This window comes from Amblyomma maculatum, chromosome 11 (genome assembly GCF_055883805.1).
Source record: "Amblyomma maculatum isolate TAMU_Amacu chromosome 11, ASM5588380v1, whole genome shotgun sequence".
In the NCBI taxonomy this organism is placed as follows: domain Eukaryota; kingdom Metazoa; phylum Arthropoda; class Arachnida; order Ixodida; family Ixodidae; genus Amblyomma; species Amblyomma maculatum.
In genome coordinates, this window is record NC_139354.1 from 134,229,875 (window position 1) to 134,374,053 (window position 144,179).

General features: G+C 46.4%; 2 protein-coding genes across 2 annotated transcripts; both read left to right on the forward strand.

Moving 5' to 3' along the window:
- Positions 1 to 47,159: 47,159 nt before the first annotated feature.
- Positions 47,160 to 90,542, forward strand: LOC146175009 (venom protease-like). The gene is made up of 8 exons (XM_084585505.1): positions 47,160 to 47,216; positions 47,375 to 47,408; positions 48,142 to 48,214; positions 50,713 to 50,811; positions 71,296 to 71,437; positions 85,119 to 85,233; positions 88,741 to 88,880; positions 90,342 to 90,542. Exons 1-8 carry the CDS (start codon positions 47,160 to 47,162, stop codon positions 90,540 to 90,542), a joined length of 861 nt encoding a protein of 286 aa, XP_084441631.1.
- A 2,106-nt stretch (positions 90,543 to 92,648) lies between these two features.
- LOC146175010 (uncharacterized) lies at positions 92,649 to 116,282 on the forward strand. The gene is made up of 9 exons (XM_084585506.1): positions 92,649 to 92,656; positions 93,872 to 93,981; positions 95,996 to 96,145; positions 97,196 to 97,317; positions 98,759 to 98,927; positions 103,060 to 103,182; positions 103,647 to 104,015; positions 115,443 to 115,538; positions 115,951 to 116,282. The coding sequence occupies exons 1-9, from the start codon at positions 92,649 to 92,651 to the stop codon at positions 116,256 to 116,258; spliced, it is 1,455 nt and encodes a 484-aa protein (XP_084441632.1). The 3' UTR covers positions 116,259 to 116,282.
- The last annotated feature ends 27,897 nt before the right edge of the window (positions 116,283 to 144,179 follow it).

A 144,179-nucleotide genomic window follows, 5' to 3' on the forward strand; every position in this document is an offset into this window, starting at 1 on the left:
CTTCGACTCCAGGGCAGTCGACGCATTCTCATATAATGTCGCCGAGAGTACCCCTCTCCCCATATGCTTAACAAAGATCATTTTCCTGTTCCCCTGGTTCTATGTGAAGTGCCAATACTGGTTAATGAAATTGCCAGCTTGCAGTCGCCGCCATGCGGTTGCCTCTCTATTACTTAGGTTCTTATCTGGTGGTGGCAGTAGTCTTATGTTTAATCTAAATTCTCAACGATTTCACAATATGCTTGTGCGCGTTCCTCTAGGTTCTGGCAATCTGGCGGTTCTACGGTTACCCGGCAGCAGATAGCTCGGGCTAACTCGCGTTCCACTTTATTTCCAGGAACCGACGCGTGCGCTGGGGTCCCTATTAGGTAGACTTCGCGGGTCAACTCTTTGCCGTCCAGGATCGTCGCCGCTTCTGGCGAGATTCTGCCTTTCATGAAATTCCAGATACAAGTTTTACTATCGCTGACTACAAATTTGGCTTCCGTTCCACAGCAAGCGAGCGCTATCTTCTTAGGCCGTTTCTATTTTGCGGCTGCGAATAGTGGGTGCCGAATTGGGGGCTCCTAGTCCGTTGACTATTGAGGCAACCGCCGCGCTAGACTTCCCACTAGCTGCGTCCACGTAGGCAACCTCTTCGGGATCCATTTTTCCGAAGCATTTTGTTAGCGCTTCGGCTCTCTTATTCCTCCACTACTGAAAATCCTGTATAAAATTTATATAGGAAATCGTTATACAGGTTTACTGTACAGGATCTGAGATGTACGATTGTGAGCTATTTCAGGAAATTCCTGTACTGACCTGGAAAGTCTGGAATGAAACCGCGCAAAGCTGATTCGGAATGCCCTGTGTGGTTCATGGCCTTCGTTTCCGGAAAGAAACGCGTCGCCAGGCTGGAAAAAGCATGCAACAATTAAAAAAACACAACTACATTTAAAAAGAAAAATATATAAAAAATGAAAAATCTTATCGCCAAGTCTGAAAATGAACTTCGGTCTTCAGGGTCTTGAGACGGGTCCCGTTGTTTTTGCTCTATCGTACTTTGTATATTTTTCTTGGCTGTAATTCACCGATCGCCCTTTAAGCACACTGAATCTTTTTCCAGGCTATCATGAGGGTTTACAAATGCCTCGTATCTTTATAATGCGTCGCTGTATTGCAGGCAAACCTCAACATATCATATTTACTAGTGCTGATGTGATTTTAATCGCCTACAAACGCTTGTAAGTTTTGCTACATACAGAGTTATCTGGTGCACTAATACTTGTAATACTGGGCGTTTTAGCCTCACGTGCTATCAGCCGAGCAGCGACGTCAATAAATACACTTTCGACTGTGTGGTTTCAACATGTAAATATTAGAGAAAACGTGTGCATCGTTCGATGGTCAGCGATGTTTATTTTTTCTCGAGCATACTTTTGCCATCGCTAGCAAAACGATACGTTCGTGCCAAATGAGGTAGTGCAGAGTAGGGCATAACCCCCGGTCGACGCTTGCCCAGCGCCACGACGCTTTAACCCGTCGTTTGCCGGCTCCCTAATAAAGTTATACATACATACATACATACATACATACATACACACTTACATACTGTGAGCCTTCCGTGGATGTTCTTTAATTTGTACATGCCATGATCTTCCTCTTTCATTTGTACATACCATCATCATCGTCCCGCGGCGCCGGCTCCGGCACGCGCCTGGGTTTTGTCACCAGATTAAAACGCTAGACAAGGCATCGCTGACCTTGCCGTCACGACCTTGCCGTCTCAACGTAGCCTTCTTTCACAAGTGGTGGATGTCGAATTCCATCCCCTTGCTGCCTCTCGCTGGAGCTACGTTCCGGTCGCCGTTTGGCAACTACCACCATAATCATGTCCACCGAGAGCAATCCCAACCCGGCCGGACCCTCTACCTCAGCTGCACCGATGCCTCCGACTCTGCCCACACGTCAACGCGACCCACCGCTGTTCGCTGGTCGTCGTGATGAAGACGTAGATGACTGGCTTGACACATATGAGCGCTGCAGTGCCTATAACCGGTGGGACGATGCTTTAAAATTCCTCAACGTTTCGTTCTATCTAATTGAGGTGGCCAGAAACTTGTTCATTAATCGCGAACCCCACACTACTAACTGGACCACTTTCAAACAGCAATTCCGCCAATACTTCGCCGAACCGGCAGTTCGGACTGAGATCGCGAGAAACATGCTCGCTTCCCGCCTTCAAGGTCCCGATGAATCATATGCGTCTTACATAGAGGCTGTTCTTGCACTTTGTCGGCGCATTAGTCCCACCATGACGGAACCTGAACGTGTGCACCACGCCTTAAAAGGGATCAATGCTATGGCATATCACACCTTAGTTGCCCAGAATCCTTCAAGTGTTGATTCAATTATAACGACCTGTCAACGCCTCGACCAGCTGCAGTCCTCTCGATTACAGCCCGGCTTCGTAACTGGTCCGACCTCTGCTGACCTTGATCTGCGGGCAATGCTTCGAGCAATCTGTCGACATGGCTGCGATCATTCTTCCGCACCTCCTAATGATGCTGTTCTCCGTAACATGATTAAAGAAGAGTTAGCTACCATCAGCCGCCCTATGACATCGGAACCTTCTGTAATCCGCCCAGCGCCGACCTACGCGCACGTCGCTGCACCCCCCCTTCTATGCTTCCCCCGCCCCAACCAGCACCAACATACAATCACGTCAATGCAATGGCGATGGCTCAACCTACACAACCCAATTACGCACCTTGGCGTCCCCCCCGACCAGTCTGCTATTACTGTGGTATTAGAGGACATATATCCCGTTTCTGTCGTCGCCGCCTTCAGAACGAGCGCCGTGGTTACGACACCTTCGAATGCGACATGCCTTCAACCTCATATTATCAACGCCGGTCTATTCCAAGCCCACCTCGACGATCCTCCCCACCTCCAGTATCTTCCTCTGAGCCTCGTGGGAACCATGTATCCCGACGCCGGTCCACATCCCCATACCGCCGCTCAGTTTCCCCTCTCCGCCCCGCAACCGTTCTCCCTGTCCGCCATTCGAAAACTAAGTGTTGCAGTTTCCGGAGGTCAAACTGCACTCTGCGAACTTACTAAAAGTCCTCCTGATCGCCCATATAACGTGATTGCTGTTATCGCTGAAGGTTTACCGGTTGAAGCTTTGATTGATACAGGGGCTGCAATTTCTGTCATTCACGCTGATTTGTGCTACCGTTTGCTAAAAGTGACAACCCCATATGATGGGCCTGACCTCCGTGGAGCCAATGGCGTCCCTTTGCGCCCTTCAGCGAAGTGGACCGTACGAGTTGTTATCGACGGCATCCGCCATCATGTGCAGTTTGCTGTGCTCTCACCTTGTGCGCATCTCATGATATTCGGATGGGATTTTTTGTCAACCGCTTCAGCGTTAGTTTCTTGTGGTGACCGTGTTATCCATATGACAGACAGCGATTTTTCATCTGACTTTTGTGAACGACATCATCCCCTCGTTGCCGCCGCTGATACTGTTTTGCCTCCTCAGTGCGAAAAACTGCTTACTGTTGTTTCTGACCACATCACTGACGGGGACGTACTCATAGCACCATCATATAGTCATCTTGCACGCGGCATCGCTTTCCCGTCAAGTCTTGTCCGGTTTCACAACGGCTCAGCGACAGTAGTGGCCGCTAACACTTCACGTGAATCCCTCGTGCTCCCGAAAGGAACTTCTCTGAATTGTAGGGTGGATGTTCAACCTTTTTCCCTGATGGTGCTCACCGCCCCTCCGCCTCAGCAACGTGTTTCGTCAGACGTCTCTCTTTCTGTTCTCGCGAAGACTATTAATCCTAAACTCCCGCCGAACCAACGCCAAGAACTGCTGACATTGCTTCGACACCACCAAGCCATTTTTGATGCCACTTCCACACCTCTGGGACGGACTAGTGCTGCGCACTATCGCATCATTACTGAAGGTAACTCTATCATTCGCCGACGGCCTTATCGGGTTTCCCTCTCTGAACGAAAAGTAATTGAAGAAAATGTAAATGACATGTTCCATCGCAATATAATTTGTCCTCAACAAGCCCATGGTCCTCCCCAGTAGTGCTAGTTAAAAAAAAGGACGGCTCGGTACGCTGTTGTGTTGATTACCGCGCACTCAACAAAATTACCCGCAAAGATGTATATCCGATGCCGCGAATTGATGACGCCCTTGACTCCCTCCAAGGCTCCGAATATTTCACGACCTTGGACCTTCGCTCAGGTTATTGGCAGATACCTATGCACGAGGACGACAAAGAAAAAACCGCTTTCGCAACACCCTATGGCCTTTACGAATTTAATGTTATGCCTTTTGGACTTTGTAACGCACCAGCGACATTTGAAAGAATGATCGATACTGTGCTTCGTGGCCTAAAATGGAGAACCTGTTTGTGTTACTTGGACGACATTGTTATCTTTTCGGCAACCTTTAATGACCATCTCACGCGCCTGAATGAAGTCCTCACCTGTCTCGCTTCGGCAGGCCTTCAGCTCAACACCAAGAATGCGACTTTGCACAGACGGAAATTAGAATATTGGGACATCTGGTCAGCCATGACGGCATTCGCCCAGATCCTGAAAAAATAATCGCGGTCTTGAACTTTGCTCGTCCACAACGGACTACAGATTTGCGCAGATTCCTCGGCCTCGCGTCCTATTTCCGGCGTTTTATAAGGCATTTTGCAACAATTTCTGCACCATTTCATGAGCTACTAAAAGCACGCAGCCCTTTCGTGCGGACTGAGCAGTGCGAAACTGCTTTTAATGACCTCAAGCACACCCTCACATCAGATCCTGTTCTTGGCCACTTCAGTGACAGCGCTCCAACTATCCTGCACACCGATGCCAGTGGTCACGGTCTTGGCGCTGTACTTCTGCAGCGTGATGCAACATCGCGTGAGAAAGTGATTGCCTTTGCCAGTCTGACTCTCACTCCAGCTGAGAAAAACTACACCATTACCGAGCAGGAGTGTCTTGCTGTCGTCTGGGCTGTCGAAACATTTCGCCCTTACCTATACGGTCGGCACTTCACAGTTGTGACCGACCACCATGCTCTTTGCTGGTTGTCTTCACTCAAACATTTGACAGGCCGACTTGGCCGCTGGATTCTACGCCCGCAAGAATACCATTTCGACGTCACTTATAAATCTGGTCGCCAACACCAAGACGCTGACGCTCTCTCTCGCTGTCCCATTTCGGAATCCACTTGCTGCTTTTCTTCCCAATTTATTTCCACCTCTGACCAGAGCCGACCATCTCTTTGCCCGACTTATATCACAACCGTTTGTTTTGACGACTCCGAGAACAAGCACGCTCTCCGCTCATAGCAATTAGCCGATGCCTACTGCCGTCCTATCATCGACCGCCTTATCGGCGCTTCGGACCCTCCCAATGCTAGGCTTCGCCGACAGCTTCGCAATTTCAAGCTCAAAGATGGCATCTTACTCCGCTACGTGTATTGCCCTGATGGAACTCGCTGGATCCCAGTCGCGCCGCGTGTGCTTCGCCCACGTATACTGGCGGCTCTTCACGATGACGCTACTGCAGATCACCTTGGTTTTGACAAAACCTACGACCGCGTGAGAAAACGATTCTTTTGGCCTGGCTTATCTTCCACCGTTGCCAAATACGTCGCATCCTGCTCTCTGTGCCAACGTCGCAAACGGCTGACTTCTTCGCCCGCTGGCCTTCTACAACCTCTTCCTTGTCCCACCACGCCATTCGACGTAGTCGGCATCGACTTATATGGTCCCCTACCTCTTTCCTATGGGGGTAACCATTGGATTATAACAGCTGTCGACCACCTCACACGCTACGCTGAGACAGCACCTGTACCGACTGGTTCCGCTGAAGAAGTAGCAAATTTCTCTTTGCGATCAATTGTATTGCGTCATAGCGCTCCTAGGGTGCTCCTAAGTGACCGCGGTACAGCCTTCTTATCGAAAGTCGTTGCCGAAGTTCTTCACGCCTCATCCACCCTTCATAAGACAACCTCAAGCTACCATCCCCAGACTAATGGTCTGACAGCGATTTCATCGCACCTTGTCGGACGTGATATCAATGTACATCACACCAGATCATCGAAATTGGGACACTATTCTACCATTCGTCACATTCGCCTATAATACAGCAGTACAGCGAACTACCGGTTACTCTCCATTTTTCCTTGTTTACGGCCGTCCTCCCACTACAATTCTCGACGCTTCCTTCTTCTCTACGCCCGACTACTCCACATCAGTTCAGTTCAGTCGTTCAGTCGTGTCCGACTCTTCGTGACCCTATGGACCATGTCACGCCACGCTTTCCGGTCTCTCACTATCTTCCTAACATTACATAACTTCATCTGCAGTGCCTCGATGATGTCATCTAACCACCGCGTTCGCTGCCTACCCCTTTTCCGCCGACCCTCAACCTTTCCCAACATCAAACCTTTCTCCAGCGACTCCTCTCTTCTCATCAGATGACCAAAGTACCTACCCATTTTTTATCTCGTGTGGCCAGATGCCGTCATCTTGCCCGCCTCAACACGGCAGCGTGCCAGGAAGTCCGCAAAACTCGCTATGATTCTACACATCGAGTGGTCTCTTTTCGTCCTGGTGACGAAGTACTGCTTTACACACCATTGCGCAGCCCTGGCCTTAGTGACAAATTCCACCACCGCTACGTAGGTCCCTATGAGGTCATAAGCCAAACTTCCCCAGTGAACTACAAAGTGACGCCTGTTGATCCCCCAGCTGATCGACGCCACCGTGGAACTAAAATTGTTCATGTGTCTCGCCTGAAACCGTTTGTGCGCCGCGATGCATTGGTTAGGTAGGAGCGGCCAGGCTGGCCGCTTCCGACCCCCCGGGCAGATTGTGTGAGCCTTCCGTAGATTTTCTTTAATTTGTACATGCCATGACCTTCCTCTTTCATTTGTACATACCATCATCATCGTCCCGCGGCGCCGGCTCCGGCACGCGCCTGGGTTTTGTCACCGGATTAAAACGCTAGACAAGGCATCGCTGGCCTTGCCGTCACGACCTTGCCGTCTCAACCTAGCCTTCTTTCACAATACATACATACATACATACATACATACATACATACATACATACATACATACATACATACATACATACATACATACATACATACATACATACATACATACATACATACATACATACATACATACATACATACATACATACATACATACATACATACATACATACATACATACATACATACATACATACATACATACATACATACATACATACACACATACATACATACATACATACATACATACATACATACATACATACATACATACATACATACATACATACATACGTTCGTGCTTCCACTTTCGCGTTGAAGGCAGCAGATCTTCAGTCGCAGATATGAAGACGCACCGCAAGCTCGTACGAACTGCAACGACGGTTGCGCGCGCAAAAGCGACGCGATGCACGAATATGCATGGCAAGCTCATTCTGGTTGAGCTTAATCGACCTGCCCGGCTACTGTTAAGAAGCGGAAATCATCTGCCCGGTATTAGTTCCAGAAATGAATGGGTTCATACGGTTTCTGGTTAATTGATACAGACTGAACTGAAATGAAACCGCGCAGAGCTTTCATTCCGGAAATTTCTGTATGATCAGTGGCCCTTGTTTCAGAACAAAAACGACGCCAGGATGGAAAAAGCATGCAGAGCTATACAATAACACTACATTTGAAAAAAAAAAAACGGGAACAAATTCAAATGTCGCGATTCGAACTTTGGTCTTCACGGTTAACAAGCACGAAGCCTAACCACTACATTACGGGGAGACTTTTTTTTCAGCATGGTATTTATTACATGCTTTAAAATTCAGCGTAGAGTTATATACATTATTCACAGAATAATCAGCCTGTAGGCGAAAATTCTAATTCGAACATACAACACAACACCACACAACTAGAATACTACTTAGCACAATATCATTAAAACGGTGGCAAAGAAAGACAACGCATCAACAATGGCAGCCAGTCCGGTTGATAGTCATTATCTTCGTAAGTGTCTCTAAGCTGGTGTACCATCTGGCTGAAATGAGTAGCGGAGGAGACTAGAGGTTCAGCATTCCGATCCAACATGCGCGTTTTCCACAGGCTGTGTAGGCCAAGGAGGAAAATCATGTCAAAGGGTTCGTGGTCATGTTCGGTGGTTATCAAGTAACGCACACTGTGGAAATTCAAAATAAAGTCTTTCTTCAATGTTCTTGCAGAACATCCCAACAAAATATTGCATCTTTGCAGGCAATAAAACAGTGTCAGATGGTTTCAGGTGTGTCACATAACCGGCAATTAACAGAAGAAACGAAAATATTTTTTTTTCTGAAGCCACACTTTAACAGGCAAAACCTCGGCATGAAGTTTAAGGAAAACCTGGACGACCATATAAACGTCGCAAACGTTCGGTGAAAACTGCGGATGTAATTCCTCGCGTGATGGAGTACCTGTAAAACATAATAAGGTTTTGTAGCCAGAAACACCTTACATGCCTGTGCTCGGCCGAAAATTTATGGGAGGTGAGGAACAAAAGTCTGATCATTGCTTTGGAGTGCCGTGACCCGCTCCTTCCAGTAACGCCCACTTAACTTCAATGCAGAAGGGGAACTCCAAGGTATTTAGAGGGAACACGAGACTATTCAATTCCAGCATGATGAGTCGGCATTGCTCCCCATGAACCGAATCTCAGACCCGAACTTTTAGACTTTTTCATTTCAGCGCCAGATACAATACCAAACTGCTCAATGGTGGTTATAATTTTGTCAATGCTGGGTTTCTGCAGAAAAACGCCAAATCTTCTGCGTACGCAAGAATTTTGACTTCATTACTGAAAGCAACATAAACACGGATACTGTGGTTTTGCAGTACACTCAAACAAAGTGGCGGTGACATAGGATAGCCTTGCTTCAAGGATGATCGAATTAGCATAGGCTCTGAGAGGTGACCACTAACAATCAAGCGAGTGGAACAGTTGTCATATAACGAAGTTGCACCCCTTTCAGTACAGTTGATGCAACATTTGCGCGCTCGAGAAGAGAAAATAGAAACGAATGCCGGAGACAATCAAATGCCTTCGCAAGAGCAATCTGGAGTAGAGCAAGCTGCTGATAAGAGCCAGAGCAAGATTCGAGGATTGTACGTGCAATATGTATGTTATTTTGTATGGAGCGTCCCCTCAAGCGACACGTCTGATGAGGGCCAATGAGAACCGTCATGGCATAATGTAAACGATTTGATAGTACTTTCGCAAAAATTATGTTGTCCATATTGCTCTTTCTTACCTTGTGTATTTTTGCAGGGTGTAGTAGTTGTGGTCGTAATTAAGCGATCGCCCTTTAAACACGCCGAATCTTTTTTCTGGCTATCGCAAATGATCATCCACTTCCCGCATCTTTACAATGCATCGCTTTCTTGCAGACAAACCTCAAAATGTCTCAATTGACTAGTGCTGACGTGTTTAGTCATCGTGTTCGAACGCATGTAATTTTGTACATAGAGAGACAGGCGGTGCACCAACACTTGTAATACTGCTTCTTTATCTTCACCTGTTGTCAGCGGAGCAGCGACATCAATGAATTCACTTCCGACCAAGTGTTTTGCATACGTAAAACTTGAGGAAGCGACTCCCGAAGTCTGCCTATTTCGATGGTCAGATATGTGTTTCTGTTATTCTCGAGCGTATTTTTAAAGTCGCTAACAAAACGCTACGTTCTTGCTTGCACTTTCGTGTTGAAGGGGCAGATCTTCAGTCGCAGATATGAAGATGCACCGCAAAATCTTACAAGCTGTAGCGACTGTTGCACATGCAAAACAACGCGATGCGAGTATTTACTTCCTAGCGCACACATCCACGGCTTCATATCTTCTAGGTATTTGTGAAACAACGCGTACTCCACATATACAGAAAAGTTGTAATGTACAATATGTATGGTTTTATGCTTATTTAGCGCGCAGGTGTTCCGATGTGGTCATTCCGTTTGAGCTTCACGATCCGCCCGAATTGTGTTGAGAAGCGGAAATACTCTTTCCCTTACCAGTTCCATTCATGACAGGTTTTTACGGTTTCAGTTAATCCGGATATCACCTGTCCAGTATATGAGCTCAATGCAGGACTGGTCCGTCCTGTTTCATATCCATACCGGACTAGGATGTCCTATTTAAAACGTATTTTGGAAATTGTCTGTCCTGTATTAACTCCATACCGGACCGGACCGCCCGGATTGAGATTCATACCGGACATGACCTATCCGATATAAACCTGTTTAAGCTCCATACAGCACTGGTCTCACAGGTATGAAATATATACGAGATAATAAAGGACGCGTTCAAATTCGTTAGGCGTGATAGAGGATTTTTCACTAGGTTCCTCTCGGTATTATGCTCCGGATGCATATTCCTCGGGAGTGGGGGCATCACTATTTTCTCCCTACGTTTAGGGGGGACGTTAGTTTTAGGGTGCAGCCTGCGGTCAGACTGCAAGCCTGCCAAGTGCAAGATCACTCTGCCAGTGGTGATGCTGCTAAGTCTCTCTAGCTGATACATGTGATCTGCCTATGCGTGTTCTTTTTTATTTTTATTTATTAGAACCTCAAGGGCCCCCAGATGGGACATTACATGAGGGGTGGGCACTTGAACGGCAGTTACCAGTGGTTTTTGTGAAGTGGTTACAAAGAGGATGAGGCTTCTTCGATGGCAGTCTTGAAATGAGCAGGGTCGGAGATTAGCGCAAGGCTTCTGGGAAGGTCATTCCAGTCGCGAGCTGTGTACACGAAAAGACTTCTGGAATGTAGTAGTGTGGGCACGATGCGGAATGACGCTGCTCTTCCCACTTATTATGCACCCCCATGGAGAGGCGTTCCTCCGTAGAGGTGCACGTCGGGAGTCCTAGAGCTTTCTTGATACATCTTCGGATGACAGAGTCTAATTTCCAATTTTCATCCGCCTAAGCTTTAGGAAGGGTGTAGCGTAGCACACTCGTGTAAAGATGTAAGCCTATACTAGCTTCAATAGGCTTCTCTCTTTAAGTCATCTGCCCTAATTGAGATTCTCCTAAATATGCTTAGAACTTACGACGCGTAGTCGTCTAGCTTTTTTATGACGCCGTCATTGTATCCGTTTTCTTGGACAAAGAAGCCTAGGATTCTGATTTGTTCTACTTTAGGAACGGTTTTACCCTCGACTTCATTTCCAATTTTGAGTCTGTTTCTCTGTAGACGAATAGTTCCGATTTTTGCGGTGATCACGAGAGGCTCCTACCGGCGGCGTAGAAGTTCGTATATGCGTGAATCGCCTAGTGACGTCATCACAAGTCGTAACGTCATAACTGGATGTGACGTCATTATCACTTTAGATTATTAGATGGGGCCGGATGTGACGTCATGATAGTGCCACATCCGTTCATGACGTTACGGCCGATGACGTCACCATGTGATAGCGTCACTGGTTAGAACTAGTTATCAGGCATGCGACATAGCTGGCGAAGCGAGCGAAGACGAGAGCAACGATGAGACAAGCGGTGTGACGTCATACCAAACGGCAGCAGCGGCTCAGTGGTGAGAGCCAGCGTCCGCCAGCTACGCTGATTGCTAGACGACGGCTCAAGGTGATTCTGTGCCTCCTCGTGGCCACAAAGAAATCCCAAGTTCGTGGCCAGTGTAGCTATTGCAATAAAATCGCGTTACCTTGTATTTGTCAAGCAATCTGGATACAATTGTCCTGAAGGATATTTGTGTAACCCATAATAATGTTACTAACTAGAAATGTACAATTATACTTAGTCATTGCGTACGATATGCAAAAATGGGCAACATCTGACAAAGCGCAAATCTTCCGATGTGAGTTAACGTGGCTGGTGTGATTTCAATTGATGTGATTAACATTAGGTCAACGTTAATTCACTTCAATCGGGATTTCAAGTTCCATGCATATGGAACAGATATCTATCTGTGATAGATAGAAGCTATATATTCAACAACCTGCTGGGCCACAGCACCAAAAATATTGATCGGCAATGTGAAGACAATGCCTCTGCCCAAGTATTGCAGTGCAAATTCAATGTGCTCATGGTGATTCATCTTACGCGCTCTAAATTACAATTTTTAGAGGGTTTGGAAAATGTGCAAAAGTATACAGGTCCTTTCCCGATGTTTTGAATAATGAAAAAAGAAAGATAAATGCGGCCGACCGACAATACAGAAGCCCATTTTCGACTGTCCTAGCATCACTGGGTGAATTTGGGCAGCACTTATTCGAATTCGAGTAGCGGATGACTGGGATGTACTCTGCGGCATCAATGGAAACCACTAGGCGGACGAGGCTGCCCGTTCTGTTCACAACGATGGAGTTCCAGTCAGAATCCCCATATCGAGGGTTGACGCAGCATGTGCGCTTCGTTCTTTGGTCCTGGAGATCACACTTTCAGCCTGGAACACGGGGATGTTTTGCCCTCGCCGCCTCAGGGCACTGGGCCCTGGACTGCGCTTTCGCTTTCCTCACAAGATAGCTCGTGGAGAAGTAAAGCTGCTCCGCCGTTTATGTGTCGATGTTACTTTCACGCACCAATATTCTTTATTCTTTCTCTGAGCATCTTCCACCAGCCGACTGGCAACGCACAGACCTCGAGCGATGGGAGGCTGCGGTGTCCTGTTCTGACAAGGCTGCCGAAAGGCAGCTGGTGGACTGGGCTTTCGACGTCGCCGGGAATAATCACCTGCCGGCCATGACACGCATCTAAGAGCCATCCCATTACTAGGATGTTACAACTAAGGCTCGCCCTAATAAAGTTTGTCACCACCACAACCTCCAGCAAATAAGGCATGGTCTAACAGCACAAAAACACGGACGCAGAGTAGAACTGAGACAACACTTCCCTGCGCCCGTGTTTTCTGTGCTGTTAGACACCGTCTGATTCGTATCGAAACCAACTCACCCAGTTTTCCGTCCTCAAAATGCTCTCCAGCTTGGTACGGCCGACAGCCCTGCTGTGAAAATGGTGGCTGTAAATCAACCGTCAAGCATCTCTTGTGTGAACGTCGTGCATTTGTGGATGAAATAAATGGGTTGCGCTCTTTAACGGTGGATAAGATCATTGGTCCCGGCCACGACAGTCGACTGCCTGCAAGGCATTCAGGGAACCGTTTAGTTACTGACAGCCACCGATCTGAGTGACAAACTGTGCCTGAGCTCCGCGTGTCTTTTTCTTCCCATCTTTAATTCCCTTATCCCTTTTCACCATTGTGTGGTAGCCAACTGGAGGCATTTCTGCTTTACACCCTTGCCTTCCTTTCTCCTCATATCTATCTATCTAGATAACACTGTTCGAATTATTCATTTAAAATTTCAGTGCATTCCACTGGGTATCTCTCTAGCGTAATTGCTACTGACAATGCCGTACTATCCTATTCGACTAATATTCTGCTTGTCGTTCATGGTCAAGATATTACTATAAGTATATTGCATTTTATTGGTGAATTTTGTTGTTGTTTGCTATATTCTTTGTTAATATAACCTGATTAAGTTTAAAGCTAGCAGAACTAAAACCTATATTTTTTTCAGATGATCGGTCGCCACAACAGAGGCCTAGCACCAACAGACAGGGGTAACGCGCTCCATGTCCTTTCGCAGCGCCTGTTATTATTCAGATCGATTGTTCTTATTTGCCTGTTTGGATTGCTCATTTACGTCATTTCTTTATTCTATGCCATATATCAGTCGCCTCCAGTGAGCCCGGAACCGCCCACCGATGAGAGTGACGAAGACTCATCTCACGATGTAGTCACACATAGAATGACGATCATTTCTTATATTGCCCTGTAAGCGACATTTATTACGGATGAAGACATCGGCTGGCCGATCTGTTTGATGCGCTACTGATCATTGTGATCCATGCACTAAGGCGTTAGCCTTACGTAATGGCACTTTAGAGGCTCGACTAATTTGTTTTATTGAATATGCCTTTTACTCGTGGTGTTTCATATCCGAAGCATTGCGCCACTTTACAGTCTACGTTTAATAAATTGTTTCTCAGCAAAGTCAAAACGTCGCTCTTATTATTTCTTCTCGATGCACAAAAAAGTCACTGTTTATCTGAATCCCGCCCTCAGAGCATTTGTTATTAATATATAGAAAGGGTATTTAAACTTTCAACTCTACTAAGATAAAGGTCATTTTCGATTTCTTTTTTTTTAAATATACAAAAATTCTTGAATCAATGCTCTGGAACACATTTGTCTCGTTAAAGCTTCACTAAGTGCTGGGTAATGTTCAACAGCCTCGGAAAGGAACAGCAGTTTACATTAGGTAGCGAAGTACTGGAAGTAGTAGGCGAATATGTCTACTTAAGACAGGTAGTAACCGCAGATCCGGACCATGAAAAGGAAATAACAAGAAGAATAAGATTGGGACGGAGCGCATTTGGAAAACACTCACAAATTATGACTAGCAGCTTACCGGTATCGCTCAAGAGGAAAGTATATAACAGTTGCATCTTACCTGTACTCACCTATGGGGCTGAAACGTGGAGGCTAACCAAGAGAGTTCTACTTCAGTTGAGGACAACCCAGAGGGCTATGGAACGAAAAATGGTAAGGGTAACATTAGGAGATAGAAAGCGTGCAGAGTGGGTCAGAGAAATAACTCAAGTTACCGACATTCTAGTGGAAATTAAGAAGAAGAAATGGGCATGGGCAGGACATGTAGTGCGAAGAGAGGATAACCGATGGTCGCTTAGGGTACCAAACTGGATTCCAAGCGAAGGAAAGCGTAGCAGGGGGCGGCAGAAAGTTAGGTGGTCGGATGAGGTTAAGAAGTTCGCAGGGATCAAGTGGATGCAGCTAGCACAGAACCTCGTTCAGGGGAGAAATATGGGAGAGGCCCTGCAGTGGGTATAGTCAGGCTGATGATGATGATGATGATGATGATGATGATGATGATGATGATGATGATGATGATGATGATGATGATGAAGTGCTAGCACTAGACCTTGTCCGACAGTTCTCTTCCTGAAATGTTCAAAACTATTATAAAACTTGTTTGCTTCTGAAAATCCTGACAACGCATTTAAAGCTGAAACGGCTCTTATTACTGAATTAATGTTAACCTGCGTTTATTGAATAAACGCGTCCTTCACGATGACTGCACCTGTTTTAAGGGGATCACGCAGTGAGTAAATCTTTAAGTTGTATAGGACACTCAAATACCACTCCTTGAACTTTGTCATTTTCTTTCTATTATTCTCAAGTGCACAATAATAGCGTGTAAATTAAACAGCTGCATTTTGCTTATTTCGCGGTTAACGGCAATTGCAACATCTTAGTTTTGGATGGGTCCTCTAATATTGCGAGGCTTTTTTTCCAAAAGTCTATCGGGTTTACATATTACGGGTCACATAAGTGTGATAAGTGTGGCCTGTTTACACTTTTTAATAACATTTAATGAACTTATACCCAGGCCACGAGAAGACAGAAGGGGAGTAAAATCGGCTCTCCTCCATAAAATAGCTGACCATATTTTGAAGCGTCCGGGTATGGGGTCCTTTGTCTTTCTAGACCATAAATTCTCGGATTGCATTACATTTAGGTCGCGAATGCGGGTGAGCGCAATATTTTGTACAGACGCTAGAGAAAGAATATGAGAATCATGAAACGTTTTGCCCGAGAACAGTTTTATTTTTCCTGCTGCAAGGAAGGGAGGAGGGAGGGAGGAAAACGAAATAAATATAGAAAGGTTGAATGAAGAGAGAAGAGTAAGGAAGGAAGGAAGAAAGGAAGGAAGGAAAGAAGGAAGGAAGCTGGAAAAGAAAGAATGAATGAGTGAGTCATTGATTGAATGAATGCAGGAACGAGTGAGTGAAAGAATGAACGAACGAAAGAAAAAGTTGACAGTCGCTTAGCTTAGCTATGATACGTAGCGAGAAATACGTTTCCTTGCCTGAGCTTGTTGGGGCATCTATGTTTAGCATTGAGAGTCAAATCATTTTCTGTTGGCTCCGATTGACTGAAATCTTGCATAGACCCCATCTAGGTGGTTATGCTTCGTCGATTGGTGGTAACAACATTTATTGCCACAAAATTAAAGCAATTATTTCGGGCTAGGGCAAGTGTAGGGTGGCCTCCAGTCAGGGGCACCCTCCTGAGCTCGCGTGACGAGGGCCAGTTGAGTAGTTTTTCTTGGGCTGGTCAACAACTTGTCCCATTCCTCCGCTGAGGGAGCTGGCAAGAGTGTCGCATTCCCACAGTATATGGTCTTGAGTGGCCTGCGTCCCTCCACCGCAGTGCCGGCATGCAGGGTTGAATTCTCCATTCGTAATTAACGATAATCAGTAGGGGCTAAGAATGGCCTTTGTAGGCGTCTGAGTGTCGTGGCTTGCGCCCGATCGAGATCAGGGTGAGGGGCGGGGTACGTGCATCTTAGCTCGCGATAAAAGTTTGTTATCTCCGCGTATGTGCGCGGCGCCTCAACAGGCTCGTCCGTTCCCGATAGATCTCCCGTCTCCCGGTTGGCTAAGCCGCGGGCTAGACGGCCGACCCCTTCGTTTCCGAAGTTACCCGCGTGAGCCGGAACCCATACGAGATTGATGTGATTGAGAGATCGTTTTTCCAGAATTCGCGCCGCGAGTGCGCTTGCAGAATTTTTGGCGAAATTTTGAACGGCGCTTTTTGAGGCGCTTAGAATAGTTTTGATGCGGGGATCCGCAATGGCCAGTGCGATAGCTACTTCCTCTGCTTCGCATATGGAGCTAGCATGAAATGTTATGGCGGTAATGAAGGTTGATTTTGGAGTGGCATACATGCCACGTATGCTCCGTTTTTGATGTGTTGAGCTGCATCCACGTACACTACTTGTGGATCGTCCTCGTACTGTTTCTCAAGGGTCTGTGCCCTTGTCTTCCTGCGGGCATCATGTCTGCCTGGTAACAGGTTTTTGGTTTAACAACTAGTCTAGTAATGTCAGCCGATAAATGGGATGTTGCGGCCACCTCCTCAGTGGGATGTATGTGGAGCTTGTCGAGAATTACGCGTCCCGCAATGCTGCGTGACAAGCGGGTCACTTGTGCTGTCTTATGGGCTTCAGTTAGTTCAGGTAGCGTGTTAAAAATTCCCAACTACAGTAGTCGATCTGAGTTTTCTTATACTGGTAATCCAAGGGCCGCTTTGTATGCTGTTCTAATTATGCTAATAAGTGAATCTTCGTCCCTACGACGCAGATGCTAGTACGGGCAAGCATACATGATTCTGTTTATCATGCAGGCTTGAACGATCCTGCACAGGTCGGCTTCTGTCATACCCCTGCGACATGTGGCAATGCGCCTCACCAGCCCACCTATCTGGTGCGCTGTGATACGTAGCCGGCGTATAGCTTCTGTGATACTGTGATACGTAGCCGGCGTATAGCTTCTGTGGTCTGCGTATTATTCTGAATCAACATTGCGAGAACTCTGATCGTGGCTACCGGGGGTATCGGATGGTTGTCAATGTGTAACTAGATAGGTTCTCGAGAATCTGGTTCTGCATGTGAAGCTTGTTTGTTCCTTATAACTAATAGTTCTGATTTAGGCGGTGAACAGGTAAGACCAGGTAAGGTGTACTTTGTCGATAGCTCGTTGTAATGACTCAGTCATCTCTCCATCGGAGCCAGAATCGGTCCATGCATATGGTGATGCCGCCGGCGTATATGGAATTATGTATGTGTGGAATATTATCTAACAGACGCGGGAGGCCGCTCTTAGCGATGTTGAAGAGAAAAGATGAAAGTATGGCGCATTGCGGTGTTCCTCTCGTCTCTAGTGTAAATATGTCGCTAGGTTTCTGAACGAAATGAAGCGTAGCCGTACGCGCACTCACAAAGGTAGCTATGTAGTCGTATGTCCGTTTACCTACGTTTATCTGTGAGAGGTGAGTGAGGATGGAAGCGCGTGACACATTGTCGAAGGCCTTACTCACATTGAGTTCCAGGATGGTTCGCGTGGCTCTTATGCGACTTGGATCTAGAATAGCTTGTTGAATTCGCCTCATGATGTCCTGTGTCGAAAGACCTGCTCGAAACCCAATCATCGACGGGGGAAGCGTGCCTTCCGCATCGGTGTGCATAAGGAGTCTGTTTAAGACAACGTGTTCCATTACCTTCCCGAGACATGACGTTAGCGAGTTTGGGCGGAGGTTCCCCATCTCGAGTCTTTTGCCCGGTTTAGGTATGAAAATAATTTTAGCATGCTTCCATTCTTTAGGGACGCTGCCCTCTGTCCAGTACCTGTTGAAGACGTCCGTTAGAGCCTCTACTGACTGGTCCTCTAAATTGCGCAACATCTTATTGGTGATGCAATTTTACCCTGGTGCCGAGGTGGTGTTAATTTCGTTAAAAGCTGCTCTGATCTCTGCTACGGTAAAGACGCTATCCATGTAAGGATTATCCAATCCTGAGTACCCAGCTGGTGTAGGTATATCCTGGGAGGTGTTAATGCATTTATCTTTTAACGTGGTCATGAGCTCTTCGTCGGTGCCTTGGAAAGATTGCAAGATCCTATGTAGGTTCTCGTGGGATTCGGCCTTAGTTATCGTAGGATCCAGTAAATGTCTATGTAAAAACCACCCGTTCTTGTAGCCCAGTTGCCCATTAAGGGGGTCGCAAGTCTGATGCCACTGTTCTCGGCTATGTTCCCATAAGTAAGCCTCGATTTCCTTTTCAAGCCAGGTTAGCCTAATTTTTAAACGTCGGTTGTGCTTATTTTTACGCCGTCGAGCATGGATACTGCCTTGTGCTTCAATCATGTGCACTAGCTTAGAGTCCGGGCTGGGACTGCTGTTCTCCAGGGTAACAGTTTTGAAGTGTTTGCGGCGTCTTGCAAGAAATCTACTATACCTTCCGCTGGCCTTTGCGAGCGGAGATATCTAAAGGCGTCCCAGTTCGTGTGCTTCACTTCCTGGTGACGTATTTTGCAATTCGTGGCTCGTAAAGTTGTACATAGTACATAGTGGTTGCTTCCTATGTTTGTATTTAGATTTTCCTATCTGGCATTGGGGATATTTCTAGGTCAGGGCACATATCCCTGGTTACACTGTTGCCAATGCGCGTAGGTTTATCAGGGTAGACGAGTAAGGTATGCCCTAGCATCTGAGCTGTCTCCCATAATTTAGTTCTCTTTCTACTGTTAACTGGATAGCCCCATTCTAAACGGGGTGCGGTAAAGTCTCCAACAGTCAGCAACATTCCATTATGAGCGGCTACATGCGCCTTACGGAAGAGTTTGGGTATTGTCGTGCGGCTGTCTTTAGGTGGACTATATACGTTTAGAATGTAAAGGGGAGATTGTGTTCGTTTGTTCGGTAGGATTTTTATAAATGTATGAGAGACCTCCGGTGTTTCCAAATCTAGTTGGTTTGCAGTTAACTACGGTGTACAAGTGTAGCTGTGATCGACCGGGGCTCAGCCGACACTTTCTCATTGTATGCTGTATACCCTGCAAGCTTTACTTCTGTAATTGTCTCTTCAAGTGCTATAACTACCGGTCTGTTTGTTTGGGACAAAACTGCATATTCCAGAGCCTTACGCTTAGCTCGGAATCCCCTGCAGTTTCATTGCCACACTATAACAGGTGTACTAGCTATCGCGTATCGGATAAGGTTCCGCTCGCGCGGGTTGCAATACGCTTGGTCTGAAAATGCTGCTGGGGGACGGACGCGCCCTAAGCGCCGTCGGCTGGGCGTGAGAATGCAGTGTGGGCGGGATGCAAACAGCCTGCATTTAGCGTTGGAGATGTCATCATCAGGTTTCTAGGGAATAGGGCGTCAACTCTGGTCGTAAGCATGTCGAGTTAAGCTAGGACAGTTTCGAAAGTAGTTGGAAACTTTGCCATTGTGTCAGTTACTTTGTTAAGCTGTGGTATTAATTTCTGGATAGTTTCCTCCACCGTGGCGAGTCTTTGGTCTATTTTAGCGAATTTCGCTTCATAATTACTCTCAAAGTCATCTGTATCTGACCGAGGTACCAAAGATGCCTTTTGCTTGTTACGGCGGTGCCTTTCGTTTGTTAGGCCACAGACGACTTTTCATTTTTTGATTGCGTATTTGCAGTTTCTAGCTGTTTGATTTTTACGTTAGACTGAGCTAACTGTTGCAGTTTTCGGACTAACTCTGCCAGATCCCTTACCTGTGGGTCGGGTGGTCGGCGTTGCTTGTCGTCTGTAAGTGGCGTCTTCCGTGCCAAATGTTTGGCAGGTCTTCCTTCTTTCCCGGAGTTGGAGTTGGTCCGCGAGCTGCATTTCTGTGACGATGACTTGCTCCTATCTCTGCTCCCACTGCGTCCACGTAGAGGGGGAAAAGAGTCATCTCTTGGTTCCTGGGGATTGTGGCTGGGTCAGTTGGGGGACTGCTGCTTTGCAGTGGCGGGAAGGATTCATCCCTTGGGGGTGGTTGTTGTTGGCCGCCTTCTCGGGGACGGGACTACCGGCCGATTGGCGAACTGCCTGGGTTAGTGGCAGTGTCCGTGGGGGATTTTGAGGATATGGGCCTGTTGCTGTGCAGGAAGCGGTATTTGCAGTTTCTGCTGGCTGTTGGATGTGAGCCTTTGCATACGATGCACGTGGCTTGATAGGTAGGTGATTTGCCGGCTGGTGGGGACTCGTGGGCGACGCCGCAGCGGCGGAAAGTTGGTATTCGTGGTTGGGGGGCACACGTCCGCTCGGTGACTCAGGTTGCGACAGTTGAAGCACGCCTCCTGGCGGAGAGTGCCAACGGCGCGTTCGGAGCCTGCGGACGTATTTCACATTGACTCCTGTGGTTTTCAACTTACGTGGCTGAATTACGACCTGCAATGACCTGATCTCCATCAAATCGGTCAGTGAAGGTGCTCCGCGCCAGTTTCAGTCATTTTCGGATAATCTATGCCCATATTTTCTCATCTTTTGAAGATTTCTTCTTCGTGTCGAGCGCGTCTCTTCAGGCCTAGCTCACCAAGGGCTCATACATTTGCCGGCAGGCCTAGAGCCGCCGGCTGCTCATCGCCCAAACTCCTTGACTGCTTCATCTTTCAAGATGGAAGCTGGTGTAGAAGGAGAAGATATTTCACCAGAAGAATTTCATAACGATCCTCGTTGGACCCGTGCGGTGCGGGCCCGGAGCAAGCTCTACCCCAACCTGCAGCAAGCCTCGGACAGCGGCGCGTCCGCGCCTGTTGGAGCCTCGACAAGTTCGGACAACCTTGCTTCCGCGCCGAAAGGCAAAACTTTCACTGCCAAGCTGAAGAGGCACGCTCCTCTTCCCCGGATGCCGACATCGGACTACAAGGTTGTTTTTCGACCAGGCGGGGGCTTGGATCTTCGCCTAATCAATGGAGGTGCACTCCTGCCTCTGATCTGTGCTGAAGCAGTAGTCGACTACCAAGAAGCCAGAATCAATGACAAGTTGCGCATCAACCCGCACAACAACTCTTTCACGGTGAGCACACCTGAAACTCGAATGAAACAGTTTGTCCGCATGCCAGGACTTCGCCTCAAGGACCAGATGTAACCCCTGAAAGCTTATGTCGCGGCCCCCGACAACGCCGTTAGAGGCATTATTTATAAAGCCGTCTACAATCAGACGCAAGACGAAATCTTCCAAGACCTTGTGGCCCTTAATCAGAGCAAGTCCTTCACCATCGCCGACGCCCGGCAGCTCTGCAGGACCAAGTCAATTTTAGTCACGTTCATCGATTCCGCGGAGGTACTGCGTCCACTGAACTTCTACGGCACTATTTAATCTTGCTACGCATTCAAGGCAAAAGTTGAAGCTTGCTTCAACTCTCGGAGGCCTGGACACCGTGCCGACGTCTGTCCCAAGGAGAAGACTCACCTGTGCTCCCGCTACGGCGTTGCCCATCCACCCAATCAAATGCCGGACTGCATGCCCAGGTGCTTCTTATGCGGTGAAGCCCACTTTACGGGCACCAAACACTGCAAAGTGTGCTTTGAACGCTCCGGAAACTAATCCAAAAAATCCACACCGCCGATAACGCGTTCGGACGCTCGACCTCCTGAGACAACTCTCAAGTCATCTAGACCATCAAGAAGCCAGTTTTGATCGTCTTCGAAGACGCGCAGCCGCTCTGAGACAGGATCCCGCCATGGCCACAGCAGAAGCCTCTCGAGGTGTTTCCCGCCACTCCCGGGCCAAACAGTCCAGGATTCGACGAAGCAGGTGAGCTGGAGGCCGCAGTCTTCCCCGCTCGGGCGAGAAAACGCTGAACCTAAAGCTCAGTTAAAAACACAGCGTCAAGAAATTGCCGACCTTAAACTGCAGCTACAATCCGCCTTTCGCGCGAGTTTTCTGCGCATGCGCGAAGTCGTAGCGGCGACCGATGGAAACACATTGAGCGGCGTCGACGGCGTTTCTCGGCGCCGCCAGTGCACGGGGGCTGGCGGCACCGGGCGGCACGGTGGCCGTCACAGGCTTGGCAAAGCGATGCCAACCACATCTGCCGCGTACGGTTGCCACTCTCTAAGCGCGCCAAGATGCAAGACGCGGTTTTTCAGGTTTCCTTCGCCGAGCCGCGGCCAACAAGATGTGAATGGCCGACCTTAGCTACCTACTGCGTACTCTCGACTGTGCGAAAAACACTTCGTTAGAGGTATGTATGCATCTAAAGGAAATGTGCATAATGAAAAGTATCTACCGGAGTTTGCACCAAGCCTGTAACCCACTAGTGATAGCCGCAATGAGCATTTGTTCGGCGCGTCTGATGGCGCTGTATTTTGTCGTTTGTTTTCTTTATGTGCGAAGGGGCCGGGTAGCGCAGATATCACAGGTGGCTGTGTGCGCTAGGCCGTAATATTCAGCATGTTTTATCGTGACTGCTAACAAGAAAAAAAAATACGGCTTTTTAATGCACTGCCGTTCGCGAGCCTCAGCTCAACCGCTCAACCACTCGGCTCGCGAACGGCGGTGCATCACAATTAAACGCCCAATTTTTCTTTTCTTTTTAGTCAGGCGGCAGTCGCTACCCGCTAAGCTACCTAGCCCTTTCGCACATAAAGAAAAGAAAGGACAAAATACATCGCCTTCAGGCCCCGGCGCAACTAAAGCAATCACGCACCGAAAAATCCTCATTGCAGCTATCCCTGGTGCACTACAGCCTGGGTGAAAACTCCAGTAGGTACTTTTTATCAAGCATATTTCGTTTAGATGCATACATACCTGTAGTATCTGTGTTTTTGCCACTCGGAGCATATATGACGCACTTGACACTCTTGCACAACGCACAGTATTTTTTTTAATTAAAAGCTCGCCTTCGTGCACGCCAAAGCATCCGGATTTTGTTCCTTTGGTGTACGCAATCAGATGCACTTCGTTAGGGAGCTTGATAATCGTCGTTTACGTCCAACCGTTTGCAACGGCAAGGAAACCGCCCGGCACAATAATTATGAGTCTCCTGGAGGGTTCATGCTCGTTCACTTGCAGAGTGGATCGCTCTGGACGTAGAACAGAGTTGGTTCCTGACCGAGATGCGCATCCGATATGTAGGAGATTCACATGTGTCACCAAATTGTTGATTCCGCAGAAATCGCGGCGGAGGCAGAAATGAACGTTGGAGATCCTTTCACAACAGAATGAGCATTCTCTGCGCACCGAGAACCTTTTCACCACTGCGACCACATCCGTTCTGACTCCTGAGGCCAGAAACCGGCTACAGCTCTGAATCATCCATTGCCAGAAAAATGCAGCGCGTTTCCTGCAGGTGTGCATTCCGGCCGGGACAATGCCCTTTTCACGGGTTGTGTATATGTGCCTCTCTGCCGATCTTCGTGGATGAAATCCTATAGATGCACGGTTGTAGATGACGCGAGGAGGAAGCGACCCAGGTAGCACAAAGTGGGCTATGAAGGGTGGGCCCCGGTGGGCCCGATGTAGGCAATGCAGGACAGCCCCGGTGGGCTCAATGTGGGTGCTGCAAGAGGGGCCGACGTAGGCCCGAAGGGGGCTGTCGACAAAGCCCCAATAGGCCCCACTAGGGGCCGATGCGGGCAGCCCTTGTGGGGCTGGCCACATTTTTCCGGCATTGTTAAAAAAGCACATTCCGCCAACTCCCCGCGATGGTCCTACTTTGGACCGATTTGGGCAGCCGCTTTGGAGGAACATTTTTTTTTATTTCAGTTAGCCCCTCAGATAATGACATAGGACCAATGCGGGTTCTATAGCGGTAGCCGCACTTGGGCTTGCTCACATTATTCTCATAGGGGTCCGACGCAGGAAATTGATGGAAAGCCCTAGTCCAAGTTTTCCCATTCAATATTTATGCACATAATTAATTATTTTATACATGTCTGCACTTTCTAAACAGTCACAATATAAATTTTACAATAACTCATAACATTCATCTAGCCGACATCTTGTTCAGGCTATGGAGATGTGTGTTCTGAACAGTAATTTTGTGCTGAGAGTTGCAGGCTGTCCAAAGCAACCACATAAGAGGCAACAGTTAGCAATCAGTTTGTTTTAGTATTTGCAGCGCAATTTGCATGAGCGCGAGAACTAAAGCCGTGTAAATTTCTAATCGACTAAACATGGCAACAACTGTTATGCAAATTATCTATAATAGTAATTTAGGGCAACATCTAATGCAAATCAAGGTTGGAAACAATGATTACGCAATTGCACGCACGCCTTCTAGCCCCATTACGGCCGATGTGGGACCTACAGCGGTTTTGTGTGGGCAGCCCCAATTGGGCTGGATGTTGGTTTTGAACCTAAAGTTCACTTGCTGTTGCACGTGCCTTCAAATTCCCCAAAAAGGACCAATTTTGGTATCATGCGGGCACGCCCGCCTTCGAGCCCCATTACAGCCTATGTGGGACCTAAAGAGGTTTAGCTAAGGCTGCCTCATTTGGGCTTCACGAGGGCTTGCCCAAATTGAGCCCTTATTCATATTTCACCTGCCCTCAAGTAACCTACAAGGGGCCGATTGGGGCAGCATGTGTTTATGTCCGTTTTCTTGCCCCACTACGGCCGATGTTGGTCCCACAAAGATTTAATGGGGGCGGCCTCATTTCGGATCTATGAGGGCTTTCCCATAAAAAGCCCCCATTTAGGTTGGATTGCCCTCAAATATCCGGCAAGGGACCCTTGTGGTTTGGATGCAGGAATGTGCTCTGCATTAGCCCAAGAAACGCCGCTATGGGACCCATGCGGGAGGAACAGGGGCAAGCCCAAATGGGGCTTGCCCACATTTGCCCCATCGGGGACCGATGCAGGTTTTATGATGGTTGCCCCAGCCCCACTTGCCTACATCGGACCTACTGGGGCCCCACATTCTGTGCTACCTGGGGAGGCCCATTGCACCATGCCGGCGCCGCGGTGACCGCATTGTGCTCGGTAACTCAAGACACCACGCGTATATGCGCCGCTCAAAGTCACGAGACGATTCCACCTAGCTCTGCAGCATCAACAAACCTCTGGCTGCTTTGCCCTTTGAGATCCCTCTCTCTCTCTCTCCGCCCCCACGCTCTCCTGTCTGCCGAAAACCTGCACGCTGAGAGCGTCTCATTCTGTCACGTCGAACACGGCCCGCGCTACACGCTCTCACAATACGAAGATAGTATATGCGTACGTGCGTTATGAGTGGATTGTGAAAACGCTCTACCTCCCCCCATACTGCGTGAACATGATATGCTGCAATCACTGTCATTACTTTCCGCTCCGAGGCCAAAAAAGGGGGGAAGCTTTCGCTTTCTATCAGCGTTGGCGTGGCCATTTCGTATGGTGTGCTTTCGCGTCGTCTGCTACACTGCCGCTCAATGTTTTTCTCGCCCGCTCCCGCATGATGGCGCCACATCCTCGCGCAAAAGGCGGATTCCTTTTAAGGCGAGAGCAGTCCCCTGCAGTATTGCAAACCCAAGTACCTCCCACCAGTTCCAAAACTCCTTCAAACTTCACATCTCTCTAAACTCATCGAGCTCCTGCTGCATACCCGAATTAGTCACTACATTGAATACGTCAGTCCTGTATTTCATCCAGCTCAAGCCGTTTGCCGCCCTAACCTCGGAACGCATGACAGCCTTTGGCTTTTGCGAAGAGGTCTGAATAGAGCTCATCGTAAAGCGTTACCTGACTATCTCCTGGTTGTCGATATACACAAAGCCTTTGACAATGTTCGCCATGAGGTTACCCTGGAGGAACTCGCCAAACGCTTTCCTAGTACTCGTGCCCAAATCTGGATCCACAATTTTTTGGCATCTAGACCCATTCAGCACCACGGCAAAGCTCCGGGATGGGTGCCTAAAACCTATTATTTGGATAGGGGTGTACTTCAGGGCTCCATTCTCGGGCCCATATTGTTCAACTTGGTCATGACACGCGTTACCGAGAATCTGGAAATCAGCACAAGAGCAAGATTCGCTATATATGCCGATAATATTACCATCTGAACAGAGGCAGCGGATTACGTAGACAAATATTCTATGCAGACTGAACTTCAGGCGGCCCTTCTTTGTCTTGAAGATACACTAACCAAAATTGGCCTCGATCTCGCACCACATAAAACAAATCTGATTGGTATGGACGAAAAACATAAAACCAACCCAGTATGCAGATCCATCTTCACATCGGAGGGCACACAATCACCTCCTCAAATGGGCAAATCCGCATTCTTGGCCTGCCCATCGCAAGCTGCAACAGTCCACAGAAATGGGTTCATCAGCTACAACATCTTTGGCCAGCGCTGCTACACACTATTCGTCGCCTGTCCAACAGGCACGGCGGTGCGCGGCAACATGCCTGCCGTGCGATGGCCCGAGCAGCGGCGGTCGGAAAAATTCTCTATGGCAGACCCGTCCTCTAACTGTCGAAGACTGACTTCGCTAAGGTCGAACGCCTTCATCGCGCAACACTACGCACTATTACCGGTCCACCTAAGCACACTCCTATAGCCGAACTTGAGCGTTTGGCTGCTCTTCCACCGCTCACTAACATCGTTACCGAGTCACAGACGCGTCATCGAATATGTCTAGAGAACACTGTCCAAGGGCGTCGCCTGCTGGCCTGGGATGAACAGCGTAACGACAAAACACCAGCCCTATATGCATCTCTTCCCCCTTGGGAGATGCCAGTAGTCACACCCCTTCATCGCCGACCTGTAAAGCGCGATTTTGTCATTCTCCGAGAGCTCCTCGCTGTCCGTCACCGACAAGAGCGAATCCCTGATACGACTGGCATATACACCGATGCGTCGATTACAAGCGAATTTGCATCTATGGGCTGGGTATGCGATGGCAACCCTTCCCTTTCAGGCGCTTATGCCTGCCACCTACCTCAAGGTACCTCTCTTCATGCTGAACTCCTCGCAATTTGGGGAGCCTTATCAGGAGTGTCTTGCACTGAAACTGGTTCAATACGTATTCTTACTGATTCCTATGAAGCTTACAAGGGCATCGCTATTCCGGGTTCACAAGATGCAACAGCTACGGCCATACAGCCCCTCCTTAAACGCCACCAACTCGCGACCAGAACTGTCGCTATTCACTGGACCACAAGTCATTCGGACGAATCAGGGGGCAATGCGAAGGCACACGCCGCGGCTGTCTTGGTAGGTGGGATGTCCACATTTACTTCCCCACCCCCCTTGATTAATCCTTACTCGACCTTGGGCGGGCAACTCACCCCTTCTCTTGCCCTTATGCACTATACTCGGACCAGTCTTCGTAGCCTCAGTCAGCATCGTATGCAGGTGGCCACACCAGACCCACCTTTTACGAAAAAAACCCACCTCACCCGAATTCAAGAAGACTTTTTGAATAAGCTTATTGCCCATGCGGCTTACACGCCACGTATTATGGCCCGCTGGCGTCAGTATACAGAGAAAATGATTACGTGCCCCCACTGTACATATCTCATCTACTCTGAGATTGCCCTGCGTTTTCTACTAGATGCTCCGAGATCAAACCCTACCGCCTGAACTACCGTTCCCTTCTAGAAACTTATGCTAACACACAGATATTTCCCAAGTATGGCTCGCTTAGTGGCCTGGTTAGAGCAATGTGATTTGAGTGACGACATAAACAATGAAGATTCTGTCTACTCCCCTTTATCCCCATCCATGGCCATGAGCCTTCCCATTCAATAAAGGACATTCAATCAATCACCTTGAAACTCTCCCTCTCCGCCTCCGCTTCGCGCGCTACGTCACCTTCTCGTGGCGTTCCTGCAAAACGCAAGATAGCCACTGGAGTAGTTCCTTCCGAGCTATCAATGCCAGACCAGACTGCCCTCATTATGACGGCAATGCAGTCCCTGGAACGCTCGGTACAATCTTTCCGCGCCGAAACCCAGAACTGGATGACGAACGCCGAAAAACGACTAGAGGCTATTGAGAAGCGTCGAAGTGCTCAATAAGCCTCGTTTTCTCAAATCCAAACTCAAGTTTGTGAGCTTCTCCGCAGAAGCTGCACTGTACTGCCCACCCCTTTAGCTATTAGCGATAGCACCCAAAATGGCGGCACACCCCAACAGAATTAATGTGTGGCAGTGGAACTGCAGAGGTTTCCGCACAAAGCGAAATAATCTGCAGCTTCACGTATCTGCCCTATCCCCTAACGAGGTAGCGGCAGTGATAGCGCTGCAGGAGACGCTTGTTTCGGTTAAGCTCCGCGACTATACTACTTACGAGCCCTCCACCCAGCCTCAATCTAGGGTAGCTTCGATGATGCACCGCAACATTACCGCGGTCGAACACCCTCTTGAGATGGATGACGTGGATGGGCTCTTGCTGGACCTCCTACCCCGCACACGAAAAGCACAAACCCTTTTTGTTCTCAACCTCTATAGCCCTCCCAAGAGCCCTCCTGCCCCCCTCATTGGCGCAATCAAGAAAGCCCTCACAGTTAGCGCGGGAGGATCCCTACTAGTGGTTGGCGACTTCAGTGCTAGCCATATCAGCTGGGGTTACCGAAAGAACTGCCGTAAAGGTACGGCAATTTCGTCCTTCGTTCAGGACGATGGGCTTTCTATTCTCAACAACACCTCCTATCTCCGAACGACACAAGCACAGACTTGACTCTCTCAAAATGCGTTGGAGAAAGCCGCTGGACCAATACCACTCACTCATTAGGCAGTGATCATTACATTTTATGCACCGAGCTCTCCATCTCTTCCCTCACCCCACCCAAACGCAATCAGGTCTGCGTGGTCGATTGGATCGATTTCGCCGCGTCCGGCAAAACGCCCCGAACACCATTGTGGATCTGGAGGCCTGGGTGGCTTCTCTCACACAGGATGTGGAGTCGGCGACATTCACTATACCGGAACCAGAGGACACGTCGGCTGCAGATAGTCGCCTTCTCCACATGTGGGAGGCACACATCAGCCTTCAGAAACGCTGGCTTTAAGCATAATCGCACCCTCAAACGGCGAATTTCCCGCATTGTGAAAGAAATTGAAGCTCATACAAGGGACCTCGCTCACCAGCAGTGGGGGCAGGTCTGTGACCACATGAGCGGTAGTCTAGGCCTTAAAGACGCCTGGCCGCTTTTATGCTACCTCCTTGATCTTGGGCAAACCAAGGCCACGCAGCGTAAGAATATTACCCGCATTATTCATCAGCTTCCCCTAGACGATGACGCCCTCCTTCAGACCTTAAAAGATCAGTACATCACTACAACCCCTTCTCCCCCCCTCCCTTCCTACACCGGTTCTCCCAACCCTGCCCTTGATGAGGAAATCTCTTCAGCTGAAGTCAGAGCGGCGCTGCATCGCCTCAGGACTACATCAGCTCCGGGGACGGAGCGAGTCGCAAATAAGATGCTTCGTAACTTGAATGACCCGTCTGTCGATGCGGTCACGGACCTCTTCAACCAATGCTGGCGCACGGGAACCCTTCTGGCCCAGTGAACACGCCCGTATCACATTTTTCCCTAAACCCGGCAAACCACTCGACATCAAGAATCTCCTACCCATATCTCTCACTTCCTGTCTTGGCAAAGTCTGAACATGTTGTGCTCGCACGCCTCCAGAACCACATAGACGACCACAACCTCTTCCCTGACACAATGGTCGGCTTCCGGCCACATCTCTCCACACAGGATGTTATGCTGCAGCTGTCAGAAGATGTCCTTCACCCCCGCAACGCACGCGCACCCGATCAATTCTTGTACTAGATTTCACAAAGACCTTTGATAATGTCCGTCACGCAGCCATTTTAGATGCTCTCTCATCGCTTCAAGTCGGCTCGCGTGTCCACCAGTACATATCCGCCTTTCTTAGTCACCCCACAGCAGAAATCACCATTGGCTCGCTCTCATCTCCATCTTTCAAACTCGATAGCATTGGCACCCCACAGGGTTCTGTCCTCTCTCCACTGCTTTTTAATATTACCCTTATCTCCATGGAACACGCCCTCAACCAAATCCCTGGCCTGTCCCACTCCTTATACACCAAAGATATTAAACTGTGGAACCCCACAGGTCACATTGGCACCATGGAAGATACATTACAGGCCGGAGCCGACATTGTAGTATCTTTTGCCGCAAATGTCGGCTTGGCTTGTTCCCCTACCAAATCGGAGTTTCTCATACTCCGACCTGCTAGGTGTCGTACAGAAAAAGGCCCTCCTCCGCCCATCTTCTTGACAATTGACAACACCCGGATACCAGAAGTGGACAACATCAGAATTCTTGGTATCCTGATACAAAACAATGGCACGAATACCGCAACCATCACTAAGCTGACGGTGATGGTTCATCAAACAATCCGCCTCATTCGCCGCATAGCCAATCGCCATCGTGGCATGCGCGAGCATGACCTCAGATGCCTGGTACAGGCATTTGTCTTGAGCCGTGTTGTGTACTCGCTCCCCTACCTTTTCCTCATACGGCTGGAGGAAAACAAGGTGAACGCCTTTATCCGACAGGCGTACGAGGCCGCCCTCAACTTACCCCGCTACACCTCCAATCAATGAATGCCTTCTTTACATGGGCATCCATAACTCCCTAGCTGAGCTCACAGAAGCCCACCGCTCAACCCAGTTGGAGATATTGTCATCTCGCCTCACCGGCCGGAACATCCTTGCTGGCATCCATCTCTCACATCCCGGTCACTGCTCTACACAACATACACTTCCCCCTGCGATACACCGCGTTCTTAAGGTGCATCCCCTGCCAAAGAATATGCACCCAGAGCTCCATGTCGCTCGCCGCAAGGCACGCGCAGAAGCTCTTCACAAAAACTATGGCTTCCAGCTAGAGACCGTTTACGTAGACGGTGTCTCCTACCCCTCCCGCCCTGCGTTCGCCCTCAGCGCTGTTTCCAACTCTGCAACTGATCGCGGCCGGTACTACTTTTGCCTCCACTTCCCTGGAGACGGAGGAGGCGGCGGTTGCCCTCGCCATAGCTACTACCCGAGCCACAACCATCTTTAGTCACTCTAAATCCGCCGTACGGAACTTCGCTGGCGGTCGGATCTCTAGCCTAGCCTTCCGGTTCCTCGCCTCCCTCCCCCCACCCGAACACCCTATTCAATTAATATGGATGCCCGCTCACACGTGTCACCCAGGCAACGAAGCAGCTCACTCGTTTGCTCGAGGATACGTCAGCCGAGCAGGGATTGCCACTGCCTGGGGAGATGCTTGCGAATGCATGGTATCCTATCACGAAATTTCTCTCCATTACCGTGATCAACGAACCACCTACCCTTCAGGACTCCAGAACTGGAGGGAAGATGGATTCATCCAGGACTGTTCCCGCCGCAGCGTACCCTTTGTTGGGCACCTAAGGAAGGCTGATTTTGAACACATTATAATCACATGCTCGGAATTCCATCCTTCAGCCACTTGGCAACTCTCCGACGCGTATTGCCATTCCCCAAAAACTCCAGCAACGGTTGGTTGGTTGCACAACTTTTAATTCCATCGTAAACGGGGAGTCATGCGCCCACGGATTAGAGGCTGATGGGTAGCCATTGGCTTGTTGCGGCCTCTTCCGCCAAATGGACGGTGCGGTGCTGGATCGCAGGGTCAGCGCTTGGCAGCAGGGTATCCCAGGCAACGGAAGTGCCGGGTGGCGTCACTAAAAAATAAATCACAACAAAAGGAAAGTCAATAAAGCTATATTGTTTTTTAGTATATATTGCAGTGCATAAACTAAATCGCATGCGCAATAAAATAGTTTGCTTAATTAAAATTGCTTGCAGTAATCCTCTGACCATGCCAGTTGCGTCCATGGCGCCATGTTTAGTACGTTTAATCAAAACGAATTAGAACGCTTTTAAAAACCGCATTACCCGTCGCATCTGTGGCGCAATAGATTCACACCACATACCTGATTGTAAGACATGTGTTCGACTCCAGTAGGTACATTTTTTTTTAATTTCAAATTCTCAACGTCCAATCAAATTATGACCATATTTCCTGGGGTGTGTTCCCTTCAGGTTGCATAATGCGATGTTTTTTTATTCTTCATAGCAGCAAAACTTGCCGCGAGCGCAGCCAGGATGTGACGGTATTACAACGGTTACACTTTTCAATCAATTCCTGCCTCTGTGAGTGTGTGTTACCTTTAGGTTGCCTTCAGAGACAGCTCTCCGCAACAATCGCCTTTTAAGACGCTTTAATCTCTTTTTACGGATTTACGCCGCGCCGAGTTTTCAAATATTCAGCATAGCGCTAAGAGCAATATAGCAATATAGCTAAGAGCAGGCTGCTAAGAGCAACATAGATAACGTCGCATACTGCCACTAGCACAACCTGGAACACTGTAGAAACATACGCGACTGATCGGAATCTTCGAGACAGATATCGGTGCATCGTTCGTGACAAAGAAAATGATAACGCGTCGTATCGCGACAACGAGCGTGAAGAAACACGAGATACAGAATTGATAAGCGCGCCAGAATCACAATGATAGGGCCGCATGCGAGCGGTTGTCGAACCGGAACAAATAAAGATATAAATTGTTCGCGGCAATTTCCATTCAAGCGCAGGGATGCTCGTACTTGACGCTTTGTTCACGGTGCTGCTGCCGCCTGTATCTTCTCTAGCGTTTTGCCAAGTGGGCCAGTTCACTTTTGCCAAGTGGGCCAGTTTGCCAAGTGGGCCAGTTCCGGTGGAACTCGATGTTCTCATTCCCGAATCGCATTTGTTTTGTCGCACTGTCAGGCCGGCTGCCTGGATCTTTGCAAACAGCTGTCGTAGCGAGGAGAGCTGCCCTTCCTTAGTAGCACTAGCAACTAGGACATCGTCATAATATTGTTGCCGCCCCGGAATTCCTTCCACAACGCTCTGCTCCTATTTAAAAAATACTGCGGGGGCTATCGTTATGCCAAAAGGCATAGAACAAAATTGGAAAAGCCCCGCAGTTCCTGAAAACGCAATCTTGGACTTGGACTCTTCGGCCAATTGGTATTTGCCAATATCTTTTGACGAAGTCCACATTGAAGGAGTATTTCGTCTCTCCGGCTGTAGCGAAGACCACATCAGCTCTGGGCATGGGTTCCAAATCGGTGACTAGGCCGTCGTTCAGGCGCCAGAAATCGATGCAAAGCCGCTTCATGCCGTCCGGGTTCTTCACCAAAAGGACTGGAGAATTATAAGGGGACTGCGATTTTTCTATTATTCCGATTTTCTACATCTGCTGCACCTCTCTTTCGACACCTTGCCTCGTCGGAAATGGAAGGGGATATTGCCTCACGTGCACCGGAGTGCGGGTGGTAAGCTCTAACCAATATCCAGCCCAGTCCATCATTCCTGGAACGTCGAAGAAAATGCGAGAGGGGTCTGAAATCCCACCTTGAAGCTGCCGTCGTTCATCCACCGTCAAGCTATCAGAAAGCTTCATGTCTTTTTTGCCCTGTCTGCTGACAAGCCGGAACAGGAATAGCCCGATTGCTGTCAAATTCAGCTGTGCCGCAGACCGCGTGGCATACCCTTTTTATTGGCTGGCTTTCTCGTTCTTCCTATATTTTAAGCAGGTTGGCTTGAAAAATCTTTCCCCCTCCGGCTGTCTCAATTACGTGGTCTGCTTCACCTTTCTGTTCTTTGATCGCGAAGAGCTTCTTCTATTGAAGTAGTAGCTTGTTGCTGTCGGTAGGCAGCAAATTCAGGATCTTGTCTTCAGGATCAAAAAATCCTTCCTTTGATTTTTGGTTGTACATCTTCGCGCAGTGTGTTCCGGCCTTTGCGAGCTCCTCGTGCGCTAGCGTACAAGTTTCTCCTAGACGATTTCGGAGGTTGAAAACGTGTTGATACCTTGTCTTCGCCTACTCGTCGAGCTGGCGGTTAGTCCACAGCTCCTTCAAAATCGACAGGGCTCCTCTCACTTGTCGTCCATACATTAAGTCAAATGGCCAAAAGCCGAGACTTGCCTGCGGCACTTCCCTATATGCGAAGAGCAGCGGCGCTAGGTAGCGGGTCCAATCTCTAGGTTTTTGGGGCGCATTCGTTTCAACATTAATTTCAGGGTGCCGTTAAATATTTTGACATCCCGTTCGCCTTGTGGTGGTACGACGTCGTGTGAAGCTGGCGTATGGAGAACGTCCGGCCATCTCTTTCATCAAGTCGGAAGTTAAATAGGTGACCCGGTGGCTTAGAACTTCCTTAGGGACTCCAAATCGAGAGAGCATCTATACCAGCGCCTCAACGACTCAGTTTCCAAGCTCGGCAGCACTAAGGCGTCTGGGTATCGGGTTGCATAATCCATTAGGGTCAGGATATACCGATCGACATGCTTTGAAGGGTGCTGAATTGGGCCCACGATGTCTATGGCCGCTCTCTCGAACGGGGTTTCAATGAGGCATCTTTCTCAGTGGCACATGGGGTAACCTGCCCTTCTGTTTTGTTCGCTGGCAGGTGTCACAAGAAGCAACAAATATTTTCACGTCGGCGGTGATGCCGCGTAGAAAAATTCTTCCAATGTCTTGTCCTTGGTATTTTGCGCGCCCGAATGGCCGGTCATTATTCCGTCGTGTGCGGTCATCAATACTGCCTCGCGGGGTCATTTCGGGACCACGAGCTGGCACAGCATCTGCCCAGTTTTCACTGCGTGGCTTCTGTTTAATAGCCCATCTTCCCGCTTCAATTCTATTCTACCCTCTGCGTCTCAGCACGTGAGCTTCTTGCCAATTTGGAAAAAACAAGGTTCGAGCGACTTGTCCATAGCTTGTGGATCCGCATAACTCTTTCCTTTAGGCTCCTCCGCGACATCGGGTGTTTTGAGCGTCTGGAACTCTCTAGATTGCTTCCTAGTTTATGCACGAGTTACAACTGCTACTACCGTTCCTGCTCGCTGAGCTTGCTACAAACTGGTTGCTCAACACATCCTTCGGGACATCAGGTAGCCTTGCTCCTTCTACATTTCCCGGAATTAAGTCGTAAAGAGGTTTCTCCGCGCAGAGAGCGGTGATGATCCCTGAACAATACGGGATGTCAACATCACCCCTCGCCTTGGCAAACATTGTTTCTGCTTCGTCAAATAAACAGGCCTGCTCTTTCCAGTTATCTGATCGTCGTGGACGAGCTCTTTCTTCTTGATGGCTATATTGCATCCGGTATCTCGTATACTGAAATTTATTTGCCTTCATACGTACCCGCCACCACTGGTAGTCCTTCGACCAGAAACTTTGGTCGCTTCATAATGACTGCATTCACTACAGGGATATTCTTCCCGTTTTTGACCTCCACATAGCTATCACGAATGCTCTCCAGATTTAATTACTGGGCGGGCGAGTAAACACATGACGCCTGTGTCCCATCGTTCGGCCGCGCATGGCAGGCGTCCGCCTTGTGACTCTTTTGCCCGCACTTGAAGCAGGTGGGGCTGTAGCTGTTAGTGGCGTGAGCCCAGCATTGTGAAACCTGATGCCCAATGCGGTTGCAAAGATAATATCGGGGAGCTGTCCTATGATTTCATCTTTTATCGTCTGCCTCGGGCCTCCCTGTATCGTCTCGACTGCTTTTGATTTGGTGAGATTTAGATTTCCCTGAGCCGCTAAAAACTGGTCAGCTAAATTCAGCATCTTTCCCAGCGATTTCGTCTTTCTTTCCTTCAGGTGCAGCGCCATGTGGGAATGACATCTATGCAGAAACCTTTTCCTAACCAGGAGCTCTCGCAGGTCTTTGAAGTCTGTTTGTCGTACTTGACAGCTCGATCCAGCGATCAAAATAGTGACTGAGACGCGCTGAGAACTTAGCTGGGGTTTCTCCATCTGCCGGTTTTCTGGAATTGAATTTGTCTCGGATGCCGTCCGCCGTTAAACAAAATCTCTTCAAAAGGACCGTTTTAACCGTGGGGTAATCGGGTGCATCCCCCGCTGGCAACCGCCGGTAAACGCTTAGTGCTTCACCACTCAAAAACGTACCAGAACCGTCGACAAGTGTCTCTCAGGCCACTTCTGGCTTTTCCTAAGGTTTTCAAAGCGTCTCATGCACGCCTCTAAATCATCATTTCTTTCATCAAATGGGACAAGGAGTTTGCTTGCATTTAGCTATAGTTCACCTTTTTCCCGGCTTCCTTCCTTCTCTTTGGTCTCCTTCTTCAGTTGCTGGCACTCTATTCTCAAGCGCATAATCTCAATCTGACACTCGTCAGCTTCCTTTGCGGCCGAACACTCATCCTCTGCTGCCTGTCTAGCAAACGCTCGATCCTCACGCTGCTTATCCTCTGCCCACTTCCTCAGCTCAGTGCTACTCAGGCCAAGCTGGCTACCGATCGCGATCAATATTTCCAAATCCATGCTCTATCTACCCAAACACTTCAAACCAATCAAATAGAAGCTCGCCACAAAAATTCCGTTCATGCACAACACTCCTCAACTCTATGGAGACACACATCAAGATTCAACACGTCTCTCTCTCCGTTTGCCACGTTCCCTTTGCATCGAACATCCTGTTCGTGGACGCCAGTTATTTGTCATGCTCTCGGTAACCACCGGAGGTCATTACCGAGACATGACAAAATGGAGGGGGGGTCGTTTGATTCACAGCGTAGCCGGTAAGCAAACGTGGAGAATGAGACGAAGTTGTGTTGATTTGAAGCAACAAGAAGACGTTTACAGGCTCAAATAGAGGAATTCACAAGCCAATTAAGCAATTAACATTCTAAAAGGCAACGACAGAAGTGAAAAAATCATCAAATCAAACACTTCGAATTATTTATACATAGAGTTAAACATGTTTTCTCGCTATGAAAGTAGCGGTCCAAGTAACAACAAAGGAAAGATAGTTCAAAGCAGGGCAGAACATACAGTTGACCCCTGAACTCGGCGGCATTCCATTACTGGGACGACGCAGACGGGTAACCCTCGAAAGCGATGATCCTTCCGAGGCCGCTTGCGGTCAGTAGATGCGGTGCCGGTGATGCCGGTACGGGAACCCTGCAAGGATTACGCTGCAGTTCGGGTTTACTTCCGAGAAGCGTACTGGCCGGACTGACTTTGGGGCCTCTGCAGCTCTTTTTTAAACCTTATAGGAAGGGTCACTCGTGGACAATGCCTTGTACGCAGTGTCGGAGTCCAAAACAAAACACAGACTTAGAGCGCACAAAGTAGTTTACTCACCTAGGAAGGCTCACGTAGACACACCCCACTTTAGCGCTGCATGGCCGCTATCTTAGGTCTACAAAAATAGCGTACAACAAAAATAGCAGTCACGATACGCCGCAACTTCGGTCTTCTGGGAGCCTCATTGCCACGGTCAAACATATGGATCAACAAAGGAAGCTCTATATGTCGATGCAGTATAGGTGATGTTGAGTCGCAAAACTTAGGAAACCGAGAAATCAAGCAGCCCGTACTCTCCCGCTGGAGCATAGAAAGAGTTGAAGCTAACCAATGAAATGTTATACCGTTCTGAGGCACCGTGCACGTACGCATTCTTGCACTCCCGCCGACGGTCACATATACAAGTCCCTTGAACATATGAGGTTTACAGGACAATTAAGCGGTTGCAATAAATGCAACATGAACAAATTAATGAATGCCGCCTATTCTGTGATTTGGCCTTTAGTTCTTTATGTAGAATGTGTAATCATGTTATAGACTCCAGCTTATGCCCCGATACTTTAAAAGCTGCAAAAGCTGTTCCAATACAAATGTGGTTACCCTAACAATCCGTCTAGCTACAAGCCAATATTTGTACTGAGTATCATCAATAAAATGTTCTAAAAAAATTGTCTACCAACTAAAATTGTTTTAATACTTATCATATGTTACCCGTTAGTCAGTTCAGTTCAGTCGATCAGTCGTGTCCGACTTTTCGTGACCCTATGGACCGTATCACGCCACGCTTTCCGGTCTCTCAATATCTTCCTAACATCACATAACTTCATCTGCGTCGCCTCGAGGATGCCACCTAACCATCGCGTTCGCTGCTACCCCTTCTCCGGTGACCCCAACCTTTCCCAACATCAAATCTTTCTCCAGCGACTCCTCTCTTCTCATCAGATGACCAAAGTAGCTGGGCTTTACATATAAAATTTGACCCTCCAATGAGCAGTCAGGGTTTATGGTCGACAGTATCGACTGATGTGATCTTCTGGCCGTCCAAGGAACTCTCAAGAGTCGTCGCCAGCACCACAATTCAAACGTGTCAATTCTTCGGCGGTCAGCGTTCTTCACAATCCAACACTAGCATCCATACATCCCAACTGGAAAGACCATAGCACGAGTTATACGGATCTTGGCTGGCAGTGTAATGTCTCTGCTCTTTACTAGGCGGTCAAGGCTAAGCATGGGTCTCTTACCCAGAAGCAAGTGTCTCCTAATTTCAAGGCTGCAGTCTCCTTCCGGGGCTCTCTTGGAGCCCAAGAAGAGAAAATCTGTCACAATTTCCACTTCTTGTCCCTTGATGCTCCAGGACGTGATAGGGCAAGTGTCACAAAATCGGCGCACATTTTCATCAAGCCGGCACGGCGCGATGCCCGCGCGGCGTCGCGTGGAAAGCTCGAGAAAAACCTCCTTCCCCGCGCGAGAGAGCGCGTAGCCTTGTACGCGTCGCCGCCGCCCTCTTTCTCATCACCCGGCTTTGACGCGGACTCATCCGTCTGGAATATGCCAGAAAAATCCAGAATCTTCTATGGGACCTAGCCAATGACGACGCGCGGCTCGACGGGAGGAGAAGGGAGTGCTATAACCAGCGAAGCTAAGTGAGTGTGCGCGCTAGCCTAGGCGCGTTTTAACAGACAGACGCGGCGCGCCCTATTTAAAGAGACCGCGCCGCTTGTGAGTCAGTCAGTCAGCCAGTTCGTCAGTGGTTGCGGCGTGTTCTCCAGTGCTTCGGCTGGATTCCCGGGGATCACCCGCTGCTGGCAAGGTCACGGACCTACAAGGGAGCGGCGCTCGTCTCGTATGGCGGCCACATCTTGACTCTTGAGGCGTCGGACTGCAACAGTGCCCGGTGAACAATTTGGTGTTTGTTTATGTAACTCTCTCGTGTTTGATCTGTTGTAAAGCCTCTGTGTTATTGAATCATTTTGTAGTTGCATGCTTAGCGTTTGTATTCTGTGAACCTCTCGTCTGTGCATTTCAAGTGATCTTTTGTATTCCTGTGTATCGTCTCTTGCTGTGCATAAATTGTGTTTTGTTTGTTACTTCTGACTCCGATCCTTACTCTGGTTTGAACCGGCGACTGCTGGGCACCAAACGACCACCCCCTTCTGTCACTCCTAGGTAGTTGAATTCCGGCTGAGCTTGCCACGCAAGTCGAGGTCATCTCCTTTGCGACCGGAACAGCTTCCCCCACTCACTCTAAGGGTGTCTGGGAGTGTGCGCACCGTTAAGGGCGCATCGGTAATAATTCCCTCCTAATTATTAACTGGTGACAGCAAGACACCATAATCTTTGTCTTTTTAATGTTCAGTTTAAGCCCCAACTTCTTGCTCCCTTCTTGTACGCGCATCAGAAGTCTCTTGAGTTCCACTTCACTTTCAGCAATTAAAGTGGTATCATCCGGATATCTAAGGTTGTTGATACGTTTCCCAGCAATCTTCACTCCAGCTGAAGGCTTGTCCAGACCGTCCTTCCTCATGATGCACGCAGCATATAGGTTACATAGGCAGGGCGACATTATGCAGCCTTGTCTCGCTCCTTTCTCAATCGGAAACCAATCAGTAAGACCATGCCCAGTTCTGACTGTGGCCTCTTTCACATCATACAGGTTCCTGAGGAGACAGATGAGGTGCACACACACCCAAACACCGTTAGAGTGAGGGGGTAGCTGGTCTCAAAGGAGACACCCTCGACTTGCGTGACAAGCTCTGCCAGAATTCATGTACCTTGAAGTGACAGAAAGGGTGGCCGTGTGGTGCCCAGCTTTCGCCGGTGAAAGCCAGAGTAAGGGCCTGAGTCAGAAGTAACAAACAAAATCAAACTTTATACACTGCGAGACAAGATACAGAGGAATTCAAAATAACACTCAGAATTGAAAGACAAGAGGGTATAGCGCCGCCAAAGCAATAAAGCGGTGGCGCGGAAATCCGTGTTAGAGGAAAATAAAGATGTACAGCGCGTGCTCGGAGCGCAAGCACAGCACGTGCTGTTCAGAATGAGAAGCCTGCCACGCTGGTCATCTTGCTCTGGTGCTCCATCACAACAGTGGTGGCTGCGGCATAATAAATGACAGAGCCCAGCAACCTACCACCCTCAGGTGACCTTCCGCCTGACGATACCTTGCGCCAACGGGACATTGCAGCTCTCCAACTCCGCCTACCAGCATTCTGGCCATCTTCCATCTGCACCAGATCACCTCGGAGGCATATCGGTTTCGTCATTTACTTTCTTTTCAACCTGCCTCCTGAAGTGGCTCAAGAGGTGGCGGACATTATCGCTGGATCCTTAGGCGATGCCCCGTACCAGCGACTAAAGCAAGGCCTTCTGGACAACACCACGGCGTATGAGAGTGCGCACCTCCAGCAGCTGCTCAACTACGAAGAGCTTGGAGACCACCGTCCCTTCCAGCTACTCACTAGCATGCGGCAGCTCCTGGGCGAAAGCAACGATGACTCGAATGGCGCACTGTTGAGGCAACTCTTCCTTCAACACTTGCCGCAGTACACCCGCCTCATTTTGGCTGCTGCGGGGGACTTGACCCATGACCACCCCGCCCAGCTCGCTAATCGAGTCAACGACGCGACTTCTCCTTCCGTCGCTGCTCTTTCTTCTGCACCGGACATCGTCGTCATTTCACGGTTAGAGGCCCGAATGGATCAGCTGGCGCTTCTGTCGTTGCCCTTCGGACGTCCTCTCATGCCCAGCATCATTTCTCCTCAACACCTCGTCGCCGTTCGTCTTCGCCGAGCGATCTGCACTCGTCTAATCCTCGCGGTCCGCGTCACTGCTGGCATCACCGAACGTTCCAGCACCGCGCCCGCCAGTGAACTCCACCATGCAAGTGGTCGGGAAACGCGGAGCGAGATCACTGACGGCGGCGTGTGACCGCGCTCTTCAACCTGACCGCCTTTTCGTCGTCATGGACCGCATTTCTGGCCTGCGCTTCCTCGTCGACACTGGTGCCGAAGTCAGCATACTGCCGTCCTCCAAGGCCGACCGTGCTTCCAAGTCACATGGACCTATTATCCGTGCGGCCAACTCAACCTCCATCGCAACGTATGGTCTCCGATCCCTCACAATAGATATTGGCCTGCGGCGCATAGTTTGATGGATCTTCATAGTCGCTGATGTACATCAGCCCATGCTCGGGTCCGAATTCCTGACGCATTTTGATCTGGACGTCTGCATGCGACGCCATGGTTTTATCGACAGCAAGACGAGCCTTTCCATAACTGGCGTTATATCGGCTGTCTCTTCCACTGGCATCCAAACTCTGATTCCGTCATGCCCGTACGCCCAAGTGCTGCAGACTTTCCCGAGGTCACGAGGCCTTGTATCCACCATCAGCCACCCAAGCACGGTATAACTCACCACATTGTCACGCGTGGTCCACCTGTCACAGCTCGTCTGCCCCGCCTCCTCGGTGAGCGCCTGGCTATTGCAAAACCGGAATTCCACCACATGCTCCAGCTGTGTATTATTCGCCCTTCATCCAGCGCTTGGGCTTCACCACTGATCTGGTGCCCAAGAAACTACCGGGTGACTGGCGTCCGTGCGGCGACTACCGGGCGCTCAACGCTCACACGGTCCACGACTGCTATCCCCTTCCACACATCCAAGACTTCACTGGATATCTGGAAGGCTGCAAGATCTTTAGTAATGTGGACCTTGTCAAGGCGTACCACCAAATCCCTGTTGAGCCGGCCGATATTTTGAAGACGGCCATCACTACACCCTTCTGACTTTTTGAGTACATGTGCATGCCATTCGGGCTATGTAACGCAGCTCAAACTTTCCAAAGGTTCATTGCTGAAGTGACACGTAGACTCCCGGCGTTATTTGCCTACATCGACGACATCATCGTCGCGAGTCGTTCTCCCTAGGATCACCGGCGTCACCTCCGGGAACTCTTTCAAAGCCTCCCAGAGTTTGGCTTCGTCGTCAAAGCCCAGAAATGTGATTTCGGCTCCTCCGAGCTCGAGTTCTTTGGTCACCACATCTCGGCTCTGGGAATTAATCCATTATCTTCTCACGTCCAGGCTGTTAATGACTTTTCAACACCCACTACGCTACGCAAGATCCGTGAGTTCTTGGGCCTAGTGAATTTTTCACGGCGCTTTATTCCGCACTGCACCGAGCTTCTTCACCCCGAGACTGACCTCCGCACCACCAAGTCCTCATCCTCTGCGATTTCGTGATCTCCCGAAGCTCAGGCCGCTTTTACGGCTGCGAAGCAAGCCCTCGCCGATTCAGCCGTGCTCATCTACCCTAGGGCTTCCGCGCCCACTCGCATCATGGTGGATGCTTCTAGCGTGGCCATTGATGTGGTTCTCCAGCAGCTGATCGACTCCGAGTGGCACCCACTGGGTTTCTTTTCTCGGAAGCTCCAGCCTGCCGAGACTCACTACAGCGTATTTGGCCATGAGCTGCTTGCCTTCTACTCCACCATCTAGCACTATCGCCACTACTTGGACGGCCAGAAATTTTATGTTCTCACGGACCATAAGCCTCTGGTGTACGTGTTCCGTACGAACTCTTTGAAGTACGTCGCCCGTGAACTTAGTCAGCTGGCCGACATATCGGAGTCCACAACCGATATTCGACATATCAAAGGCACCAAAAACGAGGCAGCTGACGCACGTTCACGCATTACCACTATCGGCGTGTCTTCACCTGCTGTGGACTGGCACTCTCTGGCCGTGGCGCAGCTTGAAGACCGTTAGCTGCAAGCCCTGCGTGCCCACCCCTGAGCCCTCCGTCTGCAGCTCGTGCCTCATCCGTTTGTACCCCGATCGGTCTGGTGCGACATATCATCGGCTCTACCGCAACCGTTCATCCCGGAGGCCTTTCATCGTGCCATTCCCATTCCCTCCACGACGTCTGCCATCCTAGCATTCGAGCCACGCAGCGCCTCGTTACCCAGCGGTACGTCTGGCCTAACATTAAAACCGACGTTCGCCACTGGGCCCGCTCGTTCCTTGTTTGCAGTCCGCCAAAGTGACACGCCATACCAAAACTCCCCCTCAGTCTTTCCTGCCGCCTAGGTCGCGCTTTGACCATTTTCATCTTGACCTGGCTGGACCACTTCCCCCATCTCAGGGCTACAAGTATATTCTGACGATGGTTGACCGCTTCACCCGTTGGCCCAAAGCCGTGCCAATTCCAGACATTACTGCGCAAACAGCAGCCAGAGCTTTCGTTTCAGCGTGGTTTCCCGCTTCTGATGCCCCGGAAGTGTTACCACGGATCGCGGCCGCCAGTTAGAATGTGCCCTCTTCACTTCGCTCACACGGCTACTAGGCACTAAACATTGCCGCACCACATCATGCCATCCCTGTGCCAACGGCATGGTCGAGCGACTCCATTGCCAGCTCAAGGCTGCCCTCATAGCGCGCCTAGATCGCAAGCACTGGGTCGACCACCTCCCTATGGTGCTCCTAGGCCTACGTGCCGTCCTGCGTCGTGACCTTGGCTGTTCGGCGGCCGAACTCGTCTACGGTACGTCCCTGCGGCTTCCCGGAGACGTGTTCGTACCTCCGGCTCCCTGGTACCAGCCCCTACAATACCTTCATCGCCTACAAGACTGTCATCAGCATCTGCGCCCAGTGCCGCCTCGCTCATCTGCCCATCAAGTCTGTGCACCCAGACCTTGCTTCCTTGACACATGTGTTTCTCAGGCGAGAGGCTGTAAAGGCGCCTCTTACCCCCTCATACGACGGCCCGTACTGCGTCCTCAACAGAACAACAAAGTCAGCGACAATCCAGCTGGATGGTCGTGAAGAGGTCATCTATCTAGATCGCCTCAAACCCGCGTACCTCGAGACACCTTTCCAAGAGCTCCCCTCAGATGTTCCCGGCTTATCTACAGACCTGCTTGCTGCCGTGGCACCCCCATCTCTGCCCCGTCGGCGCGTACATTTCGCCGTTCCGTCTAGGCAGGGGGGCCTATAGCGCCGCCGACGCTCTAAAGCGGTGGCACTGAAATCAGTGTTAGAGGAAAATAAAAATGTACAGCGCGTCCTGGGAGCGCAAGCACGGCACGGGCTGTTCAGAATGAGAGGCCTGCCACGCTGGTCATCTTGCTCTGGTGCTCCATCGCAACAAGGACAAAGAAAGACAATGCTAAGCATGCAACTTAAAGCGGCATTTAATAACACTGAGGTTTTGCAACACTGAGCAATACGCGAGAGAGTCAAACACCAAATTGTTGGCAGGTCACTGTCGCATTCAAATACTCTTATTAAGAAATATTTTCTGAACAAATTTGTGTGATCATGCTGCAAGTATTTTTGTATTGGTACGTTTTGCTTCTTTTTCCAAGGTGTGTTATCTTCTTTTGTGCTATAATATATAGCGCAGAATTTATAGCCGCTGGTTTGATGCAATGCCAACATGAAAAAATGGGGCAGGACCTCCATCAAGCTTTCGAGCTTTTAGTCCTGTATCCTTCTCTAATATAGAGAGAATAAAAGACTGATTGACTGACCCCACGTCTGGAGAGTCACGATATGGCCGCTAGGTAAACCGAGCGCCGCTCCCTCACAGATTTGTGTGCTTGCCGAGCAGTGGGTTGTCCTCGGAAGCCGAGCAGTAGCACTTGCGAGCTCACCACAATACTAGCTCAAACACTGGATCTTGTTGCGACTGTAGGAAGTAGGAAAAGAAAATGCATGGGCCTGCTACTGGCTCTGTAGCTGAGCCACCTCCGCTGCCTCGTGCGGATAGATGAGAAAACAGCGAAGCTGTGGCGCCATCTAGTGGCAAACTCTAAAAGCCCTGACATGGGGTCACGTGGGGTACTACAGTGACACTAATGGGCTTTCTCCACTAGTTGGGGCCCCAGTCGTTTCGCGATTTTCAATTGCACATTAAAATTGTAAAGCATCTTGTCCTTAATGTTGTCGTGCTCAATCTGTACTATATGAGACATGATCATTTGATTTCCACTGTAATCTCAAGACATATTTGGCCAGTGTTCTATCCCCTTAACTTTTTATAACAATAAGAACACAATGGACAGACATGTTATTTGCAAAAGGCTGGGAGGTGACTAGACTTCAGAAAGGACACTGAACAAAAACTAAGCGCAGCTGCACGAGCTGGCACGCTAGCTGCAACATGAACTCATAGCTATCTTCACGACTTCCAAGCCAGGGCTTGCCTGCAACTGCTATCGTAGCCTCGCCGAGGACCAGAACCGGCGATCGGCGCGCGGCTCGTTCTCGAATAACCGCCGCCGAGTGCTCCAGACGCGGAGAAGAAGCGCAAACAGCGCAGCGCATTCCGGTTCGCTAGAAAGACCTGAAATTTGCTAGAAGCCATGGTCAGCACACCTGGCCATCTCAAGGACACGAATTGAGGAGGACAAGGTCACGCGGTGGAATGCGTGCGTGAGACAGCGTGCCTTTTCACCCATATCGACGGGGGCGAGAAGCTCAGCACGGTGACCGGGACTGCGCAATCGGCCGCGCCTCTCAGGAAGCCGCTCGGTCTTGCCATCTGCGCCGCTTTCTAGGCGTGCGCGCCGAAGGATTAGAAAAAAGGACCACCGCTACCTTACACAGCCCCTAAATGGCATACGAGCAGATGTTTATATATCCGAGATTTTCGAATTTTACTTTCATTCTTCTTTTGAAATTATCGGTGTTTACTCTTTCGCCTGACAAGGAAATGAACGATATATACGTAAAACGAACATTTCTTTCATGAACCATTCATGCCGAACAATACTGAGACAATACATAGGTGCCGAATGTTCAAAATGTATTCTCTTCCGGGCAGACAACCGACATATATTTCTTGACCTAATTAACTACCAAATCAAGTAACGCAGCCATAGCTTTCATGAGTGTTGTATTTGCTAGCTGATTTAGAAACGACGCAGCGTTTCCTTGACCATAATGACTCGTTAGTGTTTGCATGATGGTTAAATGTAGGGTGACTCTGGAACATTTTTTATTGCATCCTGTGTTTCCTTCATAACAGGAAGTTCTACTCAAAAAACTATTCCTGCCGACAATTCATTCATCGATGTGATCAGAACACAGGACTGTCGGCCTGAGGAAAAAGCGGTGGATGTACAGTTTCTAAACACGATGGGTACTCATTACCGTTAGGTGATCCTAGTCCTTGTGTTGCCTTTGAAACAGAAGTAATCCTATAAGAAAATTTCAGAAGAATCAAGATAAACATTCAAGTGCGTAAGGCAAGCGAGAGTATGCTGTGTTTTAAGGATGTCGTGAATATGACAGTATTTAGCCGTCTAGCCTTCACGAGTAACTCAAAACGGAATCGGCCAGCTGTTCCTTTCTTTGGCGTGTGCACACGTTACGACCGTAAAACTCGCGAATTAAGAAATATGCATATGTGTTTTCAATAGATAGCCCAGCCATACATTTATTCCTACTTGTATCAGTGGGATTGGTTTTAAAACAAAATCTCTAAGAGACACCACCTGCTCTTGGCATGCTTAGCCTATGTTCTTAGCTTAATTATAAAACAAACATTGAAAAGGGAGTCTGCTGAAACTGTACTCTAAGAACATTGAGTTTTCGTATTAGCTGTTAGAAACTGCGAAACAGTTTAAAGCCTCTTCATTCTAGCCCGAAATGGTTCTGTCCTGGCAAATGGTGCTTTCTTTCTTGGTACTACTTCACGCCGCACAGGTAGACTTCCTCATAAAATACATACCAAGTTTATTTTTTCTGCATGTCTAAACTTCCAGCCGTGAAAACGCATGTCTAAGTTCGAAGGTATCATCTCGATGAAAATTTGTGCACTCTGATTTCTTAAAGGAGTAACACACGAACGCATCGGCTTTCAGTTTACTGATGGAGCGGTATCCATAAATTCGGAGGGTAAGTTTACTACAATATTTATATTACTGCATCATCCTTAAAAAAACGGGGGCCATGGTGTTACTTATCAAATAATTGTGATGTTCATATTCTTTCACTTCAGTTTTTTTTATCAATATTAACCTGAGAATTTATACATTACGGAAGGGAAAATACTTATAAACGTTTGCTAGATGTGACCTCAGACAAGACCAGTAGTCGCACAGATAAGAAGAATGAAGAAAAAAAGTGAGAAGTGCAAGAACAATATGTTTGCCGTTTTTCTTTTTTTTTTTTTTCAAGTTCTTGCTGCCTTTCGCTGATTTTATAAATTCATTCTAAGTTTTAAGGAAATTAGCATTTTCATGTTGTGTCAGACTTTTTCTTCCTAAATGGTGATATTCATCGTTTCACGTTTCATGCATGCGATGCTTGCAAGTAGCAAAATATGTATAGCCTCTCAAAAAAAAAGGGCCATTGAAAGCTAGCTATTTCAGTAGTATTATATACATAAGCACCAGATATGCAGGCTGTAAAGAAGTTGAAGCTACCTCGTGGCATTTAGAGAAAACTCACGCGTTGTTTTGTCCGTAAAGAGGGTACTAAACGTCACCTTAAGGACGTATAGGCCAGATTTTACCTGTAAAGTATAAAACAGTTATACTTGTTTCAACATTTTATATTTGAAACCAGTAAGATCTCGATGCGCTTGCTGCGTGCTACCAGTAATTTGCAAATGCTCGTTTTAAGACAGAGTGCGGTCTGGCTGGACCAACTCCAAGAATTGTCAACGGTCTTCTGGCTCTCCGAACGCAACTTCCATGGATGATAAGCTTATATCTGAGCATAAAAGGGACGAAAATATTTAGGCACTGGTATTAAAAAAAAAACACGTTCTTTTAACTCAACTTTTGAGCTGAAATTTTAACTAGTCCTCCGTGTGTTAGCCAGTAGTGAATGTTGCCTGAAGGAAATATAATCAGCATCCTAGGTTTTTGATTCTGAAAAGGGAAATGAGGGCTAGCACACTACTGTTTCACATATTGACTATCCCGGTGCGGCTCTCATGAACCAAGCGGTTCCGGGGTGCCCGCATTCTGCAGCACGCCCTATTTACCAGGGCGTGTGTCCCGTGACCTTTTCTCTACCACCAAAAATGCTCTCCAAAGGGGAGAGGAGGCAGGCGACTCACGCTCCACAGCAGAACTGTTTGGGTTTTAATCCTTTGCACGGTCCTAACTACTTGCGCCGCACCGCATTGGGTAATCGTGTTTGCAAAACTCTGGAAACTGATTCAAATGTTAAATTGAAAAATCTCATCTGTCACGAGGGCTCAGTGGTTAGGGAGGCTGCCTGATAACTCAAAGACGCGGCATAGCTTACCAGCCGCTGCGTCCACTTTTTGGTGTAGGCAAAAAGCAAGGCTTCTTTGCACTGCCCGATGTGAGTTTACGTTAATCAGACCGTTGTCATTTCAGGACTCCTTCACTACAGCGTCCGTTATAACCAGAGTCTCTTTCGGACGTTGAACCCTGTACATCAAACAGTGACAGCCATCTGATAACATCATATACAACCAGCAACTGGTTGTATTATCTATAAAAAAACGGCTCTTGCTTTTATTGCCGAGCTCTACTCTCCTACTCAAGCTTTACTCTCCTTTATTTGTACATCCCCCACTATAGGTATTACTTTCTGAAAAAAAAAAATTGAAAAAAAAACAAACTTTTATACCTGGAACATCGTACTTTGCATATTGCTGACAAGATTCGTACACTGTTTATGAGCGGATATATAGACCATGCTGGAAATTCATGCGTAGCCAGCTGAAAAGTGTTTTAATTAAGAAAGCACTCAAGTAATATTCTTAAATTCAAGATCGTATCTGAAGTCAATGAACAAGGGGGGACGATTTAGATTACGACTGTTCATTCTGTATTTTGACTAAAGCAAAATTCAATCGCCAAATCTCCTCCTGAATGATAAACGCGATTATTAAAGCTCGATTTCTAGGAATATAGGCAAACGTAAATATACGTAGGCACAATAAACGTCTCTAAATCACGAGGAAATGTAAAAGTTAGGGCAAAATGCGTCTTCGTTAGCTTGTTTGCCTTCATTTTTACATATCCTCCTGAGACCCGGAATGCATTGGGTGCACAGATTTTTCTTTAACTTTCAGAATAAGTCAGTATGGTTATGAAGGTGAAAAGTGATAAACGTTTTTTGAATAGCCCTGATAGTATCGGCTCAGTGCGATGTCCAATATATTGGACACTGGGATTCTACCCGTTCTTTTTTCACCAAACGCGTATGTATTTACATGCCGCAAATAATGCTCTCAAACTCGTGTGCAATTTTTTTTTATTAACTTCTAAGGTAAAATGGTGAAAAATAACGTAAAATCGAGCCTTCGTCTGCTCAAAAAAAAAACTTTCGCTTGCTTCTTCACTTTCTGTGGGCAATTTCAAAACACCTTCTGTCCTTTGTAATGCAGAAGAAGAGCGGGCATTTGGTGCAAAAGAACATTGTTTTATATTACAAATTTATAAAATTTTAAATTTATAATTTATGATGCTATAATTTATAAATTTTAATTTTTAATTAAAATTATAAATTATAAAATTATAAACTTGCGTCAGCTGTCTCATCAGACATGTGAGGCCGGTCTGCTACACAACAAATAGAGGCGATTTTGTCCGCAAGCCGCTAAATAGCAACAATACTCGTCTGCTATTCATAACAAGGCCGTGGCAAAAGCGTGATCAAAATGACCGGGTTGAGTCCCAGCGTCCAACACAGTGGACACGCGAAATCAAAGGACGCATGAATAAAAGTAAGCGCTTGAACAGTTTAAATTTCTTATTCTGCACATTCGTTGTTGTATTACCTTTAAAATAAAATCAAAGATATGCTTTGAAAGCAAGTAGAAATACGAGAAAAAGGACTTACTTCGCCGACAGGTGCCATCAAACGCCGCGCCGCTGAATGTCGCCCTTTTGAAAAGTTTTGGCGGGAATTTGAACAATGCGTTTTCATCTGTGTTGCATAGATGGCGCTAGCAGGTGTCCAATATATTGGTCTGCAGGGTTTTATGAGGATGAATGCCTTGGCATAGGAGTACTGTCTGATTATTTAGTGTCCAATATATTGGACAAATCCCCATAGCCGGGTCTCAGGAGGATATAGTAAGCATATACGGCGTAAACAATTGATTCAGAGTGAAACTTTCTCCTATTTTGCACTTTTAAAATGCCTATCTCGTTCAGAACCTCATAACTAGACCCGACCTGAGAGTGGCTTGTGCGTGCGTGCTTGTTTTTTAGGTGTTTCTAGCGATAAAGATAAACGGCGAATACACAACATGCTCCGGTACTATTTTCACTGAACGCAATATATTAACGGCTGCCCACTGCATAAAGCAGTAAGTACGTTTTTGTTTCTTTTTTCAAATACTCACTCCTTTAAGTAGAACTTACCGGGCTACTTGGTTCATAAACCGTTTCTCTTGTCCTTGTCTCGATAGTGTAGCTTTTTATTGCACTGCTTTAGTTGCGACCTTTTTATGTTATTTTATTATAATCAAAGGAGACAATTTCGCCTGCTAGAATCTGGCAAAGAGGTCGTTCTGCTGCTATGGAAACATCATGTATCAGCGTCATACCAGAGTCGGTATATAGGTTTTTATACAGGCAGAACCGCCATGAAAATGGGCGGAACTCTGATTCCGGGATTTCTTGTGCGACCGGTGGCCCTCTTTTCTGGACAAACCAAAGCGGCACTGGGATAGAAAAAGCACATATATATATACAATAACAGGATTACATTTCAAACAGGCAACAAAAATGAAAAACTGAAACATTCCTCTCACAGGCCTGGATTCAAACTTACTCATGCACCACAGCCCGACTCTCCAAACACTTTTCCATAAAATTTCTTTTTTGTTCCTGGCACGGGAATATACTAGCACTGCCAGGCTTCAAGCGCAATTTTACCGGGTCGCATTCCTCAACCCGTCGTACAGAGTCGCAATAGCATTCAGCTCTCACTTTCTTGACACATCAAACTTCCGGGAGACATATATACGCATTGAATAGTGGCAGCCATGCAGCAGGTCGATCCTGCGCATCATATACCGACCCCTCCTCCCCGCACCATAGCACACTGTTTTCTGAACAGACTTCATTCAATTAACGCGGTTGTTATGCTTGGCGATCTGTCATGCAGCTCTTCCATTAGCTTAACAGTTCCTTGAGCAGAAAAAAAAAGACGAATCACATAGAACCTTACAATATTCCACACTATTCAAAACCATAGGGCGTCGGAATAATGCCTTATGTGAGGATCCATTGAAGAAATGACCCCCGCCCCCCCCCCCCCCCACAAAAAAAAAAAAAACACGGCATTCGGCATCACACAAAGAAATCCTGTTTAGCTCTTGGTTGCTGACAAAACCGGCAGTCAACTTTCCACGACACAAAGGCCCTTTTGCACAAAGCCACGTTTTGACAAGCAAGGTAGACATATGAAATCTAGAAAAAAAAGTCAGTGCAGCCGATGCAAAAACAAAAATCCGTTTCACTGCTTTAGTGCACTGTTGTTTAAAAAGGACAGATAAGGCTGTCAATACTGTACACGAAATAACTTCCCAATTCGAACTTTCGTCATCTACTTTCTGGATAGAATGTATAGGTATTCCAAGAAAAATCGCACAATGAGGATATGAAATGTGTCGGCGACTTCTTTTAGAAAACCCCATAAAGGCCCCACATTCCTATTACCACATGGCGAATCAAAATATGAAAATAGAGAGTTAATAGACTGGTAAACATAGCTAGCTATGATAAAGGGATGGATTGTTGTTTTAAAAAAGAAAAGCCTTGAAATGAGCTGGTGAAGAAACAAGTGCTGAGGACCAGATCCACAGACTCCAGAGAGAGAAACAAATTGTTCAGATGCATAGGCTCGAATTGAGAGCTCCACACAAAAGTGGCAAGAACTCTGCGCATCACCTGTATTTCTTCCCTTGCACAATGCAACATCGGCACGAAATAGACAACGTTCATAACAAAGAAGGCATTGCAAACCTGTGATTGTGCAAACCGATAGAGCGCCACATCAAAGTTGTGTTTGTCTTCTAAACGACGAGATCTGCGAATCCATGCGAGGCCCACTATTGCGATACTAATCTTAAGGAACTGTCAAATACTTCAAGTTTTCAGAGTCCCATCTGATTCCACCTAGCCAGGACCATTTTGATTAAAACAAAAAGCACCCGATCTCTTACAGAACTGCTTTGTTACACGCAAAGCCTGAGCCACAATCTTTTTATCGGAATAGAGAAGAACAATGTCGCAGCATAAGCCAAAATCTTGATTTCATATCGCAATAGCAAGAAGCCACGAATTGCTGTGTTCTTATTGGCACTACGACATAAGGGTGCGAGGTATAACGCGAATAACCAAGGCGAGGGCGGGTAGCTCTGTAGAACAGATTATTTAAGTGAAATAGGTTTGGTAATATCTAAATTGACAGTCAGTCTTGTAGTAGCCATTTTATAATTTATTGCATTTAAGCAAGACATCATCAATGTTTTCACTACCCTATACAGCAAACAAAAACCACGGCACACCATATTTGAAGCTTTTGCCAAATATATCCGAATAAAGGCTACTGAGTAACCTCGTGTGCCACTGTCTCTAACACGAAACGTGCGAAATGGACATGGTTTTCGATAATAATGCCCTTGATCCCGCCCACTTCGTGTGGGCGTAGAAAATCTAATGCCGCAAGCTACAGACGAGAAGAAAGAACTTTCGTAAATCTTATAATCCAAGGATATCGGATGATGCCCTTCAACAGTTTCAACCTATCTTCGTAGGTGCTTATCGGAATTAGTATAGCGTCACCAGTGTAGAACGGAGGAGGCAGAAGCCCGTGGCACTGAAAACTTCCGATAATGCAGCTTCTATAAGATAGCAATAAACGCATTATAGAACTCATTACTTTGAAGGGCCGGAAGACTTCTGACACTATAGTGAAGGAAGAAATTTCTGAGTTGAACTCATCTAATGTAAAAACGAGGAAACGTTGTGCTATCGCCATCTATGAACCGGCAACGGCATCAACCGTTTCATTCTTTCTTTCCTTCTTTCCCCTCACCCCTCTGACTTTATAATACTCCTTGATCTGGAAATAAACCATCGTACTTTTGGCCGGGCTACGCTGTCAGATGCATCCCTCGGGGGCGGCGTTCCCATTGACTACGCCTTTCCAACAGTGGCGTTCCCATTGACTGCGCCTTTCCAACAGTGGCGACGAGGCTGAAGCAAGGATATCGGGCCCAGGACAGCGCCAGACATGGGTCACAAGCTACCGGACATCGATGAGGAAAAAGATAAGTGGCAAGCTTACCTGGTGAAAGTAGAAGCGTACTTTGAGGCCAATGAAATCTCAGCTGATGCAAAGAAGAGGGCTTTACTAGTAGCCGCCCTTGAGATGAAGACCGTTCAAGTTTTATGCAGTAAAGTAGCGCCAGCAAAATCAAGTTCGTTGAGCTACGACAAGGTAGTCGAGACCTTGAACAGCTACTATGATCCTACACCAAACGAAATAGCAGAAAGTTTTAAGTTCTTCAACCGCTATCAGAAAGAAGAAGAATTCGTGCAGGAATTTATTGTCGCTATACGACAAATAGCACAGAACTGCAATTTTTCGTCTATGCTAGACAGAATGATCAGAGACCGCATCGTGTGTGGCGTCCGATCAAAGAGTTTACAAAAGCAGCTTTTGGCAATAAAAGACCTGTCGCTAAAAGAAGCAGAGGCTCTAGCACTAGCTGCAGAAAGCGCCGAACTAGATTCGCGAGGCATAACCGGCGAGGCTCGGGATCCAAACGTGTTCAAGATAACTCATCGGCGCCAATCAAAGATATGAACGCAACAGCGAACGCAATGCCAGTGCTGCGGTAACTACGGCCACAAGACTGCAGTATGTCGCTTTAACAGACGGCAATGTTTCAAATGCAGACGATACGGGCATCTAGCGAAGATGTGCTCAGCGGCTGACAGCGTTAACAGAACTGGTACCATGGAAGCACAGAAGCGGCAGGAATCGGAAGACAGTGATAGCAGTACATCGCAGATATGGTCCCTCCGTACGGCGGCGCAGACGCTGCTACCGCACATTCACGAAACATTCACATGGAACGGCGTTGACCTAAAAATGGACATTGATACTGGATCCCCTGTCTGCGTCATTTCAAAAGCTATTTATGACAAACATCGCAATGAATGGCCTCCGCTCGCGAAATCGCCGATAAAGATATCGTGCTATCTCGGAAAGCTACCAGTGCTGGGCGTCATGAACATGGACGTGCGTTATCAAGCAACTACAGTGGAATGCAATCTGGTGGTGTTAAACTGCAGAGGCCCCAGTCTTTGTGGCCGGGATTTATTGCAGAAACTGAAGGACACCGGAATGACTCTCCTGCACGTAAAGGCGCAGACTAACGTGGCCAGCATGGTTCCGCCAGCTGCCCATCAACCTGCCGGGGAAATTCTGAACAGCTATGCTGACCTTTTCGGCGAGGGCACAGGACTCTTGAAAGGCCCGCCAGCACGGATTCATCTCAATAGCGGAGCAACCCCCAAGTTTTTCAAGGCAAGGAAGGTTCCTTTTGCGTACAAAGAAAAAGTTTCACAGGAGTTGGATAGGCTTACGGAAGCAGGGCCTGTACCATATTCGGAATTGGCCACACCAATTGTTCCCGTCTTGAAGAAGGACGGCTCAGTGCGCCTTTGCGGAGATTTTAAAGCCACACTAAATCCTGTGTGTGAGATTGAGCAATACCCGCTACCAGTTATTGACGACATGTTTGCCAATTTAGCGGGAGGAGAACGGTTCAGTGTGCTAGACCTGCGAGACGCCTATAGCCAGGTAGCGTTGGACGAGGAGTCGCGGAAACTGGCCCTCATCAACACTCAAAAAGGGCTATACTGCTACAATCGGCTACCATTTGGAATCTCTTCTGCGCCAGCAATCTTTCAGCGGAAAATTGAATCCGTGCTCCAAGGGTTAACCGGCGCGCAGGTCTATCTTGACGATGTGCTGATAGCTGACAAGAGCCAAGATGACTCAAACCTGAAAGCAGTACTGCAACGCTTCAGGGAAAATGGCATTAAGCTGCGCGCTGACAAATGTCGCTTCGCCGAGCAAGCAGTAACATATCTCGGTCACCGCATTGATAAAAACGGGTTGTACCCGGTTGAAAAGAACATCGACGCTATCAGACTAGCCCCTTCTCCGCGTAATGTTACAGAGTTGCGTGCCTTTCTTGGGTTCATCACCTTCTACCATAAATTTCTCCCTAACCTGTCCACCTTACTTGCGCCTTTGTATAAGCTACTGACGAAATGAGCCAGGTGGATGTGGAGCGATAAAGAACAAGCAGCATTCGAACTGTCGAAAAAGGCTCTTTGCGCAGCCCCTGTGTTGACATATTTCAATCCGAAGCTCAAACCACTTTTGGAATGCGATGCCTCACCTCACGGTGTGGGAGCGGCACTTTTCCATCGCATTAAAGGGGAAATGAGGCCCATCGGATTTCGGTCCGGGGCCTTAACTTCGGCCGAAAAGAAGTATTCTCAGATCTAACGGGAAGCGTTGGCTCTCGTTTTTGGTGTTTCACGTTTCCGAGACTACCTCCTTGGCCGGGAGTTCACCCTGGTGACGGATCATCGGCCACTGCTCGGCCTTCTACGAATGGATCGTCAGACCCCCATCATGGCCGCCGCGAGAATACAAAGATGGGCTCTTCTGTTGGGTGCGTACAAATACAAGCTGCTTTGCAAATCCGGAGAAATGATGGTTAACGCGGACACCCTAAGCCGTTTACCTCAAACCTTGCAGGAAACGGAGACCGCACCGGAAGGAGACGCAGAGTTTGTCCTCGCCATCGACCAGTGGGACCAGTCGGCCATCACTATAGACGAATTGCGGTCACTCACAGAAACGGACGTGGTACTAGCACTTGTGCGCAGGTACGTCCGGGAGGGTTGGCCCAAAGCATGTTGCTCCGGTAACACGGAGATGTTGCATTACTACAAAAAGCGACATGAATTATCTGTTCAGGATGGCCTCCTACTGTGGGGACATCGTGTAGTAGTCCCCAAACAGGCGCACGGTAGACTGCTGATCATATTGCACGAAGCCCATCAGGGCGTCTGCACCATGAAGAAGGTAGCACGGTCTAAATTTTGGTGGCCGGAGATCGACCGGGACATTAGCCGAATAGCCGATGAATGCAGAAACTGTGTCCAGGCTTTACCAATGCCTCCAGCACGTGAACCAGTAAACTGGCCAGCTACAAAAGAAAAATGGTCCCGATTTCACCTCGATTTCGCTGGACCTATCAGGGACAAAATGTTGCTGATCGTGGTTGATTCCCACAGCAAATGGATCGAGGCCATTCCACTCTCGAGTGCAACGTCAAGCAGCACGGTTAACGCGCTGCGTACGCTCTTCAGCCAGTTCGGACTACCGCGCACTGTAGTAACTGATAACGGCACGCCCTTTACCGGGTCGGATTTCGCCGAATTCATGAACAGGAATGGCATTGCCCACATTCGAACACCGCCCTACCACCCACAAAGCAATGGGCTGGTAGAACGCGCGGTCAGAACGGTTAAGGATGGGTGACAGAAGATGCCTGGCGTGGATCTCTCAACCGCACTCGCACGAGTTTTGTGTCCATACCGGAATGCCCCAAGGCAGTCGAGCCTATCACCTTCAAAGTTACTATTAGGTTATCGACTACGCACCAGACTTGACATTTGTTTTCCTCTCCGGAACAAACCTGTCCAGAGCAGAGCAGCTACACCAGAGCGGGAGTTTAGCTCCGGGGGACCCTGTACTAGTCCGTAACTACGGTGTTCGTGACAAGTGGACACCCGGAAAGGTGAAGTCAACAACAGGAGCTCGACTAGTCACCGTCAAGACTGAGGATAATGTGGTGGTCCGTCGTCATGCTGATCAAATCCGCAAGCTTAACGTCGAGGGATGCACACTCACGGGTACAGACAGTCCAGCAGCAGAACCAGTGGACCACCCGCTGGCTATTCAGAACAACGCATCCACGTCAGAGCCCGCAGACCCTGCTCCCCAAGAGACACAGCTGCGTAGGTCTACCCTGGTCAAGGAACCTGTGGATCGCTATGGTTATTAGGAGGAAGGGATGCTATCGCCATCTATGAACCGGCAACGGCACCAACCTTTTCATTCTTTCTTTCCTTCTTTCCTCTCACCCCTCTGACTATATAATACCCCTTGATCTGGAAATGGAAGAACTGGATGATCTGGAAGAAAGCCTGGCTCCGCTGGACAGGCCGCCATTGGAAACTGACCCTGGCAACGTTTAATGCTAGAACCCTAGCTAGTGAAGCTAGCTTAGCAGTGCTGTTAGAGGAACTAGAGGGCACAAAATGGGATGTCATAGGGCTTAGTGAGGTTAGGAGGCCGAATGCGGCATATAATGTACTGAAGGATGGGCATGTACTGTGTTATCGAGGCTTACCAGAGAGGCGACAACTAGGAGTAGGTTTCCTTGTCAATAAGTATATAGCGGGTAATATAGATGAATTCTATAGTATTAATGAGAGGGTTGCAGGCATCGTAATTAGGCTTAATAAGCGGTATAAACTGAAGGTTGTACAGGCCTATGCACCTACATGTAGTTATGATGACCAGGCAGTTGAAAGCTTCTATGAAGATGTAGAATCGGCAATGCGAAAAGTAAAGACGCAGTATACTGTACTAATGGGCGATTTCAATGCCAAGGTAGGGAAAAAACAGGCAGGAGACAAGGCAGTAGGTGACTATGGCATTGGTTCTAGGAATAGCAGGGGGGAGTTACTAGTTCAGTTCGCAGAGCGCAATAAATACGAATCATGAATACCTTCTTCAGCAAACGGAAGAACCGGAAATGGACATGGAAAAGTCCTAACGGAGAGACTAAAAATGAAATCGACTTCATAATGTGTTCAACCCCCGCCATTATGCAAGATGTAGAGGTAATCGGGAAAGTGCGATGTAGTGACCACAGGATGGTGAGGTCCCGAATTAGCCTAAATCTGAAGAAGGAACGCAACAGATTGGTAAGAAAGAAACCCATCAACGAATTAGCTGTGAGGGGGAGGGCAGAAGAATTCAGGATCTCGCTACAGAATAGGTTTTCAGCTCTAACTGAGGATGGCGGCATTACCCTAGAGGCAAGGAACAATAATTTCAGAGATATCATTACTGAGTGCGCGGTAGAAGTAGGCGGTAGGATAGTTAGAGAGGATACCGGCAAGCTGTCTAAGGCGACGAAAGATTTGATTAAGAAACACCAGAGTATGAAAGCTTCGAATCCAACAGACCAGATCGAATTGGCCGAGATATCAAAGCTAGTCAATAAGCGCAAGGTGGCCGATATAAGGAAGTATAACATGGAGAAAATTGAGCATGGTGTAAAGAACGGGGGAAGCTTTAAAGCGGTAAAGAAGAAATTGGGCATAGGCAAAAACCAGATGTATGCGATAAGGGACAAGGCGGGCAACGTCATCACTAATATGGAAAAGATAGTCAAAGTAGCCGAGGAGTTCTATACAGATCTCTACAGTAGCCAAAGTAGTCAGGACCGTAATGAGATTGCCGGTAGGGAAAAACAGTCAGACGTTCCACCAGTGACGAAGGACGAGGTCAAGAAAGCACTAGAAACTATGAAAAGGGGGAAATCAGCTGGAGAGGATCAGATAACTACAGACTTGCTGAAGGACGGGGGGGATATCGTGCTAGAAAAACTGGCCACCCTGTATACGCAGTGCCTGGTGTCATCGACGGTACCGGAACCATGGAAGAATGCAAACATTATCCTCATTCACAAGAAAGGGGACTCTAAGGACCGTAAAAATTATAGACCAATCAGCTTACTGTCTGTTACGTATAAAGTATTTACTAAGGTAATCGCTAATAGAACCAGGGCAACCTTAGACTGCAATCAAGCAAAGGATCAAGCAGGTTTTCGGAAATGGTACTTTACTATCGATCATATCCATACCATCAATCAGGTGATAGAAAATTGCTCGGAATATAACCAGCCTTTAACATAGCATTCATTGATTACGAAAAAGCATTTGACTCAGTTGAAACCTCGGCGGTGATGCAGGCATTGCGAAATCAGGGGGTTGTGGTATAATGAGGGGGACGGTCTTCCGCCCCGCTCCTAACTCCGCAGGTGCTGCGTCCTCGCTGGCGACCCGCGGAGGGAACAAAGGGGACAAAGGACGGGCACGACACATCGTTACTACTCGAATGCTATTTATTGCACTTGCAAATAATACAGAGCATGCCGGCTAGCTATACATCAACAAGGTTTTCCTTGGAAGGGCAAGGCTACGTAAGAAGGGCTTTTGACTCACCGGCTGGGGAATGGGGGGTGCGATTTCGGCGGCGGACATTTGAACGCGCCCGGAATATGGCGGCCGGGATCTCCCGGGCGCGCCGCATTCTTCGGACGAAGCCATACCACGGCGTTTGCTGGGAGGCGGCGAGAGCGTGCGGTATTTACCGGCCGCTTCGCCGTCGGGAACCAGAAGATGGGCGGTCGTGCACGACGGGTCCTCCCGTGTGCGCAGCGTGCTCCGTGCACGCTATCCCCCGGCATTTGCCGGGAGAGGCGGCGGGAGACGACCGCTCTCGCTGCCGGCTGGATCCAGAATCTCTCTCATCTTCTCGCGGGAACCCGCGTAGACCTCTTGGCGGCGCACCCCTCGCTGGTCTCCTTCCCCCAAGGGGAGGTATTTACCTCCTCTCCCAGCCGGCGCTGCCATGAAGCTCGTTGGGGTGGTTGTGGTCGGTGGCGGCGAAGGGGCAGGAAACTGGTTTTCCACATCCCTCCCTCCTTAAATGTTCACCCATGGTTGTCGAGAGCCGCTCCTTGGACGCCATCCGCGAGGTAAACACCAGGCTTAGCAGGGCGATCCAAACGTTGGTGTCATCCGACGAGCAGCAAGGTGAAGGGGCCCCCCTGTCCATCGGCAGGTCCCAGAAGCCAGCATGACGGGAGGGTGTTGTTCCCGCTGACGCGCCTTTGTTGGCAGGTAGGGGTTGGCCTCCTCTCCCGTCAAGCCGGACTGGTTCCGTGAGACTCCGAGCTTCGGTGATTCACGGCCACAGGGCAGCAGGCAGGAACGTAAACAATGGCGGCAGGTCCAGGCGGTTTCACTTGATATCTGCACAACCCTCCGGATCTCCAAAAAGGTTGAATAAATTGAGCAAAATGACCATTTGGTAAAATGCGGGCCAATGCGAGTGCCAAACAATTTTATCCGGCACCGCACTGCGTTCCGTTAATCCGAACGAAGCACGGGCATCCGCGGTTCGTTTGCCGGCATAATAATCTGGTTCCACAAAATTTCAGATTCTCCTTCTCAGCCCTAAAATACCAAGTTCATTTGAACGAAGTTAGCTTTCTCTAATCCAGCGAGATGTTTGGCTACAGCGAGGTCAATATAGAACAAGCAAACCGCATTTGCGCATGCTGTATGCCACGGTTAGCCTGTCCTCCGATGTGCGGCAGGCAGCTCCCAAAAAGAGCCTTAAGCCTACTCGCTCTAGCGCTAAGGACAATAGCTAGAACGCAGCGCCGCGAGGATGTGCATCTCCGCCAAGGAACCCAGGGTGGCCCTACTCGCTCGCTGCCATCCAAAGGCAACTTCTGAGCGAACGGCGCCCACCGCGTTCAGCGGTGTCGGAGCGCCCCGGTGCTTTCCGGCAATCACGGCTGCAATACCAGTCAGCCGATTGCGGCACCTGGCTCCCAGAGCCGAAGAGACAGAAGAGGAAATATTTACAACTATATACAAGAAAAGTAGGGCCACCGTCCCGGCTGAGGCACTCACTCGCTTCCGGCGTGCTGTTCTCCGTGGACGGCTCAATCTCGTGCTCCATGTACGGACCTCGTGGCTGTACCTCTCAAAGGCCTCGGAAGTCGGCACACACAAACACACACGCACACACACACTCACAAATAAAAATGCTCCACACACATAAACACACGCACACACACACAAATACACGCACGACCATTTGTTCTCGCTGCAACTCCTCCCACCTCGCCGTCAAGAAAGCATATTAGCCTTGCTAGCATAGCGATGTCGGGTCAGGCCTAATGTTAAAAGTCCGGGCAGGCACTCCACGCCGCGAGCTGACTATCGCCCTTTGTCCCTAGGGAGGGGTAACTAGCTCAAGTGCTTCTGCACGAGAGAACCACGTTGATGCGCCATTGTGGGGGTATGAGGGGGACGGTCTTCCGCCCCGCTCCTAACTCCGCAGGTGCTGCGTCCTCGCTGGCGACCCGCGGAGGGAACAAAGGGGACAAAGGACGGGCACGCCACATCGTTACTACTCGAATGATATTTATTGCACTTGAAATAATACAGAGCATGCCGGCTAGCTATACATCAACATGGTTTTCCTTGGAAGGGCAAGACTACGTAAGAAGGGCTTTTGACTCACCGGCTGGGGAAGGGGGGGTGCGATTTCGGCGGCGGACATTTGAACGCGCCGGGAATATGGCGGCCGGGATCTCCCGGGCGCGCCGCATTCTTCGGACGAAGCCATACCACGGCGTTTGCTGGGAGGCGGCGAGAGCGTGCGGTATTTACCGGTCGCTTCGCCGTCGGGAACCAGAAGATGGGCGGTCGTGCACGACGGGTCCTCCCGTGTGCGCAGCGTACTCCGTGCACGCTATCCCCCGGCATTTGCCGGGAGAGGCGGCGGGAGACGACCGCTCTCGCTGCCGGCTGGATCCAGAATCTCTCTCGTCTTCTTGCGGGAACCCGCGTAGACCTCTTGGCGGCGCACCCCTCGCTGGTCTCCTTCCCCCAAGGGGAGGTATTTACCTCCTCTCCCAGCCGGCGCTGCCATGAAGCTCGTTGGGGTGGTTGTGGTCGGTCGCGGCGAAGGGGCAGGAAACTGGTTTTCCACAGGGTAGACGAGCCGTACGTGAAAGTGCTGGAAGATATATATAGTGGCTGCACTGCAACCATAGTTCTGCATAAAGAAAGTAACAAAATTCCCATAAAGAAAGGTCTTAGGCAAGGAGGCACAATCTCCCCAGTACTATTCACAGCTTGTTTAGAGGAAGTATTCAGAGACTTGGAATGGGAGCAGTTAGGGATAAGGGTAGATGGAGAATACCTCAGTAATCTGCGATTTGCTGATGACATTGCCTTGCTAAGCAACTCGGGGGATGAACTGCAAATAGTGATTGATGACCTAGACAGGAAAAGTTGAAAGGTAGGCTTGAAAATCAATATGCAGAAGACTAAGGTAATGTTCAACAGCCTCGGGAAGGAACAGCAGTTTACATTAGGTAGCGAAATACTGGAAGTAGTAGGCGAATATGTCTACTTAGGACAGGTAGTAACCGCAGATCCGGACCATGAAAAGGAAATAACTAGAAGAATAAGATTGGGATGGAGCGCATTTGGCAAGCACTCGCAGATTATGACTAGTAGCTTACCGGTATCGCTCAAGAGGAAAGTATACAACAGTTGCATCTTGCCGGTACTCACCTATGGGGCTGAAACGTGGAGGCTAACCAAGAGAGTTCTACTAAGGTTGAGGACAACCCAGAGGGCTATGGAACGAAAAATGGTAGGGATAAAATTAAGAGATAGAAAGCGTGCAGGGTGGGTCAGAGAAATAACTCAAGTTACCGACATTCTAGTAGAAATTAAGAAGAAATGGGCATGGGCAGGACATGCAGTGCGAAGAGGGGATAACCGATGGTCGCTGAGGGTAACAAACTGGATTCCAAGGGGAGGAAAGCGTAGCAGGGGGCGGCAGAAAGTTAGTTGGGCGGATGAGATTGAGAAGTTCGCAGGGGTCAAGTGGATGCAGCTAGCACAGAACCGGGTTAAGTGGAGAAATATGGGAGAGGCCTTCGCCCTGCAGTGGGTATAATCAGGCTGATGATGATGATGATGATGATGATGATGATGATGATGATGATCTGGAAATAAACCGTCGTACTTTTGGCCGGGCTACGCTGTCAGATGCATCACTCGGGGGCGGCGTTCCCATTGACTACGCCTTTCCAACAGTGGCGTTCCCATTGACTGCGCCTTTCCAACACGTTGCTTTTAAGTGACTGAAATCAGACCCATATGTCGCGTTACTACTACTGCCACTAAAACGCACACATAATAATAAAAAAAAAACATCAAAGACGTCTTTCCTGTCCTCTTCCAGTGCCCGACTACACACGATCTGTGTTGCGGCGGGCACATTCCGTATTGTGAATGGATATTAGGTGAGATACATAATTTTGAACAATCTCTGCATGGTGTGTGTTCATACAGGAATATACACTAGACATCTAGATTCGAATAATGTGTTCTAAGCAATGTATGAAGAATGACACTACTTATTGGGCTCTCTAAGACTCAGTCGAATATTGACATTTTATGTTCTACGTGAATTTCCGCGCCATCATGCATGCTTGACACACAAATTTCGTTTAAACGAGGCTTTCATGCGCTGGTGCTTGCGTTTAGTTTGACAGGCGGACTCCCCAGAAGGTTCAACTTGTGGAATCCCTGAGACTGTGGATCATACATTATTGGTGTGCCCAGTGTATGCGCGAGAAAGAAATGTACTAGCCGTTTCCTTCCAGCCTCTTATGAAAGAACTGCTGCTTGGCGCTTGGCAGGACAATAGGAAAGGTGTCCAAACAGTGCCGACTGTCTGCTGTTTTTTGTGCGCCACCAGACTTTATTCGCTCTTGTAAAGCAAGTGGCTGTGCCTGTATATATTTCACATGCTTTCTCCCACATAGTCACCCATCATGATCCTTATTCTTCTCACCTTGGCCTTCCCCAGCATAGAGTAGCAGGCCAAATTTTCCACTCCGGCAAACCTTTCTGCCTTTCCATTCAATAAAATCCTCGATTTTTCTTCTCCAGCCCCGGTGTATATGCAAGCTTAATTACCTTGTTTATATTGAAAATTTTCAGCACGCTGTAGCTGCTTGCGGTAGATACGCGGGCACGTCCAGATCTCTCAGCGTTTCAGAAATGGGATCGTATTAAAGAGGGAGTTAAGAATCTTGCAACTGGAACATCCACACGGATTACATTAATAAATATTCAGTTGAAGAGCACCTTGAAGGAATGGCATTAGTTGGACGGAATTGTTCCGGGATCGAGTCTTTATTTACTGACTTATTTTATTTAAAATACTGCCAGTCTTCTGCCAAGACCATAGCAGGGAGCTATTAGTGCAGTAAAAGGAGAGAAGCTATACATACAGGTATTCTGCATGGTCAGCACAACAAGGTATAAAAATAGACATATGCGAAAACTGACAACATTATCTGCGCTAAAAGGACAGAAAAAAAATCAGCAATGAAAAGCATAACTTCACGATGCAGCACACATAGCGTAAATGCTAACATTGTACAGGTAATCGTTATCCTATCAGTATGTAGCAAGTACTGCAAGGTACAGCTATCGCACCACTCGGGTACGGGTATCAGCATCACTAACATGAACCCACTAAACGTTCTACTTCCAGAAATGAAGATAGAGATTGTGCACTGGTAATGAAGCGATCTAAGCGATTCCATTCACTGATTACGAGAGGAAAGAAACAATGGTTGAACGTATTATTGTGACAGAGTTACCCGGTTAGTGTGTACGAGTGTTTGTGTCGAGATGGTTATGATTGCGACGAGGTAAAATACTTTTCAAATCTATTTTGTAGCGGTTATGTAAAAATTTTCAGAGATCACTGCAGAATTTGCACTGGAGAAATGCGTTAGCCTAAGTGTTGCTGTGTTGTCCATGAGATGTGTCAGCGGGATTCCGCGAGTGATAGACACCGGACCTTTCTTTCACTGTGAACAACTTAATTGTCTGTAATAAATTAACTAATCAACGCGCACCAACAATTATGTCACTTGGCCATGTTTCTTTGATGCGCTATCCGAAGGGACCAATTTTATTTCGGGATTCCAAAATAGTTCCTCTTCCGCCCCTAGTGAAAAATCCAGAATTGCGACAAACGGGTTTTAACCGGTCCTGTATTATCCCGTAAAATTTCATACCGGTGTGACCAGTGCTTAATGAAGCTTAAACGGGTTTATATCGGTAGGCCATGTCCGGTATGAATCTCAATCCGAACGTTCCCGCCCGGTATGGAGGAAATACAGGGCAGACCATTTCCAATATGTATCTCATAACTGACATCCCAGTCCGGTATGGATATGAAACAGGGCGGCCCAGTCCTGTATTGAGCCACTATTGAGTCCTGTATACAGGACACGTCATGTCCGGTTTAACAAGCCCGATATGAATGAAACTGATACGGGACAGAGTATTTCCGCTTCTCAAGACAATTCGGGCGGATCGTGAAGCTCAACCAGGATCACCACGTCGGAACATGCCTTCGCGCGAAATAAGCATGAAACCATAAATATTATACGTCACAACGTTTCTGTGTATGTCGAGTACGCGTTGTTTCGCAAATACCTAGAAGGTATGAAGCCGTGGGTGTGTGCGCTAGCAAGTACATAAACGCATCGCATTTTGCTTTTGCGTGTGCAACAGTCGCTGCAGCTTGTACGATCTTGCGGTGCATCTTCACATCTGCGACTGAAGATCTGACACCTTCAGCGCGAAAGTGCAAGCAAGAACATAGCGTTTCGTTAGCGAGGATAAAATACGCTCGAGAATAAGTGAAACACATCGCTGACCATCGAAATATGGACAGGTTAGCCGGACATCGGGAGTCGCTTCCTCGAGTGTTTACGTATGCAAAACACTTGGTCAGAAGTAAATTCATTGACGTCGCGGCTCCGCTGGCAGCAGGTGAAGCTAAAACAAGCAGTATTACAAGTGTTGGTGCAGCGCATATATCTATATGTAGCAAATATTACATGCGTTCGAAGACGATGACAAAACACACCAGCCCTAGTAAATTGTGACATTCTGAGGTTTTTCTGCCAGAAAGCGATACATTGTATAGATGCGGGACACGGATAACCCTTCGTGATAGCCAGGAAAAAGATGCAGCGTGTTTAAAGGGCGTTCGGTCAATTATGACCACAAATTCTACATTCTACTAAAATACACAAACTACGAAAGAGCAAAGTCGACTACATAAGCAGAAATATAACCACTGCTGCCGTATCCTGTTGTGGTGTAGTTTCAGATTTTACACATATAGAAATAAATTAGGCAATAAAGAAAAAAGAAGTTGTGGTTTAGTGGTTAAAGTGCGTGCTTGCTGGCCAAAAAGACTGCAGTTCGAATTGCATGTAAAATTTTTTCGTTTCAATTTCTCTTTTTTTTTCTTTTTCAAATGTAGTCCCGTTATTTTATAGCTCTGCAGGCTTTTTCCAGCCTGGCATCCAGTTTTGGTTTTCTGAAACAAGGGCCACGGACCATACAGGAATTTCCGAAATGAGAGCTCCGCGCGGTTTCATTTCGATGCAGCCTGTATCAATCAACCAGAACCCGACGAACGCGTCATTTCTGGAACTGATACTGGGCAGAGTATTTGCACTTCTGAACAGAAGCCGGGCTGATCGATGAAGCTCAATCATAATGACCATGCCGGACACGCCAGCGCACTAAATAAGCATGATACCAAACATATTTTACAACTATTCTGTATATAAGGAGCACGCTTCGTTTCACAAATTCCTCGAAAATACGAAACCATTGAAGTGTGCGCTAGAAAGCGTATACGCGCGTCGCGTCGCTTTTGGGCGTACAACAGTCGCTGCAGCTCGTACGATCTTGCGTCCATCTTCATATCTGCGACTGAAGATCTGTCGCCTTCAGCGCGAAAGTGGAAGCACGAACGTATCGTTTCGCTAGCGATGACAAAAAACTGCACGAAAAAAAATAAAGAAACATGACTGGCCATCGAAAGACGCGCAGATAGTCGCACACTGGGCTACGCGTTCTCGAATGTTTGAATATTGGGACCGCTCAGTCTGAAGTGTATTCATCGACGTTGCGGTTCCGCTGGTAGCGCGCGAAGCTAAAACGCCCAGTCTTACAAGTATTAGTGCACCGGATATTTCTGTATGTAGGAAAACTTACAAGCGTTCGTAGACGATGAAAAACACATCAGCACTAGTAAATTATGATATTTTGAGGTTTGCCTGCAATAAAGCGGCGCATTATAAAACTACGGGAGATTTGTAAACCTTCGTGATAGCCTGGAAAGAACTTCAGCGTGTTTAAAGGGCGATCGGTGAATTACGGCCACAAATTCGACAGCCATGGAAAATTTGCGAAGTACGAAAAACGAAAATTAGCTACATATACTATTGAATAATAACCCTCGTTACACAATCTGATTACGAACTATATGACATGTTTTTTCTTATTGGACTTCATAGCTTGTGGAAGACACGCATGTCGGATCGCAACGCTGAACCTGTTGTTCCACCTAGACTCCATTTTAGCAGAATGATGCTTCAACTGAAGCACACTTATGATGAAAATGACTTTCAACCTGATTGGTTTCCGCTGCTGACACGGTGCTTATTTTTGCCTGCCTTTTAAAACGTTGTGTCTTCTGTTGTGTGTCTCAGCAATGGCTAAGAGAATTGTAAAGTCTGTGTACATAATCATTTCTGTATAATAAATACCACGTCAGAACAAAAAAACCCGCCGTGGATTAGTGGGTATGGTGTCCGTCTCAAAACCATGAGCCCCGAGGTTCGATTGCGTAATTTTTGTTTCAATTATTTTTATTTTGTTTATTATTTTAAGTGAAGTCCTGTTAATTTATATTGCTTTATGCTTTTTCCAGCCTGGCGACGCGTTTCTTTCCGGAAACGAGGGCCATCAACCATACAGGCCATTCCGGTATCAGAGCTCTGCGCAGTTTCTTTCCGGACTTTCCAGGGCAGTACTGGAACTTTCAGAAATAGCTTACAATCCTGTATCTCAGAGCCTGTGCAGTAAACCTGTATACAATTTCCTGAACAAATTTTACACAGGCTTTTTCAGTAGGAGCGAGTGACAGACACTTAGCGTTTCCTTTCCTGTAAACCACTTAACTGGCTCTAAGTTTCGATGGAGGCGAAACGAAGAGGCGTCCGTGTGTCGTGCTATGCCAGGGCAAGTTAACGATCTTCCTCCATTCCTTTACGGCGTGGTTGAGGTGTCCACAAAACAAGTGTGGCATACACAACCCCTCTCTTTCTCTGTGGACTATTTCTTATTGTTATTGTCTATAATTAATTAGCTAATAAACCCGATCAATCATTTTGTCGTTTGCACACCTTTCCCTGACGCTCTATTCCATGGTACCATTATTTTTCCGATATTAAAACTAGTTCCTCTTTTACAGCTTCGACAAAGTCATGTCCAAGTGAAATCTGCCTACACATCCATACAATTCTTACACATTAAAACCGAAACCGGAACTTCAGACGTGCTTGCTATGCTCTAGATGATAAAGTAAAAAGGCCGCATGAAGCTCCGTGTAAAGTCAGAGAATCGGTGCCCGCTATTTGTTATGTATTACTCGTAATGCCTTGCCCTAAACAGCTTCTAGTTTTTTATGTTTGGTATTCATTGAGAAAACCAGACTTTATTCGCGTATTCTAAAATTGGACTTACGAGAAGTTTGTATGCTTGAAGTTTAGTGGCTACTAGTGTGATCTCTAGGCGTCTCCTTATAAAAAAAAAGTTTTCATAAAACAGTTGATGTGATGGTAGTGATGTGAGAGTCCCACCTCCCGGTCAGATCACAGCGTGATACCTAGATATTTGTGATGCATAACTTCTGTTAGATCTGCGCCATTCATTGTGCACAAAGTGTGTTACGGTCAAAGCGACAGATTTTTGCATGTTTATTTTCATTTGCAATGTGTTACACCATTCGGTAATTTGTTTGAGGGAGTCATTTATTGACAGGCGATTTTTCGGTGTTAATTGTTTGTAAATAACACAGTCACCTGCAAATAGTTTAATGCTATAATTGATGCTGTTAGTCATGTCATTGATAAAAAGCAGAAAGACGGCCCAAGAATTGATCCTGACACACGCCGGTGTAACGGATGCCGTTTTGGATGCAACATGTTCGAAAACTACAAAATAAAACGATGAGACAAAAAGTCTGTTAACAAGGACAGTTTTCCCCGTCTCTGATGAACGTTTTTAGTTTTGCTAGCAAGTTAATGTGTAATACACTGTCGAAAGCTTTCGAAAAATCGAGCATAATGTCTTTCTGGCTACAGTTAACGCGAAGTACTAGGTCGTATACAACCTAAGATAGTTTACGTAAGCATAGCCCGTGTCGGATTCAGTGCTTATATAGAAGTGTAATATGCGGCCGCTCTAGACAATTTCACGACTGGTTATAAGCTTCGAAAGGATATGTTCTAGAATTTTAAAATGTGTATATGTAAGGGAAAATAGTTCTTCAGCAACTATAGAAAAGCCAACAACAGCCTCTGAACGGCTGTTGCACTGCTGGAAGTAATATATCCTGAAAGTATATTCTAAGTATAAATTGAAAGTATAACTTTCTATCCCCTACCTGAAGTATTAGTAGCAGTTATAGATTGTATTGGGCAGTCAAGGCCTCTGTGTATGCATCGTGTGAAACAATGATAGGATGGAAATAACAAGGAACAGCTGTAAGGAGCAACATATAATAAACTGCATTTCCAAACCTAAAAAACAGTTTACAACCACGTTTGGGACACAGAAGACACCAAAAAAGTTACAAGTTGCCTTGAAAAAATGCGATTTTTTTCGAGGAAAGTGAAATAGTCGAAGTGCTGACACATCTCTCACCAATTTTTCACATAGACAGGTTAGAGATATGTCAGAACTCCGTGTATTTCACTTTCCTCGAATGAAATAGCGTTTTGAAAGGTCACTTGTAGCTTTCCTGATGTCTCTGTGTCCCAAACTAGGGAGTAAACTGTTTTACAGGTTTGGAAATGCAGTTCATTGCATGGTCTTATGTTGCACCCTTACAACTGTTCCTTGTTATTTGCATCCGGCCATTTTCACATTATTCTTCTACCAGGTTTGACTGTTCCTTGTTTTTTTTTTTATTTTGCTATTGTTCTATTACCTTAAAGAGTTCCCTGCCTCTAATGTTCACCTAGACTATTCAGCTCTTCAATACCTTCACGCCACCGTCATTTTTCAATACAGATACAGTATGTTCTATAGCTTTTTTTTTACTTTTTCATCTGCGATGTCGCTACCAGTTACTAAGTCTGATCGTAGCCCTTTTTTTTTTCATATGATTATGCTGGTTTTCTGCGTTCAGCAATGACGAGATGCTTACCCATAAAGTAAAAGAAGACTACACTAGCAGTTCTTTATTTTTTTTACCTTTAATCACGTCTTGTGTGAAAGGTAGCTGTATTTGTATGCCTCGGTTCTTCATGCATATAGCATATGTGCTTTCAAACAGTTGGAAGTTAGCGCCCGTGCTGTCGGTTTTTGTTCCGTCGTCTCTTGTCCTGTTTCATTCAGGCAGTTTTACATTTTACCTCCGATGGGCTAAGTAGCCCGCAAATATATTCTACTTCAGAGCTAGGATGGCCAACGACTATTTGAAGATATCTGACAAAATTGAAATGATATCTACAGGGGCAACTATAGTCGGGGACAACTTTTATGGCTATTTAGTAAAGGCTAGGGACGAGGAGACGGGCTTTTGTGTCCATGCTATGGGGAGGAGATAAATGAAATTTTGGGAATGCAGAGGTGGCGTGTGAAAAAGGAGTAGGACTCCTCACTCCAGAAAAGTAGTTGATGTAAACCGACCGCTATAGGTTACTGCCCTCCAACTGCTCTTTGGGATTCTTGTCCAGGAATGATACCTACCCAACTAGGATTGTGGCCTTCTACAACAGCACGGACAAACTAGACGGCGCCTTTTATCGGGTGGACCGCATGAAGGTTCACCCAGATTTCAACGAAACGACGTTCCACAATGACGTGGCTCTCCTTAGGGTGAGCGAATTTGATTCGTTGCGTTCTTATAGAGTGACATCAGTTAGCTACTATTTTCTTTCCTACACACAACATATTGTCAGGCGGTAGTGACAAGACCGCAGGCACGGAAGAAAAGGCAGTCGCAATAAAACCGAGCTCAACTCTTCATTGGGCTGACTTGCGCCCGCAAAATAAGTAAGCAACTCGGCGGCGGCGATGGCAACATTCGTGGTCGTCGGTAGTCGAACAAAGAATGCTCGTCGCACGCGCCAATGCTCGATTTAAAGGCCGCAGGGAGACATCGAGATAAAGCCGCAGACCATGACTAGCGTGATCTGGAACATTGCAGAAACACACCCGAGTGGCAGGAATCTTCTAGATTCCTCTCGACGCATCTTGCGCGATATTTTCTTTCATAATACACACCACCATAAAGGCGCGATATATATCAGTGTACCGTTTCAGTAGTGATCTCAGGTTTTGATGCGAAAATGAGCTAGGTATTTATAGAGAATATTTTTGTGACACAGCTTGCTTGGTAAAATAAATCGGCTACATAATTTAGTTTTAGTTCTTGACACCAAATTATAATTTCAGAAAAAAAAAGATTTTTGTGGCAGGTTCAACCTGTAAAACGGCTATATATATTTCTTGACACCAAATTATGATTTCAGAAAAAAAAGATTTTTGTGGCAGGTTCAACCTGTAAAACGGCTATATATATTCCTGGTATAAAAGATGAGAAGTTCGATTTTGCACTATAAAGAGAAGAGATGAATGACATCTTTTCTTCATCAAAAGGAAGATATTAGACTTCAAGGTGCAAGAGAAATGTTAACGTGTCTAGGTTCAAAGTAAGGAAATATTCTCAGGAGCCGTGAAGTATCCACTCATTAACTTTTCTTTTAAGAACATAGGGGAGTGTCCAATTTGCCCAAAAATAATGCCGGAATATAAGCTGCTAGCAGACGAAGCCGCTCATTCAGATCTCATACGAAGTTTTAATACGGAATTCTCACAGCGAAAACAATACATCGTTTGCCACACACAAACAAGTGCCCTGGAATGGCCTTTGAGGAGAAAACACAAACCAGAAGTGACAACTAAATGTTTCGGCGTATCTTTATTGTGTCAGTTTCGTCAACTCTGGCCTTCTTCTGGGATGTATCAAGCCACCAATTGAATGGTACGATGAGAGAGATGTCTTTCTTTGCGCAGAAACACATTTTGTGGCCCTCAAGCGCAACCATAAATAACTAACACTAAATATAGAGGCGTCATCAGCATTTACTTTTATTCATGATGAAATGATGTTTTCGTTTGAATATTTTTTGGACTTTATTGGGGCACGAATGATTCAGAATTGTAAGAAAGCGCAGCTTTACACCATGGAAGACCAGTACCAGGAGAATCCAACATGACATGTTTTGTTGCAGTAAGGCATAGAAGCGAAGACCCAACACCGTCGGCGCTAGTATTGCACAGTGCAATATAACATAGAGAAAAGCGAGTGGCAGATTTTCTTTGTCGATTGTTTAATTACTCAATTTTCACATCGTTTATCACTATTGATGATGTACAAGTGGACAAGCAAAGGTACAAGCTGCATTCCTTGCGCTTTTTCCAGACCGCAAAACATTCAGATTTTCGGAATTGCCAATAACTTTTGAGAAGAGCAAGATGTGTTGATGTTTTCTGTTCACACCTCAAGCTCAAATGATACTGGAATTGATTTTGCATGATATTAAGTGTCAGTGCCACTTCGGAAATAGTGTGTCGTTTTGTTTAACGGTAATTACTCTGCTTGCTAAAGGACACAATCTGTGTTCGCGTGGAATACGTTCTGATCTCGTATAGTGGTATAGAGGATATCTGGAAATGTCAATATGCACATGTGCAAAGACGCAAAAATGTTGGGAGAAAAACAACGGTAGCAGCTGTCATAGTTAGTACATAAGAAGAAGCAGTCTCCTGCAGTACGCAAGATAGCGCGACCACGCCTGAGCAGTCACGTGGACAAGGTAAGGACTTCACGCTAGAAGTTATATGAATGTCTTTGTTTGTGGTGTTCTATGACACATGAAGAATTTTTACCGCATGCTTTTACACCTATAACATAACTGCTTTCAGATAACGTGCGCACTTTACTAAAGGACGATGGCAGGGTCGTTCAATGTATTGCCTATACTTCTGTGAAATATACACGTGTGCGATTCTACTCGCAGTTTTAGTGCCTAGAGCACGATACCTATTACAAAAACGCGATAAACATTGGAATTGGGAAACTCCTTCATAACCCCTGCCATCGAAAGCGACCGCCATATTGAAATGCTCGTGTGACGTCACATGAGAAAAAAGCGGTGAAGCGTCATCTGCAATGCAGGCTGTAATATCAAAGGCCATGTTTCGTTTTCTTTGGTGGACGATTGACAAAGTGGGGGTCCCTTATGCAGAAGCGCCTGATGAAGATGTTACTGCACAAAAGCGATATAGAGTAAGGCATACATGTTCTCTTCAGCATAAGGCACGGTCGAAGTCATTGGGTGGCGCGCGGTTATGTTCCTTTGCTTATCAACACAAGGATCTGTCGCATTACACTGTCGGCGACGCTAGGACGACCAAAGGTCGCATGTTGCCACAGGGTGATGTTTTAGACCCCGCAATGCCGACAGAAATGATAAGCAGACGGTTGCTCGATCGATTTGTTCGGCCGAGCGAGAATTTAACACCCGATGAGTTAACGGTCCGAGCAGCTACGCACGCTTCTCTGTAGCTGTTAGAAAAAAAAAGAAATAGCTGGACTTTATAAGTTCCCATTTCACATCAGCAATGACCTTGGCTAGAAATGTCAGTCAGGGCAGAAGTGGTTCCGCGACGATTAGGCTTAGCGCGAGTACGCGGGTCTACGGGGTACGCGGGGGACGGGTCTATAGTTTCGGCGCCTACGAAGCGCTTATTCACACTTTTTAGCGGTTGCATGAGACCATCGAGTGTATTTCTGGCAGTAGTGACCCCAAATCGAGGACAGCTTATATCACAAAGTACGTGCAGACTGAGCGGGAAACATCGTGTGACCCTGTCTGGCGAGGGCACCCGGCAGCTGTCGGCGCCGCTTGTGGGTACCCAGCGGAGGTAAGAGACGTAGAATGCCCATCGCTTCTTGTAGCACTGTTGTAGTTTTTAAACAAATAAATGAGCAACTTGGGTGAAAAGAAATAAAAGTTTTGGTATTGTTAGCTCAGCTTGCATTTTATGCCATGCGTGCGAGCAGCATACTACCAATCATATACAAAAACTCTATGTAAACGCAGTCGTAATCCGCGAACTGGCACAGTCCTGAGAGATTTTAGGGCTTACTTACTAAATATACTAAATGGTGTATATTACAATGAAGCAATAACTAGTCATTTCCTGGACAAGTGCTACAAAAACGCAAGCTAAGGCTCAGGAGTCGGTCGCAGTCGCGCGGCTTCGGTGGAGGCGGGACGGAGATGGCAGCGGCTGAGAAGCTCTTGTACGGTGCGGGCAGGGAAGAGCATTCGAATCGCGTTGGGTTTTGCGATTACGGGACTGAAGCGGCGGCGGCGGCGCATGATTTTGTGCGCTGGCGGCGGCCATACTGAACATAGTTTTGCAAAACATGCTTTACCAGCCGAAAATATTTAAGTTCGACTAACATGCGCATATAACAGCAAGTCAAAACGTACCGCTTCGTTCAAAAGTTTTGCGTATTCCTCTAAAGGTGTGCTCTCGCGTCAACGTATGCTTGTTTAGGCTTTCCTCTTAGTGTTTGGACCTAAAGAGCGACGGGAAATAGCAGCAATCAGAAACACAACGTTAACTTCTCCCCCAATTCATGGTGCACAAGGTGGAAGGAAATTTCGGGCATGTATCTTTTTATATGCAGAAGCGCTTGTTGCCAAAAGAAGCTAGCTCTTATAACGTACGAATATGAATATTCTGAATATGTGCTGAAATAATACAGCATGAGCCCAATGATTCCGGCCTCCTAAACAGCCTCTAGACGGAAGCCGAAAACAAGTCCGAGGATCAGTCAGGATGCGTATTGTGGTGAAAGCTTCCGAAATAAAAAAGAGAATATGCAAATAAAATACTTTTGCTGAATGGAAAAACGTTCGCAACGAACACCGTCCATGCCGTGTATCTCGTTGCGACATCAGCGGTCAGTGGTTTCCAGAGAAGGAAGCTGCTCTGGAATTAAAAAAAAAAATTCATTTTAAAAATGTCTACTGCGCCATAAAAACCTCAAATTTCGAGCAATTATAATTTAACGTGTGTGGAGATATATACAATAATCAGTTTATGCTCGATTGTAAGCTATCATGATCCCTTTAATATTTAGGAGGGCTTTCACGAAGGCACGTTGAGATTATCGCTTCACATTCCTAAATGTGATGGCAGGTTAAACTATGTGTTAAAATGTTTACGTAAAAATAAATGCCGAGAATAGAAAGGTAAATTTTAGAATGCTATTTGTGAATTAACGAAATACATGTGCTACCAAATTGTATCCTTAGTTCAGCTTAAAAGAAGCAATTTCCGATGCCCGCTATCATCCTGTTTATAACTTTCACAAAGTTGTTTGACCGAAAATACTTTTTTTACACCCAGACGGCCATAGACGTCCGACGGACGACCGAGCGTCGTTCATTTTCGGAAGTTTGAAAGTCCGAAGGAAATCCGGTTATATTCGACATACGTACAGGGCCGTTCGACTATCGTTTGTGGTCCGAATCGCGTCCCACGAACGTCCGACGGACAGCCGGAGGCGGACATTCAGAGGTTTCCCGGAACTTGCTTGCAGGGTCCGCTATTGGTTTAAAAACTTGCCGATATCATTCGTGTAAAGCTCAGCAACCATGTTTCATGAAAATTTCAGTCACATACTAGTGCTAAATGCCATTGCCGTGAGAGTAAAGCAGACAACAGAATATGCAACAGATTGAAGTTTCCTGTTGTTTGCTTTAACACAACAAAGCACTGAGCAGCCGTGTGCAAATAAAACTTCCATCCAAGTGGCACATATGCTAGCTGAGCTTTACACAAACCCCCACCTCTGAAAACATGTGAGTGCATATGTATACCAGCATGCGAGCTTGTAAAAACAACACTTTCGATTTTTTAAGCTTTGTTGCAAAAACTGCATGCATAAATAGTCTACACGAAATAAATATTCATGTCAAAGATGCACCCAAAATAGACGGAATGGCATTGTAAAATAATGTACTAGAATAATGTTTTAAACTATCCTTAGCCTTGACAGCTCTTCGCTTGGGGAGGTGGAAGAGGAAAAGGTATTCATTGAAACCTAATATTTAGGAACTAGTGAGATCATCCGAGTCCTCTGTGGGCGGCCTCCGCAGGCCGGGATTCCAGGAGCCGCTACTATCCTGCGCATTCCATTCGCTTGATCAGATGTTGCTGGCCTTGCAGGCCTAAGCTGGAAAGATCAAGTTCGGCTCTTCCTGCAAAAAAGGAGAAAATGAAATTCCAGGTAATCAAATTATCTGTGCTGAACTTTGATTAGACATCGCCAAGGGCAACTGCCAGTTTCCCTCAATCGCCTTTTCCAAATGGCACTGTATGCGTACATCTCCATTCAGAGTGTTCCCATAGCATATAGAAAGGTCATATAACTGCAGCAAAACCCATTCAGAATACCAAAAGATACAAACGCAGTTGGACCAGAAGCTAGCATTTAGTATTACCAAGATACTTTGTGGGGCGAGTTGGTACTTATTCATTAATAATTTAAACAGCGCGAATACGAAGACAAAGGACAAGATAAAAGAAAGCCACTGTACAAACGCTGTTTTCTTCTTTTTCGTTTTCTTTGTTTCGTTTTCTTCATATTTGTTTTTTCTGGGCCTTAGAGTAAAGGGCTTAGACATAGTTGTGAGTCAGTGCTTATACTGTGGCTTTCTTTTATCTTGTCCTCTGTCTTCGTATTCGCGCCGTTCGAATTAATAATGAATAAGCGTTAAGTATTTTAATGTTTTTATGTCGTCGTTTTGAACATGCCACTCTGACCAAAACATAGCATGTTATAAATGTTTGCTGCTATGCGCCCCTAGCAATGCCCAAGACATGGAGTGCACATGCAGGGGAACTAAGCATAAATGATGCTGTATATCAACATAAAGCACAGCCAGAGCATTGCAGTATTACACAGGTACGCACTGGTAGCAGAAACTTGGATTTTGAGTGGCTTAACAGGCAAATTTCTAGAGTGATTGTTCCTGCTCTGAAAAGAAGTGTTGAATAAAAACATAATTTCAATTCTTACCTTTTATTCTGTAAACTTCACAACGTTTCGTCGGTTTTCATGTACCCTTCCTGAAGACACTACATTGGCGTGTCAGGGGTATATCAACATTAACATCTAGGCTACAAGTGTCTAGAAAGCGTCTCCTTAGAGCAGCTGTGACAAAGTAACTTATGTTAGTGTAACTGATATCATGCAAGCTACACCAGCAGAATAAGCGGAATAAAGGTAGATATTTAACATGCGGCTGAAGCCCAAAGTGGAAGCATAGCCCGCTGCAGTGATTGTGCAGTCTTCGTGCTTCTACAAGAGTTAAAAGTAAAGGTATTTGTTTACCCGTAGTGCTATACGTGACATAACCATAGCAAGGCTTACAGTTACACAAAACACAAAACGAAAGCTGACAGCCACAAGCTCCTGGTGTATTACCGGTAGTATACAGCATGGAGGTTAAATTGTTACTGAAATATGGTTCCATAAATTTGGCAAACAGCTGTGCATGTATGTCATGGATTTCTCAACTACGCATCACAAATAATTTATGGTCTGTATAGATGCCGCCAGCTGTTCACAAGAAGCATTGTACCTGATTTAGGGGGAGGATAGTGGCGGCCAGATAAACTGCCCCTGTTCAAGGATGGCCCATAAATTCCCCCTATGTAATATCGAGGACAAAAGTCTGTGGACCACACAAACTACAATCAAAGCGCATAACTTTCGCATCGACCGGTTGTCTCGAACCATACTTGTCGATGTAAAAGTTGAACATTACTTCTTTCACGTGTGCTATAGAAATAAGGTCACAATTCGTTTACATAGCGATTCTAGTCCAAACTCTTCAGACGTACAGGGCAGACTTTCAACCCCGTAGTATAAGCCACCACTTGGGTAAGAGATTAGTAATAGGAAGTGTATAAAAGACATGAGTGCGGTGCGACAGCCATAGCTATAAAAATGGTATTGAAATTGGAGTACTGCCTTACGGCAGGGCCTAGGGCATTACAAAAGGAAGAGTTAGTGCCCGTTGGGCCTCATATGAACGATAAAAAGGGGGATATCACACAGTTTTGTGGAAGATTTGGGAGCCCTTTGCTGCTTTCTTGCAGGATTGGACAAAAGAGCTCACCATCTTCAGAAATGCATGTTATATAAATGAAAATAGTAAATTTACTGCATCTGGCCGCAACAACACGCACTCTGAGAGGAAAATGAACTGAAAACTTTACACAGGAAAGTACATATTTACAACAGGTGAAAAAAACGAGCATGATCTGTGCCGAGGAGGCAAGGGATCAGTATCTAGCTCAGAACAACTTCCCCGGGGCCCAGTTTCATTACCTTCAGGACCCGGCCCACAGTTTTCATCCCCCATTAACAACGAACTCCCAGATGACTGGTTTACAAACATTTGGCATGTCTTTCCATTTTCGTAAAGTTTTCACCCTCTCCCTAAAACAATGCAAAAGAGACAACAAATTCGTCTCGCAACAAGCGGAATTTAGAGAATGAACCTCGAAATGATTGGCTCACTTACTCACTTGCCACGCTCCATGCCTTCACAGTGTTATAAAAACTCTCTCTCGCCCCTAGGAAAGAAAAAGAAATCATATTAAAACACATGAAAACGGAAAGTCACGTGTGCAACCATTGCTTAAAGCTTACATCCTTGGCGGCTCCTTTTACAGGGCAATTATAGGCATCTGAGTCAGTACCAATGCGGAACACATCAGAAGAGCCAAACCGCGTCCTCCCGCTCCGCATCTTTCCGTCACTGTTACACACTTGCCCTGACATCCGTTCAACGCCGCCGTCTCCCACCATTTTGGCATCCAAGGTTGGAATCGGCACCGAGACCCACTGAGTGCGGCTGCACCAAATAATTGTTACTATTATGGGCTCCCAGTCAAGGAAGAGGGCATTACACCCTCAGCCTGGCAGTGTTTGTTCTTTGAACGATATGCCGCCCTTCCAAAAATGGCGATGGTTTCAAAGCTGCGCTGCCTCCGCGCGATGGGCCCAGTCAGCGTACTACAGTGCCATCGGTGTAAATTGTTCGTAACGCCCCTCAAAAAAAGAGCCCGCTGCGTGACGCAGCGACGAGAACAAACTGCCTATCCCCGCGTCTTTGAGCGTAACAGCAAAGTCCTTGGAAGAAGGGACTGCTTTCCCTCTCTGCCTATGATTACATTAAGCCGGACCCTGCTGTAGCTGCCTTTCTGTGCGCGTCTTCCCGACTCCTGCCCGAGGGCAAGTGGAAGACGGCCGCAGCTGGGCGTTGAACAAGTGACCCAAAAAGATTAGATGGTCCTAATGGTGCTTAGCATACCCACCAATTCCTTACAAAAATCATTAAAGGAATTAAAACAACACATCAGATAACGCAACAATGTTTCTAAGTGCGAAGTCTACAACTCCAAGTCATATAAATATGTGTTTATCTCTGCACATCAACTAGACCAAACCAACGTAGAGTAAACTAATAATTCAGTGTCTGGCAACACTTTTAAAAAGGGAAAAAGGCTACAGGGGCCTACGAATATTAGTACCATTTCGCTTTTAAGCTACAATACCATACTTGATGCAAGCTAAAATCTAAGATTCACTCCTGTCCCACCTACAGCAATGGAACACACATCTGACTCAAGTCTGCAGAAAAAGGGCAAGCTAGACTTTTACAGACGCACCCTTGGTCTCGCATTTTTGAGGGTGAAGAATCTGACTTGTCATTAGCATATATATGAATAAGGATCCTATGATACTGAATGCATCTGATTTTCTGGAGTGGCTTTTCTTTGCTGACCACATATGAGATGAGCGTTAATTTATCCAACTTAGCCTAGCTTTATTCTATGAAAAACAGAGCTACAGCAGGTACACAGTCATCCACTCTTAGGCTGAACTCGCCAGTGCGTGGCATGCACTTTTCGACATGCAACTGGTTCGTTCCAGCTGCACACCGTAAGGCAGACAGCGTGAAGTAGCAGCCTCTAGTACCTCTACTGGCACTGGGGTCCCGAACTGGAGCCCCCTTGTGTTTGTCAGGACAGGCCCCCTCAGGGTCAGCTAGTGCGTAACCTCCTATATTTGTATCTGATATAAATGTTTTCCGCCACCACCATCGATATGCAGCTGCGCGTCATACAAAATGTGAAGCAACAGCTCCTGGTCCCTCTACGCATAAGTCACTTTACCTTGATGCGTGCCTGCGCACCGTAATAAAGAGGGAGACGACATGAAGCAGCAGCTCACAGTAACTTTACACAAGAGCCATTGTGTGTCGATGTGCGGGTGCGCATTATCACAAATATACAGACGACATCACACAGCAGCTCCTCGTCCCTCTATGCAGAAGCCACTTTGCCTCGATACGCACCTGCGAACCTGAGCGAAGAGGCAGACAACGTGAAGCTGTAGCTCCTGGGCCCTCCAAGCACAAGCCTCTTAGCCTGTATGTACGGCTGTGCACAGTATTAAAGTGACAGGCGGCATGATGCAGCAGCTCATGGTACCTTTACACATGAGCCATTGTGATTCGATGTGCGGGTGCGCACCATAGCAAATATACAGACAACGTCACAGAGCGGCTCCTGGTCCCTCTATGCATAAGTCACTTTCCTTCGATACGCACCTGCGTACCTGAGCGAAGAGGCAAACTAAATGAAGCAGCAGCTCCTGGGCCCTCCATGCACAAGCCACTTAGCCTCAATGCACGGCTGTGCAAAGTAGTAAAGAGGCAAAGGATGTTAAGCAGCAGGCCCTGGTCCCTCTACACATAAGCCATATTTTACTTCAATGTGCATCTGCACACCGTACAAACGCCCAGATGTGACACAGAAGCTCCTGGTTTCTCTATACATTAACCCCTTTGCCTCGATGAGCGTGTGCACACCGTAGCAAAGAGGCAGATGACGTGAAGCTAGAGCTGCTGGTCCCTCTACGCACAAGACACTTAGCCTTGATGTCCGGCTGTGACAGACACAATGCCATTTCGCAAACTACATGCCAAACATTCCCATTCAAGCCAAAGGTGGACGACCATGTAAACTTAAAATACTAGCTATTTACTTCAAAGGACAATGCCAAAAAGTAACCTGGTGGACAATGTGAAAATAATTTGCTGTGTAAAGATTGTTTAGGCCAGTTCTACATCCTACATGTAAACAAGCTAGAACCATTACTGTCCAAAGGAAGTCCTGTGTGCTTAAATTCATGATGCTTAAACAACTTCAACACTGACAATCATGATTCAATATTAATAATATAGATAATGATACAATACTCACTTTTAGCCATACCAAAGAAATGAGATAGCAAAGGGATGTTGCTGTTTTTTCCCCATGGACGACAGTTCAGCCAAAGGAAGTTTTGTGCATATGCTCAAAGTTATGCTTCATGTTGGCCTGCGAGATCGGCTACAGCAAATGGCATCTGAAACAATTTAATGAAACCACATGCTAGTCTTTAACGAGAAAAGCATTACCATACAGAAGCAGAACACAGATACTTGCACAACACACTAAAAGTATCAATTGCACAACTGCGTGTAAGATGACTAGGTACAGGTTTCTGCTGTAGCGTGCATCATGTGCCCAGTGGCTATCAGAAGCCTTCCATGTGAGCATGATGCCAATGATTCAATTTATGGTTATCACTGTACTAACAAGCATGGGTTTAAAGCTACTTCTATGTGATAATCTAAGAGCATGATAAGAGCTTTCGGTGCGAGACTTAGGCTCAGTATAATGCACTATAAGGTGCTGCATGTCCCTAGTGCAGATTTGGCATTATATAGCTGTCTGTAATTCAAGGAAGTTTTGAGGAGCCTTTGAATATCTGAAAGGACACAGCAATAACAATTTTGGTTTTATCCTACTCTTGCTTAGCTCGTTTTTTTGTTTTTTTTTTAGAACCTGTGACTTGCAGGAACTAACATTATGCCTGATTTGAATAAAACAAGGCGTTGCGGTCACCAGAGCTCAAAGCGCAACTATTTCACGGTGTTGGTATGTCAAATTTGGGCCAGAACAGCGCAGGACAACGGGCCAAGAAAAACACAAGCGCAGGTTTTTTTTTGGTCTCTTACCTCCTTCTTGTCCGGTTGTTCTGCGCTGTTCGGTCACATATGCATAACAAATAGGAGGCGCTGGCATAACCAACATGCCCAAGGTGCTGTCCTGGTTTTTCAAAGCTAAAGGAGAGCACTAAACATTTAGTTATTTAACAGCTACTGCACATCGTACAGCCATTCTTTCTATAAACTGTAGTGCCGTAACACTGAAGAGAAAGACCAGCGGCTGCCCATTAAAACATAACAGCCCTCGCGACGTTTCAACAAGTGCAGGCAAGTCACACGACAAGCTGGAGTGCAAACGTTTTGCCCTATAGTTTTTACAACTCAGCACGCTCCACATGGTTACCCTATTAATTCCTGATTTAAAGTTCAGGCAGGCACTCCTTTATCACAGATAGATAAGTGCGCTGCTTACTGGCGCAGCGTCCAGCAATGCCGAAAACGATGGCCCTCAGACTGGAGGCTGCACTTTAGTTGATCGGTGCGGAGCCACCCTGTCAGTCTCGCCTAAAACACTCGACCGTTCGGCTGCTGTACAGAGCTGTTTCCTTACCCGAAAGCGCACCAAGTTTAAGCAGCACCATTTGTAATGTGTCAGTGCATCGAAAAGTTCCACTAAGGAAACAAAAGTTTGATAAATTACTTACTTTGGATTCGGCGGGTAAACAAAGTGTGCCAGCCGCACCAAGCCACAGTAAAAACAATCCTAGCAGTGCATAACAGCCGTAGGTATTTTTAACTGCGCAGAAAATGCAGAACGCAGAAGCGTGAAGGCATCCTTCATGACAAAACTTAGCAGGTGAATTGGATTGGTTTATTTCAGACTTTTTTTAAGGTAGGTTCGGTTTTATTCTTTTTGAGCTTGCTGCTTTCTGCGTCTACTCAGCCTGCGATTAAAGTTTCACCAAAGCATCATGATTAAAAAAATGTTTTATGGTCATTTAACTTTTCTTCAAAACATTTTGAAGAAACAATTCAAGGATGAAACATGCGGAGGGTAAAAAAAATGTCTTTATTGCAAAGCTTTCTATCGCATCGATTCGCTCTGGCATCATATAATGCAGATTCAACGGCATTAGTGATTTATACGCAGTTCATACGAGCACGACGACTACACACTATATCGCAGCTGCGTAAATGCGCATCCAGTGGCGGAAGTACGACGGCTGTCCGTTAGAAGAACGGATTCGACCATCCGCTTTCCTACGTACGCCAGAACTCCGGCGGGTGTTCGAACTCGGTCGCCGAGTTACGGCCGAGTTCGGTCGTCTGTTATACGTCAATGACCGTCTGGGCGTTTTGCACAAGCGGTAATAAGTTGACATTACTGTATGATCTCACCCTGTACATAGAACTGCGTTGGACACACACTATGTGTAATGTGATACCGAAACACTAAAATGTATGTTGCCCTAGAAGCCTAAAAGTTTAAAATGAAAGCGCATCGCACGCTTGGGCACTGGGTCCCTTTGCAACATTCTGAAAGTCAGCTTTGCTACACAGCAGAAACCCCATCATCATGGCGGCCAAACTTGTTTTGGGGCGGAAGCTGGCTGCAGCGCAGAATACTTCTATGTCAAGCCTGATGTCTTGCACAAACATGGCTAAGATAATTCCTTCGCTATTGAAGACCAGGAGTAGGTAGGTGCGAGGATGAAATATGAGTGGCACTTGCGTGGCACTGGCGTCATGGAGGGGCTCTTAATCTCATAATTGCGGACGCAGCACAAGGCAGAGGGGGGCAGGAAATCGACATGGCCATTATTGTCACAACAAATGTCTCTTTCACTGCACCTAATTTCTGTTCCCAAAGCAGGTTTGGCTGCCATGTTGAAGGGGTTTCTGCTGTGCAGAGAAGTTTACATCGAGAGTTTGGAAAAAGGTCCGTACCAAAGTTTCCGTAGGATAAAAAAAAAATGCATCAGTTGATTCAATGTGCAGCAGTGTAATAACACCCAATGTGATTTAATATTGAAATTGCGCGCGGATTACAAGTCTTAGGGTTTCAAAAGCATCGGTGCTTTTATTTTATGTTTATTTCCACAAGCTTCTCTCCACCCTGTCACAAGGTTTTACTTGGCTGTATGAGCAAAAATGCGGAATTGAAGAGATGCCTATTTGCATGAGGTCTAAGCGCTCTAGGTAAGACTATTAGACAAACGCCGAAGTGTGGTTCGCCACCTTCAACACATAATTGAACTGTTTCGCTTTCCTGCCAAAGCGAAGCCGACATATTAGATGTCTTGAGCAAAAACCCCATTGGAAAAATGAGGGGTCTTAAAAATAACAGAATTAATTTTAACTCCATATCAGTCATAGACTTGCAATGCTTCTCCTTGCAGGTCGCACGGCCTTTCACATTCACCGAGAATACGAAACCAATCTGCATCTCCCTTGACCCTCTCGACATTCTCAAGAAGCACGTTCGTGTGGCAGGGTGGGGTCGCCTCAAACATTGTGAGTGCCTCCGACAAAATCAATTTCGTTGCTCCCCATCATCATGTGATTTATGAATTCCTTAGGAATAACCCAGATAAACATTAGGCATAATGTGCATGATGTTAGGTTGCAAGCTAAGCAACATGAGCTTGTATCGAATCCAATCCAGTTTGCAAGGCTCTGCTCCCATCACAGCAGTCACGTATCTTCGGATAGAAAAAAATGCCTCACTTTCCGGTAAAAAAAAAGCGCAGGTAGATATTGTCTGCTGTTATTTGCATGTACATACGTTGATGAAGGTAAACTACAATTGCCAGCATAGCTAGCATACAGCCCCATGACTGCAAATATATAGAACCGCCGACAATAAATGTTGCAGTCAAATGAAGTGTATTCAACGCAACAAAAAATGTAAATGCACAGCAAAGATGCAACAATGAGTACAATATATAAACGTTAGTTATGACAGCATGGTTTTCTGAGTTCTTGATGGCGTTGATTGCCGAGTACACGTCCGAAGGTTGTAGCCTCACTAAAATCAAATTTCGTCTTATGCCAGCTTTGGTCACGGTTTCATTTTTAGTTGGGATCAAAAGGAGGAAGTGAACCTTATCAAAGTGCAAGGGCTATTATGTGTTTATATTCCACCAGCCTCTCCTAGTACATCTTTCGAACTCGCGCAGATGGCGCCGCAATAATTAGGCACGTAAAAGCAGAGCTTGAAAGCCCGAAACACGTGCACGTATACCACACTAAACATTTCGGCACCCTTTTTAGTGCAAAAAGAATGATCGAGGGTCCCCGTGCTAACATCCTACGTAAAAAACCGCAAGGCAGGGGTAAGGCGCGACGGTTTGCAATCAGGGGCTTCCGGTTGGCTGCCCTGCTTTGTGTAAAATGAAAGACGGGCATCTAAGAAAAAGCGAGAGAGAGAAATGGAATCTGAAAGGCAAAAACCTCTGCAGCAATATCCTGAGCACTGTGAGGGCTGCCACGAGCTGTGGCCTCAACAGAAAACAACCTGAGCTTTTCAACGCCAGACAAAGACGTTTGTGCAACGAAGGATGTTCCGCGGTGAAGAAGGGCTCTGCTCTACTCATAGGGTGTTAGCGCGGAGACAGCGTTACACCTTTAAGGGTGTAAAGAGGTTTAGTATGTAAGATCTTTTTTAAAAGGTTACTATCCAGCCTCAGGTCAAAATATTTTCTTCTCCGGTGACCGTGAGGCTTGTCCCCTAGAACGCTAAGCCGCAAATGTTTTTGAAAAGAGTAATGAATAACGCAGTTACATCCGCCGCAATCACAAGATTATGTCGTGTTTCTCTCCTCCCGTTTCCTCGCAAAGGTTTTTCACTCTCCTGCCTGGTCGTCTCGCATCCGCCAGCCAAATTCCCCTTCCTGCTCAGCGTTTGGTGGCAGGTGGTTCATGGTGCTCTGCGCGCACGAAAACAAAATGGGCGAGGGAGCACGTGCTGCTGCATCGATTGCATTCATTCCGGCCGTGGCGAGAGAAAAGCGCGTAGTAAGCGGAGCACACAATTAGTCGTGTACTCCCATCCTTCACCCGTAAGTCAGCGAGACGAACTAATGGATGTCGGTACCGTTCTGACGTCCCCCCAGCGGCAGTACGGGCCAGCGTAGAGAACGAAGAAGCTGTTTGGCCGAAGGCGTGGATGAGAGAGTTTTGATTTGTATTTCGCTACTTTCCGGCGCGCGTATTGCTATAGCATTTTGCACAGAATATATTCGGTACCTGGTCGAAGCCCTGGGCTCATTTGCTTAAAAAGTCGTACTCTGGACAGTGGCCCTTTAAGGAGACAGGGCACTCACCGATTGCAGTTGTACTTGCACCGGGTAATATGGCGCTAAATCATGTTCAGTATGTGCAATGAACACATGAATGACAGGAACAGCAGTAAAGAGGTGGTGTCTTTCCTTAGACATTGATCTCGCAATGCTTGTATTGCAGGCGTTCTTTGTTTGTCGGTACGACTACTTACTGCGCGGTTGAACACTTTTTTATATATAAAAATTTGGCCGCAATGCTTAAGCTGCCTCATTTGCGCAATGACGCCTGTTTGTGCATTTTAAGAACGCTAGAAATATGTTATACGTCGAACTTCGACCATGTGGGATTTCTGACGTTGGCTTAAAAGGTCAAAACTATTCCGCGTTTCGGTGCATCAAAAATATTGTATCAGCCGGGAGTCAAACTTGAGATGTTGGATGGCAGAATGACTATGCTCTGTGTTCAAGCTCTTGCACCGAAAGGAAAGTAAGAGTTCATTTCCGACGCTTTGGCGGGAAGAAAAAGTGCTTAGGTAAAAGTGCAGTGATTAATAAGAAAAAATCACTTGTGTTTTTGTGTCAGTGGCGGTTGGCTTTCTTATAACGTATGCGTATCTACCCTTATGTATCTTATAAAGAAGCCGGTTATGTATACTTGAGCTTCTTGTGTGTCCGCCAACCTTTCCTTGAGAACTTCCGTTCAATTTCAGCAATGCCAGCATAAAAGCTGATTTTGGCAGAAGAAATGGCCGTCATTCCTTTTGCCAATCTCAGCTTCCTTCTGCCAATCTCATAGCGAGAAACGCCACGGGGTAACGGGGGGAGGAGGAGAGCGTGGAAGGTTGGCAGACGGGAAAGGGAGGATATCAAATCATGCGCATCAGTGTACCTTCTGTTTGAAAAAATAGACAACAAAATTTTTATTCATATCATTTAAAGGTTACATGTACTTTTGAGACCAATTTTTCGCCGCAAACCGCGCACGCGGTTCGCAGTGGTACGTGGTGTCAGCATCTAATGAATTCTTTCACCAGAGCTTTTTACAAATAATCTGTTTCAGAAATAAAAGCCAAGTCTTATTTTCTGACACATCATTTATTAATTCATGAGGTTTGTCTAGGAACAGTGGCGTTGCACTGTGCTTAAGTCTCGAAGAAAAGGCCGAGTTTAGACCGCATCCAAAGAGCGGTGGAAACCTCAAGTGGTAATGGCCCAGAACTGAAACAAGTCCATATTTCACATCTAAGGGCATATTAGGCAAATAGGAGAATCATTATTTGTGTTTTCTTTCGTCCACATTTTGTGTTTTTGCAACCTTCTTCAGTTACGCGCCCTGCTGTCGCCGCAGGCCGGCCGATGGCGCAAGTAGTTATGTCATGTAAAGCTGGCAATAAATTCGATTCGGTAATATGTTTCCTACCTGTCCCCTTCCCGTTCGACACTTGAATTTGGCATTCAGACAGAATGCGTTAGCCAGAGGCAGCAAAAGGATCAGCAGGCATTTATTGTTTATAAAAAAAGGTTTTTCAAGACAGTTGCGTTGCAGGAAGTGAGAAGCTTGAAGTATTGAATGATATTGTATCTTTATTAGCCGAGGAGACGGACACTTTTCCATCGTTTCAGTGCCGATTTTGATTTGTTAACTGTCATAACATCAAGCTGTGGTATAACAAGAGTTCAAATTATCCCTTCTGAAGCTGTTTTGGAAGACATATGACAAGTAATAATGCACTTCCAGTGGGACCATCGCAGCGCCTCCTGTATTTCACCAGTCTACGTGTTATGCCTGACAGCGTGTGCATGCGGAAGTTCGGCGCCAACGGCTTCAACAAGACGCTGCAATTTTGCGCCTACGGAGATACCACAGACGCTTGCGAGGTGAGGGACTTCGGCTGCATTGCGGAGGTATAAGAATAGACAAATGGCAGATGCATGCATCATCATGTTCACTGTGTATAACTGCTGAAGCTCTGTGATCGTTTTTCGGAGAAGTAAAATGGGCATTAAAGCTGTATTTTATACTGACTGTAGTGTATTATAGCGCACATTATTGGCCCGGCTATGTGTTCAAAAATGCAGGTAAATAGACTGTATAATTTCCGGAGCATTTCCCTCCTTGCGCGCGCATGATGAATATGGAAACTTGTGAAGGAAAGATTATAAATTCGCTTCGCATCCGTGCCTATATTTACGCGCAGAAAAACAGCTATAATATAGGACTTTAAATCCATTAAGCTGCACCCCAACTGTCTGTGCAATGGCTGACATCGTGGTGTCAATTATTTAATAAAAAATATTGTGCTAAACTTTTCGCGGAAGCGTAAGCACTTTTCCGCTCATTTTGTGTCAGGTTTTGCAAGTAACTTACATACAATTAACTACTTTAGTTGTTAGCAAATGAAGCCCGAGTAGATAGGGACCACGTGCATGCCCAAAATATTTTCTGAACTCCGGGCTTTGATTATCGCTTTTCATTATTACCCTCTTTGCGTGAATGTTTGAGATGGTGTTTTCTTTTTTTTTCAAATAAACAATGCAAATATGAAAGCGACATCGTTCGTGTACATTTCGAGTGAAAACGGATAAAGATTTGCATTTCTTTTCTGTGCATGTTGAGGTGCTCAAGGAACAATACTCCCAGTACCACTATAGGAAGTGGCACTATTTTCCTTCGAAGTGAATACGTTGGTACATATTCGAGCAATCACGATGTCAAGAATTATTTCCCCAGTGCATGCAGTCCCCAATTTCACGCATAGAAGTGCAGTTTTCCCGCGACACACAAGGTAAATTTAGTTTGTCTTCTTTTGATCTTTCTTGTTATTGTCAACAAGCCCTGTTCCTATTGAAGTAGTGGCGACACTTATAAATCTGCTCACAGCTTTTATGAGTTTTAGTTGCAAAATTAACCATCCACGCTGCCTGGAAACTAAATCCTACAAGAAGCGAGCGAAAATTTAGTTCCTGATCTCGTTTTTTAAGCAACTAAACATGTAAAAGACTGCTTAAAGCACTCAACAGAAGAGGCCGATACTTTTAAAGAGATGCAAGTCCGAAGCTTGGTGGTATTGTTTTTATTTTCTGTAAAAACAAAAAAGGAAAAACACATTCGATGAACTTTGCAGCATGACACTGCGGTTATTTACAGATTCTACGAGTTTTCAACTCTTATGGGCACGAAAATGAAGGCTGTCTTAGGACGTGCAGAATGCCTGAAAAACTTTAGCTTAGATTAGGTTACGACACACTACATGACACACGCTATATTACTTCTGTCTGTCCATAGTACTGTTGGCGAGGTCTCTCAGAAAAACACAAAATGGTGACAACGCTGTGCAGGGAGACTCCGGGGGACCGGCCATAGCACGCGCGGACAACAAACGCTTCCTGCAAGTTGGGATAGTATCGTACGGCGCTGGATGTGCGGGCAAGTACATTCCGGGAGTGTACACGCGGCTGGACCCGCTTGTACCGTGGATCCTTCAAAACATTCTTTACGGCACCTGGCGTATCCTGTATCCAACAGGAGAGTTCAAGTGATGGATATAATTCTAATAAATGACTTTCTAGCAGTGAGCTATTTCCCTCAAAAACATTCGCAAAAGTTCTCTGCTTTGAACTTGAGCTGCAAAATTCACAGCAAACTTGTCTAGTTTTTGAAGAAATCATTCTACGATCCTGGTTGCACTACGACAGCTCGTTCCGCTGCATACGCTACATAAACGCTTTAGGTAGGGTATGTATCTCTGTAAGTACGAACCTTGTAGGGAGTACTTAAACTGTTAACTGCCTTCCAGTTTTAATCTTCGGCAATTAGCACAGGCTTTACGAAGATGCATGGAACTAGCGGAGATAAACGAAGAATGAGACAAAGGAGACGCACCAAAACGCCAAACCGGGAAATTCCTAAATACACTCCTGAGAAATCAATAACAGCGTTTGGTTCAGGCACAGAAAGCAACTAATCCTTGCACTTGAAGGAAAGCCATTGTACCCCTGGATTTCAACATGCCTTTATTAACGGTCGGGAATAATCAAATCGTGAGTGTGAGCTGCTGGAAGTGCTCGTAATCAAAATGAATAAGCAAATATGCATAAGTCATCCCTCAGCTGCATTCACCGAAAAATATAATTTCCTTCCCCTCTGTCGTTCAAGCCCGTGCTTTTATAATGTGTATTGTTCATTTTTTAAATTCTTAGTAGGAATTGATTGTTGCTGACTCCTTGATTTTGTGTGGGTCGTTTGGGTTTTGGTGCTCCCGAATGTTTTGGACATGAAGTGTTTTCCTCTCCCCCGCTTTGCAAAGCTTGCTGTGATGTTCAGGTGCCGCGTCTTCATTTTTCGAGCATGTCTATAATATCTTGTTCCAGCCCTTATTTTCTCAAACATTTGACAAGAACTTGAGACAATCAGGTGGCATATCTTCATTTCGCAGTTTTCTTATCTTACATCACTCGAGTTGAAAATCTTTAGAAGAACGGCTGTTTGGGCGAGTTGGTGAACCATGACGAACAGTAATACAAGAGCGCAATAAAAACGAGACAAAGAGACTAATGAGACAGTTCCGCTGTTATATTAGTGTTCGTCTTGAAGAAAAGCTTTTTATTTCAGCTATATTGCGTATTTTGCATTTGTTTACTTATGGAATAAGCGCGACAATCAATAATCCTAAGAGAACCCAATAACTATTTGCGTCCTTCTACGTAAATATTATATCACATGTGCAATCATGACGCCTGTCGTCAGAAAAATCCCTGAATTTTTTAGCTGCACGGTGCAATCTACTCTTATCTAAGCTCGGGAGCATACAGAAACTGAAACATTATCCTAACCTTCAGCGTTCTAACAACTTTACATGCACAAAACATTTACAGCAGAGCTGCAATCAGCATGAATTCGCGAACGTATTTAATGCGGCTAAGAATTGCGAAAGCTAATTGTTTATTGTTTTTTTATGTTACAGGTCCCCCTTCCCTTTTTTAATCTCTAAACATATTAATTGTTTTATTTCTCATCTCATTCGTATTCTGTTTTTCGAAGAGACAGAGCAACCGTTAACCTTACCGACAGAGCAGCGGTGACTTCGCTTCCACTGAAGGCGCCACCCATTGCGTCAATAATATTGCCCCATTATCATTTCGGAAGGATCCCTGCTAATGTTTCCTTCATTTTAACTGGTTCACATTTCAGTATGCTTGACTAAAGCAGCTTGACTATTTTAGTCTTATTTTGCCTATAATCAATTTGTTGTTTTTTCTGTCTCTTCCGTTTCACCATAACTCTTTGCTCTAGGGTACGGCTGGAGGACGCTTTCCTGGGCGTGACGTATTTGAGTACCGTGAGGCTTCTAGTGTACTCTGACAGGGAGATCTCGCGACGCCTTCTTCCGTTTGTCTCCGTCGGTGCGTTGAAAGGTCTCAGAACTGCGAACAATAAAAACGACTTTGCCCGCCCTTTCCGGCCGAGCCACTAACAGGTTTTCGGTTGCCTTCGTTTCGTCAAACAACACAAATGGCTCAGTGGTCCTACCAGATCCTCGTCGGATGCCTGAAAAGGACGGTTCTTCCTGAAATTACCTTCGAATCGAACAGAGCGCTTATATGCGAGTGCGTACGCTCAATCCGTAACCAAACTGTTACCTCGTCATGTTCATGTAAGTGATGAAATTTCGTTCATTCCTTCATACGATTACGTGTTTTTATCAATATTTATCTGAAAGAAAATGTAGTAGTAAATCTGTTTATCTTCTCTAAGGTTTGATTAAAAAATAAATAGAAGATTTTCAGATATAAAAGAACCTGGCTTACCAGATGTATCATAAATTGTCACCCGCTTACCTTTTCAATAAATAAATGCTTACTTTGTCGTAAGCGCCAATTTTTACCTTCTTTTTAGGAGGCTTATGTTATATTGGGCGAATTGTGACACCATTTTTTCATACGATTAAAACATGCGAATGACGGTGTTGTTGGTTGTTTTTACATAATTTACGGTCTGGTTGGAAAATATAATTTCTGATTTGCATTTATTTGCGCTTTAGTCCGAGTAAATTCGGTCTTCATTAGATTTTCTTTCGTGGGTTTGCAGGGCAAAAATTTCCTTCACTAGCAATCCCATACTGTAATTTTCGGTGAAGAAGTATGACAAAATGTATACATGTTGAACCCAATTGTCGCGGCTTGTAAAGGAGAAAGAAGGATGAGTTGCGAGCGCCGATTGAATTGTTGAAGTGTATTCTGAAGTCTCGTTTTTCCTTTATTCATCAGTAAAATGCACTTGCGGCAAGCAAAATTCTACCCTGACATCTTGGGATGGGCAATCAAATGAGAAGCTACCTAAGCATCTGGTTTGGTTAAACGAATTAGTAGGTGTAAAAATAGATACCTATGCCCTGGATACATGTGTCAAGCTGCAGCTAGCAAATGGAAGTTGTGACAAGGCGTTGTGTAAATTTTGCGCCATCTTGGCCCACAGACGGCTTCTCTAATTTTGTAAAATGCACCCTTCAACATCGTGGTATCGGCTAGGGATGTGTTTAGTTAATTGTTCTATAAGGCGCAAGATCCTTATTTCTGAATCCCTGCATCGCAGTGCTCGAGACTGCTTGAACCGAAAAACATATTCTAAACGATTTACATATAAGCGCTTATTATGTATTACATAAAACAACTTCTTTGTGGCACTCGCTTGATTCTAAGTTTTCCTTTTTTGTTATACAGTCTTTTAACGGCGGTTACCCACTGTAAAATGTTTAATGATATCTTCATCACGTCCAGGTGGACCAACTCAGTTGTACGATGGGCTCCTATGATGTACTCACTGACTCTATGAGGAGCCCTAGTTGACTTGTGGTTCTTTTATTTTGCAGGAAAGCCAGTGCCACCCTTTTCTTCGTAGTCATTAGTGTGTCTGCCGAAAACGCGGCCGACAGTTACAATATCGGTGCAGGAAATGCAACATCACGTCGATCTCCTAGATGTAAGTGAGGCATTTTTGCAACAATAGCAATAGGAGCACCGTTTACAACGTTAAGGGGTCCTATTCTCTAGGTAAGGTATAAGTGCACATTAAAAAAAAGGATATAAACTTAAATAGAAAAAGGAAATTTCTGGTCTGTAGTAAGCTAGAGCCTTTTTGTGCTCTATTCAGAGTGCTCAAATGCACGAAAAAACGCTTTACCTAAATTTTAAAAAGTGAAATTAAATGGCAGTGGCTTAGCTCGGCTATGCCAGGATATACCTAGCGTTGCTACTACGCAACGAAGGCGCACAGCTGGGCGCGACTCCTCTGGAATGCGCGCGTGGCGGTGGCGGAGTGCGTGGCTGCGGCGTGGCTGCGGCGTGCCAGCTGCGTGCCGTGTGACGTCACTGCTCCTCGCTCTTGCGCAGCACAGCTCTCCAGGAGCCACGCGAAACTGCTCAATCTGGGCCAGTGTAACTAACGCTACAAAATATGCATTGCACACTAGCCGTCGCCCCACTGGGGTGGTGCAGGGGTAAGACGCCCGACTACTGTGCCGGAGTTCCCGGGTTTCCAACCCGACCACGGTGTCTGCGTTTCGATGGAGGCGAAACTAAGTGGCGTCCGTGTGCTGCGCGATGTCGGCGCACGTTAAAGATCTCGAGATGGTCGAAATTATTCCGTATCCCTCCACTACGGCTCTCCTCTCTCTCTCTTTCCACTTTCACTCCCACCTTCCTCCCTTTCCTTACGGCGCGGTTCAGGTGTCCACAGAGCAAGTGTGACAGATACTGCGCATTTCCCTTCCTGTGAACCAATAACAACAACAACAAAGCTAGCAGTCAATTTTCTATTTTCATTTAATAGGCTTGAATTTGTGATAGATGGCCTGTTTCATACTGTTTGAAGCACAAGAAACACTAACCTGTCAATGATTGAGCATGACGCTTCGTTGCGTGCGTTATCATTAGCAGAGCGTAACAATGCATATGCAGTTGTTTTTAAAACCTATAAACAAATAAAGGTTAATTCACGCATGAGTGCGAGCTGTACTTTTTAAACACCTCCGATGTGTAGTGGGCGGAGAGGAAATGACAATGAACGATGCTCGCACGAATTCTATACTACTGTAAAGTAATAAATATAGATTCGCAGCACTTCTCTTTACTACAAAAACTTTGTCACAGCGATGTTTTCACATTTCGGCTCCGTCGCTACGCATTCCGTTGCCGACTTTCTGCAAAGCTCACTGCATGCTCAACGCTGAGGCCTTGTGCATTCTTAAAACTTGTAACAGTGATGAACGTTATTGCGCTAACGCTCACACGTACCGCTCAGCGTATTAAACGCGAAAGCCTCCGGTTCATCCCTGCCGCGGAGAACGTCAAAATACATTACTCATTTTCAATACAGAACCTTCGTGAATGGATCCTTGCAAGAACCTTGTCTTTTTTCTTTTTAGATTGCCTTTTCCCTTTCGCTACAGCTGACTTTGATATAGATTCTAATATAAATTATCACATTTATTCTTTTATCGTTCAACGGTGATATGATAATTGCAGTTTTTGGCAAAAACTGGCCAACGCAAGACGCTGCTCGCACAGATTGGTTATACATCTCTGCGGAAGGTTTAGCTTTTTTATCCGGAAAATGATGTGGCATATGTAAATTTTCACCAAATGCTGCCCAGCATACAGCACTGTTCATTTCGGTGCATGAAACTAGCTGTGACAATTATGTCAACGTTTATTTCAGAAAAGAAGGCGCTCGATGGTGACTTCACCTCAGAATTCCAGTTTTCAACACGGTGGAAATTAGCGATGCCATGCGGCTAATGCTGCTACTAATATGCTTAGGGTGACGTGGATCTACGATATGTGGAACCCATGCCTTCAAATGTTCGCAGGATTAACGATATGAAAAAAGCATTTACATGTCTTTTTTTGGGGCGTGCGATACGCATCGCCTCAGAAGCTTTGATTACTCGTATTTGAAAGACATTTTGATGGAATCTCATGACACTTCTACTTAGGGGGATTCTTCCACTGGGTGGAGTTCGCCAACGAGCCATGCGTGTCCAGGAATGGTTTCAGCGGCATCTGCTTTACCAGCTCCGAATGCAACGTGCATGGAGGCTTAGCCATGGGTCGCTGTGCACAGGGTTACGGCGTATGCTGCCAAGGTACATTAAAGGATTCTGCCATAAAATAATACTAGAAGACCAGGTATGCCCGCTTAATCCTGCGGTTCTAACTGCGGCTATGGAGCTTAAGAATGTTGTTGCCTGTAGCCCATCGCATTTTGTGCGAAACGTGCCTTAATACTGCGAGCAAAATAAAGCACTTAGAAAACTCAGACAATTGGCATTAACATGCACTGAAAGGTTAATCAAGCGCAGTAAGATTTCCCAAGTACGCAGAACAGGGCTTATTCCTATAGTGGCTATATTGAAAGACGCGCACCATCAAAGAGAAAAAATAAAAAACAGTTCTTCGTGTAGGCTTTCTTGTCGCTTCTCGGTATCAGATAATTTATTATGGTAATAGGTTTATTGTATACTTTATTTCATCCTTCCTTTTTATCGTTTCGACTTACTAAATAGATCAGAATGAGTAGGACAGGAAAAACTAGGTTAATCGCATAGACACATATTATCACTTTCTGAGTACTATCCACGCTTCTATCAGCTGGACAAGAGCACGAGCACTACTACAATAATTTATTGTCCAGATGTCATTAAAAACACCACCACAGGTCGTAGTGCTCTGCTAGGAAATGCTGTTGTTTGACCTCTGTTTAAACGTGGGAGCCTTTTAGCGGTGTGCATGACAATCGTTCAAGCTCTGCAAAGACTCTCAGCTGTGACAACGCACGAGAAGCCTAAATGTCAGACACAGCTGCACAGAATATTTTTTTATTCTTTTTTCAGAGAGATCGCAATTCATCATCAAACGTCAATGCGGGAACTAGTAAGAATTTGGGGATTACAACTTTTATCTATTATGTCGATTTCCAAAGTGGTACCGCCTGCGGAGAGACTACGTTCCAACAGCAAGTTGGCTCAATTTCCCCGCCCCCCTCCCCCACAATACTGTGGCTTTGTAGTGCACTCTTTTTGACATCTCTATTCTTTCGCCGTGCTTCTGTGTAGTTTACGCTCGGAGATACCTTGAAGCCCAATGCCTGACATGGTCGTATTTATGCTTTTCTGGTTTCTTTTCTCTTCTTGCAGTATCAAGAACTTGTGGGGAGACGATATTAAGAAACAACAGTTACTTCGTGGACCCTGTGTCTGTTGGCGGTTCGCTAACTCCGGATCCAAATGGCTTGCTTTGCTCTGTGGCAGTTCACAAGGTTGATTTCTCTCGTTTTGTTTTAATTAGAATCAGTGAATAGGTTGAGCAGGCATTGCAAATTTGCAAAGTGTCCTCAGTGTTCTCAGTACTTGCAGGGGTCAAAGCAGGGATCTCTGCGCAATTAAACTCCTCTATACGGCTTACCCTTCATTGTACACCAAATCCTTCACCTCCCTCTCTCCCAGCAACGCGCATACAATTTAACTGCAAGAAATGAAAAGACGTATCCCTTCCAGACCACAGCAATAATACGGCTTTTCCTTAGTGCCTATTACACTCGGCTCAAACACGCGTGTATAGCCCTCTACTTGCCACAAGCGCGGCATAGTTTAAATGGAAAGCATCGACGTCGATTCCAGCAATAAAAGTAAGTGGACCCCTGACCAAATGGCACCGCACGTAAGTCACGTGATGTGGCTCTGCCCTTCGAATATTAGTCTACGGATATTATAGTTCGACGAATTATATACTACTTCCACTCCCACAAAGAGGGCTTCAGCGGAATGTTTATTTGCAGTCCCATTTCGAAAGGCTAATAAATGACATGTTCCAGGAAGTCTGCGACTAAATTTGAAGAAAATTTTGAGATGTAAAGACTATCTCAGCAGCGCAGATCTACCACTGTGGCGGTATTAAATGCAGGAGAACATGGTTAGCTACTAAGCGCGTTAACTATTTCCTATAAATTAAACTTTAACTGTAAATTTTGACCACTACATGAAAATACAGATTGGTGCCAAAAGATACCCACTTTCGAAAAGACCGCCCTCTAAGCACTGCCACCGACGCAAACAATCAATGGCACAAGTGTCACCTCGACAAGTGCCACCTCACGTAGCTTGTCGGGCATTATTATTATCTTTTATTTATCAAATTATATTTATTTCAGAGCTGTTAACCAGCAATACAAGTTATATTTAATTGCATGTTTCCTGACGCTCCCCAGAATGGCACATTTGTATCAACAAGGCAATCTTCATATATAAAGGAGGGTATTCTCAATAACTAGTGATGGGCTGCCTAGAAACAACTAGCGTAAAGAACTGTGACGTCTTTCTGACTTGTGTACACATGGTTATGCGCAACCGTGATAAGGCGGCGCACATTAGGAGGCTTATCATTGCATGCCACTATAAAAGGAAGCTTTTGCCACTCAATAGTCAGCTGGCCAGTCTGTGCCCGCTACGAAGCCGTGCCGTTCGCTTGACACGCGAAAGTTACTGATTTCGCAGCGTTGCGTGGACCAAAGTTCTGCATATCGTCGTCGCTTCATCTAGGATTGTTCTGAAGTCATGCTTCTTTCCCCATTAACGTCTCGCAACGCGCATCGCGCATGCATGTATGATTAAAACTGATTACTGCTACCGTACAATGTGCTGAGGCTACTACTACGCTCGACTGTTAACGTAGTCAGAGTTCAAATGTCTGGTCATCTTCAGGCAGAGCCAGGGGTATGCCAGCTGCGACTCAACCTGGAGCGCTTCGACATCATCGGTCCCGACGTGTCCCCTGACTCCGGGGTATGCAGACACGACGCCTTCCATGTCAGTGGGCAAGATGACAACAGCCCTGTACCCCTCATCTGCGGTATCAACCATGGCCAACACGGTGGGTTTCCAGAAATATTTCAAGGCGTTGTGCATACCCGTATATAGTTCCACGTTGTTTCGGCAGAAGCTTATTAGCAGCCTATTTTGAACTAAAGAATTAAAAGGCGATGTGAATAGATGGTGGAGCAGCAGCGGGGAGGCTGTTATACTTGGGGTCAAAAATTAGGCTGATGCTCAAGCTTCTACGTAAGAGCAGACGCCGAGTTTCGTTAACACCACCTTTTCATTCCGTGAATAATTTTATATATATTTTAAGCTGGTTTGGTAGAAATGAAGACGCAGTGTCGGTATGGTGTGGTTTGGTTTATGAGGTTTAACTTCCCAAAGCGCACTCAGGCTATGAGAGCCGTCGCTGTGGTGGGCTCCCGAAATGTCGACCATCAGGAGTTCTTTAACGTGCACTGACATCGCACATCATAAGGGCGCCTGGCATTTCGCCTCCAACAAAAAGAGGCCACCGCCGCGTGCATTCGATCTCGCATTTTCGGGCGCACTAATCGGGTGCCACTAAGCCACCGCTGCAGGGCTCAGTATTGGCCTCAGCGCATTTGACAATGCATTTAGCTTATTCCACAAAAAATATTAACATAATAAATCGAAATCATTACTATACTATGTCGGCAAGTTCCCGAGTACAAAACGTGTGTACAGTCTTGTGTTCTCGTAAGAGTTAGGATCAAACAAGTGGTTGTAGTAGAGATAAGATGGCGTGAGGATGCTAAACAAAAATTATCTCAATAAAATGATTAGTTATTTTTTCGAGCTAAAATATGTCAAAAATAAAATCAATCAGACGTCGAAATAGCCGTACGAATAATGTGGACATCTAAGGGATGGGACGTCACGTCAACATAGAGTGGATGTTTCTGCCTAATGAGCCAAAGAAATGTGTGATAGCGATCAGCAGTTCGTTATCAGTGTCAGCTCATCAAATATAAATAATAATCAGGGGTTAAGAGAGCAAAACGACCAAACAAATAACAAAAGTGACGTCACACTGATGCGGTTGCCAAGGGGACCACCGCCGGTGACTTCATCGCGCAGCATAGCACGCGTGACGTCATTGAGGCCCAGCGGCGCCCATCTCAACCCCACAAAGGCAACACCACCTAGACTACTACAAGGCCTGTGCAAGCTTATGTGACGTTATCGTAGTGAGATCATTCTGAAAGTCGGCTTCACCCTACGCGGTGCATTTTATTTTATTCAACGCTGCTCTGGAGCTACCCCTTGACATTTTTAGTGCTAGCGCTGAAGAGGGTTATTCTTGTTCCACCTGTGTTATCTAATATTGCCAATCTTTTGAAGTATATGAGAAGTTTGACACACCTGGCATTTATTTCAATGGCAGATATGAAGCTGCGAGTAAATTTTCACCTTCATTCAGAGCTACTTGAATAAACATTAAGACAGGTACAAAATTCATCTGAGAGCACATTTATTGTTAGATGGATAGATAAAGCTAAGAATGGTCGACAGATATGTTACTCAGAACGGTCCCTTTGACGACAATCGGTGTAGCTTGTCGTGAATACGAGGTCGCTTTCACGGAAGTGCTCGTCACAAAGCTGTAACGCAAATATATAAAAAAAAAGCTGCTTAAGCTGGGAGCTTAAGCAGCTTTCCATGAGTATATCAACGCAGCAAGCAGCTCACTCGGCTTTAAACTAGTCATTTACTGCGGCGACTACGATCACGTGGCCACTAGCGAAATAAAATTATTTCCATGCGAAAATAATTTAGGTTGCAAAACAATTTCCTTCCGCACTCAAAACTGGGCGAATCCCATTCGATTATTAGTAGCTGTGCCATCCAAATTGTGTGCTCGATATGGGCACGCCAACGCTTTAATACACTGTGCTAAATCAAATATAGTGATGAACAGCAGTACGACTATTAGGAAGCAAACAAGAACACTTTCTTACCACAGTCCGCTTCATTGGTAATAAGTTTTTTCACGGCACAGCCTTTGTCCACGCTGCATTTTGAGCCGAGTCCGACGGAAACTTGTACACTTGCGTTTTGAATCCATTGGCATAGTTAGAGCGACAGTTTAGCGCACAACAACACCCAGACATTGTAGATACCTTGATCGCAAGCGCCTATGCAGCACGGATTAGGAACACAGCAAACACAGCCTGAAAACACGCACACTCAGGCCGAGTCGTTCCAGATCGCCTTGCTTGCGTACGCTCGCGCTCGGCGCCGACGATCTATCCCCAGATCCCCAGATCTCACTGTCGTGACGTAGAACTGGTGGAAAGGGGGACTTGCGCTGGCCTTCTCTTAGTCTAGGTGGTGTTGATAAAGGAGGTCGTTAACTGTAACCGTGACGTCACGTCGCATCTGGCAACGCGCGACGTCATGACGTCCGGTGGCGCTCCTCTCCTACGCTAGTCGCTCTTTCACCGCCGGCGCTTTAATGACGCGTTGCTTGTGTGCTGAGTGGACAGGTTGGAGCAAACGGTACCAAGGACGCCGGACAAACAGTGGGAAATAGAAACAGAGATAAGGGGAGAAAAAAAAAGAGATGTACATGGGGGCAAAGGTTGTGATGAGAAGTAAAGAGGGGCACCAGTGTCAAGCAGGCGTGACTTCTTTTTCATTCCTCCAATGCAGATTCTGCAGCGCCTTCGACATTTTTTCTATTTGACTCCACATTTACGGAAACGAAGGAGAAATATCTCATTTTCTGTGGGCAAGTAAACTTTTCAGAGGTGCATATTTCGCTGAGCAGAATCGTATCGCCAACTAGGCTCCAACTTGTCTAGCAGATTGATGTTAAATAGGAAACGAAATGATATTTATTTATTTATTTATTTATTTGAAAATACTGCAGCCCCTCAAGGGGCTATAGCAGGAGTGGGTACAAAAATGTGGAACAATTCCACGCATACAAAAGTACATACAAGCATTACAAATATAAATGCTAGAAAAACAACATACAATGCTACGACTCAATTGCCGACGCAAAATCAGAGATTGATAGTGCACGAATGTTGCCATCCAAAGAATTCCAACACTCCACAGTGCGCGGAAAGAAACTGTATTTGAAAACGTTAGTGCGGGCAAAAAAAGGTTGGATATTAAGATCGTGATGGCTCCTGGTTGCACGCAGCACCCTCTGAACGCAGCACAAGTACGCTTGAAAAAAAAAAAGTTTTGTACGAAATCTCGTGCATATTTTCTCCGACACTCTTATCTCATATACGTTATGGCGAGTGCGCACACGGCGGTGTTGGGTTTACAGCCGAATGAGCTGTATATGTTCCGAGTAATAAAGCAGCTCTTTTCTCTTGATTCTATTCTCGATTCTTGATTCTCGCCGTAACCAGTGATGACGGTTCTAACGACGTAATCAGGGTACCAGGTCAGTGTGAAAAACACAATGAAATTGAGAATAAAAAGGAAAGACCGTTCTAGCACTGCGCTGGGCAGTATCTACAGACATTACTCATCATTATCACCACTTTCAATATCCAGACTGTCGGCCAAAGGCCTCTCCCAAGACTGCCATTCAAACTTGCCCTTTTTCTTCTTTAGCTAGCATCGCTTCGAATTCCACAGCTTATAAGCTGCTAAATAGTTTTGTTACTGTCAAATAAGAGGTAATTGAGTGAGTGACGCAATATTACAAATCCAAAGCTTAATACAGGGAAAAATTATTACAATGTGCAGTGACAAAATGTCTTTCCTAATAAGCATTTTTCGCTCACTCTAGAAGAAAAGAGGAAAATGTTCTGTTTTTGTCAGATGCAGCTAATTAACAGACATGCAGACGACAGTGCCGGAAATATATCTCAGCGCCTCAGCTCAATTGACGCTCTAGTAAAGTTTCTGTAAGCTCGTCCAAATAATTGGCTGTCTAATTCGTTTGTGGTGTGAAATTGTGATGTCCACCGCTTATCGAATACATTCCCTCAAAAAATCTCTACCTGTAAAGCCTAGACGAACATCAGTAGCTCAGCTAGCACTGTCACATACGTACATAACATAAAAAGGCAGCAATAATTTTTTCCCTCGTCTTATAGTCATTTAATACGTTAAGACATATATTGCACAAATGGGAACTTCAATCCGATTAGACGCGAAGTTTTAGCTAGCGCACCTTACTGGCCTTCCCTTTGCAGTATACGTCGGTGTGGGCCAGTCCAGCGGACCGGTCAGATTGTCCATGTTTCTGGCTCCTAACTCAACGCAGCGAAGCTGGAGGATTATAGTCATCCAGATACCTTGCGGCAGCCAGCGAGTCGGTAAGTTGACCATAGGGGACGCTCAAATTAATATTTTTTTTTTGTTGTAAAAACGTAGACTGCAAAGGGCGTCTTCACACTGTTCGGATTCACTACATTTGGGAATTTAAACTCATGAATCTAAGAGGGACAGCCCGTTGTAGCGACTCCAAGTTAAGTGGAGCTCTTACGTACTCTTATCAGCCGATTAACATTGTCGTTGAGTAACTCCTGGCATTTTTGGTGCTGCTGCGGCCAAACTTATTAGAGTATGATTTTGCCCATTTGTTTATTTATTTCAAGGTATGGTACCAACGAAAAATATACCACACATGAAGGCCATTTGAATAGAGAACTCACTGGACCCAAAATCAAAACGTGAAAAAAGCTAAGCAATAGATATCTAAGCAACGCCCCTGACCAAACAAGCCCATGGTCAGGAACTATAGAAAATAAATGTGACGCTTTTTCCTTGTTTCTCGAAGCTCCTTCTGGCTGCCTGCAATACCACGAAGACCCGACAGGCGTCATCTCCAGCTTCAACTACGCCAGCAGCGACAGTACATACCCTGCAAGCGCAATTGGTCGTCTGGAACAGGGTTACCCCAACCTCCAGCGGTACTCCATCTGTTTTCGACTGGCGGCAGGCGCCTGTTCGCTCCGCCTGTCCAAAGCCGGCCCATTCGGCGTGCACGCCGCGCCCGTGCAACCGGTTGTTGGCCAAGCTGGCCTACAAAGGGCTGTTGTGAATCGTTGCGAAGAGTTCCGCTTCCGGTCGCCGCTCCAGGCCGATTTCCTGATGCTGGGAGTAGAATCCTTCTGCGGAGGCGATTTTCCCGACTCCTTCGACACCGGTGAGACTTGATTTCCTTCTAAAGCAATAAGTTTCCCTACTACTTGGATATGATTCGTTAGAGGGACACTAAAGGGCTCATATCCGGCAGCAAAAATCGAATAATTTATTAGATATTGCGATAAGAAGTTGAGATTTTTTTCTTGTTCCCACCGGTCGAAGTCAAAATGTTTCCTCCGACTGCGTAGTCGGGCATATAAGTTTCCGCTTACGTCATAGTGACGCACACTATGACGTAAGCGGACACTTCGTGATTACTAGCGAGCCGGCGCGGCCCGCGGCGGTCCCCTCAGGGGCCAACATGGCAGCATCATACTCGCAATAATAAGTGACGGCCACAGCCGAAATAAATGAAACGATGAAGAGAGTAATTTACTGAGGGATGGGCTCATAAAGGAAGACAAAAAACATAGAGCGCTTGCAATGCACAATACTTTACATGTTTCTCAAGTTTTTGCGCACCTTCATGCACTACGTATAAACAAACCGAGCCCTCGGCCATCGCAACACTTCCCGAAATGTTTACATACAAATAAGATTTAGTTACCAGCAAAATAGTGTCCTCGCTGCTGCGCTTGCCAGTTTTGTAGTTTCGTCGCACTTTTTTTATTCAAGGTTTTTGCTCCAGCTCCGTGTTCAGCGAACATTACGTCCACGGTAGCAGAGCATGACCGAAGAGCCAGCGCCCCTAAATTTGCCAGAGCTGTGAAATTCCATATGTTAAAATGGCTCCAGTGCACAATATAGTGCGCATAGGCATCCAGAACATTAGTTTGAAGTCGTGAGAGCAGGCAGCATGATCTGATGACCAAAAAGTTGAAATGTTTAGACTACCAGCAATAGCCTTTGCACGTTGAAACATGTTCTAATAAAATACGCCCCTCCCCCTCCCCCATGACATAATATGAAGAAATATTTCCCGGCTTCCTGTGACGCGGTGTAGCCGAGCCAGTTATTGGAAGTTCTAATCATTGTTTCTTTTCTTCGAGGTTGAACTGGTGATAAACAATTTAAACCCGGGAAAATCACCCGGTCCAGACGGCTTAAGTGCGGCATTTTACAAAGAATTTAAACTCGAAACAGCGCCAGTCTTGACTGTTGTGTTTAAAGAAGCTTATGACGTAAACGAACTGCCTCCTTCTTATGGCAAATTCCACACAGCAGATATGCTACAACAAGTAACATCATACCGGCCAATTGCGCTCACGAACGTTGATTACAAAATTTATATGAAGGTGTTAGCACGAATGCTGCAGTCGGTAATCAACGAAATCGTTGGGCCACATCAAACGTGTGGGACAATGGGACGGCCCATTGTTGCAAATATACACAAAGCAGGAAGTGTATTAGAAAGTTGTAATGGGGGGGGGGGGGGGTCATAAATGGCCGTGTGGCCATTCTGCAGCTTCCCTTGAAAAGGCGTTCGACTGTGTTGCCCATAAAATTCTACTTTGTATAATGGACCATATAAACGTTGGTTTTGTTATTCGTGAGGGCGTGGCACTGGCGTACCGAAATTGCACTAAGAGATTAGTCGTAAATAAAAATCTCGGGGCCCTCATTAGCGTGCAGCGTTCTGTGCGGCATGACTGTCCCCTCAGACCTGTTTTATTCTGCATTTACATCGAAACCCTTTGCTTAAATATCTTGGACAATGAGAATATTACTGGTTTTCGTTTGCAAGCTATGGAAGGGAAGCTGCTGGCGTACGCCGATGATGTGGCGGTTTTTACGGTTAACCAGGAGGGTATAACATAAGTTGTTGATTCTATAAAAATCTTTAGTGAAGTTACAGGCAGTAGAGTAAATTGGTTCAAGTCCATTGGTCTCTGGCATATTAGATGCCGAAGTGCTCCTGATAATTTTGCAAACGTGTCCTGGGTGACGACTCCGCCAAAGCACCTTGGCGTGCCACTAGAATGCTATCGTGATAGCGAGACATATTGGAGAGCATGCACACATGACATGCGGGAAAGGGAAGATAAGTGTAAAGGAACTGCCTTATCCATTTTTGAGCCACAGTATGCAACCTCTTCTTCATTTCTAAGCTGTGGTATGTGATGCAAGTTTTACACTGTGCAAGATTGCCTGTGCAGAAGCTGCATAGGATATTCGCGGTTTTTGTGAGGGCTTCAAATTGGGAACGATGCAGCCGCACGAATTTATTTAGAAGTGCCAAGGATGGCGGCGTGGACTTAGGGCATCTTTTTTGCGGCAGATTGTCAGCAGATTTCTGTTCCTGTCTGACGTTCATGATCCATGTTTGTTCACTATCTGCCAAATTAGGCTTGGACGTGCACTGCCAGATTTTGTTGTGGCAGCGGAATGTTACACGGGAGGTATTTTTTGTTACTTTAGAGAAGTTATTCATGGTGTTCGATTTCTTTCTGCAAGATTTTCAAAAGAATATAAATCAACTGTGAAAAAGAACAAGTTGTACAAAGATTTGTGCGACGTTGTTCTTCCGGAGCCCATCTATAGGACCATATTTATTTATTGTACACCTTCAATGCCCCTGTACCGGGTATTACATGAGGAGAATACATGGCAACACAGAAAATCAAAAATTAATTACAAAGAATAAAAAAAAGATCTTCGACACCTTTTCTATATCCGCGGTGCTGGTATGGAATGCGGCATCGGCAGGCAGGCCATTCCAGTCGACTGCAGCCAGGACAAAAAAGGAATGCATTTGTGCAGAGATGCGTGCACGAGGTGGATAAATGGCTTTTGTGTGACTGGTTCGAACGGAGGTGCGATGAGCTGGTTCTAGATCAGCAAGTGACAAGTCATAGAATTTGTGAAAGAGGCTAAGTCTGTTGATTTTACGTCGTGTCTCGAGGTTAGGAAGGTTAGCTTCAGATTTTATAGTAGTCACATTGGAACGATGAGAGTAATCGGAAAAGATGAATCTAACTGCGCGATTTTAGACAGATTCGAGAGTTTTAGTCAAATAAGAAATATGAGGGTCCCCTACTGCGCATGCAGGCTCAAGCTTTGGACGAACTAGTGTCACGTAGGCCAGATACTTGACAGAAGAAGGAGCTAATGGTAAAGTACGTCGTGAGTAAGACAGGACACGATCAGCTTCGTTAGCAATTGTTTTAACAGGGGAGGCCCTGGCAGGAATTTACTGAAGAGGGTAAAGAGAATGAAAGTGCCGGCAGCGGCTAAAACTTTGTTGCACACTGGAACTTTGCCAGTAAAAGTGTTTTTGCAAGAAAAAGGTTTATTTCTTCCGTGGGGTGCACATTGCTTAATTTGTAAACAGCCAGAAACAATTGATCATGTATTTCTTCACTGTTGGGAAGGGGTTTATTTTTGGAGCGTGCTTCAAAGAACCATAAAGAGAGATTTACCTATTAATCCTTACGGAATACGTTACTTACCCACGAAAATTGAGGAGGGGGTTTCATATGATTTAATCATGCTAATGGGCCTCCACAGTATATGGCGTTCACGCATGGCAGGATATCACTGTGATCCTAATGCGCGTCGCGCACGAATTGTTTTCCGTGAGGCTCTTCATTGGTTTACAGAGATTGTGAAGTTTGTCGATGATAATCCTGAGTGGTTGTCAAAGGTAGATCCTTTGATGGATCTAAAGGAACTTTAGAACGGCGAGGCCAGCCCCTGGCAGGCTTATTTATCAATGTCTTGTGTATGTCTGTTGTCTTGCAAAAGTCAGGCAATAAAGAAAAAAAAAACTCTGAGTAGCCGAGCGGTTAGCGCCGAACGTTACGGAGCAGGCAGCGGTGAGTTCGAATCCAGCTGGTGCCTGCGGTTGTTTTGGTCTACAAATCAATTTTTAAGCCTTTTTTATTGTATTTGCGGTGCTTCGTTACTTTTAGTTTTTACTTTTTACCCGAGGCCCTCTTTTTCGCCGTGCGACCAGCGCAATAGATCAACGCTCTCCTTTGTATGAGCGGCAAGTAAGCCCCTTTTGTTTACGATCCCTGCAAATTACACGTTGAAGGTCTTGTTGCCGCAGTATGTGGGTCATATTTGCCATGATTTAGTGGACAATGGAATGATAAAGCGTTTTTCCTTGGGCACATAGCATATGTATGCTTTTCGTGGCGTACGTAACTGCAATTGAGCGGTCAGGTCAGGGTTAAAGGGAGCTCGCAGTCGAAGCGGCGACGGCGGCGATATGTTGGCTCAGAAGATATGTTGCCGAGCGAGGCTGGGCTACGCGCCAGCATGGATTCTGCTCCGCCGACGACAGCTGTGCGGATTTCCGCTGTGTTACAACCTGGCGCAGCATCCACGTCCAAGCAATCATCAACGCCTACATGCCCCCAGTCTGCTTAGTCTTCGGATGGAACGACTTCGGCTTGTCCCATGGATTGCTCCGCCGCCTCTGTTCCTGTAACCCTCCCTCAAGGAAATGTGCCCGTCGCACCGATTCAGTCTTCCCTTCCAAGGCCAACTACAGCGTGTCGGCCCCTGACACCACCACAGATGCCGCCAGTGAGTCGAGCCTCGCTTTGCTGCTAACTCGTTCCGCGTCACCATCAAGCCTACATTGCGCTTTGATATAACGACTATCCCTCCCCGGCATGTCCAAGCCACAATTGACCAAGTTCTACGTTCTACTAACTACTGTGTATTTGTCGTCCATCGCCCATCGAACACCATTACGGTGAACTTGCCATCCTTGGTGGACGCCCAGAAAATGTGTGCAGTTACTCAAGTTCCCCTGGATGCGAATGAGCATGTCCCAGTGCAAATATATATTTTGCCTCTGGCCCTGACACCCTCCGCTGCGTCGTTTACCATGTTGACAGCAGAAGTCCTTCTGAGGAGGTGCGAGCTAACATTCGCTGTTCAACCCACGCAGTGTTGCAAGCACGGCCTCTAGGGCGCCGGGGCTCATACCTACTCACCCTACAAGGCCCGTTGACTTTGCCTAAGTACCTAACCTATTATGGTGCGATTATCAAACCACAGCCCTTCCGACCTAGTCGTATATTTTATCACTGCCATAAAGAAGGGCACATGCAAAATACCTTCTCTAATCCTGCAGCTGTGACCGACATGAATGAACCAATAGCGCTTTGTGCCCTATGCAAATCTGCGGACCATGACTTGCGCTCTCCCGCTTGTCCAAAGAAGAAGCGAACGAGGCTTTCGCGCAAGCCGCCTGGAAAAGCAGATATTCCTACAAGTAATCGCTTCACTGCTCTTACATGTGATGAAACCGACTTCCCTGCACTTCCTTTACTTGACCCACCTGCTCATCATACGTCTTCTCAGCATCATTCATACGCACAAGCGACTCACCCTCGTGGATCAAATGGTACACCAAAACGGCCAGTGCACCAATCACATGTGGATGCCGCAGATGAAGACGCTGTTTTTGGACAATGCCATTGCAGAGGCTCGCCAACGTCTAGACGAACTCACCCAGCTCCGAGAACAGCGTCGCTCTCACCCCTCTCGAAGAACTATAATACCTCGTGATAAGACTTCAGTTGAATCACCTCCAATAAGCATCCAACCCCAATCACGTGCAGACAACACGTTAACCCCGAATACCCCGACAGTGGCTAAAATATTAGCCCTTATGGAGCAGGTGACCTCCCTCATCGTAGAAGCTCTTCGGCCTCGCAATGGATAATGCACTGTCTCTGGTGGTGCAGTGGAATTGTCGAGGCTTTGCGAATAAGGCCTCTGAAGTGAACAACCGTCTTCGCGACAAAAAGCTAAAGGCGTGGGCCTTCTTACTTCAAGAGCATAACTCACTTCCTCGCCTTTCAGGATTCTGCGCTTACCATTCACCTTCCATTCCTGATCGCCGTTGTATCACCTCTTCCCTCAGCCCAGGTAAATCTGCAATTTATATTCACACTTCAGTTCCCCACACCCCGACGACCTTTCACGGTGGTGCAACGCACGCCAATCGGTGGTAGCACTCCTAGTTAAGCCTGTACGCACGCCACTTATACTAGTTTCCTTTTATGGCCGTCCTGGTTCCGCATCTCCTAATCTTGGATGGGTTCATTTGCTGCGTTCTACCTACTCGGGTATCCCTATTCTAGTCGGTGGAGACTTCAACGGCACACATACCTCGTGGGGTTACCCATCGGATTCTCCCAGGGGTGCACAGATCCAGGGAAGCTTTTCAGATAATTCTTTTCATCTTTTAAACCACCCGAATACATCTACCCGTCCACGAGGTGGGCCTTATTCACCTGATTTGACTTGGTGGTTAGGCCCTGGTAGCCCTCGTTGGACTGTTGAACCAGATACCTGGGGTAGTGATCACAGTCCTGTCTTTATCTCTCTCGCTCCTTCGCAGATACGTAAAACACGCCGTAGCGCACAAATAACATCATGGGACTCTGTACGCGCAGAGAATCGCTTATCTGATTTCACACCATCTGCATTGTCTACTCTCTCTGCTGTTCTTGCGTCCCACACGATTACCACCACTGTAAATGAAGACGAGCCAAACCCGGACATCCACCTTCTGAATCTTGGGGCTCTGCGTCGCCAAGCAGATCATTATGCTGCTCGTAACCCCTGTGACCCATCGGCTATCCCCGCTCTTCACCGGGCTACCGCGCGTGCGAGGCGGTATGAAAAGCGCCTAGGAAGGCAACGTTGGGCTTCATGGTGTGAGCGCCTGTCCTCCAAGAAGAGTAATCGACAACTTTGGAGAGTGTTTCACGCCATGGAGCGCTCTTCTCAAGTTTCTGATTACACAGAGAGCATTCGCCTTGCGATGAATGTTGATGAGGACACATTTGCAGAACAGGCGGCCAGACAGTTTTTTCCCCACTAGGATTCCACCTCAACTTCTCCACCTTGCTTACCAGTTACCGAACCCCCCGATACGATTACTTCTGACCTAACCATGGCAGAGCTGCTGTCCTTCATTGAACACCTCAAATCTAACTCTGCTCCCGGGCACGACGGCATACCTAACTCCTTATTCCGCAACTTGGAAGGGACTGCTTTGCAGGCACTGCTTGATGCATTCAATGACGTGTGGCATTCTGGTGTCATGCCGGACGAGTGGAAGCATTCTATCGTTGTTCCAATCCCGAAGTCAGGTCATCCTCCAGTATCTCTCTCCGCCCTTCGTCCAATTTCCCTGACGCCAACAATCTGCAAGCTTTACGGAAACATTCCCGCCACTCGCTTATCGTGGTGGTTGGAATCCCATGATTGTTATCCAGAATCCCAAACTGGCTTCCGCCCGCAAATAGGAACGGAGGAGGGTGTTGCTACTTTGGCTGCTGACGTGCTTCACTACTCTCCGCACAGTCATCTTGTTGGAACTGTGATCGCTACAGATATAACAAAGGCATACGATAACATCCTTCACTCAGCCATTATTGCCTCCCCACAAATTCTTGGTCTTCCTCACAGGTTTCCCCTCGCCATTCACGCCTTTCTAACAAATAGAACATTCAGTGTGCGTGTCCATGGAAAGCCCTTTGGTCACTTTCACTCAAACAGAGGAGTGCCCCAGGGCTCCGTTCTCGCCCCTACATTATTTAATGTGGCCTTCATTCCACTTGTTTGAGCCCTAGAGGCCATCCCTTCTATACGCGTGCTTGCGTATGCCGATGATATAACCTTATGGTGCTGTCACCCAGATACGTCTGTCCATCAGGCGGCCCTCCAGCATGCGCTGAATGTATTGACATTTCGCCTCCCTCCTTTGGGCCTAACTCTCTCGCATACAAAATCCTGTTTCATTCGCATTGGAAATAAAGCTGGCTTACGGAAAGCTCCCACTATAAATTTTATGATACATAATACCCCATATCCTCAGGTACAAACCGTTCGCATTCTTGGTCTTCTTCATTCCTCTGGGACTGGCACCCCGTGGCTGACAGCCATCCGTAAGACCACTCACGCTACTCTAGGTCTCATTCGTCGCATAGCTATGCGCTCTGACGGCGCGCGTGCTCACACGGCCCGCCAACTTGTTCGCTCTGTCCTCCAGCCGCGTATAATCTACCAAGCACAGTATCAACGTCTCACCCGCAGACAATGGGACTCCCTTGAGGCCATCAATCGTGAGGCTATGCATGCAATAACGTATCTTCCCCGCCTAACACCCATACCAGTACTTCAGGAGTATGCCCAGCTGAATACGCTCACTGAACTCGTTGATCAGCGGATGGCAAACAGAGCTCGCAAACAATCTTTACAACTACATCATTTAAAGACACTACCTCCATGGTCGTACTGCCAGATCACGGACAATCGCCCCACTGCTTCCCCGTCGGTATCATCCGCACATCTGCCTGAAGGGTGCATATTGTATACCGATGTATCACATACTGCAGAGCGAGGAGTTACTTCTGTGTATAGTCCCTCTAATCCGCATCTCAACACTCACGTGACATATACCGCGGACACGTGCACCCCTCTGGCTCTGGAACTTCAAGCAATTTACAATGCCATACATTCCCTTCCACCAGTTCCTACATTCAGTGCAGTTCATATTTACACAGACCCTCTCACTGCCCTTAAACAGCTTAAGGCCGTCCGACGCACATTCCAAATAACACAGTCCATACATATGCTCTCTTCAAAGTACCCATGTCCTGTGCGCATACACTGGATTCGCGGCCATGCTCGCGATCCACATAATATTCAAGCGGATGCTATGACGCATATAAACACATCAGGCGATCCACCACCTTCCCCTCTTCCCCCAGATCCGTTCCTGTCCCACGTTTCCGATTCGCAAGTTCTGCGCGAGCGAACACGCGCTCTCATTCCTCCGTGTTTCCACCCTCTCCCCCGTAGTCTTACTCGGCAGGAGGAGGTGACAGTGCGCCGGATCCGGGCAGGGGCGGCTCTGACCCCATCTGTTCGACATCGATGGCGGGAAAAAGATCTACCAGTGACTGACAGGTGCCCTCACTGTGACACTCCACCTAACGTCTCCGATGTGCGTCACTTGTTGTGGACGTGTCCATCAACGACTAATATTAGGCAACGGATAATCATGAAGGTGGGCCTGCGGTGGAATCGCGATAGTGATTATGAGAAATGGACAATGGATAATCGCTATACTGCCAACCTTCTCAAATACATAAGCGCAACTGGACTTCACTCCTTCTTTTAACTTTCTATCTCCTGCATCCCATTCCCCCTTCATCAACTTATGCCTTGTGGCAAACTCTTCGAAAAAAAAAAGTGTGAACGAAGGAGCGTGTCGGCGGCAGCGGATTTCGCTCGCTCGCACCTCCGAATGCCCAAATGTGAGCGAGCCAGGCGTATCTGCTGCTCCAAGCTCAGAATTCAGGCGCTGCAGGTCCACACTTCAAACTATCCGAGCACGCACGAAGTGCCTGAGCCGGAACTAACCGAAACTGGATTGGGCGCCTGTGGCGCCTCCATGTATATTTTTGTATTTGCTTTGCAACGTTCACGTTGCCTTTTCGCCGTCGTTTACGTATGATAAAAGCGTGTTATCATATTCGAGACAAAACCTACGACCGCATTCAAACGGGCAACGTAACTCGCATTTGTCAGCCTCCGGGATCCCTAGCGCGTCACGTGATTTGTAGTTGCGAGTTTCGGCTGTGGGGGCGATACCTGTATTTCTGTTCTTCCTCTTTACTACCTTATAACAGCTCTGTTTTCAGTAAGAGTGCATTTTTTGTAATTAGGAATTGGCATTCTATCCATGCAAGCCCACATCAGTTTTCTTTTTAGTGTCCCTTTAAGATCAGAATTTTGAACACAACGGCACACGTCCAAAGAAAGAGGAAGAGAAGAGAAATGAACCCTTGGTTTCTCCTTCATCTTCGTCCTTTTCCTGTTTCTTCTCTCTTTACGCCTTGCGTTGTCGCGCTGAAAAATACGAGCATAAAAAGCAATTCCGACTAGCCCAAAACCTAACTCTACTACTAATGTTTCATTATAGCGCCCGAAGTAAAAATTTAAATTGTATAAGTTGTGTTTATGCTGGATATGAATACCGTATCCTAACAAGCGCCTCACTTTCACACGCTGAACTTACCGCAAAGTGATTGCATACAGTGGAGAAATATGGGAGAGGCCTTCGCCCTGCAGTGGGTATAATCAGGCTGATGATGATGATGATGATGATGATGATGATGATGATGATGATGATGATGATGATGATGATGATGATTGCATACACCGTTTTGTTTGGCGAAATGCACCCATTTAATTCATAGAGAATATTTTTTTTACACACTACCGGAAATTTTGTAGCACCGGAATGTGATTGCTTGCGCGTAGTCAACCAGTTGTATGTAGCAGTCGTAAATTCATTTCTTAATGCGTCAGGGTATGGAGCAGGGTGCGGAACACTGTAGACGTATAAAATTAGCAATAAATAAGGAGGGTAAAGGGGCGCGTGCGCATGTTTGTAAGCTTGCTCAGAATTTTATAGTATATTGTCTTCCTGTCGATATATAATTTAAGACATAAAACAGGCGAGTGGCCTAAAACTAATCGAAATTTAACCGACATGATAGGCATCACCATATTCTATGGAAGTTTGCGCTATTGTGAAACCCTGCCTTTGTCGATAATGAGATAGAGACAAGGCATAATATCTCAAGCAACTTTAAAGAACAAAAAACGAAATGGGATGAAGTTGAAAAACATAGGATACTTCACTTTTTCCGCAATCACTTTTGTTGAATAGCGAGGTAATAACGTAGTGCCGAAATTAGAAGAGGGTGAAATCTGGGCACTAGTATTTGCCATGCAGTCCCTTATTAGCTTGAGGAAAACGGTTGCCCACGAACACGACTTGCTCAAGAGATTCGTTTTGTTTTCATGTTACTGTGTTTCTAAAGCAAGAAGTCATTCCAGAACTTATGACAAAACATAAGAAGAGATAGAGAAAGCAGCTTTCTTTTCCTTAACCCATCTTCAAGCTAGCTGCAAACAGGGGTTGTTGCATTTCCGGCCTAAAAAATTCGCCATCTATGTCTTGTACGACATATCATATTAAACGCAGGAGCAGATCCATTTTAAGTTTTTAAGTATAGATCGCATTAGCTTAAAGGCCTCCAAAGGTCTTCCCCGGTCATGCTGATGTTCTGGGCTTCTTAGTTTATATAAATGTTAGGCTGTATATTTATCGGCGTTTCTGCGTAGTGCGGCCTCTACCTCACATGTTAATTGGGGCACAAGACATGATGTGAAAAAGGAAACGCAGGTTCTGGAGCAACAATAGCGCCTCTCAGGCGCATGTATAGGACGTATATTTATCTTTGAGGAACATGCAGATGACTTATATATTTAAATGTGCAATGTTACTTAATGTAACTCTATTTATGTGGTTTTCACTTTGCCCATAGGCCCATTGAGCGCTCCGGTAAAAATATAGTCAGAAATAATTCTCTCTCCTTTCTCATTCACTTTGAGTTTCGAAAAAAATCAGGATGAAGCATGTCCCTTCTCTGTTTTTCAGTGGACACTGGGGCAGCTGTCATCACTTTTGTATCCAATGGAACGCACAAGCCGGAACACGCTGGCTTTAGACTGCGCTACCAAATGGTTCCATGTGGTGAGGCCTGCTTCATATTGCGCTTTGCCCACAAGTTTATCTTCAGCATTCTGGGTCGAGCACTTCGTACTTGTTGCTGATATCAATCATTTTGTTGTCACATTCCGAAAAAGAAAAGTATACGTTAGCTTTTGTAAATAAGATTCAACTTGATGAAAACAAAAATTTCTCGAACAAATAATTCGAAACGTGTTATCTCTTTAATGAAAGTGTCGAGTTGCATTTTAACAGATATAAAAAAGAATAAGCTAATAAAGCGCTGAGCATTTTTTTGTTACTTCGACTGCAGTAACCGCTGCTGACACCTGATAACAAAATCAGCATAATTGTATGGCACCCGTCATACATATTACCGTTTTCATCCCCCCAATCTGATTTTATTATCTGAACACCCTCTCCGCTTTGCTTGCAGTTCATCGCCGCCATGGAATTGAAGACGACTCTCCAACGATAAAGCCTTTGATGCCTTTGCTGTTCGACAGATTGAGTGACCACAAGCCTATTGCGGCGAACTCTTTCCCGCTTAATGATCGCACGAAAGCGCACACTAGCCAGTCGGGACACTACTCTAACTCGATACCCGAGCCAGAAGTCTACACTGAATCAGGGTACTTCCCCGAGCCTAGTAGCCACTACACCGGTGGCCAGATAATTCTTTACCACAAAGGTGTGTACAAAGATCTCATCCTGAAGCTGGTTAGGAACCTCGGCAAAATCTGAGGACCGATTTCTGTGAAGCCTTCTTTATGCAGGGTTAAAATATTCCACGCTTGCATCCATATTTCTCGCATACGGAATGTATATTTTGAAGAATTATCTGGAAACTTGAAATAGACAGATAAAAATATAGCCTTGAATTTCAGAGAGGCGTAGAGTGAAGCTGCGGCGCAGTTGTTTCGCTGGTATAAAACGAAGGATAAATATGCAAAGGAGAGGTCGCTTTTCTTTCACCTATTAAACAACAGCAAATTAAGCCAGGTTAGACGATTAAGAACTAAGCGCCTGTTAGTTACAGTGCCCCAGGTATCAACAGTCCCATCTTGTAGTCAAAAAATGTATAAGCGGCAAGCGCTACAAGTTCTCTTATCCGGCGTTCACTCAAATTTTTTCTATACTTTGCTGCACCTCCCAAAGTGCCTCTTAAATAGCTTTTATTGAGACGAGCGCTAGCAATATAGAGGACGCATTTAGCAAAAGGTGCCAAAATGGGCAAAAAAGTATCATTTAAGGGCATTCTATTTCATTCACTATTGATGAACATGCTTCTTTATCGGGGAAATTTAGTTGAAAGTTGAAACTTTGGCTTCCTATTCTAAGGCGCTGAACCAAAAAATAAATTTCCAGGTGACCGATGCGCATAGCCAACGGTAGTTCTTGTTTAAATGATTAAGGCGCTTTCAAGCTTTTTACATTGTTGCTTTCATCAGAGGCAGCTTTCTCAAAGTAAGAGCTCAAAAGCAAGAACAAATGCTCGCCTAAAGAAATCGAAGCAAGCCGCTCATATAGCGTCATTGCAAGATCTTACACAGCAACGCATCGCACACATTGCTCTCGGGCTCACTTGCCATGAGCGTATCTCTCATAGATACCAAGCAGGCGCCCATGAAGCTTGGTCTACTGACAGGTGGCTGACACAAGCCAAGATTGGCAATTCTCTGCTAAGCATCACGCAGCTTAAACTCAGCTAGTTATGCATTTAATACATATTAGGGTTGCACTAACCTCCAAGTGGAAAAGATTGTCGGCCTTTTTGAGTGCTATATATATGGGGTAAGCTGGCTGCAATGGATTATTAGTTATGTGCTCAATCAAAGGAGCAATTGAGTCTAGTTGGTTTACCATTTCAAGAATTTTCGCGCTACGATATACACAGATACGCAAGAAAGCAGGAACCACGCGCTTGTCCTGTGTACGTGGTTCCTGCTTCCTTGTGTATCTGTATATACCGTACCACGAAAATTCTTGAAATGTGCTCGATCCCAACCGGGGTCGTGTACAGTGCGATATCACTGTCCGGGAAAAACCACCATATAGCCGGCATTATCTGGGGCCATCTTTTGTAGAGTCCCTCATGCTTGGATGGGTTGATAATTTACACCACACTTGCAAACTGAGATTGAATTAGTGATAAGATTTCAGCTGAACAATTCGTGTCATTGGCACTTCACTAACATCTGAAAAAATGGCTTCCAGCTTACATGGAGAAGGCAGAAGGCAACTGTATTCTTCAACCAGGTAGTCTGGATCAGATGAACGGATGCGTTTCTTCCTCCCTAAGCTATAACAAAAAAGCTTGTAGCTAAAGAAGGATGAACAATTGGGCAAGTTAGTTTAAGTTCATATTGGTGCAGTGCAGCGTAAAAAGACACAGTACTAAAAGGAAGAAGACGGACAGACGTGCTCCGTCCTTAGTAGTATTAGTAGTATTAGAAGATATTTATTTGGAAAAACGGGTTACGGGTTACGGGCGGGGATGGTAAGGGACTCCGTCGGATGATCCGCGAGGTCGGAGCTGGACAGGCACACTCTAAATCTGCCCCCGTTGGGTTTTATTTACTAGGTATGGTTTGCTTTTCTTGGCAAGCCTATACCATATTGTAAATGTGGGCTTTCTGACCGGAAAATGTACCCTGAGCTAGAAAGTATAAGTCCTAATTTTGTGCAGTTTAGTCGGGGTGTTGTAGGACAATGTTTGTAATCGTCTCAGGTGCCACTCCTCTGATTTATCGAGTCGTTTAGCAGCTGCTGTGAATGTTTGTCTCGCTAAGTGGACGTGTTGCAGTATCTCGCGATGTGTAGTGAGGGGCTGGGGGTGGTCATGTGAGGGGATTGATGATGAACCCTGGAAGAGGAATGCTCGGGCTGAGGCGTGTGCACACTCGTTTCCCTCTACCGTTCACGACCAGGTACCCATATTACTTTGTTGTCTGAGGCCTGGTGTCTGACTTGGGATAACATTTTACAGACAAAGGAAGAAACCCGGCCTCGAATCTAGTTTTGCAGGCTGTTTGCGAGAGGGTGACAATGTATATGCAATTGGTGTGTGTTGTGGCTAATGCGATCGCTACCTCCTCAATTTATGAGATGTCTGAATTTCTAGACTTTGGCACTGCTACCGTATTTCCTAAACGAGTGACGGCTACTGTTGTGATGCCTTCGTACGGACCCCCAGAGTCAATAAAGAAGGCTCATTTGTCCTTGGAGTAGTTCTTATCTATCGTCTTGCCTTGTGCTTTGCGTCATGCCTCGTGATATTATGGGTACATATTACGTGGTGGGGGCATTGTGTGGAGTTTGCCTCTCAAGTGTACTGGTATGTCCTGTCTCTGCTTCGTGGTGCTTGAAAGGATAATGCAAAGCTGTTCAAGCACTTGCCGTCCAGTGGTGGCACGAGAGAGGTGAAAAGTTATCTTTATAAGGTTAGCCTCTGTGAGCTCGTCGGTAGCGTTGCGCACGCCAAGTTTAAGGAACCGGTCGGTAGACACACTGAGGGGTAGCTCTAGCGCCCGCTTGTGGGCCATGCGAAGTATATTGTCGAGTTGCTTGAGGTCGTTCATTCGTAGCTTATGCGACAGGCGATAAAAGCCTGGATTACTCGCAGCGTGTCGTTCTCTCTCGTACCTTTCTTCTTGGTCGCAATACTTGAGATCATTCTGTTGACTTGTTCACATGTCGTCCGGAGGTGAGCAATAGCTGTCGCTTTTACCCCTTTGTTGCTAAAGTACAGACCGAGAATACAAATGTTGTTTGCTTCGGGGATGGGTGTATCATGGATCTTAATTTGGATGTGGTAGTTGCTGGCCCGGGAACGTATGACTAGACGTTTTGACTTGGTAGAGCAGCAGGTGAGTCCGCATTCGGTGACTTAGTTCTGCACAGTGTTGGCGGCTTCCTGGAGTCTGTCCTGCGTTACCTCTTGTTACCCAAGTGGTGACGTCATCTGCATACAAGGCATAATGTATGCCTTCTGTGGCGTTGAGTAGGTACTGTAGATGCAAAAGTGCCAGGTTAAAAAGAAGCGGGGAGAGTACCGCTCCTTGTGGTGGCCCCTTTTGCCCATGTGGATGGCGTTGGATCTTGCATCGTCCAATGTGTCCATCTCATCCCTTTTCGTCTTGTGCCTTTGTGCTGCACCCTTTCAATACAAAATTTGTAAGTAGCACAGTCATGACGTGTCTGCAACGCCCCATTTGCTGTTCTGACATATTTTTCGATGTTTCTGTATGCTGCAAAAATAACACGCTGATTAACTTGCACACTCTGTGAAAGTATATGTTTTGTCTGTTTAACACTATAGCAGCAATAAATAATTTTTCCTGAATTACCTTCATTTTCTCTAAATGGTTTCCTCTAGTATCGTACAGATATCGGAAGCCTTACTGGATAGGAATGGTTTTGAGAGACGCAGTGCGGCCTCATGAGTAATACAGCGGTTCATTTAAACCAAACAAAACCTTCCAAAGGATAAAACAGAGAGTAAAGCGTCAGAGCAAAGAACGCAATCGAGGCTCATCATTGCAGCAAGGCTGCAACTGTAAAATCTGGAAGGTGAATAAAAGCCTATTGCGAAGCGAATGGAACAAAGTGACGTAAACATGGACTAAAAAAAGTGAAGAAAGCCAAGATACCCACACAACGGAGGCGTTCATGTCAAATAGAATTGTCTTCAAACGTCACTAAATTTACAATATCCTTAAGAACATGCACGAAGAAACATAGTAAAAAAGTCACTAAGTTGTATACCGCTGTCACATGGGCACTAATGATCGCGATTGGTTACGATTCTGATTGTAGTTTCAAGCACAGCCGCAATGGACCGTGCTACATGTGCCCACTCAATTGGAATCGACAAGCTAGATCGCTATACGAGAGAGACATTGTGCTACGTGATTGTGATTTGTTTTTGATGCATATTTTAGAATACAAGATTCAGTAAAACTTTTCTCACCACAGTTTCTGTGGAGTATTAGCAGTTGTGTCATCCACAGCGCACGCAGGTAGTGTTGCAGATTCGCATGCGTCTGCAAGCGAAACGAGGAAAGAGGAGGTTTGAAACTGGCAGAGCGCGAAGGGGCACTGTAGATACCATAACTCCATGTTGCGGTATCAACAGCCTGGGGGAAATCCGGGCCTTAAACGCAGTCAAAGGCGGCTTGGTGTCTTCCCTTCTTAATTTATAGGCAGGGCACCAGGTAACCAGTACATGCGGAAACTGGCAAACGCGGTCGATCCCGTACGTTTGCTTATCACTGCCAAACCACGCACACAGATTGGGGAGCTGGAACATAGCTTTGCAGTTCAAATCACATAAAGACAAAGGTATTTATTCTAAAATTTCATGTTTTATAATAAATCTTGTAACCCTTACTTTTAGTTGGTATATTTGATTAATGTATGCGAACGAGTGTGGCAACGACTGCTCGACCGCGGTCGAGGTGGAAGAGCACGATCGTGGGCGATTGCGGTTGAATTCGCCTTGTAGCAACGCCGCATCCGCTTCGGGCTCGCTTTCGATTGACTTGATCACGATCTGAAGTGCCCGTGTGACAGCGGTATAAGTCTTTTAAAAGAACTTGAAGGCGGGCTAGATAGTATTGCTTCTCAAGATTCATTATAGCGCGATTCCTGAGACGACAGGACTGGCCCTAAACTATCATCAGCGTTTATTTGTACCCACACCAAAATATATATTGCACGCAACAAGAAGTACACGGTATGAGAGGGAGATAAACTCCTCTTTATGTCTGGTTTCATTCTATATATTTATGTGTGGATAATAATGAAGAGAGGTGGTAGTCTAAATTCAGTCCTGGGTCTTTTCTCTTTCAGTCTTCGTGCTCGAGCTCGTGTCTGTATTTGCATTACAATACGTCTTAACATATTTCAGCCTCTGGACAATAGCTATACGTTTTTGCACACCTTGTTATGTAATCAATTTAAAAAAAAAGCTTTTTACTGCTCGTCATTTTAGAGAAATCCTCTCAGCCTAATTTTACCAATCCTGTACACAAGATACGTATGGAGCTTCGGGATACTCATTTTCTTGAGTAGTGTCTAAGACATCGCATTTTATTGTTGTTGCTGTTAAAGAAAATACTGCTGTGTACATCTACTTCAAATTCGAACGCATCGTGTTGGGCTCGCATAGTTCAAATAGAGGCATTAGAAGAGTCGTTGGCAGAGCGTGCCACCGCATTCTGAGTCCAGCGTTGTGCTCTGCCCGAGCGGAAGATGATGGCGTAGGTGAAGGCCACAGCAATCGCCACCAGCAGAATCCCAACTGTTGCCAGCGACCGCAAGGACATTCCAAAGATGGAGGCCCATCTTCTGTTGGCTGCCGATGCTGGAACACCGCCGCCTGCCTTTTCGCCGATAGCTGCGGCAAATAGTTTATTAGCAGTGCGAAGTAAATGGGGGAAAGGTTAGAGGGAGGTACTGAACACTTTAGTTTATAAGTGGACGATTTTACAGTGCCAGCGTTTCATAGAAAGCTTCACTACAGTTTCATCTAGAAATGCTTCCGGGACACTTCTGACTTATTACGTCTTGGTGAGGCAATATCAAGAGTGTCTCCCTGTGAGTCCTCTTCATTAGCGCAATAAAGTAAATACTACGTTCTCTGCAGTATCGGCGATCAGTGCTGCAGGGGAAACATCATGAACAGTCGGTGATTCGCAAGTGATATAGCGATGCACTTGTCGGCCGCTGATGGGCGTAGCTTCAATACATCCCATGCCATAGCCCAGTCAGTAGGAGCTTCCAATGCAAACTGCTTGTCTCAGGTACAAAGGCGAGAATTGGACTTCAACCCCCCAGGAGCACAGAGTACTACTCGGGCCCGAGTTATTCTTCGGTTGGACAGGCACGTTGTTGTGCCTTGGTTAAAGCGGCGCTTGAAAGCTATGCTTTGTGATATTTAGGATAACTTGGTAAATTAAAACAGTATGTTGATAAGTATGAGTGAGATAACGCGGGAAAGAAATGAAGGAATAAACGATTAGGAAGGTCAAAGTATGCAAACGAGGACCCACAAGTGAAGCCGCAAAAGGAAGGCATTACCGCTGCAGCGTCGTGGTCTCAAATACGGAGTATAAGGGTACCCAAAGTTTCTTAACAAGTTTCCATACGTACTACACGGCACAAGATAGAACGTCGAAGTAATTTCCTGGGGTTCCAGTTTCCTCCACACCCGACATCTAGTGTGAAACGATGAATTCAGAATGCTTACTCGAAACTCCTGATTTTCAAACAGCGATATAGCTCTAGGTGTCTTTGTAGCGGATGAGGTGAGGCATTAAAAAACAAGGCTCAATACATGGTCATCAGCATATATCGTTCTAGATCGGTGTATTCCTTGATAGTAAATTGATAATGTTCATCAGATTGCATATAGCTGTATTTTCACAAGAGACATCGCAACTTTTTCATTTGCACTCACGTTTCCCTGACGTAACTGTAAAAGCAAATCCTGTGAGATATTAGTGGATAAAGACGATTACACCATGCAACTGAGCGAATGTGTCCTTAAAAGGTAACTTCGGGAACAAAATGGTATTCTAAGTTGGATGCCTATTATCGCAGAGTTTTCGTGCTTCATGGAGCACTTAAGGTTAAAAAATTTCTTGATATACTTTTGAGACGGCAACAATCGCACATATAAAAGTACCCAAGTATACAAATTCCCCATCGTTGATAGCACTGCGAATGTTATCAGGCTCTTCAAAAAAGCATTTGTTATTAAGCGAAACACATTGTAGTATGGCTACAATCACGTAACTTGAGATTTGTGGGTAAATAATCGGTTGTTTTCGTTCTCCGACTTCACCTCACCACAATGACTCAGTCGCTAGGACGCTGGATGGCTGATATACTGTCCGTATAGTGTGCGATATCCGTGCGCGTTGAAAGACGCCAATTGTCATAATTTCCGCAGTCCTAGGCGTCCCTCATTACCGATGTCGCTTTGGGACTTTAAACTCTGCAAAACAAACCACACCAATATATTGATTTGAATATAATCAGGGTGCAGGTTTATGGTATGGGTGTGTGTAGTTTATATTAAAGTTTTTTTTTTACCTTTACCTAAATTCGCTTCAACTTGTTAGTGAAAAGGAACTATGCAGTGATCGATGCTCGAATCGAACGGAATGCGAAAGCGTCCCTTGTTTAATAAAACTTTAACCTGCTGTTCACTTTTCTTCCTCCAATCCAGACACGTATAGGGCTAGTATGCGACAGCCTTCCTCGCTTCCCCCTCTCTTTATTCCTTTTATCTGCTTATACGCACTTTAACTGTCCATAGCGAGCTCTCCCATTGCCTTCTATATCGCCCCTTCCGCCATTCGTCTTTGTTCTTTATCATTCTTGTGCTTTGCTCCTTCCCATGCATCATTACAGAGCACAATTTCTCGGCTTGAACACACAAATACACTGACGTTAAGAATGTTATTCGAGCACACAAGACGCATGAGGCCTCTGGGCACCGTTTTGTAAGCTGTTTGAAGCAGTTCCAAAGGCAAGGGTAACTGAGATCAAAATATATGGCAATTGTCTTCCTACGAACATATTGTCCAGTGCCCATTTATAACAACGGGGTAGGAACTCATAAATATTCTGTGCGTCATATTTAATGGTCCAGATCACTGTTACCTGCTGCAGCGCTGCAAAAACGTGAGAAAACATTCGTTACCATCTTAATGCGAGAGAAAGCCAAAAGAAGGAAAACGGTGGGGGAGGCGGCCTGGCGTATCTAGAGACTATTCAATGCTGCCAAGGTTTTAAGTGGCCAACGAACCCACATAACTGACAGCACCACCTTTTGCTGAGTTCGCTTCTTCCTCCGAGCGAGCGTTTCAATGTGCTCGTCTTTATTAATTACGAAAGGACCTTACGAAAGTACAGCGCTCGTGTCTGTGCTTCCTTCCTGCTTTCCCGTGGTTTGGCGCTGTTTTGTTCTAAGTCATGAACCAAGTAGCCCAACAATATTCCCATTTACGAAAAGACCGCTGATGCACACTGTCCCCATCTTTGTTTTCACTCTTACGTCACCCTATAGTGAGTTCCCTGCTTCTGCCGAGGAGTTGTAACGTGCCTGCCGCGTTGTTTCAAGGAAAAAAGCAAAAGCGACAAGGGGCGCGTCCTCGTCTGTCGTGGGCGATGCACATTGTCTTGCGCTTGTTTACATAGCGAATGTGAGCTGATCCATGGCTCATCGAACGTGGGGCTAGCAATTTTGGTGCCAATCTTGCTTACGTTCGAGCACTACGATCTATTGAAAACGCGAAGCAGCTAGGCGCGAAGACACCTGCTTTTTTCTGAGGAAGAAGTAGAGCAGGAACGAGAAACTCGGAGAGTACCAAAATGAAATGAGGTCCTAAAATGAGAACTCCAGCCAGATCACTTCACCTCACCGCATAAATAAAATCTCTTGTCTTTATTCATAGAGACACATCTTGCTCTTAGAATTATTTCACTTCCAACCTAGCTCCTTTCCTCACAACGCGGCTAAGATGTCCCTGTCATGAAGTGAAGGAGTTCTTGGTTCGCGCTACTGAGGCTGGCAGTGCGGTAGCAACCTGTCAGCGAACTTTTATACCACGCAGTAAAGTAGTAGAGTTAAACACCCATTGACGCAAAAAACGTTCACGGCATGGTTACAGCTGCTTAGCTCAGGATTCAGAGAGAGTCTTCGCGGTACTCTAATTTCATGATATATTCATGTAAACAACTTGATAGCCACGCAGACACTTCCATATGTGCAAAAATATAAAGCCCTTTCTCTAGATCTCCGCCTTTTAATCACTGCCGCTTCTACTGCCGCGACGATGCGAAATCTAGATAACGGGCTTATTATCCGTGATATCATTCCCACCTTCTTCTTTCTTGCACCGCAGCTATTTTCCTCTTTAGAAAGCCGCATTCCACGTTGTTCCAGCGGCAACCAGACTCTTGGTTACCCTCTACTGCTACTACAAAAACTCCAAATCGATAAACCAGGCGTTTAGCAGCTACTGCTGTAATAATGCCATAGTCGATATGGAACTACCATACGAATGTATAAAAAGGCAAAACATTCAGCTGAACGCCAGCGAAAATACCTTCCTTCTGTGGCAGCTGCGGCTCCTTCCTCGCTGGTGAACTGGAATCGATTACAGGACTCCTAGATGCTGGACCGGTAAAAACATCCGACGACTCCACGGCGGGCCCATGAAGAGGTCCACGAGGAGGCGCGTGGGCCTCCTCATGAGCCAAAGCAAGCAGCTCCTTCATGGCCTCGTTGTTGAGACCAAGTACCTGCTGCAGGTACTCGTCAACGGCCAAGCTGCGCACGGACTCCCGAGATGACGCCGAGGACACATCGGCGCTAGGATCTCTAGAAGATGGCCCAGATTTGCTGCTGCCGGAGGCCGACATTATGCTCGCTCAGTGAATGGCTTGCTTCTTGACAGGGGAACAAATGGCGACCATCACCTATGCTACTGTCTTCTTTCTCCTTGGTAGGTTGGCACGGCAAGACTTAGGAAAGAAAACTGAAGTTACGATCCTTGCAAGTCCACCATATATATAATTCGAGGAGGATAAGCTCGAACACCTTTTTCATGTTTGTTGTGCAGCTTGTGTCGGTGATATGTATTTACAGGGACCTATTATTCAATTTGGAAAGTATGCTATGAATGCAGCTCATCACAGCGCAAAAAAAACTGATGCACGCCAAACCGGCTAAATTGCTTCTTCCCATTTTATTTTTATTCTGCCATCCTGAAGTGATTTTCTGTTCTCAAGCGATCAGTAAAAAACTGTATAAATTGGCATATATATGTTGTATTATTTAATCAGTACTCAAACGCGTGTTCATTTTGTTTTTGTTTTGTGAAAGTGCGTTAGGAGAAAGTTGCAGACAATTAACAGAAGAACATAGTCGTCTTTCGAGGCAGTATAATGTAATATCACAGGACATACATCCGTCCACGTAATTGATGACGTGAGTGCGCAGGAGCACCCATCTGATTTCGTGAGGTTTCTGCCCTACATTCCCCTGACAGTTCGCTGCTAACTTATCTATTCCTGATTTCAATAAAATGAAAAGGGTAAATGTTTCACAATCAATCCGGAAATAGTTTCGACCAATACTAAGATGACATGTGTAAATATGTGGTTTTTGTGATTCGAAGATTTACCCTAAAAAATTCATAAATCGATCACAACATTACTAAAAAAATAGTTCATTCCTGAAAGCTCAGTTGATTTCAGGATGCTTTTTGAAATTTTTATACCTCTTCTGCGAAAAATATCATCCAGGGGAATATTTAAATTCAAATTCAGTCCTAGGGGCACCGACCACCAAGCTCCTGCGAATTCTTACTGATTATTATGCTCATTAAAAGTTTTCTCTCTCTCGCCTTTAAATTACAAGATTCAAATTATGTTAATAACAGAATAGCAAAGCTCCTGCGCTCATAACGTGAAATTCCAGCTGTCCCAGACAATACGACCTAGATATTAATGAAACACAGTGTCCTAGCACAGTGAAGCCAACTCAAGGATCTAGAGGTAGCCTTAACTAGTTTGTGGTATTTTCTGTAGCTACAATATTAGGTAATAAAGAAAAAAATGCCAGTTTGTTTATTTATTTTTTTACAACACCTCATCGACCACAGAAGTGCGGGGTTTTACATGAGGGTTAGTCTTGACAGTATTGTGGAGATTAAAAAAAAATTTAATGGCGGTTCTGAAATGGCTTCGATTAGAGTGAGCGACGATGTCAGCGGGAAGATCGTTGCAGTCGATGGCTGTCCTCACAAAAAGTCAGTAGAGGTGCGTTGTCTTTCGGGCATGTGGCGGATAAACAGCCAAGGTGTGGCTGATGCGACTGGATGTTCGATGAATCGACATGATGACTGCTGTGCTAGATGATAAGGCATGATAAAATTTATGAAATAAAGAGTCTAGATATTTTACAGCGTGCTTGCAAGCTTGGGAGACCGGCATTAGCTTTTAGAGTAGTGGCGCTAGTATTACGACAATAGTCAGAAAAGATAAATCTAGCTGCACGGTTTTGTGTTATTTCAATGGTAGATATCAAGTTTCGAAGATGCGGGTCCCACAATGTGCATGCGTACTCCACATTTAATGATAAGAGTACAGATTATCTACCTACCTATTTTATCAATCGATTCAGCATCGTCGTTCTGTGATGTTACAAGGTTTCAGAAGTTCTTTATTGTCTTATAGTTGAGAGTTCTGAGGAAGGCCGTCTTTCCAACTGCAGGCCATGCGGTAGGTTCTCCGACACATCGCTCGCCTACAGAGCGCAGCGGACGGCGGCCCGCTATTCCATTGGTGGCGACATCGCTCACTCGCGCAAGGGAGCGGCGCTGCTCGAGTGCGAGCAGCTTACCAGCGTAACGCCCCCCCCCCCCCCCCCCCCCCCCCCCTACGGCCTGTGCTCGCCCTGGCCCGCTTGTACGGAGGTTCAGTGAGAGATCGTCGACATCGCGGGGAAACGCCCCACACCGCTCTGTGCAGTGCAGCAGCTGACCGGAGCCGTCATCTACAAGGAATTCCAACACCACCTCCTCGTTTACACCGACGGCTCCGTGGTCAGAGATAGTTGCTCGCTAGCAGCGGCGGCTACCATCCCCGCCCTGCAACTGCACAGAGAGCTGCACCTGTCATTCCTCGGTTCTTCCACCACGGCGCGGCTGCTGGGCCTACTCCTAGGCCTGGATGTACAGTTGCAATCAATATGAAGGTGATCGCCGGAGCTTCGACCGGTGGGCCTTTCAAGCTGCATAGCGGCCGATTTTGGAACTGCGAAAACAATGATTGCGCTGCCTTCTTGCCCTCCTAAGCTCTTCCGGGCTACAAGCATCACCCCCCTGACTAACTAGAAAGCTTTTGTTTTCTACTCACAACTACTGTGGACACGATTTTGCTGGCGCGGCCTGCGGACGCGGTCTGCGGACAGAAATATGTGAACATAGCGAAGTAATGCTTTCGTTTGTCATCGCAGCCTGCTTGTTGACGCGTGAAAACAAGAACATAAAAACTGTTACTAGCTAGCGGAGAGTGTCAGATGTTACCGGAACAGCGAAAAGAGAGAAAGGGGCTGCCAAGATGTTTCCTCCGCCGCGGAAGGTGGTGACTTAACGTGGCGCTGCTCCTTGTCTCGGTTGCGGCTCGAACGATCACCTTCATATCGATCACGACTGTACTTCTTGAACTGACTCCGCCGCCACCCAGGTGTGCCGTGCTATGCGACTCTCGCGCCGCCCTCAGCTGCCTTCGAACCACCGGCCGGGGAACTCCGCTACTGTGTCAGATTCGCGCGCGTCTCGGGCGCTTGGCGGAGCGCGGCTGCGTTATACGGGCACAGTGGATCCCCGGCCACTGCGGCATCGAGAGCAGCGGACGTGCCAATGAGCTCGGTACCGCAGCACATGAACTCCCTCCTAGCGACGAACATCTCGCTTTAGAGGACGTGCGTGCGGTAATCGACGACCCCTCCGGACGCAGCACCCCGACCCACGCATGGCAAGAGGTGAGCGCATTCACAGCGGCCGCTCGCTGAATCGGCTTCAACGCGCAATGATCATCCGTGCACGCATTGGATGTGTGTGGCTTGGGGAACAACGGATGCGGTACGGACTTGCCACCAGTGACGTGTTTGACGGCTGTGGCGCATTAAGGCGCGAATATAGTCCGATGCAACGCACGCGCGCGCATGCGCTCGCACACGTTGCGTTATGCTGCCGAAAACGCCCCGTCGATAGTTCCGCGAGCTCCAGCCCCCAACGTAACCTGCGGCGACCAGCGCGCCTCGACGGTCCCGGCGCAGAGTTGGATCCTGTTCCATTCGAGCGTCGGTGCCGCCGACCGCGTCGACCCACAATGCATTGCGCAGAAAAAAAAGGGGGACGGTCGCGTAAGCTTCGGACAGCTTGGTGGAGAGGTTTATCGAAGACAGTGGCTGACTTATTGCGTCGGGAATTCCCGCCTGGGCGGCGACTGTGTGAACCTTGAACCACACGTGAGCGTCCCGTGAGTGCAATGTAAACTTACAACCCCCAACTGCCTCATGCTTCTACTTTTCTCTGCCTTCTGGTGCTGCAGGAATGCAGCATTGCACCAACTGGTAAGTGCCTGCTTTGTTTTGTCCTTCCGGCCATCGCTGCGTAGTATTCAGCTGCTTTGAGGCTGGTAAAAAATAGTGACAGCACCAATGTGTTTATTAAGCGTCAATACTGCAATAGTAATATTAGATGCGCACCTGTGCTTTCTGGACTACAATGCTAATTGCTTCCCTGCCTAGCTCGTCTGCGTAGTGTGTTAGTGTGCTCCTGCGAAGCTTTTTTTTTTTTTTCGCAGTATACGCTAATTGCGAAAATTTGTGATGAAATAGAAACACACGATTTACCTATTGTGAAGATGACTATTTTAAAGTGACTTAAACCAAACCTTGCAAAGCCTATATTATTTTCCCTTCTCGCACTCAACCGCATTAAGGCCTGTGAGAAATAATGACAGCACCAGAAGTGTGTTTATTACGTGTCAGTAAGGTAATAATAATGTTAATTGTGCACGTGTATTTTCTGGACTGCGATGCGAACTTCCTCCTTGGTTAGCTCGTCTGTGTGGTATGTTACATGTGCTCCAGCGCAATATTTTTCGTTCCGCTAACTGCGCAATTCTGTGAAAAAAAACAAAAAAAACACGAGCTCTGCCTATTGTGACGATTAGTTTGGAGTGATCGAAACAGAAAGATGCAACGCGTATATTTGTCTTTCCTTGTTTTTCTGGTTAAAAAAAAAAGATTTGTACGACGCGCTGAATCATTGAAAGTAACAGCTGATACCAAAATTGTTCTCCGTACAGATCTCAATGGCATACTGCGATGCAGTTGTTCTAATCATCTGTAGATCAAGCTGGCTTCTGAAGTGCTATCAGTGACAGCAGTCACCGTGAACTTTTTTCCCTACTTGTGGCAGCTATTCATCACACCACTTCTACATGGTACTCTTGAAGCACAATTGCGTTCGCAAAATGTGTAAATAAATGCTGGTGCCTTTCTCATTAAATTTTGTTTTATTGCAGCATAGACTAGCATTGTAATTTTTCTATTACCATTGGCGCTAGCGAAGCAGTCATGCAGGTTTTCGAGCCATGCGCAATTTCTTGAAACTGCCTGACATAAAATGTCACATAGCGTTGGTGTTATTGCCTAAGAAGTATCATGATGACTTGCTATGCTTAGTGGATGTCGGCCTTACAAGTAAATATGCTGAATGTGCACGACTCATGCTTAGCAACAGTTATCCCGCTAGCGAATAACAGCGCTCCGGCCCCGCGCAGACATTCGTACCCGTGCGACCGGTGCGCCTCGACCCCTACGTCAGCGGCTCCCTCAGCGAGGGGACCGCGCAACTTTACTCGACGGCGCCGCTCTATTGCTCGCGCGGCGCGTTGACAGGCACAGAGTATAAAGGAGGCTATGGTCGAACTATATACGCGCGTTTAGAAGTTCTCGAACATGTTCTACTGCACTGCGCCGCCTTAGCCAAACCGCGACGTGAGTTGCTGGCAGCTTACAGAGCGCAGGAGGCCAGCCCGGACAGCGTAGCTGTGTAGCCGCCGGGCAGTGCGCGCGTCCGCGAGCGAACGCACGTGAGCCTGCGTGAATATATCGAACAGGCGGGTTTGATGGCCCGCCTATTTCACCTCGCTAGATAGTGCGCGCTGTGACTGAACGCTCAGCGTGTGCTATTCCGGACGATAATGGTCGATCGCCCCAAGTCGGCCGTTAGCGCTTTTTGGTGTGCACCTCCGGGCGTCGTATAAACGTTTACATGGACGCAGAGCTATTGCGGAGGCCCGCCTGACGTGCCGAGTGCTCAGGGACCTAAGACATTTGCGGGTGGGCCTCAAGCAAACTATATACTGCATATTGTTCTATAGTGTATATATTTTTTTCTCCCTATCTCTCATCTCTTTGATTGATTCCTCTACCCCTTCCTGGCTATCCTTTATTTCCGCCGCCGCAGTTCAGGTGCTTCAGATATTAGATAGCAGATACCAGGACTGGCAAACATCTTTTCCTTTCTTTTGTATATAAATAAAATGACCACTACAACAACAAAAATAGTTGCGCTAGCGTTTAACTTATGCAGAGCTATTTACCATATTTTAAAAAGCTACCACGTGGCGAGATGTTAGCGCATAACTATCTTAGAGTGCACACTCAAATCCTTCGCCCGGGAACACTCGAAAGAAGAGCGGATTCTATTTATCACGCCATTTTGGAAGCTGAAGTACCACCACTGTCAAGTGGAAATATTATCATCCAAGATACCGTTAGAGGCGGCATAAAAACCAACTTCCTATACACAGTACTTGACTGAAACATTTACTTTTCTGTTTCGGTAAATTGCCTACAACCTCTGACTAGACACATAATTCCAAAAGCCAATAAATGAAAATGTACTGCACGTTATTAGGTTTTAAACAACCTTAGCACACAAAAACGAAATTTCTTTGGTACGCACTGTTTTAAACTTCTCCAAGTTAAATTCAGTGCGCTAGACATCCCGGCTCTTTAAAGGCTCGTTTATGTTTAGCTGGGAGACCTGTAGTTAGCGCTATAAAGCCTCAGAGCGCATGTTGCTCCTTGTACGGCATGTTACCAAAATTAGGCAACACAAAACGAACACTTCATCTAGAACGCAAATGGGGTCTTTTTAATTATTAATCTATTCCACATCATAAGGTATTTCTCACTTCGCATGCATTGATACAGCGAATAAAAAATTAGCCTTAAACGTCATCGTTCTACTTTCTTGCCTGTTACGGCGTCTGTCCAGCCGAACGACGCAAAAAAGCGAACTGATCTTCTTAGTGCACGCTCGACGTTATATTGACGCCAGTAATGCGACTGTATGGAAGACGTTGCGTGCATAGTTAAGCTGCGAAGCGGTGCCCATCGAGACTGGAATAGTGTTACCCCGTACTGTGTGATTTTCATTTGTAAAAACTTTGTTGGAGGTGCGGGGTAGCTGGACAAAATTACTCTAACACAGAGAGAGTTTCTGGAGCAAGTTTGGCCTATTACAAAATTAAAGAAATTGCGCTTTAATTGTTCGAACCACCCTTAATTGTTATCACGGCGCACCATGCCTTGACTTTCTTCACTCATAGACCCTACTGGCCGATTGGTGGCGCTGGGAGTTACGGTTGCGAAACTACACTTTTTCCTTTGTTTACCTGTCTGTCCGAAAGAGCGCTATGGGTAGCCTTGACCGCCTAGTAAAGAGCAGAAACATTAGTCTGCCAACCAAGACCCGTATAACTATGGTCTTTCCAGATGTGATGTATGAATGCGAGAGTTGGACTGTGAAGAAGGCTGACCGCCGAAAAATTGACGCGTCTGGATTGTGGTGCTGGTGGAGACTCTTGAGAGTTCCTTGGTCTGCCAAAAGATCAAATCAGTCGATATTGTCGACCATAAACCCTGACTGCTCATTGGAGGGTAAAATTATAAAGTTAAAGCTCAGTTACTTTGGTCATCTGATGAGAAGAGAGGAGTCGCTGGAGAAAGGTTTGATGTTGGGAAAGCTTGAGGGTCACCGGAGAAGGAGTAGGCAGCGAACGCGACGGTTAGATGGCATCCTCGAGGCGCTGCAGATGAAGTTATGGGATGTTAGGAAGATAGTGAGAGACAGGAAAGCGTGGCGTGATATGGTCCATAGGGTCACAAAGAGTTGGACATGACTGAACTACTGAACCGGCTTAATCAATGTGCTAACGGCTTGTAACGCCATCCTGTCCATACTCCTAGCTCTCCCGATTGTGACACCGCGCATGTGTTATTTCTTTATCGGTCTTTCTGCACATTGCCCACGAATAGCGCTTGGATTCTGCGCTACAGTCAATCATCGAGCGTCTCACTACCGGCCACTCTCATCCTACCCTCGCAATACTCTTATTCCAAGACGACGCACAATAACGTCGCAGTATCCGATCTGATGGCGTGGAGCTTTTGCTCGTAGTTCCCAAATATCTGACCTCTACCATCCTGGAACAGTTTAATTTTTCTCCCACTGCTTGCCACCTTAGCGAGCCCCGCAAGTAGGACAGTGTACGCCAACGTTTCAACTGGCTGGGTCTCTATCGTTCAGTCCAAAATCATGTGGCCGCACGAAAGCAGGGTCAGCGCTGGACGAAATCGTTCGTATATTGCCGCTGGACACTTGCAGCTAATCTCCATACTAACTGAACCGATTTTTTGTGTTGGTGTTGACATGCTTGATAATCTCCTCCTCGGGAAAACAAATGGATTGCCGTCGCGGACGAATATGCTACGCGTTACGCTATTACCTGCGTGATCCCGACCGACTGCGCTACACACGTATCTGATTTCCTTTTCAACGACGAGATACTCCATCATGGTGCCCCTCGTGAACTACTCAGAGATCGTGGCCGCTGCTTCCTCTCAAGAGTGGTTGGCGAATATCTTCGTCTGTGCATGTTTGCCACAAATTTACTACCGCTTGTCACCCTCAAAGCAAAGGCCTCACGGAACGCCTCAAACGTATGCCCAAATATATGTTGTCCATGTATGTCTCTGACGACCCCAGGATTGGGACATTAATTTACTGTTTGCAACATTCGCCTACAACTCTTCTCGTTTTGAAACCGCTAACTACTCTCCCTCTCATCTGCTCTTTGATCGACACCCATTACTCCCCTTCAATACACCACTTCCCGCTACTGACGCTGCCACCAGTACCTACGCTCCTCATGTCATCGCCCGCGTTAATGATGCTCGCCAGATTGCTCGCGACAGGCTTTTGCCTCCCAAAGCCCTTAAAAATACCGTTGAAACAGTGTAAACCGGTACGTGCACTGTGCTCCAGGCTTTGTCGTTCTATTTTGGCCCCCAACCCACCAAGCAGACTTGTGTAAAAAACTTCTACCCCACTATTCAGGGCCTTACCGTATCCTGCGCCCTGTCACCGACAACACATACGAAATCGCACCTCTCAACGCGAAGTCTTCTGCAGCACCACCTTTTGCGTGTGTCACGCCTCAAGTCGTATCATTCACGGTCTGCGTCGCTCACCTAGAACGCACCGCGACTGCACCTTTGTGTAGCGGGTGATGTTATCTGGCGTATCGAGCAAGTGGAAGACGACGCTTTTGACTGGCCAGACAAAGACGACTTCGAGTGTGTAGTTTGAAGCGGTCAACATCGTGTCTGTAATAGTGTTACCCCCTACTGCGTAATTTAAACTAGTAACAATATGTTTTAAATTCAATTCCAGCGCATAGCGTAGAACATTGACTTCGGTTTCTTGCTCAAATCCCGCCTCTGGACATCATGAGACCCCCATGGAATCATTGAAAATACAGGTTTCATTTGCCCAAATGTGTATAGTGATGACATATTTGGAGTGGCAGGAAACCAAGTTTTGAATCGCACACTTTTCACTCCTCAACCGACGTGGCGATAGATCAGGCGGCAATAAAAAGTCCACAGAAGAGTCTGAATCGCTAGTTGACGTATTCGTGTCTGGAGTGTGGTATCAGTGTTTTCTCTTTACGCTCCCCCCCCCCCCCCCCCCTGAGCCCTATGTGTGGGTGAATATAAAAAACGTGGGCGCTGTTTTGAATCGCCGGCATCTTTCGAGCTGGATATATGTTGGACATTATGTGGGATGATAATAGGCGGTTCATTGAATCATGCTATCACGAGGGAACACTTTATCACTTTGAACGAAGTCATATCGCCCCTGTAATCGCTTTGAATTATTTGCTTCTTATTCTAATAATATTGTGACGGCAGTGATCAATAAAACGCCATTTATTTGGTGAGCAAATCACACGAACGCTGCATTTATATCCCAATTCTGTTCCTTATTTAGCTGCCTCTTTCGTCCTCCTTCCTTTCTTTTCGTCTCGATATGAATTGATTCAACGACGGCAGTAGACATATCTTTAGCGGAAAGGGTTCTCATGCAGACGCATTAAAACGGAGATTCATAGAACTGCATGATTACGATGAGTTACAGCCCGCAGTTTGTTTTCATGCGCCCCAAAGGGATGAGATTCAACGAATCGTAGTTGTCCATTAACGTTTAAGACTGCACTCATATCTGTCTTCACTACTGAGCTGGATTCCTGGACTGGATTCGAACACAGCATCCTTTCCTTCTATGCCAGTAGGCAAAGTCATTGCTATAGCCGAAACCCATCAGCGTGCAGACTGCAAGAACTTCGCACGCCGTGTTTTGCATGTCGTCGTCTTTATCAATAATAATTTATACGTTAAGGCTATCGTACGTTCTAGCCGTTTTAGCTACGTTAAAACCATGCCATTTTTCAAGATTGTAAAACCAATAATCTCCATTGTTATATAACAATTACTTTTTTACTCATATTTCAAGTGTACTGCCACTCTTACGTGAAACGACTTAAAAAAGGAGCTTTTTAAGAAATCAAACACACCTGAGAAAGGAGTTACCGCACATTGCGCCTTGTTATAGAAGGTTGGCACCCTCCAGCCATTTTCAGTGTTTTAATGTACGGAGACAAGGGTGCCGTCCTCCGGGCAATTCAGCGTCAGGTTTGCTGATGTTGTGAGGGAACGATCATGAGCATGACTCTTGCACGTAGTGATTAATAGGTAACATGAATGGCCGCAGTTTAGTATGGAGAGGGGGGCGGGGGTATGGTTGTGAAGTCACTTGAACAGATTTCTTCCAGATTTAGCAGAAGCTGCCAGCTCACGCAGCAACTTAGAGGCTGTAATCGAAACGCCTATGACCCTTACATATCGAGTAATAAGGCTGCTCCTAAGCAATTCAGACACGTTCGTATGACTTTCTTCAAGGAGTTTTTTTATATCTATGACGGGACGTCTTTGATATGACTTGGTATTTTACGAATGTATGCGAGTGAGTATGTGTGAGATAGTATATATCAAATCAAGTGATTATTGAATAAGCTAGTGTGCATACCCGCGAAATAATATTCGCAAGGAGAAACATATAAGCATAGCAGTGAAGCCTAGTCACATTCCTAAAAGCAGAGCTGAAGTCCCCGTACACAGTCTGACCTGTGCGTGTGCCACATCTCCTGGATGACCTAAATTTTTCCCCGATATCGCTTCAAGCTATTTTAACGGATTTTTCTGAACAAAAAAGAACTGTTAATGGCAGAAAAATCTTTTCTATAAAACGCTGTTACTGGATGGGGTCGAACAAGTACAAAGAAATGTGTGCACCCACTTCTGCTTGGTTCGTTATTGATGTACTGGTAAGTCTAGGTGAGGTAGCTGTCTTGTGCTTCAGAAAACAAAATCGCATCATATTGCAACACGAAGACAAATCGCTTGCAGTAAAAGTGTCCGTCTTTTGAGATCCGCCAGGTTTTGTCTTCCATTTGCGCATTATTGCATGCCTGCCGCCACAGCGGAGCCTAAAGCCGTTGTCTGCTCATCCAAAGTCCCCACTTTTGGTGGCTTTCTGTTGGCTCGTATTTTGATGACACCTCATTCATTGCCTTTAAACTGTGTGGTAGCGTGCAATGATTGACATAAGCTTTAAGGGACCAACAGCGCAGACACGAGGTAAGATAACGCAGTGACTGTGTTGTCTTGCTTCCTTGTCTCTCGTCTCTGCACTGTTGCTCCCTTAAGATATGTACCAACTAGCTGAACTCTCCATTTTAGTCAGTGAAATATGCGCTGCTGCATAAGCGCACTTTAGATCTGGTTCATTATGAAGAAAGGAAACCTTGCCAGAGGCTCTCGCTAACTGAGCTGCATAACAAAAATGTGCCCGATGTCTCGTGCTTTCGCAACAACTACTAATATGCCCTGTCGTCTAATGCGTCACCTGCATAATCACCCAAAGAGAATAAAGCTCTCGGACTCTTTATTCACCAAAATCGTCGCGCTGACACAACACTAGCCAAGCTTCGCAAGGTTGGCGACCAAGTGGGCCGCATGGTCCGCCGCGTCTCCAACCAGTGTGGGGGCCTCAGAAGCAGGGATGCAATGCGACTCGCGCATGCTTTTGTGACGTGTTGAATTCTTTATTCGACTGCATACCTGCACTTGCGTAAGCATCATGAAGACATCCTGAAGGTTACTCTCCACAAAATGATCAAGAGGGCGCTCAGTCTCCCGATCTCTAGCTCCAATGCGAGGCTCCTTGCATTAGGGGTGGTGAACACCTATCGGGAGCTACGCGAGGCGCACCTCACTAATCAATACATGCGCCTTGCCCAGACCGTGTCCGGTAGTCGCCTTTTTGACCGGTACATATACAACACAACCATCACATTGAGGAAAGGGTACGAGTTTCAGAGATATGGAGAGGCGCCCTCCGTGTTCGGCCTCTTCCTACCAAAATAGACAGAGAAGACCACAATGGACGGCGTCAGGCGCGGGCGAATGCCCTACTCCGCCATTATGGCTCTAAACGGAGTGTTTTCTATGTGGATGTTGCGGACCCGCACCCTTACAGGTGAGGATGGTACACGGCTACAGTCGTTGACGAGGAAACACAGGAGGACGGCTTCACTTTTAGGGCCCCTAGCGCGACCCACGCAGAGGAGGTAGCAATCGCCCTGGCCGCCTCCCACCCTCAATCTAAATTCATCCTATCCGACTCGCGAAGGGCCTGTAAGAATTATGATCTGAGCTGGATAACACCTATAGCACAAAGAATACTTCGGAGAGCAGTTCGGGATCAGGATCCCCAGACTCGATTTCTCATTTGGACTTTAGGCCACCAGGGCCTAGCAGGGAATGACGCCGCCTACTCGGCCACCCGCGCACTCACTAGCCGGGCCCCCGGCGTAGATCCTACCGATCTGGACCAGGACAGACATCCTCTCCTAACTTTTCAAGAAATCTGTGCCTATTACCGGGACTTGCATGGTCAGTATCCGGCTCCAGTCAAGGGGCTAGGGAAAGCGGGCGAAAGAATACTTCTTATACTTTTTACTAATACTCTACTGTGCCCGGCAGTACTCAAACAAATCGACCATTCCTTTTCTGGCCTCTGTCCTTTCTATGGAGAGGTAACAGACACTTTTCACATGGTCTGGGCATGCCAGCTAAATCCTTCTCTTTTGCCCATAGCCGCTTACCCTACCCGAGAGGACTGGAAGGCGGCCCTGCTCGGCTTCCTGGATCTAGCGGCACAACAAGCACTGGTCCAGTGAGCTCGCGTGGCGGCCTGGACCAATGGAGTCTCGGAATAAGGGACTTCACCTAGTATTGTAAAGGGGAGAGGCCCACTAAGGATGGCTCTCCAAGCAACCTCTCCTTTTGTAATAAATGGTTTCCACCCCCACCATCACCACCACCACAGTTTAGTTTATGCAGCATGCGAGCATAATAGGTTGTTTTCAAAGTGCAGCGCAGCTTATCATGAAATAGCTTGGTGCTACCTGGTTTATATCTTACGGAATGCGAGCCGCACCCAGTCACAATGCAGGTGCGCATCACAGCGCATTTGTTATTCATCGTAAACCAGCCCGAAACACAGGACAAAGTAACAGGAGACGACAAAGCGCTTGTCCTCTGGTTTGCGCTGCTTTAAGAAGAATCCAATCCAACTCGCCCAGTTTTCTATACTCGTGAACTGCATTTGTTATTGATCGGTGCAATACTTTCTTTTTTTCCTGCTCGTCTTTCAGCTGGTGGTGGCCCAGCCCAACGCGATATCGTCTGCTCGACCAGAATCTGGCAGCCCTAGCGGTGCATGTGCTAACATGCAACACGCGTGTTCGACTCACGAGGAGGAGCCCTCAAAAATGACGGTTTTTGTTAGTTCATTTACAGAATTGGTTTTCACGCCTGATGCATTTGCGTTTGTCAGCAAATTTGGGACCTGAAGAGTCTATATTAAGGCTCAGAGGTGTCGCCGCATAAAAAAAAAATCCATCTTGATAGATTTTGCGAACTAGATTTCAAAACGCGTTCCCTATACGAAACAGCAACAAGTTTTTGAAACAGTAATTTTGAGATACGAGGCCCGCTTCTTTGGTCTCGTTAAATACGTTGTGCACCTGACATGGCAAGGCGTTCGTTGGAGGTACTGAGGAAGACTTGGGAACAGATTTTTAAGGCCCTTGATTTCAGTGAGGATGGCTTATACGCGACGCGCCCTACTTCGGTTAGTTTTAAATACGCCATAAATAAGGAGCGTTTAGTGACGCTTATTTGCCCTTTTCGCCGAAGGAGGGCGCGCGCCTCCTAACGCATATTCACTAAGATAAGGAGCCTTTTAAATTTTAGCCCTAAGGGTCGTCTTGTGTTCCTTACGCATGATAGTATCCGCTCGGTCCCATTCCTTTTTGTGAGCGGTCGACAATTCCGAGAGTTTTGAAAAAGCGGCCGACAACATCAAGTGTTGTCGGCTGCTTAGCACGTCACTATAATGCTAATCTGTTTTTTTCAATGCGCCTATAATCTGCAGGTCTCGGTGATGCGTATACTGCGATATTGGAGAGTCCTGTCATAGTTACTTCCACCACCATGCCACGTACCAAAGTAACGAACCTTATGCAGCAATAGGTTCTAACGGTTGATTTTGTGCTATCGATAGCCATATCGAAATTACTACCAGAAGTACTATCGGTTAACGATCGCAATTACTATCGATAATATTATTGACGTTTTTCTAACATCAATTACTCGATAGTGACTCAGCTATCGATAGTATTATCGATATTGCAAATAGATTTGCATGACTATCGGAAGGGCATATGCTTTGTGGAGATGACTAACGCTTGTATTAGGCGGAGGGGATTTCCTCCTGCATGCCGTTTTTGTGAAATGTGATGAGCAGATCATACGCATAATTTTGTAGCTTGTCTTCATGCCGGTTAAGGGTGTGAATGGCACAGAAGGTACTCTGGACCTATTGTCTGTTATGCGAATGACAGCGACCTTCCTAATAATAGGTATTCCTTCCTCGCTTACCGAATTCAACCATACCACATGGTCCCCAGGTCATGAATAACGAGAAAGAATTGGGGAGGCAAACAGCTTAGCTCTTCCCTCCACCGTAGCAACTTAGGCGCATCAAGGAGAATAAAAGAAGGGTTCATATAATCACTCTTACAAGCGAGGAGCATACATATAATAATAATAATAATAATAATAATAATAATAATAATAATAATAATAATAATAATAATAATAATAATAATAATAATAATAATAATAATAATAATAATAATAATAATAATAATAATAATAATAATAATAATAATAGCGAGGTGATGTTAAACATCCTGCAAGGTAGGCTGCAGCAGTATGTGGATCGGGAGCTTCCGGACGTGCAAGCTGGGTTTCGCAAGGGCAGAGGAACTAGAGACCAAATTGCCAACCTTCGCTGGATCATGGAAAAAGCAAGAGAGTTCCAGAAACCCATTTATTTCTGCTTTATTGATTATGCGAAAGCGTTTGACTGCGTAGATCACAGCAGATTGTGGCAAACTCTCCAAGAGATGGCAGTTCCAATTCACCTCATCTGTCTCCTCAGGAACCTTTATGAAGGGCAAGAGGCCACAGTCAGAACTGGGCATGGTCTTACTGATTGGTTTCCGATTGAGAAAGGGGTGAGGCAAGGCTGCATACTGCCGCCCTGCCTATTTAACCTATATGCAGAGTGCATCATGAGGAAGGCCGGTCTGGACAAGTCTTCAGCTGGAGTGAAGATTGCTGGAAAACGTATCAACAACCTTAGATATGCGGATGACACCACTTTAATGGCAGAAAGTGAAGTGGAACTCAAGAGACTTCTGATGCGCGTACAAGAAGAGAGTGAGAAGTTTGCGCTTAAACTGAACATTAAAAAGACGAAGATCATGGCGTCTTGCCCTATCAAGTCCTGGAGCATCAATGGACAAGAAGTGGAAGCTGTGACAGATTTTCTGTTCTTGGGCGCCAAGATTACCTCGGAAGGAGACTGCAGCCATGAAATTAGGAGACGCCTGCTTCTGGGAAAGAGAGCAATGGTTAGCCTTGACCGCCTAGTAAAGAGCAGGATGTAGGTAGAGCTCCCGTCTCTACCTACATCCCCAGCAGCCAACCAAGATCCGTATAACCCGTGCTATGGTCTTTCCAGTTGTGATGTATGGATGCGAGAGTTGGACTGTGAAAAAGGCTGACCGCCGAAGAATTGACGCGTTTGAATTGTGGTGCTGTCGAAGACTCTTGAGAGTTCCTTGGTCTGCCAAAAGATCAAATCAGTCGATATTGTCGACCATAAACCCTGACTGCTCATTGGAGGGTAAAATTCTAAAGTTAAAGCTCAGTTACTTTGGTCATCTGATGAGAAGAGAGGAGTCGCTGGAGAAAGGTTTGATGTTGGGAAAGGTTGAGGGTCGCCGGAGAAGGGGTAGGCAGCGAACGCGATGGTTAGATGGCATTGTCGAGGCATTGTAGATGAAGCTATGTGATGTTAAGAAGATAGTGAGAGACCGGAAAGCGTGGCGTGACATGGTCCATAGGGTCACGAAGAGCCGGACACGACTGAACGCCTGAACTGAACTGAACTGAATAATAATAATTCAAATCATCCTTCTTTTTCCCACTTACAGAGGATACCTGGAGAACCCCCGCTTTAAGAAAACATGTGCCCCCTCTGCCATGAAAACCCTCACTACAGAGAAGGCTATAGCCTGGTGGCAAGTTCAGGAAGCACATTTCAAAATCTACATATGCAGTGCCATCTATCTCACTCAGTATGACCCACAATCCTTCCAACGAGCGGCAGTTCAGCCACTATATTCGATTTTTCCTGGTGATGCTCTCGGAAACCACATCTTGCAACCCTACACCAAAATATAAACAACGGAAGGTCGCCCTTTTTAGACAGGACCTGGACGATTAACGCAAGCTCTTCTTATGGGTCCGCGATCTAGCGCAAGCCACTAGCACCTTTAAATTAAAATGCGATCATTTCACTCCAGGAATCACCGTGTTCTTCAATAACTATATTATATTTAGTCCCTCTCATACCACGCGGCTCCAAAACTAGGGGAGCGCCACTGAAATTGGCAACCCTTCGTCCTAAACATCACGCGTAATATTCGACAAATTGGCCATAATCTGAAGGGCGTGCGTGATGAGGACACCCTCCGCCTGTTCGCAGCCCTCGCTATAAGCCGTTCCCGATACGGCCTACCTTATATATCTTCACGTCACTCCTGCAGACAAAGGCAAGGTTAACTTTTCTCCACTACGCTGCTGTGTGCCTGCCATATCCAAATCTACATCGCCTCACTCCTGGCATCTGTAATCTCTTCGAACATAATTTTGAAGCTGTCATCACCTCCTAAAGTACTCGCCTTCTCTAAACTACCTCAAGAAAGTCTATTCTCCGCCATATTGATGATCATCAAGCCTCACTCAACCTTCCCTGATATGCATCCTTACTCTGAAATCCCGCTCCCGTCTCTACCTACATCCCCAGCAGCCAAGCACAGACCACGAACTAAAGGCTGTATGATGTCTGTCCCAGATTCGCTACTTCGCCAGCCAGTACTACAAAGATACTACTGCTTTGTATGTTGACGTGGCCTGTGGCTACCTATACTCTTCCCTCCCAAAATACCTTCGCAGCAATCGTTCACTCTTCGTTCTACTTTGCTGTAATCTTTGATGCAATTGATGCAGCAGAAGCAACGGCCGTCACAATCGTCATCAAAGCACAGAACAAATTAATGCGCAGCTACCAAATAAACTGACTGCGTGTTGCGCCTTCACCAGTTGTTCAGTGTGCAAATTAGCGTTTCGAATTTTTCTGACACCGTGCACAAAGGTAAGATGGGCTGGTGGTCATGACGACCTAGAAAGTAACATCAAAGCTAACACTGCAGGTTGGGAATGCCCAAACTAACGAAGACTCGGATCTTAGGCATATACCCCGGCGCCCAATAGACTTTGTGCCTTGAGACCTTAGATCACAGCTGACACATTTACCACGTTCATCAAAAAACATGTTTCACTGCTTGATGACTGCACTGACCGCCAAATACAGACTATTACTTTCAGCAACCTCCACGATTAATGCCGCCTTCACCACGCACTGTGTTTGGATGTAAAAAAAAAGCAGACAACATACTTATGGAAAAGCTAAGCTGAATTCCATAGTCGATGGTCGGGAATTTTCCCGTCTGGCAGCAGAAAATTCACACCCCTCAGCTTAAGGTTTTGGTTTGCAGGCGCAAATAAGACAAACTGCCCCCCCCCCCCCCCAGACGGAACGATGGCCGTGCAAACCCTGAAAAAAAAAAAGAAACCTAACCCAAATTTTTTCTCTCTAAATAGTCCTTCACTGACACCACAGTTTTCTCACTTAAGTCTTTAAACCCTCTTTGCACACAAGGAATTGAAACGAAGTGAGCTGGAGTTCATTACTACAGCCTCGCAGTCAATCACAGGCGAAAACGTACTAACTAATCGCTAAATCCTGACTGTTTTGAGGTGAATTGCGATTACTAGCGTTGGTTATATTAGAGAAGTATTACGAATAAACCCCTTTGACCGTACTCTTAGGAGCAAGCTAAAAATATTGAGAGCAGAAGAAGTGCCTTCCTGCTAAGGTGGATTCATCGCTCCTC

Bases quoted from the DNA above. Each gene is read 5' to 3' on its own strand.
- LOC146175009 (XM_084585505.1), top strand. From the start codon at position 47,160: ATGGTTCTGTCCTGGCAAATGGTGCTTTCTTTCTTGGTACTACTTCAC. The intron at 47,409-48,141 runs GTAAGTTTACTA...GTTTTAAGACAG, and splicing joins GGTATCCATAAATTCGGAGG to AGTGCGGTCTGGCTGGACCA. The intron at 48,215-50,712 runs GATAAGCTTATA...GCTTGTTTTTTA, and splicing joins CGAACGCAACTTCCATGGAT to GGTGTTTCTAGCGATAAAGA.
- LOC146175010 (XM_084585506.1), top strand. The intron at 93,982-95,995 runs GTAAGTGAGGCA...ACTTCTACTTAG, and splicing joins ATCACGTCGATCTCCTAGAT to GGGGATTCTTCCACTGGGTG. The intron at 103,183-103,646 runs GTAAGTTGACCA...TGTTTCTCGAAG, and splicing joins TTGCGGCAGCCAGCGAGTCG to CTCCTTCTGGCTGCCTGCAA.